Source organism: Chroicocephalus ridibundus, chromosome 6 (assembly GCF_963924245.1).
Source record: "Chroicocephalus ridibundus chromosome 6, bChrRid1.1, whole genome shotgun sequence".
NCBI classification, from domain to species: domain Eukaryota; kingdom Metazoa; phylum Chordata; class Aves; order Charadriiformes; family Laridae; genus Chroicocephalus; species Chroicocephalus ridibundus.
This window is the reverse complement of record NC_086289.1, coordinates 55036686-55156847: the sequence shown is the minus strand read 5'-3', so window position 1 is coordinate 55156847 and position 120162 is coordinate 55036686. Positions and strand designations below refer to the sequence as shown.

The 120162-nt window shown below is 40.3% G+C and overlaps 1 protein-coding gene across 4 annotated transcripts; it reads right to left on the bottom strand.

Moving 5' to 3' along the window:
• Positions 1-8318: 8318 nt before the first annotated feature.
• Positions 8319-111758, bottom strand: PIK3CB (phosphatidylinositol-4,5-bisphosphate 3-kinase catalytic subunit beta). Of its 4 annotated transcripts, none has more exons than XM_063339056.1 (25): positions 111661-111758; positions 90970-91142; positions 68807-68926; positions 54129-54314; positions 51108-51333; positions 47517-47740; positions 44647-44829; positions 44224-44394; positions 43035-43112; positions 38629-38880; positions 37993-38089; positions 36947-37077; positions 33432-33485; positions 31266-31454; positions 27761-27882; positions 25566-25709; positions 24411-24510; positions 21784-21962; positions 21018-21127; positions 20621-20699; positions 13043-13210; positions 12410-12533; positions 11186-11331; positions 9533-9665; positions 8319-9036 (listed from the first exon to the last, which is right to left on the bottom strand). In XM_063339056.1, the coding sequence occupies exons 4-25, from the start codon at positions 54279-54281 to the stop codon at positions 8899-8901; spliced, it is 3201 nt and encodes a 1066-aa protein (XP_063195126.1). In that variant the 5' UTR covers positions 54282-54314; positions 68807-68926; positions 90970-91142; positions 111661-111758; the 3' UTR covers positions 8319-8898. The 4 variants fall into 4 exon arrangements, with proteins under 4 accessions (XP_063195126.1, XP_063195127.1, XP_063195128.1 ...); XM_063339057.1 differs by having other exon boundaries at positions 90973-91142; XM_063339058.1 differs by lacking the exon at positions 90970-91142 and having other exon boundaries at positions 111661-111718.
• Between the last annotated feature and the right edge of the window lie 8404 nt (positions 111759-120162).

Here is a 120162-nt window from a genome sequence, read left to right as displayed (position 1 = left end):
TTAAATGCAGAACCACTGGGTGCATTACACTTACTTGTAACGCCTAGGTATGTTTCAGTGTTGTTTGTGGTCTGGAATATTAAACTTTTTATTTTTAAATCAACTAGCATGGATATGCAATTTGATGGGAGAAAGGGGCTTCTAGAGGCTATCCTGGCCACAAAAATTGCAGATCACATTCCAATTCCCTTCTAGAATTTCTGAACTTTTATGGACTTTCAACTCCTAACTTATGATCCAGCACCTCTCCTTAAAAGGAGCAATAATCATTGCAACTTACAAAGTATTTAAGCCTTCTTTGGGTTTAAGATCTGTGTAGTACAGCGCCAAATAACACAGTATTCAAAGCTTAAGTATACCAGTGGAACCTGCACCTTGAGATGCCCATCTCCATTTCCTTCACAATGCATGGAAAGACTTGCCCAGCGACCACGGTGACTAGCCAAGACACAATGGTAGGAGGTGGGTGGCATTAAGATCCAGGCATAGGCAAGACTACTTACCTTTACGGAATTCATAAATGCAAGTTAATGGTGGAAGTAGCCTCTGGAGCAGATTACCGCCAGCTGAGCAGCATGTATCATCTCCCCCCATGCCAACTGGCACAACTGTATACGCAGGATGAATTCCTTGCTATTTGTTAGGGAACAGGCTAAACAGACTGTGTCTCCCATAGCCATGAATATTAAGGGATCTTTTATTTAGCCAAGCACACAGAACACGGGCTGGGAAGCCTGGACCTTTGTTTCATCATTCCTCTTCCTAAATTCCCAAGCTGCTAGTCCACAGGGGAAAGGACTCGCTCTCTGTTCTTCCCGCTCCCCTTTTGGAGATGTTCCATTTTTCTTCCAATGAATGTTTGGCAAGGGGACTGGAATCCAGTTTTTTTTTCCTATCCCTGGGGAATACTTTGAGCTATGTCAGACATTCTTCTGCTGGTCATCCCCCCATGGAAAACAGTTTCAACAGGAAGAATTCAGAGCCATGTATACAACATTCCCACACTCCACATTATCCCGAGGAATACTGCTCAGCTCCCTTTGTGAACACTCAATGCTCCTTAAGCGAAGGAGGTATAGAGACAATTTCAGAAACCAGAATGAGCTGTTTTGCCTGCGTCATACAGGTGGTCAGGTCACAAACGCGCATCCTGAGAATGCTCACGGGGCAAAGCCCGTTAGGTAAGATACATTGCGGAAAACCTTAGGCAGGATTCATAAATAGGAATGAACCTCTATCAGCTTCCTCACTTCTGCCCAGACTTTTGTTCTGGGCACTCCCAGCAAGTGCCCAGACTTCCTGCCCAAACGCAGACTTCTAAAGCCAAAAATTAGATCTTACAAACATCCTTGCGCTACACAGTTGTAATCCCTCAGAAAGCATGTTTCCATGGTGCTTGATTGTCGCTTCTGCTCATTTGCTTCATAAAAGCCAAACCATGTCTGGCAAATCAGAATTAACCTTTTACATTCCTCTATGACTGCTATTCTTAAACTGTGATCCTTCACAGGTTTCCCAAGAATAAGCCATGCCATTACTTAAGAAATACATATTCATCCCCATGCCTCTTCATCAAGCAATGCCAGGGGGAGCTTCTCCAGACAATCACCTGCGGAAAAACAAGGTGATAGACTGAAAGGATGAAGGACTAACTCATCGCAGCAGCGTTATTTTAAATCTGACAGTCCAATCCACTAAAACCTGTTAAAATAGGTTACATAGCTGAGCTGGCATTTAGCCAAGCGTTCTAGAGGTGACATAACAAGTAAAGTTCCATCAGCATCTGACTAGTAGAATTTTCCCCTGTGGTTTGCTAGAGGACAGACAGCAAGCTCCTCATGTGGGCTATTCGGTTGGAAAGTCATCCAAGTAATAGTAGTATGCAAATCCAGCTCATTAAAGGAAAAAGCTTTTTCTTCTCCTCACTTCACCAACAGTTAATGCTATTTTGCTACGCTGTTTGAAGAACAGCTAGTAATGTAAGCGGGGTAAATAAATTCCCTGGTCAGCACTGGCGGAAGCACGCGCCCTGTTCTTGATCAGTCATGAAGTCATGCTTGGAAAGAATAACAAGATTTTTATTATGCATTGAGGTAGGACAAACGGCACACTAAAGTTTTCTCAGTAGCATTAGCCGTTAAAATTACTGCACCTTTCTTGGACTGGCTACTGAAATCTGCTTCAGAGATCTGCTTGGTACTGCACATTCCTGAGATCACGTTTGCTCCTTCCGCATGCTCAGATTTATATGAAAAAGTCCCTAATGTCCCCATGGAAACATTAGAAAATCCAGCTCTGCTGACCCCCCAGCCCCTGAACTAAGGGATATTTAGCTGCGCTCCCTCAGTAAGTGACCCACGTGGGCATGAGGTTATGCACGCTGTTCCCACAGAAGATGTCAGAGGAAGCTTTCACATCCACGCCATCTACACAAATTTGCTAAGGAACGGCAAAGCTAGTTCTCTGAACTGACATGCCAAAACACGAAAGATCAGCAGTTCCTATGTCCGTTTAATCCCTTGAGATTTTATGATTATGATCTTACTGTGACTGATTCCAGCTACAGAAATAATTTCACTACTAACCTTATGCCCAGACTATATCCACCAAGTCAGTGGCAGACAGATGTGCCTCGAACAAAACAGTTTTGCACTGGAAATAGCAGTCAGCGTGGTATTGTGGTCAGGCCACAAAACCACTACCTTGAGCCTAGTCTGACTTTTCTCTCACAAGCCAAGCCAGAATGGGGCACATTTGTCTATAGAAAACCCACAGCCATATGTAAATGTTGATGTCAAACAGTGATGCAGCATCGCCATTTCGTATGGCAGCATCTACTAAAACTTGTTCTCCATCAAGGGAGCTCTGCTCCCTCATCTCTCGGCAGTATTATGCCAGACAAGTTATTTTAAAAATTATTTTAAGAAAACTTGCCAGAAACTGGAATGCATTATGTGAGCACGGGATTTCGGTTTTAGATTTTAAAGCCAGCTCAGACACATAATTAAATTAATACAATATATTGTGAAAGAATAATAAAAGAAATACTGATTACATACTTAAAAGATTTAGGCTTGAAATCATTTCTAAAGAATAAAGCTATTATCATAGCCTGACATATTAATTACTAAGAGCCCGTACTATTTAATTATCCGATTCCAATAGCTTTAGAAAATTAAAGAGGAATATCGGACTCTATTATATTAAATATATGAATAGGCTCTGTCAAAGGCATTCGCTAGCACATGAACTGGTGAAAGCAACTTCACTGGTGAGGGGCAAATCCATGGGAGCTCTTTCCCTGGAAATCAAACGCAGGACGAGCAGGAGTGTAAAACCAGCAGTTCATAGAATCATAGAATCATTCAGGTTGGAAAAGACCCTTGGGATCATCGAGTCCAACCATCATCTCCACTCTACAAAGTTCGCCCTTACACCATATCCCTTAACACCACATCTAAACGACTCTTAAACACATTCAGAGATGGTGACTCCACCACCTCCCTGGGCAGCCTATTCCAGTGTCTGAGCACTCCTTCTGTGAAGAATTCCTTCCTAATGTCCAGCCTAAACCTACCCTGCTGCAGCTTGAAGCCATTCCCTCTTGTTCTGTCACTAATTACCTGTGAGAAGAGACCAGCACCAGACTCTCTACAGTGTCCTTTCAAGTAGTTGTAGAGAGTAATGAGGTCTCCCCTCAGCCTCCTCTTCCTCAAACTAAACAGTCCCAGCTCCTTCAATCGCTCCTCATGAGATTTATTCTCCAGGCCCTTCACCAGCTTCATTGCCCTCCTCTGCCCTCGCTCCAGCACCTCGATATCTCTCTCGTATTGAGGTGCCCAAAACTGGACACAATACTCAAGGTGTGGCCTCACCAGTGCTGAGTACAGGGGGGCAATCACCTCCCTCCTTCTGCTGGCCACACTATTTCTAATACAAGCCAGGATGCCGTTGGCCCTCTCGGCCACCTGGGCACACTGCTGGCTCACGTTCAGCCTCTTGTCAATTAGAACCCCCAGGTCCTTTTCTGCCAGGCAGCTCTCCAGCCACACTGCCCCAAGCCTGTAGCGATGTATGGAGTTGCTGTGGCCCAAGTGCAGGACCCGGCACTTGGGCTTCTTGAAGTTCATACCGTAAGCATTGGCCCATCGGTCCAATCTATCCAAGTCTCTCTGTAGAGCCTCCCTATCCTCATGGAGATCAACACTCCCACCTAGCTTCGTGTCATCTGCAAACTTGCTGATGATACGCTCTATGTCCTTATCAAGGTCATCAATAAAGATGTTAAACAGAAATGGTCCCAACACTGAGCCCTGAGGGACACCACTTGTGACCGGCCACCAGCTGGATTTAACTCCATTGACCACAACTCTTTGGGACCGCCCATCCAGCCAGTGCTTGATCCAGCAGATCACATGCTCATCCAGGCCATGAGCTGCCAGCTTTTCCATGAGAATTCTATGGGGGACAGTGTCAAATACTTTTCGAAAGTCTAGGTAGACAATGTCCACAGCCTTTCCCTCATCCAATAATCGGGTCATCTTGTCATAGAAGGAGATTAGGTTCGTCAGGCAGGACCTGCCTTTCATAAACCCATGCTGACTAGGCCTGATCCCCTGCTTGTCCATTAGATGACTTGTAATGGCACTCAAGATGATCTGCTCCATGACCTTCCCTGCTACCGAGGTCAGACTGACAGGCCTATAGTTTCCCGGATCCTCCTTTCTGCCTTATTTGTAGATGGGCGCTACATTTGCTACCCTCCAGTCCATTGGGACCTCCCCAGTTAGCCACGACTTCAGGTAGATAATGCAAAGTGGCTTGGCGAGCACATCTGCCAACTCTTTCAGCACTCTTGGATGTAACCCATCCAGTCCCATAGACTTGTGCGCATCCAAGCGGCGTAGCAGGTCACTGATCCCTTCCTCTTTAATTGTGATGACCTCGTTCAGCTTCCCCTCCCTGTCTCCCAGCTCAAGAGGCTGGGTGCCCAGGGAACAGCTAGTTCCACTGCTAAAGACTGAGGCAAAGGAGGCATTGAGCACCTCAGCCTTTTCCTCATCCTTTGTGACTATGTTTCCCTCTGCATCCAATAAGGGAGGAAGATTTTCCCTAATCCTCCTTTTGTTGTTAATGAATTTATAGAATTTATAGCTGTTATCCTTAACAGCTGTTAAGAGGTTGAGCTCTAGCTGCGCTTTGGCTCTCCTAATTTTCTCCCTGCATAACTTCGCTGTATCCTTATAGTCTTCATGAGAGACCTGCCCCCTCTTCCAAAGGTCATAGACTTTCCTTTTGTTCTTGAGGTCCAGCCGAAGGTCCCTGTTCAGCCACGCTGGTCTCCTTCCACGCCTACTTGTTTTTCAGCACACGGGGACAGCCTCCTCCTGTGCCTTTAAGACTTCTCTCTTGAAGTATGTCCAGCCTTCCTGGGCTCCTATATCCTTCAGGGCAGCCTCCCAAGGGATTTTGTCAAGCAGTCTTCTGAACAGTTCTCACCATTTGTCACAAATCAAATGATACAAGGTAAAGAAAGCAAACACATTAAGTAATCATGCAATCAAAAGAAAAACAGAACAAATTTATACAATATATATGCTACATATACCCAATTTCAGTTGTTGTTTATAAAGCAGTGTCTAGGTATCTTTTCCCATCAGATACAATGAGGGCCTCGAGAAGCAGAATTGGTTCAAGAAAAGTCATTTTTCCAGTGGAAATGTGCAGACCCAATTAGAAGTAGGCTTGGAGCAAAGTAATTAAGATGAGACCATCTGAACCGAAGGTGTTTCATACCACAGTCGTAGCTTACGTTTCTTTTCTACAGCTGCATAGAGCTACATTTTTTCCAAAGCTTCCACATTTAAAAAGGTTACGTTTCTACTCACTGTTATGATCAAAATCTTTAAACTCTCATATTGTAATCTGACCAGTTGATGCCTTCTGAATACTGCAAATGGTCTAAAATAATGGCTCAGAAAAAGAAAAAAATATGATCCCACTCAGCCCAAATTAACCTACCACTTTGATACTATAGCTGGATATTGGGAGGTTAAGTACAGAAATAATTAATGGACTGACGTGACAAAATTCCAGTATTCTCCACTTCGATGACAAAATGTGGAGGACAGGCTGTCTCTCCTCCTACTTTTCACAAAGCAGTTCATTTATTCATTTATTTACTGAATGAAAATATGTATGCCACAAGCTGTAGCATGGATGACGGGAACCCAGGGAAAGTGGTGATCTATTTACTAAAACAATTCAGCAAAGCAGTACTCTACTCAAAACTGAACATGAAAGTAGCACAAAATTAACCTTGGTGACCTTATAAACACTGCTTCATCTAAGGTTCATCCCTGAAAGGTCGACCTGGAAAAGCATTCTTGTGAGACGTGCTATGCTCTCAGCTATCTGAAGACCAAGTTAAGTTCAACGTACACAAGGAAAATGCATCATTTTCTTTTGCTGGCAAACATGAAAATACATCATTTAACAAGCCTCTTAACTTTTTTTCCCATACTTGCTAACAAATTGCCAAGAGTAAACGCAGTGAAGGTAAAGACAACCAAATATAACATAGCCCATTCCAGAGCTATTAACCAATACAAACACTGAGCAGAAGTAGTGTTTCCTAATCATCTCTAAATACTGGCTATTTCAAAGAAGATGGTGAGGAAATCACTCTGCCCATCTCAAGTACTTTTATAACCTGCATCAAAGTCACATCCCAAAAAATCTCATAACACAAAAACGTCTTTACTCTGTGCAATATGCTGGTGGTAATTGAGGGAAGGTGTTTCTGCATCTGGAGGTCAGTGCTACTTCCTCCATTTTTGCAGAAGGGAATCCAAGGCACAGCTTTGAATGATTTGTTCAAAGTCTCACGAGAAGTCTGGGGCGGAACGTGGAACTGACTTGTCTTTGTAGCTACAGATACAACGATGCCATCGCGCTCCCTCCTACCACATACCTTGCACATCAGCCCCAAGCAGCCAAGGTGAACTTGACAACTTTATCTTGAGTTCTGGAAAAGGTTATGTCTCCCTCAGCAAGACAACATACCAGAGATGTCCAAGTACTCTGCCTCACAGAAATTTATAACATGTCCAGGAATGATTACTTATTCAAATTTATATGCTGTGAATTAGCTGAGGATGCAATTACTTTTTTTCAGAGTTGTCACCTGCGAAGTAGTTTCTTTTTACTCTTCCTCCCATCTGCTTTAAAAATTAAAAACATTTTAAAAAGGTCATGGCACACTTAAAATGCTACTATATTATAAAACAAACCAAAACCCCACCAAAACAAACCACAAACCATTTGTTACTTTTACAATACTGTAGAAGCAGAGGTCTTTTCAGACAGCTTAGGCCCAAGGGTGAGGACAAGGGAATCGAACCACTACATAAAACGCCATCCTGGCTCCAGATAAGTTCTTGACCTTTAAAAGAAACAACAAAATCCCAGAACAACAACAAGAAATAATAAATCACTCTCAACAAAGTAAAACCACCTTTAATTAAACTCCTACATAAAACAACATTTCTATGCAAAACAACTGTTTAGTCAAAAAGTAAATATATATGTTTAATTCTCTTTCAAATGTCAACAAGAATTGAGAGCTACCAGTGTTCCTTGGAGAACGAGCAGTAGTTAAAGTCTATCTTGCTGATGTCCAGAAACAGTATGTTACATCTTTTAACCAGCAGTTCCCTATTGCACGTAACAAATTTGCTCTCCATTTAAGCACCTAAAAGCCTGGTACCTCACTAAATAAATTAAAACAAATCCAGTTTCTTCAGCAACCATCTTCAACATATATATCTTGGTAAAGCAACATTACTGCAAGCTTTTAATAAATACAGAAAGAAAAGATTAATGACTTCTCATTGGTGTTTTATGGAATGATCTTTTCCCATAAACACTTGCTTTTCCAAACATTTGGGGTTTTTTGGTATGTATGCTCTAAAAACCGCTATGTGAAGTACATTTAATGAAAATTTTCCATACATAAGTCAGTACGTTTGCATGGCACAACTAGTCCAAGATAGGAATTTCAATGTAAAGCTGTAAGGAGCGTCTTGCTGAACCTGAAATAAATGTGCCTCTTCAGGAGTTGAAAACGAAGCCCCAGAGGCCGAATGGGAGACCGTTACCAATGAGGGATTCTCAGACATGGTTGGAATTGACCTAACTTTCCTCTTACTGAAGGGCTTCTTTTCTGTCTGTTATGTCAGAGGAACAAAATCATGCAACCCTGAACATCTGGACACTGCATTGCTTTCAAATGCCTCTCCCCCCCGCCCCTCCATCTCTCACCCCTCCCCATCTTACAAATACCGACTTTCGGCAGCGGTATCTGACGTGAAGAAGCACCTCCCTGTAGTACAATGATATCGTGGTTGCTATTTACAGTAGAATTAATGCATCTGTGCCAGTAGGGCAGAGTTCATATGAAAAATATACACAATATGATCATTTTTAGCCAGATTAGGATATAAAAAAAATTTACTCTTCAAGTCCCCACTTTAAACAAAGAACAGTTCTGTCAGAGGTCTTTGAACCTCCTGAGTATGTTAGAGTACATTACCCTAACGTATAAAAACAAATATTTACACCTCCATAAAGTACCAAAGTATTTTTAAAAATGCCTAGTAGCTCTCAGCGTGCAAAGTCAGCAGGAACTGATTATCCAGGATGTTCACTATTTGTAGAGACAGTCGTGGAATCAAGCATTCAGAAGCAGAGTGCAAAAGACTCAGGAATTATTTCAGCCCGTTTCTTTTTGTCATTGTTTTCTTTCTTATTTGAAGCGAGTTCCGTTGGTCCATACTACAGATCGCCTTTAAAAAACACTTATCAAGGTAACATTCAGCTTAGTGCAAATGCAAAAATCTAGGATCTGTAATCTTTTCGAACAGTGTGAGCCATCCAGTTCACTTTAGTAGTCCAACTCTCCCGGAGTGCTTCATCAAACTTCTGCTTAAATTGTTTTAGTGCTTCTTCCTCACTCTTCCCTAAGGCGAGAGAGTCCTAAGGTGGCAGGAAAACAAGTACTGTTAGGAATTTTAAAAACCACAGTTAAGGCCTCCTCCACAACTCGACACAAACCACATTCTGATTTCTTCCGTTTTGACACTTTTTCACCTATTATTCATTAAGCACTACATCAGTGGTATCTTCTGGGTTTAAAGTTAAAACTAAAAAAGAATTAAGCAAATAATTTTCACCTTTACAGGTCTATGCTTGTGCATGAGCCAAGACATAAAACACCCCTGAAATGACTACATTTAAGATGCAGGGATGCTGAACTCATTATAGAATGGTTGAGAAGAGCGTATAGTCCTAGTTTTCTTCGACTGCTAGGACTGACTACAGACCTTGTTCCATAGAGCTGAGAAAGAAAGCTTTGAGAACTATGTGGAAATCTTGAGAGAAATGGAAAACAATTAAAATGTATTAATCTTAGAATCAAAATTCACATACTGGAAAAACGCTGAATCCTGCCGAGCTGTAAATCTTACTTTACCTTGAGATACTGGATGTCCTTGACAGAGGTTAGCTCTGGAAGCCCTGCAGTTAACATCAGTGCAAAGAGTGTAATAAATAGGTTTCCATGTTTTCTCAGAATCAAGTACGCTTCTTCACAATACTGGCGGAAACTTCACGTTCAACCACAAAGCACATGCAATGAAGACAACACATGAGAACTTACACAGTTGATAAACATATGTCATGATTTCCAAAAATTATCTGGTGTAACACACGTACCGTAGGAACACAGTAACAGAAAGGAAAGGACAGAGATGTCTACAGAACCTCCAATGTATTCCCACAAAAATACCCCACGACTTTCCAACAAGCCCTTAAAACATCAGTACAAAAGACCAAAAGCTTTTAAAAAAACCCCACCGTTCTTCATAAAGAGCAAAAAATGCCAAAAGTAATGCCAGAGCCCACTCTCCCTCAGAATTTGTTAGCTGAAACACCCTGAAGATCCTGTATAGAGGATCTACCAATCCAGCCTTTCTCTAGAAGGGAAATCCTTCCTGCAAACATGGACAAAATTGAACCGACTGCCAGATCTGGCAGAGAGACCCATCACACAGACACTCGAGAACTTGCTCAACGTCCCCAAAGGTGCCACTGTCCAGCATCTAATCTGTAAATTTCCACAGGAAATGGGAAGAACCCTTCAGACTAAGATGACAGGTTACACTTCAAAGAATAAATTCTCTTCTGAGGCATTTTTCAATTGAAAGTGGAATCCTACTGCCATTTCAAGTACTCTGCATTCCACAGCTCTTGCAATAGCACAGTCACCTAACAGCCTTTACTTCATGATTTTAAAAATGGAGCTACAGGTTGGTTTCCTTACTCTCCAGGAGAGAAATGGGTCGCTGGCAGCTGATTTCAATTCTTCCTAGACACACCATTAAAATCATATGTACAGCTTCCTCTACCAGAAGCAGCCGTAAGATTTATCAAGCCATACCCCCAAGTACTTAATTTCGTTTCTCTGTCAATAAATTCTTCCTGTGAAAACTGATAGCAAAGTGAGCACAAAACATTCAGAATGCCCCTCCCGTCAATTGGCGAGAATGATACAGAAGGGAAAATGAAAAATCTGCCTCAACAGGCAGGACTGACAGAGGGCAGTCTTCCCTTGTCGTGTGCTTTCTTGTTCCGCTGCAGCGCTCTAACCACAGATGGGAAGGGGCATGCAAAAGTGTTGGATGATGAGCGCATGGCTCTATATGCCTAAGCATCTACAGAACGCCAGGATTGATGAGCACGCTGAGTGTGCACTGATGGGCAGAAGGGAGCCTGTTTCTAAGCCCCGTGCTTCATCTTGCTCCAACAGCAGTCTGTGGAATCCCTCCCTACTGCCCAGTGATGCTGTAGGTAAAAAAAGGTGAGCCCAGAAGAAGCCATCTCCTGCTGTAGGAGATAAAAAGGAACTGTGTCTTTCCACTGCAGAGCTGCAGTTTCTGACGTATGAAGTAATTTGTATGAATATTCTAGCTCGGGTAGAGAAGTAGATAGTATTGTAAATGCACATTAGCCCACTTCCCCACAAGTACAAATGAGCAAACCAAACCCAGACAGGTTCCTGCTGTGCCGGAAATTATCATCAGAGATCATCTCAGTTACAAAAGGAAGAGATCAAAATAATACTCACCGACCAAATTTTTCTGTGTTCCCTGTTTTTCCTTGTTGAATAACATGAATGAAATCATAGGTGAGTATGAAAGGTACCCGTTCCCTTTTAATTCCAAACTTGGACTTGAAGTTCCCAAGAATATGCCCAAAATCTATATGAAAGAGCTAAAAAAACAGAAGTGATAATTTATTTTTCCAGTGAGATATTTCACTTTTTTAATACCTCTACAGGATGCTGACATCAAGAACAGTTATACTCCTAATGCTACCCTCCACAGCCCATGATTTCGACCCCTTGTGAGTATTTAGTTTTAAAATTTTTCAAGATTTATTTAAAGTCAGTGATAACATCCACGCTCTTACGAGTGACCACTGCTACAAATTAGCATGCAAAAGACTATCTCAGGTTTTAGCTTCTGATGTCTGCCAATAGACGTCTTGTTGGTAATGTCAGAGAGAAAAATGATCCCAATGATGAGCCCATGAGCCTCAACAACTCTGTATCCAAGGGCTTCCTACATAAAGTCAGGAGCAAGGCCAGTAGAACTTAAGTTAATCTCAGAGACCCTGAGACAGTTCTCCATTTTATAATCAAAGATAAGGACATTTCAGTTTTCTTCTAGTAAGTAAAAACTTAAAAGAATACTGCAAATGTCTACAGAACTCCCACTTCTATAACCCTTGCTAGTTCTATGGGCAGAATAATTTAAATAAAATCAGACAAGTTACAGTAGAAAGTAAAAATTAAAGAGGAAAATACACGTCTAAGAGTTAACGTAGGTTCTAGGTTTTGAGACTCACAGACACAGCATTATGCTGGTACTGAGTTCCACACTGAACACTTCTGCAGGGATACGCTGTAGAGACCAACTTCAGGAAAACTACGCTGTTCAAAACTGTAATTCATGTATTCTTAAGGATGGTCTTTTGCAAGATTCTCCAAGACTATTTTTATTCAATGAATCTGAAGCATTAACAGGCCTTTTGGATGTTCTGAAAAAAGTTCTGTAGAACAGCCTCACTTGATATAGAATTGCTTACTAAACAGGCATCGGTTGGTCCTTCCACTAGTCTTACATGGCCTTTCTTTGAAGCTCTCTTCAATTCTCAGTGAACAAAGACATCAGTTCTAACAATGTGTCGATTTAATTTTACTGAGACACTAAAGAAATTAAAAGTTCTCCAGATAATTCTTGCACAACAGAGATGCCGCAGTTATTCTGCCTATGGGAGAGATGTTTACCTGACCGTTTTTTCTGACCATGATATTGTCACTGTGTCTGTCGCCAATTCCCAATACATAAGTAGCTACACAGTAGCCAGCACAAGACAGGGTAAATTCTTCAATGGCTCGATCCAAGTCATCTCTAAGAGAAAAAAAAAAAAAAAAAACAGACAGACAATATTAGTGTATTAGTGCATACTACTGGTAATTCATGTTGTGCCTTGACCTTAATAAGGATTTTTACTTGTTTAAACTAGAAGCCCATTAGGATGCTGTAAAACTAGACTTCTTTAAGAGAAAATAACTGTAAAAAGTAGCTACGGAAAATAGGAGAAATGCAAATATCATGAAAGGCAACAACATCAAGACTTGAGACCCACGTAGTTTTCTTGGGTTTGTTTGTTTGTTTTGCCAAATCTAGTATGACTTATTCAACAACATGCAGTCAAAATGCTGCAAATGCCAGAATTTCAGCTGGAACGTTGTTTGAATTCCAAAAGGCACCATAAATCTGACTCAGGATTTGACATAGTAGAAAAATAAGTAGTAAGAAAAGTGCCAGAAGAGCCACACATTCCTCAATATGGAAATAGAAACTTACAGGAATTTTGTAGCTCACACTATAGATGAGAAAATAACTGTAGAAGTTACCCTAAATTGTATTCCTTCAGCCAGTTTAAGAGAGCATCTTTGTTGAAGGCAGCAGCAGCAGCAACATTGCTACTATTTAACTGGATGTCAGCAATGGTTTCTGAACTAGAAACAGCCTCAATAAGGCCAGAGTGATCTCCCGTCGCTAAACACCCATATGGCAATATCCTGAAACAAAACACAGATTCCTGTTAAAAATGGAAATCGTAAGAATGTTTTTCTTCAGTGTATCAACATTTTGAGAGGGCTGAATACTCATGCTAACTTGAACATTAAACTCTAAAAGGTTAATATACAGATATTGCTTGCAAAGCTAAAATACCAGCAATACATGTAAAACATTAATTTTTCCTGTTACATATGTACGTAAAAAAGAAATTATAAGCAACTCTAATTTTCCCCTTTTACTAGGGAACACAGTTCTCTTGTAATTTTACAGGAGAAACCATAGAGGGAGCCCTTTGTTTTCGTTTGTTAATTTACTGGCTAAACCGACAGTAAATTACACTCATGTTCATTCTAGATTATTTGCGTAAATGGAAAAGAGGCTCTTATCCTTTTTCCCCATTCGTCCCATTTCAACTTAAAATGCTGGAAAACCTTTTAAATATAAACATAAAATAATATTTTCCAACTCTAATTTTAACCCTAGAAACCTAATGAAAAACAAGAATACACCTTTTAACCCACGTGATATATAAGAATATTCCTGTGCATTCATATACTATGCCTAGTAAAAATATTTATAACAATATCATTGCACGCAAATAAGACACAGATAAAGATACGAATCAAGGAGAGATGTGTCTAAATAGATATGTGAATTTTTCTGAAACGTTTCCTCACTCCAGATGCCCAAATTGCTAAACAGAATGGCATCTTAGACGGGAGTTCAATGTACACAATGGAAACTTGAAGCAAACTCTTCAAAGGCACTGCATCACAAATCGTGCGACGCACCAGGTCAAGAATATTATCTCAATCCTGGTCTTAGATCCATGCATAAAAGGACAGATGCCCACGCAAATCTAACTGCAGTAGTGTGTGTGTGTGTGTGTGTAGTGGAGTTGTCATAGGTATTTGTATATAAAACAGATACTTAGTTTCATCACTGCAAAGCACAACCACATCTCTTAACTGACACAGCCTATTATCCCAAGCCATAGAAGAAAAATAAATAAAATTCCAGATGAAATTAATTGCAACTTTCTGGCATAATAGCTATTAGGTAACTGAACAGTTTCTCTACCTCAGCAATAACACACAACCAAAGCGTTGCAAGTATTAATAACTATGTAGTTGGGGATTCTTCTCTACTGGCAACAGTGCGAACTGAAAACCAGATTCAACAGGGCAATTAGAGAATACACAACTTCAAAACAAAAAAAATGTAAGTGCAGATTTGGAACCTTCTTCCCGTTTCTACTCTATTTCCCAATTAAAAACCCCAACTCTCTAGACCAGAGGGTTCTCACAGGGGCAGAAGGCTATCTGTGATTACTGAACACCAGCGTTCATGATACAAGGAAGCACTGCCCATCCTTATCACGACACGACAAACGCAAGCCAAATATTGCCAGGTTAAAGTGCACGCTGGCCTTCTTCCATGGCATTTCAACCCACCCTACTTGCAGCTTAACTGGGCACATGTCCAACAACTTCCCCTTCAAAAGCAAGCAATGATGAAAGCCTTCAGCCCCTCGAGGACCGTGTGCTTACAACTGGAGGAAAAAACATCCTTGTCAGAGAGACAGTTTGACAGGAGTCAAGTTAGGGACAAATCCTCTGGGCCCTTTCCATCTCATCCTGGTCTTTCTGACTGCAACATCTGTCAGCAGGATATGCTCCCTGCTTTTTAATGCCAGTAAAGACCATGAAGAGATCAATACAGCAGGACAGAAAATCATCTTCTTCACCCCATTTAATACCGTTCTTTATTTCAAGAGTTTAATTCTCCGAAGCAGTATCTTTCCAAATCCAACACCAAGTTCTGGTAATTTATCAGCACATTCTCTGTAACATCAGGTCCAATGGTTAAAAATAATTATATTCTTTAAACTTGTAATAAATATATTTTTCAGTATGTTTGTGAACTCTGATTTCATACACAGCCGCTTAACATCAGCCTTCACACACATTAAGGGAGGGCGGTGAAAATGAAAACTCACTCTAAACAGGCAGTGAAATGAAGAAGTTTGGAGAACTCCCCTCTATCTGTCCAAAAAGTAACTGAGTACTAAATACTTTTATGACAATTTACCACAGCAAAGGTCACTCAGCGTAGATCAAACGCCTCAAACTTAGGATTTTCTGTTGCTCTGCTACTTTACTAATTTCCCCCTTAACACAATTTCGATGCTGTAATATAGGTAAAGCAGCAGAAATACTTGTTGCTGCAAGGATTACTCTCTTAAGAGGTGCAACACTGCAGGCCCCACAGCATGCTTGGGAGGACAGATGTTGTGCCCCTCTGCTGTGACATATATTTGTAATATTTAAACACTTCTCATAGAAATAATAGAAAGTCATCTACTATGACTATGCCCATACAGGTGACTTCAGACATAGATTTTTTTTTTTAAGCAAAATAACTTGTGTAGTTGTAACTTTTCACGGGGTTTGAATCTCTGAAATTCTCGTTTCGTCACTCTGCAGGTGCAATTTCAATATAAATACTGTTTAACTGAGTAACTTTGTTCCATAATTGCCCATACTTATGGTACTAGAAACAACTAGAGATAAACTACAGAAAGAGCTGAGGAAGTTTACCTGCACGTACTTACTAATGTCTTAGGCCAACTATTTCCTGCTCAATTTTCAGGTCATAGTTTGTCTTAGAAATGAACAGGTAGGGTGTTTTGGTTTTTCTTTAAGTATGGGGATTAATTAAAAAATATGCTTTTTTGGTTTTCTAATTTCTCTTTGGTACTTGACTGACTGATGTCTAGGGTAAACTGACTGTGAGCCAGACTTCTCTAAACGACAGAGCAGCGCTCATCCCGCGGGATGGTCTTGGCTGTCTAACGGTTGAGTCTGTGCTGAGAAGCAGAGGCAATTTACATCTGCAGCTGTATTCAGCTGCGCGCTCCACAGTCCATCCAGCGACAGCCCAGGATGAAGGACCTACTGGAGTACACTGGTGCGTCCTCCCGCGTGCATACGTTTCCTGTTCTGATACAAACACTGGTCCTGTTCTGGTATTTAGTCAGAACGCACACACGGGAACCTAGACAACAGAACACGCCATGTGCGACAGGGGCCAGTTTACCCGTGAGACAAATCAACTGACAGTTAAAAAACAAACAAACCAACCAACCAACCAGCCTTTCTCCTTCTTTAGCTTTGGAGATCTCAGAAACAATATATATTTGGTGTTCCTCTCCAGAGCTGAGAGATCCCACTGGGAATATCATGCTTGCTTTCAACACAGACAGGGCTAAGATTTCATTTTAAATTACTACTAAATGACTGGCTGCAGACTGCAGTGCCATTATAAGGAAACAGATCCTATCCCAAACTCCTCGATGGCAGCATGATGGTTGCCATTTGATCCATGCTTCACAGAAGCTGTACAATTTGCTTGTAGTGAGACATTATTGATTGGAAGAGAGAGGCAAACAGCAAGTGCTTCTGCTCCTACACTGCTGAAATAAGGGAGAAGCCCTGCTTTTACCTGAACGGCATTATCGGACGCTCTATAGTGGAAAAAAGTTGAAAAGCACATAACCATTATGCATCCACAAAAGGAAAAAGGGAAGTGACAGCTTCAGGGAAACTAAAGCCTCAAAGGATGAGGATACAGGGCAAGAAGAAAAGACTCTGCTCATTAGTATAGATGCATGAAGTTGTATTTTTCAGGACAGCAGATCTGTTTGACGCTACTTTTTCGTCTGATGCCGTACCTCTTACTGAAGCAAAAAGCAGCAAGCCAACAAGTTCAGGTTCATGAACAGGGTAACAGAACTCACTACCACTGCTGTTAATAGATTCTGGAGTTACCTCTTCTTGAGAGGCATGTAGACTGCAAACACGGGGATCACAAAGTCTTACTCTCTTAGCTGCACCCTCACCCTCTGGGCGTTTGGAGTGTTGTTTTGTCCAATTCTGTTTCCAATTAAGGCCGTTTCAGAGCCTTCCCTTGGCAACTGCCTGGTTAATCTCTCTTTGATAGACACAGAATTGTAACCCTGCCTCAATCCCAGCATTTTATTTTATAATCATAACTAAGAGAGGATGAATGGAAGGAAGATGCTCCCGCTTAAGTAAATAAATGGAAGAGGCCAATTATAGAACTTCAATTCTCACTAGGAACTTCCCCTTTCTATTTTTTTTCTTCTGAGAGTTTGAAGAAAAATCCTGGACATCAGAGCCACTTTTTGGTTTTCCTTTGTTGAGTTTAAAAAAATGCCTTAGTCAGGAAAAGCATATTTGATGACTCCTAATCACTATTCCTGTTTGCTAGGCACGGTGTGTGGCCCAGGCTGGAACCACAAGCGAAGCTTCTGGGAAGGCAGCAACCAAAGAATGCCTCATCTGGGATTCCACAGCTGCTAGAGGTTGTCCTTGCCCCCAAATGCTCGATTAGTCCCCTCACGGTCTATTTATAATGACATAAATTATCTAGAGTTTCCTCAAATCAGTGTTCAACCTAACGCACACTCAGCCACCTCATCGCAAACATACACTGCCAGAAACAATTTATTATACACGTTCCTACTTTATGCCATACTTCACTCAAAGGAACCTTTCTGTAAGTAGCATAAATAACAAGTTTATAATTTTACTTATCTGTGTGGGCTGCTGTTATGTGCCTTATGAAGCTCACACTATTATGCTTGAACAACAAAAAACCTAAAATGAGCTCAAAGAATATAAATGAAGTATTTCAAGTAAGGTTTAAATAAGTACTTCTAGCCTTATAAACAGCACTTAAAAATTAACAACAAAGGATTACAGCTCTTTCACAGGCATATAAAATTGAATTTATGACTTCCAAATGGCTTATAATAATGGGACACTCAGTATCTTTACAACTATTTTTCTAGAAAGAAATTAGAATTTGAAAACTATATTAGCTAAAGCTGGTGAATAGATTTGTCTGGAAAAGCTCCCCACGTACTAGAGGGCTGTATCATAACATCGAAAAATGCCTGATGCTGTTTCTCTTTGGAATATTCTAGTATTCCTACAAAGAAGTCATGGTTATCTTAGCAAGCATGTGAAGGCAAGAAAGCTACTTAGCAAGAGACTTTGGAAGACACAAAGATATTTCTGGTCTGAAAAATATTTTCTGACATCCAAATAGTGCTTTACCACAAAAAAAATGCAAAGTGGAACTTCAGAATGTACATTGAAGTTGTTCACAATGACTGCAAGTCTTTGTGAATAAACAGCAATAAGAGGACTGCTCACAGCAGGGAAAAAAAGCGGCTGCTACAAAAAAAAAATAGTTGAGTTCATTGCTAATTACACAACCAATTAAAAAGCGAGTAGCTTACATGGGAGGAGAAACTGTCCTCAAGACTTAACTAATGAACTAATAAATAAATTAAAATCCCACATCCCTCCTCATCATTCTGAACAAGTTTTTCAAATGCCAGAAACTCCTGTACTTGTGGTGTCCTGGAAAGGTTTGTTACTTCATTTTGAGACACGTGATTTTGCAGAAGCAGCAAATGAGAAGATTCTTCTCAAACGGCGTATTTCTGCCCTAACAGAATACTTAAATTATGAGTTTTCACTTCTACTGTAACTTTACAACCTCACAAAAGCTGCCCAAAGGAAGCAGAAATGGAAGCTTTAGCACGAAATATGGGCAAGTTCAATACTATAAAAACCTCTTTAGCACTTTAGTACAAATGCACTAGGACATTATGCTTTTTCTCAACTGACTGTATAATTGGCTGGGTTAGAACTACTTCATTGAAACAGCATTGAAAAGTGAAATTTTATGGAAGCTACAACATATTTCTTTTCCCCAAAAAGTAGTGTTTCTAAATATAATCACCTTTTTTGCCAGCCTCATCTTACTATAGAATCGCGTCTTACTCTCGAATGACTACCCACTATTTATCACGATTCAGAAATACAATTGAAAACATGCAGTAACTGAGATTAGCAGGTGGTAAGCATAAAACAGATAGAAGGACCTTTTCTTACATACATACAAGTCTTTCATTGCAGGATACTGACAAGGCTAAGAATATAAAAATTCCTGGGTGATAATCCAGTGATAATCCACTTGACATCAACCTCCAGGCAGAGAATGTAGTTGTTCATCCATCCAGACTGTAACACCCTAACTCAAGAGGCAAGAATGTTACATGTGTCAGACTGAAATGCCTTGCTGAAGTCAAGGTAAGGACATCCACTACTCTTTTGCCTCCCTCAAAGGCAGCAATCAGACAGTCAGGCATGGTTTACCCCTGGTACATCCAGGGTGACTGTTCCCAATCATCATCATCATTGTCTTTGTGCAGCAGTACTCCTAGAAGTGAAGCACAAGCAACTAACTTCTCCTCTCCCAGATTCTCGTGTTCATGAAGCCCATGATGTTGTTAATACAGGATGACACCCCTCTGTCAAATTTTGTAGGAAATAGATCACAGGTATAAAATTTATTTGGACAGTAATACATTCATTTGTGGCCAAGGCTGCATAATCCATAGATGTCCTTAAGAAATAAGGCCAAGACAAATAAGAATGTTAAAAAGAAGAATCTGTATTTGTGCATTTCACCATTCCAGTAACTCTCAACCAGAAAGTGAAATCCTATTATAAAGAATCTCAGACCTCCTACTCCCTTGCCCCCAAATTACCAGCACTTAAAGCCGACTAATTTCTAAAGTGTTTTGCCTATTAGTTCTACCTATTAGAGAATCCAAATGCAATCCTCATCAGCTAACATTTGGCCAGCAGATCTGTGTTCTATGTTTGTACCTCACTGGCATACATGTATTAGAACTTAAGAGGTGCAATTCCCACAATCAATAAGTCCTCATTTTTGCATGTGCCTGGAAAATCAGTGACCATTAATAGGTAAGTTTGTTACATGAGGGGTTTATGAAACATCTCTGTTTGGAAAGGTCACAAACAAACACAAAAAGGCAGAAAACGTGCTTGCTGGACCCTTAATTCAAGAATTGTTTCCTTACCTCATACAAATCTAGATGATTTTCAAAGGATGAAAACAGTAAACTATATAAGAGAATAGTAGAATTTATAATCATCTCAACAACTTAAATGACAAGAGATATGGTGCACTAGAAAAAATATTCTGCTTGATACTAAACAAAATATGCCAAAGTTCCACTTTACTTCTTCCATTATTTTTTCCACGGCTAAATTCTTTTCCGATGTCAGCCATTTAGAGAATGAACTGCAAGAGAAGCCATCTAAATTAGCCAAGGTAACTGCTTTCTTATAGCCTGTTCACCTTGGCTATAACAACTGAAACCTTTGGGCAGCAATACAGATGTTTAGAAAGGGGACAGTAGGGAAGGTATTTAAAAAACAGGAAAGTTTTACTGCTAAAAGTGGACTCTCCACCAAATAAACCAGCCCTCAAGAGATCCTTACCGGAGATCCAGACCAGCTTCTTTCCAAAGTATGTCCATCAAACGCAAAATCTGGAGCGTCAACATGTCCTGTCGGAGATCTATAACGAAAGGTTGAAACTGCTACTTCAGTCTCTTGCTGTGCTGTTGACAAACTTTATAATGCTTATAAGGCCTTCAGAAAAAGGTATTTAAACGATTCATCAAGTCTAAAGGTTAAAGGGCGATTAACCGTAATTATATCATCATGACTGATAATGTCTATACTTTGAAACCCAGTCAGAAGAAGATGCTAGATTTGTTTGCCGATGTTAGAATAAATCACATTACACTATGGCAATAAAGAGCAACACAGCTTAAGTGCCAGTGTGGGAATGAAGAAGGAAAAGGAAAAATTTAAAATTTTTAGCACTGCTTACCATCACCATTTTTAAAGATGATCCCTACAAGATCTCCTCCAAACATTTTGTTGTTGTATACTATCCATAGAGGCTTCATTTTAGAATCCATATATCTACACTTCTCAACACTAAAAGATAACGCAACAAATCTTTTAGTCAAGTAAGAATAATTCAACCGAAAAAGTCTAAACATTCTTCAAAACACAACAGAACGCATAGATTTCCAGTTTGGAAGTAGTTAAACATTATCTCTGCTTTCATTGTGCTACTATGCTATAAGCACTTACTAAGTTATGAACATAATCTGTTATAGATGGAAGGTATTGGATACCGTGATTGGCATACACATTCCTAATGCTTAAATTAAACACCTGCATTTTCAGAGAAAATAGGTTTCTTTATATCCTTTCCCATCAATTTTTAGGCTTTATATTTAAATGCTGTTAAAAATTTTAACAGCTTTTGTGCTTATTCTTTTTAACAAAAGCCAGGAATGCAGTCCAATTCACTTTTAGGCTTATATTTAAATATATTTAGCTATGGTAAAACATTGACTAAGAGAGCATTAAGTTTCATAGCGGATCACAAAAATCCTCTCATTTAACTGATATCTGAACCTCAGGCAGATTCCCAACAGACCTTCCCTCACTATAGAAAAAGCTCCCTATGACAGCGTATCTGCCGAACAATACAGCCAAAGGAAGTTAAAGCACATATGCCTTTCTGCTTTACTGTTTCCGTGCAAAAGCTACAGTGACTTTTTTTTCACTCATTCTTCACTTACTGCAGTTCTGAAAGTATAACAGAAGGATTCAGAGGAGACTGGAGGTCAGAAAGTGCTTCTCTGTAAGCATTTTGTTTCAAACAAGTATGCATTGCATCTTTTCCTTTTGCTTTGCTCTGCTTCATGGCATTCAGCTTAATTAGGCTATTTAAAGTCTTCATTTTATTAAGGGCTTCCACCTAAAAGAGATGTTTTATTTTTAAAAGTTATTGCTCTGGTTTTACACATAACACGATGCAAAATTCCTGTTCAAAAAAACCCAAAGAACTTAACTAAAGTATTAAATTATTCTACAACTTTTTAAAAGTGGAAATAATGGATGCAATTAAGGTGGCATTCCTGAAAGAATATGAGAACAGCCTTTTCTAAGTCATTCATATCCCAGAAATACCATTTTCATAAGTAACAAAGACATTGATGGGGTGAAAGCTCCTATGCCTCAAGCCACTTTTTAAAGCATGACTTAACATTTCCAAAAAAATTAATGAGGTATTTTAACGTATGATACATTTACACAAATTCCTTCTTCAAAATACAGTTTTCATCCACTGATTGAACAAAGCCCGTAACATCGGTGCCTCTATCCATACTGAAGTCAACAGAAATATGGAGTGCTTCACACTTTAACAAAATCAAACATTGCTTGAGATGAGCTATGGATGTAGATACCTCACTGTACATGGCAGTCGCGTACAATATGATATGGCCATATGACTACTTGCAGACAATTTTCATGTACATAACTACACATACTTCTACAGAGCAGTCTTAAATGTTTGTTCATTAAAACCCAGCTGAAGTTAGGCATGCGGTAAATGCTCTAATCAATTAAGGTGTTCCAAATCATTGTATCACATCTAAGCAACACTGTTACCTTAAAAACGTGTAAAAAAGTTATTTGCAATCAATACAGGTGGGTTTAACCCTTTTTTCCCCTCTTTCTGTTTTGGAAAGTTTTGTACCAGTACATAACTTGTAAGAAAACATGCAAACTAGTGATGTAAATGTACATAACACTAACAGAGAAAAGCCCTTCAGTAACAAACCTAGACAGCACGTAAAACAAACATAATTTCTACATTGCATCTACATCTAAGCCATTTGTTAGCCAAATATGAAATAGTTGTTATAACAATCAGCTGTATTTGCGCTAGCCACCGTTAACATGCTGAGTAATACACACATTCTCTAGCAAACAGCATCAATTTAATCATTACAAAAGTCCATTTCTATACAAGGAAGCTTCAGTCTAACTTACAAGGTGCTGAGTCAAAACTTACCACTTCTACAGAGAGACTGAGCCCTGTCAGGCAGGATGCTGTGGAAATTGTACGCAGTTTGATTATAAAACTGAGGCAATGGAGACCTGCCAGGTCAGCCATCTGTCAAAACCAAAAGCGCTCTGCTTTTCCACTATTCTAGGAGCTGTACAAACATCAGTGACAAGGGAACAAAATGGAACCTGCGTTGTACAAACAGGAACTTTTTGAAGTATTTCTACTTTGAATTTCTTCCGTGTTTGCACAGTTGGGAATTTTTTTGCCCCTTCTTTGATTGTACTGACATTTGTTTCCTGTGAAGTGCACAAAAACTTTACTGACCTTAGGTCTATTGCTTAAGGCATTTCATCACCTAATCTTTTTATGATTTTGACAATACTAACAAGCACACTTGTGTAAGAGATGGTCTTTTCAATGTCCTGTGAGCTGCAGTAATAAAAAGCACAACAGTACATTCCTGCTCCTTATGCCGCTCAAAGCAGTTTCAACAGAGACAGCATCAAAACTGTTAGAAATGGCACTCATCAGACAAGTATCTGCGCAGTTTTTGTGGCCTGATACAGTAAATAGATTAATTCCAGAGAGAGATCTTTTTTCAAAGATTTTTATGATTGCAATCTAAACTAACTTGCTAAAACTGCATTAGAGCCTTCAAACATGTTATATGAATGGGTCTATTAATGATCTGCTGATACACTTAGTGTATTTAAAAGCAAACCTCTCACACACTTATTAGAGTATTCAAAACCAAACATATCTCTCCTTTTTTTTTTTTTTTTTGGTAAGCAGCATATCTATATTAACACTTTTATACTTCAGCACCTGTTACCAGGGAGTACGACATTATACTACAACTTCAGGGGGTTTTGCATAACCTTTAACAAATGCCAAAGCTGCGGAAAGTAGTCCTTGGGTCACCTAGGTAAAGTTTAGATAGAAAGGTGATAGTTGCTATGGAAGAAGCTACACTTAACTGGGGAAAAAAGGTCACACGTTTCAAGTGCATAGAAACCCTTTCTCAGTTAATAATCCAGCCAGTGTACTGTTCTATCCAGAATATATGCGTATTGCTGAAAGTACCTCGCACATCTCCGGACACTATAAACCCAGCTCCCTACCTCTGAGACCCCATGGCGCTAGCCGCTTTCTCTGCCAGGGAGGACTGCTCCATCATCCACCTATTTAGCCCTTTTATTTCTCTCTCACCCCCACGCTTTCTTCTCTCCCCTGCTCCCCAACAGATGGACTTTGTCAAGGTAACCAATATGCCCCACAGGAGCAATGGAATAAGTATTTGAGTTACAGGCTGGGACAAGTCAAGATTTAAAGGAGAAGGGAAGTCTATACCTGTTTAGCAAGCACTTTCATATGAGCAACACTTCCTCGGCAGTAAGCTTCAAGTATCAAACCGAACTGTACTGAAACAGCAGGTATGTGAACCTCTGACCTATAAGAAGAAAAGCTTCTCATCAGACCACAGCATTTACAGATTAGCATTCTTCAAGCCATTAAAATGAAAAAAAAAAAAACCAAAAAACCACAAAACCCAAAACAAAAAAACAAAACCAATCAAACAAAAAAAACCCCAACTAAACAAAAAACCTAACAAAACCAAAAAAACCCACCCCACCCCCCAGAAAACAACCCTAACCATGGTCATGTAGATAAAATGAAAAGCTAAATTTCTTAAGAAACAAAACACTTCAAATGCATGCCACTTGTTTCAAGGTCTAGGACTGTTCTGGAGGCAGTAACGTCAAGAGGTAGTGACTGGATATTTGTGTTCAGGAGCCCCTTTTATTCAAGAAAGCAGTACTGGTAAATCTTAGAAGATGATATTGAGAATCAGGGCTGATGTTAAACCATGAGTTCTCAAATCTTTGTAAGGGAAAAGCCAAAATTTGCCTCAAGGGGAACACTTTGAAAGAAACCACTGAACCTTATACCGGAGCTAATTATCCTCCAAAACATTTTCACGTCGTACTTGCTCTTTTTATTTAGAAATATTAAACTAAGTTGTGCTTTAAAGACAGAATCAACCAATAGTCCATTCTACAAAGTTTCTGCCATTCATGGAACTGGTCATTAAAAGTAGCAACGACACACAGAACTGCTTTTATTTTCTGTTAACTCTCAACAATAATATAAATTTTTCTCAACTGTGAGGTATCAATATTGTAGTTTTACTGCATGCACAGCCAAAACAAACACTAAGGTTATATACAAGATTAACTTATGAGATAGTCAGAGCTGAATGCAGTTTGGAATACTTTTGTCTAACAGTAGATTACAAACCTTTATATACCTTTATATACTTTTATATACTGTAATATAGTTTGAATTATAGGCTTGCTCTGATGCATAAATGACAAATGAAAGAAACATAAGGAGGACTTGTAGGGGACTACGATAATGGCCATTTAGAAAAATCCTCAAGAAATAATATTAGAAAGTCCAATCAGACTCAATAGTTTCAGAAGGACTTAAGGGAAAAACTCCTACCTTAGATGCCAAAACAACATCTGTCCTATTCTCCTGTTAGCGAGTGCTCTCTCTAATAGAAATCTGGAGAGCGCGCAATCAAGGAAAGGTTCGTATTTCAGGACTTGCACAAGTTGAAGAAGATACTGAGAGAGCTCTTCATCACTAGAATGAGGTACATAAAAGCAGTTAGTAACAGCATAACTAGATTATTGATATTCCATAAATCCAGATGCATATGACAAATCCAACGATGACAGATTTGTTTCCATAGGAAGAGTGTCCCCCAACTTTTCAGTCGCGTGGAGAAGGACAATAACATACAACTTCGTGCAACTGCCAGGTTGATCCATTCATCAGTAAGTTATACCCCTAACAGAACCTTAGGGCCCTCAAACCTCTAAGTAAAAACCTGGTGTTCTGTCATGGGCTTTTACAAGATCAAGATCTCGGCCTGAGTGCTACGTTGAGCATCTGGGAGATTAATTATTTCACATTATTTCAGACTGGACATTGGCTCCCTTTGACCACTCAACCTCCGACTGAGGAGCTGGACCTTTGGAAGCAGATAAAGAACCACCGTAACTGAGCAGTCAGCTGCAGCGGGCATGGACAGGAACTGAGAGTAGTTGGGTGTGCCTATCAAAGTCACTCAGCTCACGAAGAAGGGAGAGAAGAGTATTCATTCCCCTGAAAGCAATTCAATTAACCTGTCTTTAAAAGTAACTACCTGACAGTTAACAGGTGTTAGTAGGTATATTAAGTAGATCCAAAGCAATCCATTTAGCCAAAAAGTTTTGTTTTGGGGTTTTTTTATTTGTTTGTTAAAATCATACCAACAACATGAAGGTTTTTAGAAGATAAGGAGAAGTACATCACCTTTGATGTACTTTTGATGATGATGATGCCACAGTTCATAAACATACTTTTGAAAATCCTCTATGTTAATTAACTACTTCAAGTAATATTCTGACATAATAAAAATAATTCTAGTATTTTCTATAAAATTCTGTATTCCTCTTCCCCCAGAAAACCTCCCACACTTGACAATTATGTTACTCTAGAACAAATGTGAACGTTCCTTGGCTTTTTAGTATCTTTCCTCTTATAATAGGCCTGCAGAATTTAAATTGTCTGCCTAAGCTGGAAAGAAAAGAGTAGAAATTCTTCTGTCCATCACTTGAAGTCTTCAGAGATGCAAATACTGAATTTTTTCATTCTCTCCATCTTACTTGGAAAAACTTCAGAAACTTGGTAAAAACTTTCAATTATGCTATGCTGTATTTATTTTTGCCTATTTTATTTTATTTCAGCTAATAGGATCACCTTTAGGGTACAGTTTTTACCAGGTGCCTTCATCAGACTTTTTTAAGAAGTTGAAAATTGATTTGTGACACCCGACTGAACACAATTTTGCTTCAGAGCCAGAACTAAGAATTCTGGAAACAATTCCAGATGTAACAGTTCAGTATTACTGAGATAACCCAGCAGCTAAATTGCTTGTTTGCATTTAAAAGAAGTCAAAATAGTCTTTTTTTTACCCCAAAAATCTAGCCTTGACCATTTAAAAAATTAATCATAAAACTATTCACCACAGAGAATTTAGAATTCAAGGACAGGAAATACGCAGTAATGCTGCAAATGATAATATTATACAAATCTTGCCCTAGGTTACAGCGAAGAACAAAATCCTATGTGATAAAGGAAGAACTGCAGATAGCAAAGGCTACTGTGAAGAACAAACAAATCAGTACTTCTCTGTTGGGCTGCCTTTTTTTTAATATATGCTACAGTTTACATTTCTGTTAAATGATACAGCCAATACCTGGCCCAGAGTGTGAGGCTGGATGGCAGTTTTTATAGGATTTGACTATTGTAATACTTTGTCCCTTTGTTATTAAAAAGTTCTCACACTACCTTGGCTCTCCCTTTGCCCAAGAAAGGGGTGAACACACAACCCTCCCTGCGACAAAGGCACACTGCTGTTCTCCAAGCAACATGGAAAATAATAACCATTGAATACAAGATGTCAGAATAAGGAGGTTTTATTTGTCTGCCAATGTGCTTATCTAGAAATTAGACTGCTTTATTTGGTCACCTATTCCATGTTTAAATCCTTCCACTTTGTTGTGTTTTTTTTTTTTTCCTATAGGCAAACAGAATGCAGTTTTTCACCCTAGAAATCTTTGCATGCTGAAGTAATACAATATACTCACCTCATTTGTTTTAAACAACCCACTGCATATTCTCTCACATACTGGTCTGGATAATTGAAATCCAACAATTCTAATGCTTCTCTAGGCAGCAGCTTGGGCCATATCTGAAGGAGAGCCTGAAGCTGTTTTAGAAAGATGATTATAAGGTTACAGGTAAAGTAACTATTTAAGAAGAGAGATGGGTACAACTGCCCATAAAAACATTCATAATAACAGAAGGAGGTTACAGACTGATCTGGCAAAGATAAAAAAAAAAAAGAAAAGAGAAATAATTCTGAGAAAATGGGCCCACTTCCGATTCAGTTTCTTACCCTCTAAAATAGTCCAGAGCGTTGTTTTGGCACCAGTGGCACCAGGTCTCATTTACACAGCCTGAAAAGTTTGTTTCTTCACACACAGACACAACACACAGTAAATAAAAATCAGGTAACCCCAGATGTGTATGTTTCAGAATCAGAGTTTCAATAAAATTTAGACAGTGTTTTGTAAATGCTCTCATAAATATGTAAATATTTAGGTAATGGTAAAAGTTCTCCATTAAAAAAAAATTTAAAGGTTTTTGTTGAGAGAAATCTTTACCAAAAATATTTATCCACCTCAAGTGATGGAGCCTTTTCCCATGCACTGTACATAGCAAAGAGCTTAAATTGCAGAAAGGATGATTCAGTTTGATATTTAAGAAAAAACAAAAAACAAAAAAAACCCAAAAACCCAAAAAAACAATACTGAAGACAATGATGTGTGGGAAAAAATTACAGAAAACACTAGTGTATTATTTTGGACTACTAAGAAGAAAAACGTCTAGAAATCTCAAAATAAACTGGGTTTATTGCATTTTAATGGAGCTACCCACTGAGAGTATATTTGTAATAATATGTATATAGTTGTACGACTGAAACAATAGACTATTACTCAAAGTAAACAAGCTTGAATGTGTAAATGTTGTGTATCAACAGCACAAGATGTTTTCTCTCCAAAGGAAACAAGTCATAACTCATGATGAAAATACCCTTTCCTACAAATTAGATAATACAGACATCTAATATTTAAATACCAACTTATAAAATATGAGTTATTAGGAAGATCTTATTTTCCTCCTGATTTAGTAATCTTTTTACACCAATAGTGAAAAATCTCTATTTTCTACTATATGTTATAGTTCAGCTAATGCTGCGTATGACAAACACGTCTGAGTTCTTAGTCTCAACCTGCATGTAACAGGCATATAAAACGCTCGTAACACTATTTAAGCACCAGGGGGGGCAGACTCTGAACTGGTTCATCCGTGCAGTTTTGTGAAATTCAGAAAGCAAGAAATGGGCACAGATCAATCACAATGCAACGCCAGTGGCCGAGCTACAATTCCAGAAGTGGAGGAAAGACTCAATTAAACTATTTTCATGGGCAAATACTGGTATGAACACGTGCAAGACTCATAATGATATAAAGTAAAATTAAAGATGTTTTTAAATATAGATATATTCCCATAGAAACATACACACACAATTTATTCAACCCATAGCCCAGTAAGGGTCAATGACACCATCACCACACACACATAATGAATACTTGTTCTGCAGTTCTAAAAGAAATACTAACACTGAGCAGATAATACTGTCAAACAGGTGTCGAAAAAGCAAGCAGCAGCCGTGCTTGTCAGACACCCAGTGAAAAACTTCAAATGTATCAGAACATCTAGACAACCTTCTTCAAATCAGGTGCAAAACCAACAAAAATATAGAAACATTTTGTTTACCATGATCAAAATGAATGGAGAACTTGAAATACTGTCTGAAAAGACAAGTCAAAGTGGCCTTACATGCCTCATGTATCAGGCAATGGATTTTGAAAGTCACAGTCCACAGCATGTACATTAACCGTGAAGTTTGTTTGAAGATATAGACCTCCCCACTTTGCCTGCTGAAATTATTTCAGAGGTTACCACAAAGAGAAAATATTAAGTGATATGAGCTTAAAGGAAGCAAGATCTAAATGACCTATAAAACAGCCAAGAAAATTCCCCAAATACCTACTGCTCTGTTCACATTCTGCCTTGGAACTTTTACTAAGAGAGCAGCACAGTCCTAGCAGCTCCACATCCCTTCTATAAAGAAATAACCACAATTTCTTTCCTAATAAAACAAGTTTACTATAAGAGACAGTACGATTAAGTACAGGCCAGTATTTTTATTACAGTTATTTCAAGTATTTCAAAAATTAGTGGTCCTTTCTCTAGTTCTCATTAACGATGGTGTCACTTCACTGAAAGCAGGTTTTATTGATTTTATTTTTTTTAAATAATGGCTGAGTTATGCTTTGAGAATAAATACTGCCTATGAATTCTGCTAACAAGTTCTGCCACCCTACTATGCTGAGCAAGGAGGTTATGGCTTGTTGACACTGGCCAGACTTCTATGGTTTTGCTCAACCTCTATGCAATCAGACTAAAAAGTTTCAATACAAATCCAGGGATCTGTTATTTTATTACTTTTAAGTCAGTCTACCAAGTAGGATTACTCATGTAATTTTTCTTATATCAAGGTTCCTCCACCTATTCCCAGCATCACAAGAGTTGGATTCTATTTGGGCAAATACAGAAAATAGCAGCTACACCAACTTCTTTACAGTATAGTGAAATAACCTTGCACATCTACAGAGCAAATGACACAATTCTGCTGAAAACGTGAGCTTGTATCACGGCACCAGTCTTCACGTCCTTAATTACTTACAGTCACTTTGAAGAGACCCTCAAACAGTCAATGTGATGAGAATTAAATCTTTTGTACCACTAGTGGGTATCACATCTCTTTGAAAAATAATCTGTCTGCCTCAGTGAGGCTTAATTACCCAGTCTAAGATGTGGATTTTTATAGCCTTTGGGCAGTTTAACAATTTTTATAAGAAGATTTATTTCAGGTCTTGATTTATAAACTCAAACTTCTCTTTTTTTTTTTAATAACCTTGTAAAGGAAGTTCTTACCGTGAAGGTGGTCAAATGCCAGAACATGTTGCCCAGAGAGACTGACTGCAGAGTCTCCATCGGTGGAGATACTCAAAACTCAGCAGGACACAGCCCTGCTGTAGCTGACTGTGCTTGAGCACGGGGGTTGGACTAGACGATCTCAAGAGGCCCCTTCCAGCCTAAATGATTGTGTGATACTGTGGCATTCCTTGCATTTAAGATCAAAGTTGAGCACAAGATTTTAAAATTAGCCTGTATAAATCATTGCTGTGCTCTTCTCGTCATTCAGAGGACATTTGAAACGCATTTTGGGTTTTGTGGTTTTTTTGTTTTTTTTTTTTATTTTTTTTTATTTTTTTTTTTTTTTTTTATTTTAAAGATAAATTCTTGCTTATGTGTCCAGGCCACGGACACCTATGTTTAGAATGAACTTGGGTTTATACAATAGTACCATTTCAAAATGTCTCTACTTGGGAAAGAAACCCTATTTACTTACTATTTGACACCAGCATTCTTCCCCACCGCCATCGTCTTTTCCCTTACCTGAGCAACATCTTCAAGTTTGTTCCATTTTAAAGAGAGCAGCAGTTTTGGCAATGATTGTGGAAAATTTTCACGACAGTCATATCGCAAAGTCCAAATAAGATCCATTTCATTTTCACAGAGTTGAGATAAAGGATCTCTTTCCATTATTTCTTTTAGCACAACATAAAACTTCTTACCACCTCGACCCTAGAAAATGAGACATGGATAAATTTTTGATATATTCAGTAAGATTCTTATATTTTAGCTTAAAAACTAGAAATCATACACCAGGAAGAACGTCAGATAAAACTCACGAAACACCGTGGAATGACTCCTATGCCTTTCTTTCAGATTTCTTAAGCTATCAGAACTGTAACTAATAGATTCAAAATTCAGCGTACAGAATTTTCTGAAAAAGTAACTAAACTTTAGAGTTCATGACACTAGATGGCAATATTTCTGTTTTCCAACTCTAACACAGGGAACTTTTGTTTAGGATGCATATACTTTCTCCTTTTGTTTTCCAAGTGAGAAAATTGAATAGATATACATCTAAATTAAAAAAAATTAAAAGCCAAAAAAATACTTTTCCAACAACAACCAAAGAGAAGTACATTTGCTAAGTATACAAACACATACTTTTTTGTCTTCTAATCCAGACCTGTCTTTTCCAGACATTTTGCTCCATTTTCTCTCTCTGAAACACTAACATTAGCACTGTCTCTGTAAATCAGTTTGTATGAATGGGTCTTCACTCTGGCTCAGTTAATACCTTCTGTCCCCAGCCATGCCCTTACGCAAACTGCAAGGGCAGAAGTTAAAGTAATGATATCAGCAACAACAGCATTCCATAGATTAATGGGAGACAAAGCTTCTGGGTGAGGAAGTATTAATTGAAGGGAATAAATTAGTTTCAATACACATTTTGAAAAACAATATGGCAAGCTTTAAATTCTGAAGCAAACTTTATTTTCACATAGCTGAAGAAGTTTCTCCATAATTTTAAGAGGTAGGTGAAAGGTCTTTAATTAATGGAATTAATTAATGGGAAATAAAAAAAATCAAAGGAAAGTTCAGAAGAAGCAGTAAGCAAAATCAATTAGGGTTCATAGCAGAAACAAACGGCTCTCATCAAATAACATCCTGCACAGGTTTCCCACCTGACAAAAAAATAACGTCTGTCACACACAGAACTTAAGTTTAGCTCTTCCTAGAAACGATAAGTGCCTGAGCCTTGCATTGTGCTGAGATGTTTTAAGTAAATATTTTAATGTAAAAATACTACCTAAGTATAAATTCTTTAGGAGTGAATAGACTTTAAAAAGCTAGACGAATTGCAATGCTTGTTTAGTAAAATCAAGTACATACTCTCTTTTCTGCATCAAAATAAGTAAGCGGTCTTGACAATAAGGTGATTCTTGTATCTGAAAACGTTAATCTTTCAAATTAAATGTCACAACACTCTCAGGTTGGCATGCTGCTATTTAAAATTTCCAATTATTTGTACATTTTGTTTGCATTCTAAGTAGTTTTCACTTTTCCTGAGCACTTTAGGCACTTGGTATTGTAACTGACACATTTTTCATTTAGCCCCTTTATTCTATGCAGTAATTATTATTGTGCTTTCACCATCTAAAATTGCGTTCTTCTCTAATTTTGTGTATAATACAAAGAAAACGTCTTAAGATTTTGGTCATCTTTTCAAAATTTGTCCTCAAGTTAGAGCTATCCAATTGCTCAAGAAAAGCATAGAATCATCATATTTAAGAAACATCATCTTATAGATCAGTGACCATTTTTGAGAGAGCTTATTTGGAAATATCTGATAATCAAGCAAATCATCATACTTGATAAAACTGAGCAATTTCCCAGCAATATCTTATACAGCCTAGGAACGTTTTCCAGATCCAGATTTAACGTAAATCTTAGGTGTGTTCCAAATCCATGGAGTATGTAATGTAATTGTGCTTTTTGACAAAAAACAGACAAGAAGTCCAAAATATATTGGAAAAAGTGGACATATACCTGAATTTTAAGGCAGTTCACCAAAGCGAATTACAGGAGAAAACAGAACCAGTAGAACTGCCATTATTTGAGCAGTTGACTTATTTATCTCTAGATTGATGTAGAAGACAAAAACAACACAGAAAAATAATTTTAAAATACTCCTTAGCAGATGCTTACCGCCATTGCAGCATTGTCACTGCTTCTTGCAATCTCAGCTGCCTTTTCAAGTATCTGCAAAGAGATGTCTTTAAATACAGTAGATTTAAAAACAAATCTGAATGCACTGAAAGAATAAATATAGAAATGAAGCAGATAAGGAAATTTTGCTATCTTCTAGATAATTACAACACTATTATTTTGCATATAGAGTGGTATAACATGGACTTCTACGCTGTGTCCCTTTTCTAATCTGCAGGACCATGGAGATCAGGAAAAGGAGCGCTCATCATTACCTCCATTTTCTTCTTCACCACTCCTGGGCTAAACAGTCTTCCCTATAGCGTCTTTTTTTCTGTTTCTGTTTGCATTTCCTTCTTATTTTTCAGTACAGCAAAACAGTTCCTCAACCTTAAGTTTCCCTTTGCTTTCTCATCTCTACTTCTGCTGTTTTCAAGGGCACTGTGACCCCGAGCCATACCTGTCACCCACAGACCCAGCCCTCTCTTCCAGTATGAATCCACAAACTCAGTTGTTTCACCATCCTCTCCGATCGCCCATGTGATCTCAATTAGCCTTTCCAGTTACTTCTCTAAATCCAGGGTCCTCCCTTGTGTAACGTCATGAACAGCCAGCTTCCAACAAGAACTCAGTTAATGATAAAGCGAATATTCCACCAACACGCTCTAATATAATATATACAGCTAACATACAGCAACCCTCAGGAACAAAGACTGCTACTTAACAGTAAAGCAACATTTCCCAAGAAGCTCAGCTCTGAGTTACTACTGCTCCCTTTTTTTTCTGGCTTTTTGAACATTCTACTTAGTTTTTGAAGGCCGCGTAATAAATCATGATGGGCAGTTAAGTATAGATGTAAACACAGTTACCCAAACTACATTCTGCGCACTACTGCAACCAACAGAGATGTGTTGGAATGGTGAGTGCCAGCTGCACTGGTCAGGCAAATATGTCTACAGTTGTCAGATGCTACTGCTTTGAGAACAATTCATCAAATAAAATATCAATTAAGAAGTCTAAGGAACTACACCATCTCCTTTCCCGCAGAGGTCTGCCTCTCCCATCAGCCAGGAATATAACACCACCCCCAGACACAGGTTCAGCAAAGCTTGTATTGTCTTTACTCAGGCAACATGACAAACAACAAAAGACTACAAAAGTCAGAGCATAAATACCCAGCAGCTAAAGTCCTTAAAAAGGTATACTAACTTGTTTTATTTCTTTCTCAGTATGAAATGCTTATTAATGTGACGTATTACATCTGCTAGGTGGCTACAAAGCTTGTTTACATACTGTGTGAGAAAACATGCATAAATAAAACCACAATGTCCCAATTCTGTGTTTGATGCTTGGCTCCCTGTGCTTTTTAGAGTTACTCTGTTTGCAAATAAACTTCGAAAGTTTCTGCAAGTCCAGCTTCATTCAACTGAACCAGAAGCCCTCGGTGTGTCAGCAGCACCGACCATCAACCAGCCCAACAGACGGCTCCTGCGTCAGACAACAGGTTTCTTATCAAGGCAGTTGCTCACTCAGCTGCAAACAGCTGTTCACTGCAAGTGGACTGATGCTACGATCGAAGAAGATTCATCTATTTTTGCACGTTACGTTTCTTAAAATAAAGATTTGGCATCTGATTCTCCATTTTCTTGGCAGAAACAAGCAACAACACTGGGAAAATTAGAAGCAGCCATACACCAAGCAACTCTCGTCTAGACAATGTTGAAAAACAGATTCTCAGCTGATATAATTCAAGCAGCTACAATGGTACTCCTGATTCAATGGGACCTTCACCAAGACAATCTTTCAGAGACGGGGTATCTTGCTCTCTTTTCCTAGTGAGGCATTTCAGGATACCCACAGAAATTGAATGAATTATCAAGGAGTTTAGAGTTCCAATTTTCTCAGTGCTACTGCAAACCAGTTTCTTAACTCTAGGGAATTGCAAGTAGCAGAATTACTGAAAAAAAATATAAGAACTGCTAAAAAAACCCACATTTTGTATCATTTCCTTGAAGTTGAATGCTTTCAATGTTTCACCACCAGCTTCACAATCACTTTATAAAGATGCTCTGGGATTTTCTATGCAGGATTTCCCAGGCAAAGTTCAAGAAACGGGTAAAGTCACAAAAGAAAAAAACCCAGCAGCCAAACAGAAGTTACAAGGGATGGTGAAGACCATCAGACACCACCTTAATGTCAATACATCAGGTAGCTTACGCAGTAGAATCTTTTGTCTGTATTCACCTAAGCATTTTAACATACTGAAAACTTGGTATCGCAGGTACAAAAGGAACAATAGAGCTAGAACAAGTACGCTATTACTTCAGAAACATTAACGTAACATGTCTGTAACATGCACATAAAAGCAGCAGCTTTTTTTGCTTTAAAATTTAAATACATATAGTGTAATGAGCAAACAATTTAAAGCATTACAAATAAACCAATAACAAAACTGATAAAAAGATGTCCAGTATGAAGAGTAAATTGGTCCACCATAATTAAGAAGACAATTAGTCAGTACTGTTTCAGCTCTTAAGACATTTCCAATGCTGTTTTAAACACAAGAACAAATACTGCACCAACAAGGTAAAAAAAAAAACCAAAACCCAATCCAAAAATCAAAACAACAACAAAAATCTAGCTTGTTGTTTGATTTCATTTTGATGAACCATAAACCCCAAATTCCTCTTCAATAAAGCTGATAAAGCATGGTGGTTTCTGTCTTTTTGTTCATGCCCCCAAAGGTGCAAAACCCTCAAAAAAAATTAAAGGCCATTTTCTCAGTGTTTATTAACTTTCCCAAAACAAAAATTCAGACTAATGTACAGATGAGTTAAACCTTGTTTTTTAAACGCATCATTAGCTGTTTGAACACTTATTTTATTACTTGTTTCCTGGTCTTAGCTTTAGTTACTGGTTTGTGAACAACTTGCTATCTAGCATCCACGCTACAGACACTAACACGTGTATTCCAAGAACATGCTTCCTTTCTAGACAGACATTCTTATCAGATCTGCAGAAAACTACCGGGCGGCGTAAATGGATTCAATTCAAAAGCGGACCTCGAGGAATCCCTTTTGATACAGTATTAAGACTCTATTTATCCTTAAAAGGGTATTATCCTCATAGAGGCAAGAAATGTCCCAAAGAATGGGTAACGTACATTTGTACAAAGTACCAGGTCTGTACAGATCTCAGGCAAGCACAGGCTGAAGGTTTCCAAAATGGCAGGTAAGTTTAGCTTTTTGTGAGATCACTGATATTGGAAACTGATTATGCTTCTGACCCTCAAGAGACCACGTACAAAGTATTTTTAAAAGTGTAAGTCTTCAAAATACCCGAAAACCCCGAAGTCAGAGCACCGGCACTCTCACGCAGTGCAAGTTTATAAAGCTGCAGTATGTTAACTAAAAGGCAGAAGTAGGGAATTCAGTGGAAAAGTCAGTTTTGGAAGGAAATAAGAAATAGTTATTTACACATAAGCATTCATGACTGCTCCTGATGTCATACCTTACCTTATCAAAGGGAGGGTAATTAATAGGCTGTTTTGAATACTCTTGAAATCTAATGTGCAAAGCTGTTGCATTTTCAGCATAAGGGTTAGTCTGGACGGTTCCCATTGGATTCAACATCTCTTCAAGTTCATCTGAAACATCAGACAGAACAATTAATATTACCAGCCAGGCATGCATTAAGATTAAAAAATCTGAAAGGCAGAATAAGGGAATAAGAAATTGCTTACTGTATACGACAGACAGAAGCATGTTCTGCTGCACAGCACGTTTATTACAATGCACTGCATTTCCAGCATAAACTACCCATACACAAATCCATAATCCATTCACAAATGTTGGATTATCACCCCATGAGAAACTGATTTTCTCTTCCCAAAATAAACATAACAGTCAAGGGAAACTGAGATATCCCTATACTGAATCAAATCCCAGTAAGATCTGCAGCTTCTGTAAAGCAGTATACACATTGCCTCTATATCCCATAGTATGAAACAAAGAGGAGAGTTTAAAGCCAGATTTCTTTCAGCACTACAGCCAAGTCGATACGGGTTTCTCAGGATGGAATGAAGAGTGACATGGAGATTTCAGATATTCTTACTAATCAATTTTAACGTCAGGGAAGGAAGACAAAAAAAATTCTAATTCACATTTCCTGATGATGCAAATATTGTCACATACAATATAGCTTTATCTATTTAGCTTAGGATGATAGCACAGGGAACCAAATGAAACGTAAACTGCATCTTAAAATCAGGTAACACTAGATATAAACATGCATCTATTTTTATGTGATTTTCCTTCCATAAGAGATAAAACTTTTAGAATACTATCTCCAAACAGACTCTTGTCCTTCCTCCTTCCTGATACACACTACTTTCAGGAAAGAGATTAACACGTTATATATGGATCCACATAAAAAATACAAGTAGTAAAGAGATTATGACAGGAGAATTGGACATGCATCCAGTAAATATTCTACTATTTCATACTACTCTTCTTTAGTCTTATAAGCGTTTAAAGTCCAAATCTTAAAAGTTAAACTTTACCAGGAAATGACGACCAGCTGTGCAGTACCAGTTCTCCATTCTTCAACTGTCCTTTATAATCAAATACCATGGTATTTACCCAGGCTACAGGATAATGCTGTGAAAGAAAACAATTTTTACATGGGAACTAAGATGCAAGTGAACATTACTACGCAGCATGCACTACAATGTAAGAAAAACTGAGAGGGCTGTTTTGGTTTTAAATGGTGGTATCTTGCAGAAAAGCAGTTAAACACATTCATATTTTTTCGTACGTACTCCAGTACCACGGAGGACAATAGGGCTTAATTTTAAGGGTACCACTCTGCCAGTGTAAAAATACACATTTCCCTGAGCGTGAGCCTAGATGCTAATTTTTTCACCTTTTCCCAATCACAGCGCATCTAGAGTTGAGAACAAAACTGACCTTTTAAAATACAATTCTTTAAACAACCATTTGCCAACTAGCTTACAACCAAAATTTTCACGTCTGGCAAGTATGAAAAGTTTTTTCATACCAAGACGTGCAATTCTTAATAACGCATGCTCCTTTTAATTATTTTTTCATTTTGCATTCTTGAACACTAAAGCAAGGACAATGAAAATACTCATTTGAACAAAATTCAGAGGTACGCTCAAGAAAAATGAAAGAATTACCACTTTTCCTGCTTTCCTAATGGTTTGGTATTTGGAAGGATTCATTGCCTTGGTTGACTTTTTAGTTTTCATCTTATCCATCACAGCATAAACTGCAAAGCAGAGCCTTGCCATTCTTGGCAGATCGCAGACATTTATTTCAAACTCTAGTACTTCGTTCCAAACGTGGTCACTTCTCCCAGATATTTCTGTGCTTACAATAGTTTTACAAAGGAGCTCTGTACCATGGAAAAGACCAGCCCTAACATGAACCTGCAATAAAGAAATGAGAAATTTTAAGCTTGCCACAGAACATACAGAATTCTGCACAGAATATTACACAGAACATACACATAGGCATTTCATCAATATTTCTATCTTAAAAGCAGTGCTAATTTTGAGGTTTTAAAATGAACCAAACGATTCCTGAGAACAAGGTTCTTTTTACTTTGTTATTCATGTTCCTGGCCAAATCAAAATCTATTTGTTTAAATAATGGTGGCTAACAATTTATTCAGTACTGAATTACCTATATTACCACATATTACTAATAATATTAACAACTCATTTGTAGTAACAAATACAATATACGGATATACAAATGCTTCTAACTTAACATACCTAACATGGAAGGAAATTGTAGGAAACAAACAACTATGCAGAATGAAAAAGGTAACACTATCTTTCTGAATTCAAATTCAAATCACCAGGTAGAACCAATTTGTGCTTTTAACGGAGAAAAATTTGGGTTTTTTTCAGCTTAAGAATTCATTTTTTACTTAATTTTTTTGTAAAAATGTAGAGAGGGAACACTGATGACTCACATCAGAAATCACCTGTAGTAATAATAACAATGTTATTCCCAGGAATTCTGTTTTGCCTTTAGCACCCAGAAACCAACAGAACCAGATAGCTTGAATGATAGAAATAAGAAACAGGAAAGGAGAATGGCAAGAAGAGAAAGAAGTCTGAGTTATTGGCACTGAAATTAAACACATTACAGGTCAATGCCAAGGTGTCGCTCGTTTCTGCATTTCTGTTTAATAACACGGGTATGCAGAAAACTGCATGTTTCCTAGTATCCATACTCTTGGGCAGCTTCAACAAGAATGACACAGAGGTCTTTGTTTTTGTTGCTCGAGCAAACAACAAAGAGAGAAATACGTCAACTTCTTTCAGGTGACCTTCCAAAATATCAGTGATTTTAAAAAGAGAGAGAGGAAAAAGAAAAAAACAAACCACAGATTTAATCCTTTGGTCAACACTGAAAAAAATGTTCTCAATGTTACAGTTACATGAGTAAAAGGTGAACTGATGTTTCAGGTTCCCTCCGCTCCTCAAACAACCTTCCCAACATTCCCTTTAAGCTATCATATTTCTGAGCACTGCAAGGGAAAGACAGAGATGTTTCAAACTTGGTACAGGTTTTGGATAAAAAATAATTAACCTTTGAATTCCCAACTGACCTAGACAAGCTCTGTTCTGGCAGAGAGTCTATCTTACCCTCCTTCAAAGAAACAATAGTGTGATCAACATCAAGGCAGTTCCAATCTCAAGATATCTTTTTGGCTACACCAGCTACTGCTCAGTACTAAGTTCTCCATTCATAAACCAGCCCAGATAAACTAGTCATTGGCAAAGTGGAATACAGTTTAAATTAATTCATGCTGGAGAGCAAATCTGTCTTCAGCCCAGAATAATCCCCGGGGAAGGCATTAGTAGCACCAATGATGGTCTCCAAATAACACCTGTTCTGATCGTTCTGGACTTCTCTGAAGCAATTGCTACCACTGATCGAGAGACTGCTGTCACAGCACAGGCAGCGGCAGGGGTATTAGGTCTTGGAGAACACACTGCTATGGGTTACACTCCTCCTCGATACAGGTGCCAAAGGAACATCCATTATTAAACTGACTCCTTGATTTACACATATACAATCCCAATTTCATTCCCAAGTTTACAATCAATCACTGAAAGAAAAGATCCATTTAGAAAACTGTATTTACTTGAGTCCCAGCAATACTCATAAAAAGCACTATTACCTATTTTTGGCAAGCACAGCTTCACCACTGTGAACCACTGTCAGTTAAGAACAGCAACGTGAACATCCATGGAACAGATCACATGAAAGTTATCTTACTTCATGAAATCTAAGTGACTATACGTGTGTGTACATACCTATATGTATATATACGTACCTTATATTCTTATGTTCTCTGGTATCAGAGAACTGATTAAAATCGGTTGGTTCATAACCTTCTTGAAACAATTCACCAGATGGTCCTACATTAATCCATTTGGAGATCCACTGTGTATGTGCAACTGAATTTATAATGAAGTTCTTTTGCTGATTTACAGATGTCTTATGGGAATGTGATCATATCTACTGTATTAACTGTTTGTGCTTTAACACCAGCAACAGTAAATATTCTAAAATCTGGCAGTTTGGTTTTTTTTAAACCAGAGATTTAAATTCACATTTGCATAATTTTGAACATTGTTCTTTGACTTGCTATCGTCTGATATTGTAACTTTACATGCCATCACACTTCCCTGACTTATATAAAATGCATAAATGATCAAGTAAAATTTGATAGTAACAAAGTACTGTACTGTTGGAACAGATTGTTATTTTGCTTGCTTTTGGTTAGTTTTAATTCCATGATTTCCAATCCTGTTAATGTAAGGGATTTGATCCAAATTTTGTTCTTTTCATTATGACACTCCCCTTTCACTAATGAAACTGTATGTACTGGTGGCACAGCCAAAGAGCAAGACAAAAAGAAAAGCAATTACAAATGTCATGTATTTGGAAAATTAGGTGTTCAACAGCTGAATGAAGTCACTCGTGCTCTAGGAAAAACACTGAGTCCAGCTCACAGCAGTGGAGTGCTACCCATCTGACAAATGTTTTGTTTCCCACTACAAACACTGCATTTGGGAACACTGTTGGTGGTTTCAGCAAAAATGGATGAATATTGGCTTGATCCAAAGCACAACAAAAGTAAAAGAACAATGGCAGTGAATTAAACAGCCTTACAATGAGGACTAGCAAACAAATACGTTCTCAATAGTGACAATTCCATCCATACTAGTGCAGACAGACAACGCAGGGAAACATGCACAAGCTTGCAAGGTTACTACATGCATTCTTGGTCTTGGGTAACTACAGGACTTTAAAGTTTTCAAAACTAAAAAGCATTCAAAACACTAAATAATATTTAGATAGTGTCCACCGGCTCCAAAACCAAAGAACTGTCAATTTTTTCTGTTTCTCCTTAAGTTTACAATCAACGTATTTTCTTTTTCCTCTAAAAGCATACTGAAAGTAACCAAAACTCAATTTTTCTAAGTAGGAAAAAACACCCCCAAGCTATATATATGTGTATATATATATATATATATATGTGTCGCTTCTGGAATCCACCTTCTCTTTTCCCTTCCCTTTTCTTTTAAAAACTTTCAGAGTCTATAGAATGTAGAGCTAAGAAGATATTACAACTAGCTAAATAACAGTTTCGACCAAGAAAGAGAAACATCTGTTTTTGCAGACATCTATTTCCACAGTCACAGTGTCTCAGGTAGTAAATTGTAACTATGGCTCATTTAGCCATATGGAGTAAAATGTAGTATTGCTAATATATGACCAGGTTGTAACAACAGTTTTGAAAGAAAACACAGATGCACTGAGTATCGTGAACAAACCATCAGAACAGCAAACAGCAAATTAGCCATTGAGGCTAACTGAATTTCTTTCTCATCTGCATGACTGGCTATTTCATTTATTGATTGCCAAACAAAACAAAGGAAATGAATATTGTTCTACCTCACAGGCAAGTGTCTTGTAAGGTCTTAAAGCAGTTGTGCAATAAAATCCCATGTGTTAACAACTTGTGGTCTGTAAAACAGCCAGTAGCCCAGTCATGTACATTTTTACAGGAAGTGATACTACAGCTTTTTTTTGTGTTCAGCATGTTTAGAAAATAAAAGACAGATTGGATAGAAGCATGCAGTTCATGTTTAGACACACAGAGAATATATTCTGGACTACCCAAAATACCTTATGTTCCACTGAAAAATTTTTAATATTTAATCTACTTCTGTTTGTCAGATGTTTACAACAGTTTAATATCTGTACTTTAAAGATACTATCTTAAAAAAATCAAGTACCATATGAACATCTGTGTCATACTGCCCATGATTATTGATAACGTTCAACTTCCCAACTTCATACAATATACCCACATACCCACTTCAAACAACAAAGTAATGTTGTAGCCAATACTACTAATATAACCGGGAATAACTAAAAATGCTTAGACTTTTGCTGAATTGACATCTGTATGATTCTGAATTCCCTAAACATTAAATTCACTAAATCATTAAATTGAAAAGAACGTCTTCTGATACCAGGCATAGTTACTTACTTTGGCATTTTCTTCTGTATTTAGTTTATTACCCTTTAACAGAATAATCTTGAAAGGGTTGGAAATATCCCATACACTCTGAGAAGGGAAACAAAGATACACGTTCGTTCTTAACCACTGTAATATATTAAGACCTATTTTACAGGCAAAGCATTTTAAGCAAAAGGCATAAATACAAACTAAAAAAGATGCACGTTTAAAAATATAAATTTGAAATCTTAAAAAATAAATTGGTTATCATAACTACAAGAGCATACAAGATGCTCTAAAGGGAAAAAAATTAGAAAAAATACTCAGCTGAAAGGGGGGTGGGAACATACATTCAGGACTACTTGCTGACAATTCAGAACAACCCTTCAAATTTAGTGTTCATTTATATACAGTGTGTAATACAGCAAAGTCTGTCGACATTTCTTAGAGTGACAGTATGTAAATTGTAACTGTGCTGTAAGGTCGTAACTTTAGCAATAAATGAAGCACCACAACAAAAGAAAAGTTAAGACATATTACGGCAAAAGTTGCCATCATTGAATTGGCAACACCATGCAAGACATCGGGCTAATAGAAGAGATCCCAGACTACCACTGCCCAAGCTAGTGGAGTCTACATGTTACATTGAAGCTGGAATCATAGAATCCTAGAATGTGTTGGGTTGGAAGAGACCTTTAAAGGTTCCCTTCCCTCTTTTAAAGAATCCAGGTTCTCTTCAGTAACTTCTCCAGTTGTTATTACCCGCTCTTCTGGGGTGTGATTAAAAGTATAATCAATAGCAATGGAAAGGAGACAGTGGGGGAGAAGGAGGATGGATGAGGTGAAGAAAGGTAAGAAGTTTCCAAAAAGCCTTAAGGTCTGCTATTTCTGATCCAGCTGACCTACACGGGAAAACAGTAGTAGCAGCACAAATCCCAGGCACCATGATTATGATCCTCAGGGTGGTGAGACAGTAGAACAGGTTGCCCAGAGAAGCTGCATATGCCCCATCTTGGGGCACCTGGAGGTGTTCCAGGCCAGGCTGGATGGGGCTTTGAGCAGCCTGGTCTACTGGGAGGTGTCCCTGCCCAGGGCAGGGGGATTGGAACTAGATGATCTTTAAGGTCCCCTCTAACCCAAACCATTCTATGATTCTATGATTTATATTCCGTAAGTCACTGTTCCTTTCGGGTATTAGATATTCTCCATATCAACTTACAGTTGTCGCTCTTGTTTTTTTTGGTGGAAGAGGAAGAGGAAGGTTGGATGATTTTCTGTTTATGGCAGCTTCTATGGCAATCATCTCCTGCTCGCACATTTTCTTTATGGTGCAACACTCAACTAGTGTCAGCTGAGGAAGAGTTCTGTTCATCACACAGTTGCGTATATACTAAAAGCCCATAGAAAACAGTTGTTATCAGCTAGCAGAATGTCTCTACAGTGACTTTCAAATCAAAGAAACAAATAATATATTACAAAGATACAAAGGAAATGGTGCACATGTATTTTACAATTGCGGAAGGCTGCAGACTTGAGGAGGAAATGTAGCATAGCTGACCATCCAATGGCACAGGAAGCAAGGTCAAATTTTGGCCAAGGCACCACAGAACTCTTACGGTAAGTTCCAAAGAGCTTTATGTACCTGAAACTGAATTAACGGGTGATCACCAAAAACATATTCTAGCCTTCCGCTAACTTGCAGCACATAATCAGCCGGATCAACTTCCTCATCTTCTTTCCCATGGATAGTCAAACGTTTTCGGATTGCCAGCTCATTCAGCTTGATGGGATTCATGTTAGGAGACACCTGAAAACTAAATACATCCTAACAAAACACAAACAGGAATACTGAATGTCAAACTTCTCATGGGCAGTCATAAAAGGTTTAAATTGTAGCATACACAATTAAATAGGTAGAAATATGCAACTGTTAAAACCAGTCTATTTTAACACTTACAGTTAATGTCTATGTCTTCAGTGCAATCAGAGCAATAGTGACCCTAGAAGCTGCAAAATTGTCAATTCCAAAACTTTTATAGTATCAGGAGTACTTATAAGAACGCAGAACTTTATCTAATTGATTCAGCAGTGATTTAAAGACTTCTAAATCAGTATATGGATCCAGAAGCTTGTATTTTAGAATGTGAATGAGAGGGACAATAAATCCTGCCTACATTTCAAGGTATTTAGCAGTACTACATGTGTTAATTTTTCTTTCTGGCAAGTTAGCCTCTTTCTAGGTACCACTGTACTCAGAATGAAAAGAAAGCTTCAAGTAATAAAGCAGAAGAAACTGTTAATATGATTTATATACAATAACACCCTCTCACTTCAAGGAATGCAGAAAAGAGGGGTAGCAGCCAATACCTGTGGCATTCTGAATACAACATGGAAAGACTCTGCATTTTCAAACAAAATTTTTAATCTAAGCTTTAGAGGCTATCTACATATTTACAAAGTATCTCTAACTCTGATGCATTCTAAAAAGGTAAAGGTAAGAGGCTACTTTCTTTTTTAAAGTTAAAAAAAAAGAAGGTTTAAATTAATTTAAAGTTCCTCATTTAAAATGTCTTCTGTGAAATCTTTCATATCCCTTAATCTACCACATCACACTCTGCACACGCTTATTTGCAAAGGTTGATTCAGCAAGTTCTGGAGTTTTGTTTAGCTTTTTTTTTATTTACACAAACACACACATTCCTGAAGATGTACGCATTCTAAAAATAGTTATTTACAAATGTGAAGTGTTGTCTGGCTTACGTTCTTTTGACTTGTGCTTTATTTATATAGAAGTTTACTCGTAAGAAGCCAAGCTGCCCTAACAGAAAAATCTAACTCTGTAAAGTCAGGCAAAATTAATTCTGTATTTTCTCATTTTCTGCATGGTTCACAACAGGTTCTCCCTTTCAGAAAGCTGCCAGACTATGAAGGGTTTCTCCTGCTACCATAACTGGCACTGGGTAGATAGGGAATGACATTTTCGCTTCCCACGAAGCTGGTGCTCTGTGACAGCTGCCTGACTTCCAAACTGTGGGTCTCTACATGGATGTCACAGAAACGGGGATCAGCCTCTTTCTCTTGTGCCAGAGACAATCAGGTAGCTTTTACAGCTCACCCATGCGTTCTAGACAAAAAGTATTTTAATATTCCTTTCTCTCAATCTTGCAGCGTTCCTACTGAAGGAACACAGCAGTCCCCATACCTTCCAATTTAATTTCCCTGAGATGATTCTAGTGCTCAGTGCAAGTAGTAAGGTCTGGAGCAGAGCTGACTCTCTAAAAAGTGGCTCAGATTTGAACTGTTAATAGCTTTGAAGGTCAGAACTGGCAGCAGAAGCATGTGAAACATTTGAAATGTCAGCAGCCTAAGCTAGTAGAACAGCAGGCAAATACATTCTGCACCAGCATGAACTTTTGCACTGCTTTTGTACTGTTTTCATATGCATATATACAATATTTTAATCAAAAGCTGACAAACACACAGATATTCTCGCTCCTGGACAACTACAAGTCCTCTACTAAGCCAAAAAGGACCGGAAAAAGATTTTGTCATAAAACCACCCATGCATCCAACATCAGCTAGTGTTACTGGTGACCCAGTTAGTATTCACCTCTGCATTTAGTGTTTCCAGAGCCATATGATTTTACTATTTGGGATTTTTTATTTTTTAAGTTAAAAAAGATAGTATCAGAAATAATATAGTTTTGTAAGTAAAATCAGCTGAATCATTAGACCATCAGTATCTAGCACCCGGGTCAAAACAGACACCAAATGTAGCCTGATATATTTAAACACTTGGAAGATTTTAAGGTTTCCAATGCTGATCCCTTGCTGTTATCCAAAAGAACACTGCAAAAATGAATAACGGGAATGCTGGACTCAGGAGAATCAGCAATTTCAGCATCAAAAAACTGAAGCTAAATCATTTTAGGTGGAAACTAAAGGGATTTTTATTTTAAAAATAAGCTATAGATTTGTTCACCGGAACAGAAAGGTAACAGAAAGTCTCAGCTAGCGTTTTATTTGTCTATATGCGTGTCTAGCATAGGGAATACTAATTCCTCTTTGTTTTAAAAATGTATTGCTCAACCTAATTAGCAGATTAACCCCAAAGATGTTCAACAATGAATCACACACATCGAGAAGTGTTAAATATGGTGCCTCCAAATTCACCAGCATCCCCTAAGCCTAAAATTGAACGCTTATGAAGCAACACAGTAACAATTGGCCAAAAAATGTCCTTGAATTATGTTTTACATTTAAACGAACTTGAAATAATATAGAATATAAAAGTTGTACATTTTCACTTTAGAAGTAGAACTGTAATTTGACTTTAGAAGTGCAGTTCACAACTGTAAGTTCACATCCTCACTTTGTGGTGAAAGAATATGCATTTTAGAGCAAACACCATAATGTTAGCATTCTATTTCATTTACATCCTTGATCAATCACATGCTAATTCAGATCAGGATCAAGAACAGTGCATAAAATGTGACGAACAACCATTCCTACCTGGCAGTTATCAAAATGAACAGCCACGACAAGATTTCCACTATAGAGCTTATCTTGGAAGCTCTCTGCTATAACAGGTTCCTGTTCTGGTGGGTAAGTGTGCTTTAGCCAGTCCATCCAGGAGAGACCCACAAGCGACTGAATCTTTTCCTCACTGAGTCTCCGCATTTTAGCTCGGAAGTCATTCACTTCAGGATCTTGTAAGGCATCGAACTCATGGAGACCTGAAAGAATTCAAGCAAGCAAAAGGATACATACCCATACAAATACTGCCCATCTATTTACCATCCCGCTCAAACCTTTATTATCATTCAATCACAGAATACCAGGTTGGAAGGGACCTCAAGGATCATCTGGTCCAACCTTTCCTGGCAAAAGCACAGTCTAGACAAGATGGCCCAGCGTCCTGTCCAGCCGAATCTTAAGAAGTGTCCAATATTGGGGAATCCACCACTTCCCTGGGGAGATGAGTCCAATGGCTGATTGTTCTCACTGTGAAAAATTTTCCTCTTGTGTCCAACCAGAATCTCCCCAGGAGTAACTTGTACCCATTACCCCTCATCTTTTCCACGTGACTCCTTGTAAAAAGGGAGTTTCTACCTTCTTTGTAGCCACCTTTTAAATACTTGGACATGGTGATAAGGTCTCCCCCCAGCCTTCTTTTCTCAGGGCTGAACAAAGCCAATTCTCTCAGCCTTTCCTCATATGGCAGGCTTTCCAGTCCTTTGGTCATCTTGGTGGCCCTTCTCTGGACCCTCTCCAGCCTGTCCACATCTATTTTGCACAGCAGCAACCAAAACCAAACACAGGATTCCAGGTGTGGTCTGACAAGTGCTGAGTAGAGTGGGATAATGACTTCTTTATCTCTGCTGGTGATGCCCTTCTTGATGCAACTCAGCATCCTGTTGGTTTCCTTTGCTGCTGCAGCACACTCTTCACTCATATTGAGCTTGTGATCCATCAGGATCCCCAGGTCCCTTTTCACAGACCTGCTCCCCAGCTGGGTAGATCCAAGCCTGTGCTGCATTCCTGGATTATGTTTTCCCAGCTGCAAGACCTTACACGTCCTTGTTGGACTTCAGAAGCCCACTCTTCCAGGTTATCCAGGTCTTCCTGCAGGGTGGCTTTCCCTTCCCAAGTGTCCACTTCCCTGCTCAGTTTGGTGTCATCAGCAAACTTCATCAGGGTACACTTGACACCATCATCCAGATCACTTATGCAGATTTTAAACAGCGTTGGGCTCAATATTGAACCCTGGGGGACCCCACTTGTGACAGGTTGCCAGTTTGAAAAAGAGCTATTTACCACCACCCTCTGGGGGCAGCGTGTCAGCCAGTTCCCCACCCACCACACAGACCACTTGGGCTAGACCATAACACGACAGTTTCTCTAGGAGGAGGCTGTGGGGAACCGTGTCAAAAGCCTTGGAGAAATCCAGGTAGGCAATGTCCAGTGCTCGCCCCTCATCAACCAAGCAGGTTACTTTGCTGTAGAAGGCGATCAGGTTTGCCCTTGGTGAATTGCCGCTTGGGAGCGGGCTGGGCTTTGGGTTCCAGTCGGTGAGCGGCTGTACATTAATCGTGCTTTCTGTGTTCCTCTATCAGTATTATTGTTATTGTTTTCCTCTTTCCTTCGCTGTTCTGTTAAACTGCCTTTATCTCAGCCCATGAGTTTTGCCCGTCCAATTCCTCCCCATCCCACTGCTGGGGGCACAGTGAGTGAAAGACCACCTGGTCCTTTGTTGCTGGCTGGGGCTAAACCACAACACCAGGCCTGGGGCCCAACAGTGCTGGTAAAGACAGAGGTGAAGAAAATGTTGAGAACCTCTGCCTTTTCAGCATTGCTGGTGACTAATTCACCCCTCCGTTTAAGAGTGGGACAATATTTTCCTTCTGTTTCTGCTTGTTGTTTATGTACCTGTAGAACGCTTTCTTGCATTTTTTGACATCTCTGGCCAATTTCAATTCGAGCTGAGCTTTTGCTCTTCTCACTGCCTCTCTGTATGCCCTGGCAATGCCCTTGTAGTTCTCTACAGGTATTTGTCTGCTTTTCCATCCCTGGCACCTTTCTCTTGGTTTTGAACAGTCTCAGAAGCCCACAGTTAAGCCAAGGGGTCTCCTGCTTCACCTACTTCCCCTATCTTTAAAGGGAATGAAATGGTTTTGTGCTTCCAGGAGAGCGTTCTTGAAAAACTCCCAGCACTCACTAACTCCTTTATCCTCCATGGAAGCTTCCCACAGAATCCCTCCCAACTAAGCTCTGGGTTCAAGATAGTTTGGAAAGTTTTAAGTCTCTCCTCACAAGAGCAAATGCAAAGCAAGCACAGCAAGTGCATCCTAAAGACTGTAGAGCAGACAAAGTGTTTGCAATTTGTTTGTATTTTTTTTAAATCCCACAGAAAGACCATCTTTTTTATTTCATTTAAAAGTCAAAAAAGAAGGATAGATAAACTTATTCTTGAATTTTCCTTGTGATTAAAATCTTCTACTCAAGTCAAAATGACAGGGCTGAAATTTCAACCAATCCAAGACCCATAAAGTTCCTTTTTCAAAATATGTAAAGAGAGAATACACAGTGGAGAGTCCCCACAGCTGTGATTCTTCGGTACTTCAGGAAGCATAGGGCCTGAAGTGTTTCTTTCTTTCTTTTCTCCTGAACTTTGAAGGACATTGTCCAAATTACACAAAGCACTGAAACACCTTTTGAGAACAAAACACTAAGTTTAGAAGCTTAGACAGGAACACATTTTTTGCACTGCTAAGATGCAGAATAGGGGCTGCATAAGGAAGGATCTTGCATAGCTATAATAACCAAAATATTCAATCTAAGAATGGGAATCTCTCAGAATCTGTCAGAATATGTCTGAATGGTTAAACTGGCTAACTGTTTCCATTGTCAGTTTTAACAAATAGGCAGACAGTGTACTGCTGAAATCTAAACAAAACCTGCAGTCTTTATAAAAGAGCTAACAATGGTTCATTGTTTTAAAACAAGAGGTATGACCTCACACGACCCTGTCAATCTTGATTGTATAACCAAGCAGAGTAGATTTAAAGGCTGAAAATTCTGAAATAACATCAAGAACAAGTTAGTGTGAAACCTTTAAAAATAGCTTTTCATTGTTTGCTGAAAATCAGTGCCACAATTGAGAGCAAAAACAAGAATCATATTGTTAACCAACTCAGAAACCATGTAGAACAAAACCATAATAATTTCTAGTTCCTTCTGGGTATCCAGTTTGCTGTTAGGCTCTTTATGATAAGACTTTTCAGGGATTATGCCTTCCTTCACTTGGTAGTAACGTTATAGATTTTTCCCTCATCTAGTAAGATAAAATTTGCTCTTGATTTATGCAGTAATACAATACATTGCCAAAATACCAGACAGAAAGTAGCTTTCAACAACTTCCAAATGTTTTGTCCTAAGTATTTAAATTCTTTTAAACTAGATCAGTACTGGTTTGAGAAAGGCAAATTCCTTCAGGGAAACAATTTTTAATTTATTTTTTAAAATTTTTTCCACGGTCACCTGCCCAGTTATACACAAAACAAAGTTTACCCTCATTTTTCAAAAAAAATTAAGTGTAATTACCTTTGCCTATAAGGACACCTATTTTGGAATCCAACTTTTCTCCTGGATCACAATTCCTTGTCACTAGTTTAAGGACAGGAAGAAAGGGTCTAACATCACAAAGTCTCCGTGTCTCATCCTCTAATTCTTCATGTACAGCAGTCTGATTCACGCATGAGAACATGTACGAGTCAATCTCCATGAGGAGATGAAAGAGTGGATAGGCATGTGCCTGCTTCCATAACAGCTGCAAAGAAAATAAATACATAAATGAAACAACCCAAGAAAGCATGGACATGTCTCATGGCACTGAAGGTAATGCTGACTTCCATTTGTGTTCCCAAAGGAACATTAGAGTAATATATTTGCTAACTTGGTTAATTTTTATCCCTATATATCATTATGTATTTACTTTGTCTTGTTTGTAGTCACTATCTTGAGGTTATTTTTAAGCAGCAACTTGTGTCCATAAATATCCCAAGGACAAAAAACATATAGGGACAAGTACTCTGAGGTGATGAGAGAAGGGCAGCACTAACCCTCCTCCTGATGCTTATCCTGGGATTGACCCAATACAGCCCTATTTGCAGTGAAGTTGCAGGAGGGATGGCTATCACTACAGTAACAAAGCACTTAATGATTTTGGAGGCAGATGTTGCACTGACCACCAAAATGTCACTCTCCTCCATCCACTCCTATAGCTTCCTATCAAAATCCTTCTCCATCAAGACACATCTATACTTTCCTTTTCCAGTAATTATTGTAATACATAGACAACAAATTCCCTGTTGCCTGGAGAAGCTTATAGTAAATTTATTTGTAAATTACTGTCAGGCCACTAAGACATGCAAGCCACTCACAGAACACTAAATAACACTTCACTGAACAGAATACTTAAGTAGCAGATTACACCTTAAGTAACACCAATGTACCAAATACATAAAATATATCAAATCCTTAGCAGAAATCAAAATTGGAAGTAAAAAGAGCTCTTCCAACCTCAATCCTATTCAAATCTTTATCTGTCAGAATATTTTTATCCTAATTTTAAAAGTTTACATTTTCTGGATTTGTTTCTGAAACCTATTTTGAAATGAGAACTGCAGGATCAATAATGCAGTGGCAAAAACCTCTTCTCAAACAACTGAAGCTGAACTCCTTTTGCTAAACTGAAGACACCTGCATATATTCCCTAGATTTGTACAATGAACTCTGCTTTACAGTGATGTATTCCAGCATATTTTGCCTAGCTGAGTGAGACCTGAGCCTAGCAACTACCTTTGGTGTAGAGCAAAAATTCCAACTTCAAAGGTATCAAAGGACTAAATCTATTATTGCCTCCACATTCTTCTCCAATAGCTAATTATATTGATTAAAAATTTGTACCTCGCCCCCCCCCCGCCCCCCCGCCCGCGTCGTCTAACTTCAAATTCCAGCTACTGGTACTTATTATATCTCTTAATGATTGTAAAATTAAAAAAGCCATGAAGTCCCTGGAAACGACTTCCACAGAAAGCAGCCATTTGCCATCACCCAAAGTACTGGCCTGGTAGAATTATAAAGTCTACAGAAATGAAAACTTCTTCTGCCCTCAAATAATTGGCTATTTTTCTTCTTTTATTTTAATCTTAACAGTTTGACTTTGAAGATAAACTCCTTATATTTGCACTCAAGTCCTCTATTTATACATCCAAGCATCCACGAATTAGGGCTTGTCACAGCAATGTGGTAGGAGCAAAGCTACTCGTCCAGGATGCCATCAAAGTCTTTGTTATTGCTTTGTTTTCCAACACAGTGACTCCCAGGAAGGACTTCTGTAGTTATGATAAACATTCCTTTTCTTTGAAAAACAGCTAAATATCAACAGTACTTGTTTACAGCAGACAGCTTAGTTCAAGTCCCTTACTGTTGTCACTTGCACACTTGTTTTTTAAATTCTTTATCAGTTGAAATCACTATCAGCTCTGCCATTACCTTACCCACCAGCCAACCTGTAGTTGCCCAGGTTATCCTTTTACTAAAACTACAATGACATTTTTCCAGTCAGAATAATTTCCAGTATTCGAGTATAGCACAAAATTTATTTCTCAGATCACTTCAATTTCTAGTGGCACTCTCGTTTCTTCTAAAATACTAAGTGATCCACTGCATAAAAAAAATACTTCAGCGTCTAGAAAGTTTCAACTGAGGAGTACAATAAATTCTATGAAGCTACTACTGATAGAAAGAAAACAATTTCTATAAAAAAAGTGAATACTGTCAGACGGAATAGGAATGAAAAACAAGGTACTTATTTACCAGGCAATGCAATTGAATGAGAAATCACACTTTATTTTCTTTTAGAAGTTTATTACGTTTAAGGAGCCGATTACTTGGTGTTGTCATGCATCCACTACCTAATTCCACAGTAACTTGTCTAAATGCCCTCACGTGGCCATTATCTGATGAAAGATCACTAGACTATTCTTTAATATCTGTGGTTATTTCCTTACATGCTCCCCCCTCCTTTGATTTGAGTATTCCTTCACTTTTTAAGTGATGCCCTAGCAAGGCACTTGTACACATCCTTCAAGAAATGGCATACGTGGTTTTTAAAGCACCTACCTTTGATGTCAATCAAAGGAAGCAGAAGCACAATCTGTGACTATTATATCAAAAATCAAATTAGACACAGCATCTCCTGTTTGCTCACTAATCAGAGAAATGTTAAGTCAATGTATAATGTATTAACAGTGTGTTAAAAAAAGGCTTAGGTGTAACAATACGGTATTAATATAGAGCTATTAGAATAATCTCTGCTGAAGTGTAACCATCAGCAAGAAGTAATTTCTCCAAACCTTGCCATCTGCCCAAAAACATTCCAAACCCCCAGACATATATACATCTTTATTAATCAATCTGCTATGCATGTACCTTCAATACATTATTTTTTATGCCTACCCAAATTCATTACTTGATTTGCCAAAAGGCATATAAAAATCAGAAACAGCACTCATTCCAAATGTAAGTTAACTTTTAAGTTAATTGACCCTTTGGTATTACCTGTTTAATATGAGATATGGTGGCATCTCGAGGGACATCCAGGTTGATGTAGATTCCAGTGGGCAACAGGAAGTCCACAGATATTGAGCCATCAGCACCAATCTGTGAATCCACTGCCCAGATGTCAAGGCTGTCTGTCACGGCAGGAGGCATTATGGAATCTCAATAATATCATAACCACATGGCCTTGGGGAAAAAAAAATAAATTAAAATTCAGTATACTTAACCTTCTATAATTAGACACACATTTTAAAGCCTTTGGAAAGTTTACATAAGCCTGCTTGTACAGCTCAGCTTGCAAGTCTGGGGTCTCAAATGCCAGTACTGCAAACACATAAGCATAGTTTTACTCATTAATTCCACTTAGTATAATAAAAGCATTTGCCTGGTAAAGCACTATTGTTGAGATGTTTATGTCATTATGACAAAGTAATAAGAGAAAAAAATAATTAGTTAGAGGTTAGATAAAACAAAGTTAGAAATTCAATTTAGATTTTCTCTAAAACTATTTACCTACATAAAATACAATCAAAGCAAACTTCTTGGATGAAGCATGACAATATTTAATATGAAAACACATGACCAATTTCCTAATTTCATTTTTGCAAATTTCCCGTTAGTTGTCCACAAACATGGCCAGAGTGACATATTCAACTTGCAAGTCTATATTAATAGCAAGAAAATAATCTTCAACTTTACTAGAAAGTGACATTTTCCTCTAAAGACATTTATCTCAATTTGCTTTCAGCCTTAAAGAAAGATAGTCTTCTATGAATTTAACCCACTGTGTAAACTACATCCACTGCGGGGTAGAGGGGAGCCCTTTGTATGATCTACTTCAATTCACTATGCTGCCTCCCTCATTACTCATCCTTTGTATTTCAAAACATTTTATTTACACTTAATGCTGCCACTAGTTTTTCTAACCTTCCAAGTTTTCTCTTTTGATTACCACTCTCTAAAGATGAGTCTTCCCTTCAATTAGTATTCACTTCAGTATTAACCACCCTCTTCATCCAGACAATGCCCTTCAGCTGACAAAGGGATGGGAAGTGTCGTAATAAAACACTACTGTAAATCACTTCTCCAATAAAGACAGGTCACCTCTACATCTTTCTAATTCTTGTTGGACACCATTAGACGTGGGAAATCACCATTTGTAAAAAAAATAAGCCAGAATATGCAACCCCACTACTGTTACAGATTTCCACTACTTATATCACTCCTTCCCTTCTAGATCCCTTCCCTGCTCTGCTTAACTGGAGGTATTTCTCCTATTATAGCACCAGCAGAAAAAGCAGGATGTAACCAGTACGCTGGGCTGCTGTTCTTCATACATCACAGAGCAGGTTCAAACAAGCTCACCTGCACATCATAGAATATAATCATAGAATGGTTTCGGTTGGAAGGGACCTTTAAAGGTGACCTAGTCCACCCCCGCTACAATGAGCGGGGACATCTCCACCTAGATCAGGTTGCTCAGGGCCCCATCCAACTAAATCCAAACTTTACGATATGCAGGAGTTATCGCTTCATTTAGAGCAAGTCAAATTTGTTTGATGCTCCTATTTCACAGAAATTCAACTCCTTCACGATTGGTAGGCTTCCAAATCATATGCATCATTGTCCTTAACTGACAACAGAAACACAAAAGTGGTACTTCAGAAAGTCTCTCCGCAATCCCTTGCTTGATACAGACAGCTTGCAATGAAATAAATAAATAAGCAAGCAAGCATAGGGGAAAGCTGACTGTGCCCACACTGGATAATGGAATACACCAGCAGCACAAAAATCAACTACTGGAGAAGCATAACTTTTTATTGACAAACAAGTTATTAATATTTTATATATATTATAAAGGGCTGTTCTGTGCTGACTTTTACTGATCATTGTTATCCAAATAGTACTATTTAAACCACCACTTTAAAGTATTCACAGGCCATCTCTGCCTTATTCAGTACTGGTTTCTATCCCTCCAGTTACCATTAATACATAAAATTACTCATCTGACAGTGGGAAAAATTCAGGAGAAGAAAACTTCCAGCAGAGAAAGAGGGTTGGCTAGAAAGAACTGAAATGTCCTAAAGCTTACCAGTCCCCAGTGGAACAGCAAGTCCAAAACCCACGTGGAACCCAGCTAAATATTCAAAGCAGCTATTTGGTACGGCAGCTGTGCTACCATCAGCTTGCCAGTTCAAAGCTGCCTTAGATATGAGACAACACACTTGAGTCTCACCTCTAACTGCCACGTAAATACACTGAATAATGAGACTCAACTCATTTCAAAACCTTTCCATTCAGCCGTAGCAAAGTTGTGAGGATCCACACAAGCACGACAGCTGCCAACACATCTTGTTACCATATGAAATATGTGGATCACTTAGTATTTCACTTGTACTACATTAAAAAAAAAAGTAGAATTTTCACTAAACGCAAACAAAAAAAACCTCTAACTTTCAGAAAGCATAAATACATAAAGAAAAATATTTTTCCTCAACAGAAACAACAATTAGGGCACTCTTATCATCATCATCGTTATCAAATAATAGTTTATCACCATCAGGTCCTCATTCCTCCCAAAAATCCACTACACTGCACCAGACTGAATCAAAACAAAAAGAATTGGAGGTGGGGGCGTAGAGCTGGTGAAAATAACAAACCAGGTATTAAAATATCTTATTTTAATTACCAGATCTTTACAAATCCATCCCTTCACTCATCAATGGATGCAGAAAGTTTAGCACAGCGTGTGAGCTCTTAAATTGTCTAAAGGAAAGAAATAAACTTTAACCCCACCATGCAACACAGATTACGCTGTTAGAATAACACAACATCTACCAAAAAAAAACCAGAGAAAATGTGTGGTTCCTCATTACCAATCAGTATATCTTTAACAAGCTACTATTTAAATGGGATATTATTGCTTCTCCTCCATCAAGCTACTTCTACCCATAAAATACTGGCTGCAATTTTATTGTAACTGACGACAGTAGCCACAGAAAAATCATTTGAATTATCTAAAATTAAATATTTTTCATACTTGAATGCACACACAGTATATTTTCAGTTTATTTTCTGTGGTCATAGTATCACCATTATAAAGCATTCCTTTAACAGGTAAAGCAGCAAGAAAACATTAATCTGTTCTATGTAGTTATTTTGTTCATAATTTCTATTTCAATTCAGCATCTTTTCTATTTTCATCCTTTCAGATGTTTTTCCACAACATTTGCAATTGTTGAAACCACTGTAGTATACCAAGAGTTTAAAATGTTTAAAGAAGCAAGACTTAAAAATGCCGTTACATACCCTATAACCTAGACAGCACAACGCATAGAGTTATAAAGTTCTTGTAAGATACTTGTTTATAATGACGGACTTCCAACACAGACCTCAGAATATTTTCAGTTCCATTTTCAATTAAAAAGGGAAGAGCAATTATCGCACCAATCTGAGCATGCTGGGAAGCTATTCTTGCTTTCAGGCACTTAAGATTTCCTTCCTCAAGGAAAGAGGCCAGTGTCTTCTACAGTCAGCACCCAGTTTCCACCCGTAGCTGACATCACAGGGGTCAAGAGAGAACAAGTATTTATACTGAGAATAACACTGCCTGCCAACGTAAGACGGCCGTGAGAATGAGTCATGGGCCAAACTGTAACATGTGTGGTGGCACTAGTGACTAACAGTATCACATCGAGTAACTGAAACAAAGGCGGAAAGCCATCTGGATGGAGAGCAATAGCACCAGAGACATTTTAAACAACTTCCAGCTAAAGGAAAAAGCCCAACAAGCAAAATAATAATAAAAAGTTATTTCAGGCTGTTAACCTCATAGCTATTCTTACCTACTGTCACGGTAAAAACAATTTCTCATACAAAAGAAGGAAGTAATTCAAACAGTACTTAATCTTGGCTACTGAAGTATTTAATCAATGATTATTTGAATTTAATAGCAACAAAGCCCAATAGTAAATGCTTTTGTAAGTCACAGGTATGTAGCATTGGTAGACAGCATTCAAACCTTCCCCTTTGAAGTGTAAATTTTCTCTAAACTTTGACTTATGCATTTTAGATTTATATATATTTATGTGTGTGTATATATATACAAACTCTTAATCTCAAAACCAAAAATTTGTATTTTGATATACCAGCACTTCTAAAAGACACACAGATTAGGAAAACGCCTGCAAAATGAGAAAAAGAGAAAGAAAATTCAACATTCATCTTTGTATTTATTTATTTAACATACACGAACAAGAAGCCCTACAAGACTTCTCAAACCAAACCAACTGCCTGCAACTTTTTCTGTCTATAAATCTGTACATCTGGCACGTGCACCCAGCATTAAGACTGAAGTGGAACAGCTATCGCTACAAACTGCCAACACCTAGGCTGTAAGCTTCCACACCGTGTCGTAATATGGTTTTCATAACCCACTCCACATGAAGCTGTGGGAGAGGATGCCAGGCTCTGCGATGGCTCAAGGGCAATGCCTGCCTCCTGCCTCCCCTGCTCAGGGTGGACCAGCTCTGCTGCCCAGCCTTCCACCTGCTTCAGCGCACCTCAGCTCTCCTTGTGAGCCAGCTCAGCATCCAGGGGGAATCAATGACTAATTTTCTTTCACATTATCTAGCTGAATCAAATCACAGAAGGATCTAAATAGTGCCAGAGCCTCTGAACGGAGAAGAATGGAAGCAGGATTTCCTCCTTTCATCAGCAGCAAGCCTCCAGATTGTGTCATAGCGCTTCAGGTAACTATGGCCTCAAGATGCGGCTTTACAACTGGCTAAAACTGGCAGAAGATCATACTGCCCATTCTGTCAGCAAAACCAGAGTATTGATCCAACTCAGATTTTAGGTATTTATCTTCTTTAAAGCTAGTTTTCATTCAAAACAGCTTTCTATGCAGGCACTCAACAGGAACACAGAAAGAAGGTGGTGGTAACAGTTAGCTGGGAACAGGGGAGGACCATCCCTTCTGACAGCAGCCCAGATTTTGATCAACCTCAGCAACACACGAAACAACACTTCCATTTGCTTTCAACAGGGAGAAAGGATTCCCAAATAAAAAACAATTAAAATTCTAAATGCCTCAAGCGAAATGAATACTTCATGCTAAGACAGTTCCAGCTAGGTAAAAGAGGAGGGAGGAATCTAGTGAACCACACAGTAAGTTACATAGTCATCACTGATGTCTTCTATAAACGTTCACTTGTGTTGACACTGCTTCACCAACAAACCAGACCCCCCATAGAAGCGACGCAAGCTATTTTTGTCTTTACTATGGATTCCTGCAGAGGGTGAGAATTTCCTCTGTGAAATCAACGTGAAAGTTACAGAATTGAATTTTCTGTTGTTCCTCTGTATTGTGATCTTGATCACAAGTTAATCAGACATTTTAAGCAGGAGAGATCAGTCAACAGACCACAGTCCCTGACCAGCTATTGAGAACAGCTGTGTGTTCCCAGGCACAGGGCTCTTGGTTGTTGTTCTTGTTTTGTTGGCAGTTGTGTGTAGGGGGGGTGTTTTGGGTTTTTTTTTAAAGGGCTTACCATCTCTAGGCATGCAGAAGAATTTGCTCTAGTGCTAACGGCCTTATTCCAGAAGCCAAGAGACCACATAAGCTTCCCCTACACCTCCCAACAAAAGTATATCTCATCATCTAACCAAAGAGACCACTAGGAAAGGAAAAAACAAACAATCAAAAAAAGGACTACCAGAAGAAGGCTGCTTCTTCATTGATTTTTATCAGGGTTTTGGGAAAGATGACAGTCAAAAGTAAGCTACATAAGTTTTTCTGTGAATTGCAGCCTGCTCTTTTTTTTTTCCCCCTATCTGAAACATGGAACTAGAACCACACGTGCCTGGGCTATACAGTGCAGGTACAAAAACGGCCTGTAAAAACAATGCAGACAACACTTCCAGCAAGCGTCAGTCACCAGCAGAACCACTGGAACATCACACGCTATCAAGTAACAAAACCCAGGCATTCAGAACATCCCCAAGAGTTACAAGACATCTTTCAGACTAAAGGATCAGGGTTTCAGAAGCTGTGGATACAAGTTGGGCTTACTAAACCATCCACTTAGAAGCTAATCCCATTTTGCTGAGGAGGCAAGCAAGACCAGTTGGTAGCAAACCCAATTCCATTGTGACTACTTCAGGACAAGACAGCACCGAGAGCCCAGGACTACCCAGTGGCAAAGGCTTCACACCACTCCTGTAAGAGCTGGCAAACTCAGTTTTACCTGCATTGAATATTTAACTTGCTCATGTAAAGGAGTTACATCCAGGAGGTGCGAATATCTGACATAAAACAGTGCTGACCAAGAAGGTACGAAGCACAAAGCGAAGCGCGGGAGAGATTGCATGAGGTTATCCTGAAATTAAGAGCTGAACAAGAGCATACTCAGAGAGAGCCAGCCTGTCTGGAGGCACTGCCAAAAACGAGACATGGAGTAACAACGCAATGAACTTCCCTTTGAAAAAAATTTATCAGATCAGCAAAAGACTTAGACTTTAAAAAGTACTCACAAATCCATATGGATTGTTATCAACACCCAATATTAATCTGTGTCAGGTAAATTCTTCTAAAACCAACATTTTGTAGAATACACCAATTACAAAATTTCATACTATGTCATCAGCTTAGAATTCTCCTTTACTTGTGAACTCACCACAAATCTCCTAACACTCATCCTGTGAGATGTATTTTTCTATTATTAAAAGAACACCAATTTAAAATCCAATGCAACATTCAATCTATTATCCTGAAGAGTAATCAAAAATAATACTGATAAAAGACAAGTAAAAGAAGCTGCAAGGAAGCTGGTAAACACAAACACCCACATAACACAGTGTTAGAGCAAAATTTTAGTGTCCTGTTATCTCTCACAGCATTTATTCTCCTGGGCTGCCTCATAGCACCAAGAAAATCTGGTCTTCAGACAATTCTTTAGAAGAGATATTGTACATCTGAAATGATGTCACCCATCCCTGAAACGTGGTCACAGTTCTCTCAGGATGAAATAAGTATGCTATCCCAAATAGATGGCAAAACGTTTGGGGGGAGGAGAAGAAATCACTTGTCTATGAAAAAGTCAGTTTCCTTAAGAAATAAGTTTCTTTTACACCACCTCTTTCAAACAAGGGTGCATTTTAAGGGCACATAAGTATCTATAGCACTTCGGGTTAAATACAAATCTGAAATTTTTTATTATTTTTTTCCACTAAAAACATGAACATTTACATAAAGGACAAATATCAGAAACTAGTTTGTTTTGATTATGCAAAAACTAAGAGCACTCTGCTTGTCCAGATTTTTGCTTTCTATAATAAGTTATTACAACTGTTTAGTATCACATTCCAGATGACCATCACTGTGATCAATACAGCTTTTTATCTACTGCTTCCTCTGTCATATGGCAGTGAAGGGACTTAAAAAAAAAAAAAAAAGTCTTGCAGCAGTGAAAGCAGTTGGAAAGGGCCATCCTATCCAGACACACAAGAACAGTGTTTAAACAGTATCTTACTGTCCAGAAGAGACTAGATGACAATCTGACCACAGTAATCTTCTAGGAAACAAACGCAGCCTATCACGTAGTCTAAGTAGGAGAAACACTAAGAACTTACACAATATAATCATTGTAATCATTTTTCTAACTACGTAAACATCTAATACTATAAAAAGATGAGCAAACTATAAAGGAAATATTTGAGAACAAATAAGGGAAAAGAATGTAGCAGCAAAGATGGAAAGTCAGAGTATGCAGCAAGGTTTGTGTCCTGTGAAACTTCGGAGGTGTTTAAAAAAAAAAAAAAATCAAAGGAAAAATTCCTCCTCCTTTCTATTTAAAAGAATTCTGATTTCTTCTGAAGAGCCTGAAGTCAAATATATACATTAGATCAGCTTGCCAGTTCATGGCTCTGTAGAACTACATCCTCTTCTATTCCTGAAACTGTAACAAACTCGGAGCTGCTGCCACAGCCTGTGAGCTCACGGGGCTGCGACAACTGTTCTGCAGCCGACACACTGGCAGCAGTTTCAGAGCGTTGCATGGGACTCCCATTTTGCCGACTTCCACTGTATTTATAGTGACTAGAACGGGATCACTTCAGACACCAGCTTGACCCCCACGTAAGTCACTGCTTCCTGCAGTTTCACCGTATCCGTAGCTGACTGAGGGCAGCCTACAGTCAGCAGCAGCGCTGTTACGTTTTTCCCCTTGCTTGGCCATCCCCCACCTCCCCAGCCACACAATGGAATAACAACATGAACAAACATTACTAGTTTTCCACCAGCTCATGGCCCTGCCTCACCCTGTGACAAGCAGGCACCGTATCAAAACCAAGGGTGGGGTGAGAACACCCTTGTTACCCTCCAGCAGCCCTCACAGGGATGAAATTAGGTGTAATGCGGAATTGCAAGCTAGGTTTGGTTTAAAGGTTTAACGTGACAAGAAGCAGCACCTACGCTAAGCAACGCATTTACTATTACTACAAAGCGTATTTTCTGCTCACTAGGCCTCACAGTTCATGCAGGATCAAGAGTGACCCTCTTTTAAAGATGGGACCTAAGGCACTAACGAAGTTTATTCTGTATGTTATTTCATACCATGCCACTGAAATTCCTATTTTGCCCTAAAGAGTGAACCCACTCAGGGTTCTGGCCTTCTGCAGCTGCACAGGTGAATTTCAATCTAAAGCGGTTACAAATTTGAAAAGTAAATAAAACCAACTTTTATAAATACAAATGCCTAAATCGGAAAGCCAGGATTTTTTCACTCCAGGAACGTCATGGTTATCTATCTATAACAGCAAAGACTTTAAGAATTCAAGACATCTACAGCATAGTCTGGGAAGTTATTTTTAAAGATCATGTGCACTATAAATATTTCCCAGCAGTTTTAGTTCAACTGCCACATGAGCTGGCCCTATGGAATGGAAAATTAAGTGTCCATTTAGTCAAGATTCCTCCAGAAATCAGAATAAAAATATCACCATTTAGTTTTCTAAAAATATCTATGTATAGAAAACATGAAAGGTCTTATTTAAATGTCATTCCCTCACAGTGCTCAGACTGGTACCAAAAGTGGTCTCTCAGCTATTCGAGTCTAGATTCTCTCATTCTCCTCATGAAATATAGCTCATTTTCCACAAACAAAGATAACTCGATTAGGTTTTTTTTCCATGGTCCCTGATTATCTTCTCTTTCCATGGCCTGTTCATCTTCTGTAGCTTTTTATCTCTGCTGTACCCATAGCATTACAATGCAGTAAGTTTTAAAAACCAAAGCCAGGATTTTAAAAACGCAATGAAAGGTGTTTCTACTTTGATATTAATGCCTCTAAATAAAAGTGGCCCCGTTTTCAAGAAATGCTGAGCATCTGAATTTGGAATTGACTTCAATGGGACTTAGAGATAGGAAAAAAAGGCAAACACGTTAACTGGTTTCAAATTAAAATTTAATTTAATTTTAGGCAACTTGATTTGAACAGATGGTTAGATTAGATTACCTCTGGTCCTCCTTTCTTATGGAAATTATTTTATGATTTAACGAAAGCATAATTTTAAAGCTAGCTGTAAGTGAGATTATTGCCTTCAGAATTTTTTTTTCTGTAAAAGAAGTCTACAGGTAGAGAACAACATTATTAAAATGGTATTCCAGACTCAGAAGACTTACCAGAACGGGTTTGAACAATGAGGATAAAAGGAAATTCTTACTCCTCATTGCTTTATACACAAGAAAGTAAACACGGTTCCCGCTCCCTCCAAAGATTATTCACGATGAACCAAATGAACGAACAAAACTTAGTCCCGGGTTTCTGATAGACTTCAGACAATTCTCAGGCAGCACATTACTCACAATGAACACAAAATACAAAAGTAACATAACAGCTTCTCACGACTAATTCATGACTATCCTTTGCTGTATCTTGAAATCACTATATAGATAACGTTAAAATCTATATATAAAAACAAGGAGTTTCAAGCCATCTTTTTGTATTGTACAGTTAAAGCGAGTTGCAGGAAGAAGAAAATCGTTCACATTTAAATACTACTGTCTGAAATTGTCTTTAGAAGCATTTGATCACTGGATCACACTGAAGCTGGGGCCATTATAAGAAAACATCCCCTTTCAGCTCACTGGAATCCAGTTCTGCATGGTCAGGATGGGAGGGAAAATAAAGAAATGGAAGAAAACAGCAGATTAGAAAGGCACTGTCACCTAAATAGCAGTTAATCTGACACCTTGACAAACAGAGTTAGGGAGAAAAGAAGGAGAAAAGATTCCAATGAAGTAAAAAGCTCGGTCAAATAATTCAGTATTCTACGTCAATTGGGCTGTGAGAACATATCTGGTACATTCACCTTTAGGAAAATTTGTAAACAGCGCTCTCAGATATTTTGGTAAGTTTTAAATAGCAGAAGGCAAAGTGGGACCTTACATGAAGACCAATGCATTCTGTATAGCATGCTCCAGGACAGGAAAATGAGATGAAAGATTTGGGAGAAGAGTAGACCTGGTTAGTTCACAACCTAGATAATTCACTTCAGATAACCCAGATCACTGGATATTCTATGTACTAGGGGAAGGCCAGCATGAAATGTTTGGATATGTTGAGTTCTAATATTGGAAAAAGATCCTACTAAACACTTAAATGATGGGATGCTCACATGGATATTTTAAAACAAAAAATAAAAATAAAAATCAAGCCTAACAAGACAGGTGAATGGAGCTGGCACAAGGGAAGAAGGAGGACTGGCCAGTCAGACTGAAGGGGAAAGGAGGAGAAAGAGCTGAACCTTAACCCAGAACCTTAAGCCAGAATAAAGATGTCATTTTAACACAGGTGTGTCAGACCGTTTCCTACAGAGCTGCGTAACTGCTTGTGCCAGCAAAGTGAAGATGTCAACAGAAGCAAGACGAGTGGTGGAAGAAGGGCAACAGCTTCTTCCAGCCCCAGGGCTGGCTTGCCACTTCACATTTCTTAAGCTTATTTTTAAAAACGTAGGTAAAACTCAGCCTAGAGGTCAAGCTATTATTCGAAAGACTATGTAATGTGCCTGTCATGAACCCGAGAAGATGCATTAATAATGTGGAGTTGTGTTTTTATTGATTTATTGTACTAAGTAAACTGCAGGGTCCCTGTTCCCCCACTGCTATAGAAGAATCATACAAGAATTCTTAACAGTCTAAAAAAAAAAAAACAGCCTAACAGTCAAAAAACAAAAGGAAATATTAAGTCAGTATTAGTTCTGCTCGCTCATATTTTCTTGCCTGTTCTACCAGTCAGTCATTACTTGTTCCACTGTAAACACAGAGGAAAGGAGGAGTAAACATTCCACTTACAAGACATTTAAATATATAAATGGTTAATATTTCCTCTCCTTTTGAATTGTACAGATGAACCTAGACCATCAAATTTCACCAGCAGCTGTTTCCTTAAGCTATTAAAAATGTTACTCCTCTAAATTATGAGCTAGATGACTTTCTACTATAAAAAAAAAAAAAAGTTAAGACCAGAAATGGAGATTTTCCTATATAGAGATACCTCTTCACACAGGGACTAACAGATTCACTTTTCAATTATTTCTGATGTTTCAATCAAAACCTCTAGGAAAGAGGGTTATTCTCCAGCAGACAGATTGTGTGCATCTAGAAAGAGAGGTAAAAAAGTGAAATAATTAAAAACAGTGGAAAATTAATTAGGAGTGAAAGTTTCTCCTAAAAGGAGGGCACACAGACCAAACCCCAGAGCTATCACATAAGCAGACTGTGCTTAAGTCTCATACACAGAGATGCCATGGATACTCAAAGTTAGAAAGATGCCCGTTAAGGGAAAGAAGAAAAAATTACATGCTTCATCAGACTAGACATTCTTCCTGATTGGGTCAGTTTCTTACACAAAGCAATCTGGTCTGGATTTTTGCAGTTAGTTTTCTTCCAACACCAGCTTTGATGTCACCCACTACACAAATTCAGAGGCCGTTTTTTATATGAACAAGACTGTTCAATGCTGAACAAGCATTGACAGAAATCCAACAATTCATGTCTAGATGTATTTTGTGACAACTTTTTCATGACACTTATTCATAAAAGATAACCTGAAGTACAATGCCGTTTGGTAGAAAAGAATAATCCTAAAAATCACACACAATCAATACTTTTGTCATGAAGTTAATGGTAGTAAAGCCAAAAGTAGTCCTGGCCATTCATCATAAGGACGAAAAATAATTAAGATTATCTAAGAATCACAGACTAATTTAGGTTGGAAGGGACCTCTGGGAGTCATCTGGTCCCAAGATTATTTTCAATACTGAAGTTAAAGCATGTTGCTTAGGAGCTGCATGGTTAATTTTGAAAGTTCCCACAGCCTTCATGAGCAACCCACTCCAGTGCTTAACGACCCTCACAGTGAAATTTCTTTCCTTATGTTCCATTAAAATTTCTTTTCTTGTAACTTGTGCATTCTGCAACTTGCATTCTGCCTTTCCCCCCACCTCTCAGACATCTGGCCACATCTTCTCTGTAATCCTCCTTCAGGCAGTGGAAAACTCTAGTTAAGATCTTTCCTTGTCTTTCTCCAAAGGTGCTGCACAGCCAAACCCCCCACCTCGAATGCCACATGCTGCAGCCCCCTAATCACCTCTGCATCCCCCGTTTGCCAGCATCCCTCTTGTTCTGGAGGGGCCAGAACTGGAAACAGTGTTCTGGATGCAGTTTTGGAGGTCCTGAGTGGAGGGGAATATAGACACTACTCGGACTTTATTTTCATGTTTTTAGTACTTTAAGGAAGGATTCGAATTGTAAAATGCTTTGTGATGATTGAAATCTGTACAAGCATACACAAACATCCAAATCAAAACAAACGAACAAAAAACGATTCAAAAATATTTCCCCCAAAGGAACAAAACAGAATCAACTTTAGGTTTAAACATCTAAATTCTCTAAGTCCCTCTAAAAAAAGGAGGGGGAGGAAGACAAGTCTACTGGCTACTAAACGCATGAGCAAGTTCTGTGCCTCGCATCAGCCTGTACACAATGATTTAAAAGTTAATAAAAGCTGTCTCTAGTGGGCATTTTTCATTTCATTTCTTTGGAGAGCTTGGTTTCAACTTTATTGCTCATCTGTTTCAGTAACTGGATTACCAGAGTCAAGAATTAACTTGTCAAAGTAAGTGTCTAAGCAGCAATTAAGTATCATTTTATCTGGATATTGTGACAGGTGCCTGTACTTCTACTGTGTTGTTTCGTGAGTCAGTAAAAGACAAATAACTTCATACAGCCCAGTTTCTGAAAGCTTCAGAGGTCAGAGTTCAATTATCAGGTGCTACAAGAACCTTTTACAAGAATGTTTAGGGGCCACCTGACAGAGGGCCTAGATCAGGGACTGATACAAATTTACACATGCTGAATTAAAATTGTAGCATTTGCTTCAAGTAGTTAGAGAAAGGAAACTAACACACACATCACGTTTAATTGAAATGTCACAATAATTTATTTCCTGCCTTTAAAAAAAAAAAAGTTATCAACCCAAACGTGTTATTCTGCCAGTTAAAAACACTTTGGAAAAAATACCAAGTAGGAGAAGTTCATCTTGTCTGACTAGGTTTCGCAGACATTTTCTACCCAAATTATGACACCATGTACACATCCCTTTTTAAAGAAGAAGCTAAGAAGAGTCATTTCCTCTTGGCAATAAAGCAATAAGCCAAAATCTACTTGTTGTAAAGTAAAACCATTTCCCACCCCCTTTCAGTTCTAATGGGCAGATATTTTTCATTCCTAAGTACGCATTTAAGTGTATTTCCAATGACTCCTGCAGAATTCCATTCACATATCACAAAGCATGAGCAAAATCTGCATCAGACAGAAAATTATGCAGATTTTCCCTGGTTTCTAACCTCTACAAGAATATGTTTAAACATATTACAAACAAGGTGACAGAAAAATGGTTACATTTCCCATCACAAGCAAGCGAAGCACACAGAAATTAAGAATTATACTGTATTAGTATATAAATGTTTAGGTATCTAGTACCAAAAGGTGCAATCCACAGACCCTGAGTTAGGTAGCTAAGCTTCTTGTGTCATAAATGAGACCCACATCTCAGCCTAGAATTCACAAAAGCTATAAGTTAACTAGAAACAGTGAAGAAAAGACATATCTGAGATCCATAAATTGAAGGCTTATGCTAGTTTGATGGATGATGGACCTGCAATACAAGACAAATACTAAAAATACTGACAACAAAAACATCAAAGTCACACAGAAAGTGCCAGGAGTGGGAAGTTACAGCCAAAAAACAATTACACTTCCAAATCCCCTGAAAAATACAGGCAGAGCTTCAACTTCTGCCAGTAAATCGTGGGTGATACACAATTACACCTATACCAGGCCACTTCCTGCTCCAAACCATACCCAGAATACACAGGAGCCAAGGGAAACATCCGAAGCCCATCTACATTTCATAAGGTGCAATTGCTTCCAAGATGGGAGAGGCTTCAATAAGAGTCCAAAAGAGTGCCCATCACCAGCTGATCAACTGAAATGACTAAGGAGTCACTCATTTTTTTTAATGCAACTATAACAAAGTTAAATAGAATAACAGCCTAATAACCATGCTACTGACTTTATAAGCACAAAAACCCAACCTAATAACCGTAATACTTACTCCAGAGAACCCGTTCCTGTTTCAGTCTGACTGTGTAGTGAAGATACTTTTATTAAACATCGTTTTCTTGCTATCACCCTTGTTTTCTCGGAAGGTTCCACAAGATGAACTAAATGTAACCTAAAAAAGCAAAACACAACATATTGTAATTAACCAAATGAGAAAACAAGCAATTTACAGTTAGTTGGTTTAATAGCTCTATAAACTTTTTGTGCAAAAATATCTAATTAACCACACATTTTCATTCTCTTCTAATATGGTACCATGTTCACATTACACAATCTAACAATTAAAATAATGTCAAGTCCTCAAACTCTTGGTTACCAGAAAGAAAAAAGGAAAGTAAAAAATATGTAGAAGATGCTAATTATTCTAACAATATAGGTATCATAGTCATGAATTACACAGCCAAAAACATTTTCTAGCCGATACAAATATTTTTAAATTTTTGTACACAATTTAGATCAGATCAACAGATGCCCATTGCAACTAAAGGCAAAAGAAAGGGAAACAGAGTTGCTGTCACTCTCCTGACCACGCATTCTCTTTTACACTTGGCTGTAAGCTGGTTTTTGTTTTGTTTTTAAGAAGAGCGTAATGCCATCTTTGGTTTTATAGTGGAGAATTTGATTTGATGACACAAATGATCCCATCTTCCTATTCACACTTCAACTTGTGAAACAGCAGGGGAAAGGTTCCATAGGTCTGCTCTTACCAACACCCTGCAGATGTACAGTACAGGACAAAATATCTCCACATAGCCAAGACACCACCTCCATTTAGCTCTGCCTTGCAAACCAGGCTCTCAGCAAAGTGAAATAAAGGAAAAATATTTAAAATACCCTTGAGAACAAAGCGGTGCTATCAGTTTGCGCTGATATTATCTACAGGTTTGTAGGCCAAGCCACAAAACACAAAGCATGTAACTCTGCTCCTCCTCCTGTAAACAATTGTTTTTCTAAACCACACTAAGTAGTCCACACTGTGCTTGGAGGACTCAGCCCAGTACAGGGACCAGGAACAAGGGCTGTTGTTCCCTCTGTCCCATACAGAGCAGAACCTCTCTGGGGATCAACACATAGAGCACTGTGAAGTAACTTAGATTTCTTCAGTGGCTTTGAGGGAAAAACAGTTGCTGCCCCGTTTGCTTAAGTCTGAAAAAATTAAGTTACCGCTCCATGGACAACCTTTTGAAAACAACTGTGTGGTGCATAAAGGTATGAACTAGTCCAGAAACTTCTCATGATTAAAGCCTAGGAGCCTACAGCAGGCAACACCCAAAGAGGAAGACTACAGGAAAATGAAGGCAGACGTACACAATGTAGAAATTGCAACGACAAAGGCACAGTGTGAATCTCTCATAACCAATGCTGAAGTACCAGTCTGGCATTAATGTTTTACAGCCTGTCAATATTTGTGTTTATGGAGTCACAAAAATCAGAATCGAAAGTGAGCGGCCAGAAGGCAGGAGCTTGGGAGGGGGTGTGAAATGCATCATACTACAGATACAAGATAAATAGTCATTACTTCCAGAACTTCCACCTGAGGGCACAATCTTGCATGATCTGTTGCCCCTCAAAGGGGGGACACAGCGTATGCCTGAAAGACCATACCCTGGGGCGGAAGCAGGATGTTATTTTAACTAAAAATTGGATATCCAAACCTTCTAGAGGTCTCTGGCTAACTAGCCACCTGATGACAAATCAGATGGTGGGAGCCTAACACACCATTCCAAATTCATAGGAAACCTTTCATGGGAAACCTACCAGCACCGACGTAGCAAAGAATGGTGTTTTGAAATTGCATATATGCCTCTCCTGGTATATACAATATAAGTTTACCCTAAGAACAACAACCACTTCCATAGAGGTTGGCAAACCACAGAAAGGCCTCCTAAAAGCAATGTGGGAATCACAGGCAAACTGCACAATACTAGTTTTCTAATATCAGCACTAATACACTGGAAAAAATTGTGACCTTTTTCCTTCCCTATACCATACTACCTACCCATTTTATTAAGTTCATAAATGGGAACAATGTGTAACACAGATGTGTTTCTCACATTTTTGACTAACTGCATTTGAAAAAAAAAAAAAAAAAAAAAAAGAAAATCAAACAAGGCTGGTACTAAAAAAAAAGAAAACAAACCAAACCTGCAAATTGTGAAATAACTCAAGTACCAGAAGAGAAAGCAGGTAGTCATTTTGGTGCTGCAATTTCTGCTTAGAGCCTTCTTCTGTCTCATTCTTTCCTTTCTCTTCGCATCATATAGTGCAAACTGTGACCTGGAACAGGAGACAGCTGCTTGGCTCCTGTCATGCTTGAAATCATTCCTGTCTCGGACAGCCAACCTCCTGCACTGTATCCCTCTCTAAGCCATTGGCGAGCCAAGGGGAGCTAACGCTCCTCATACCTTATTCAGAATTTGGTGAGAAATGAAAGAAATGCGTATTAGCACAGTGGGAAATGCACTGGCTTCCAAACTGGGAGTCAAGCACATGCATGAAGCCCAGAAAACATTTAGGGTCCATAAACTGTACACATTGAACAAACCAGTAAGTTGTGAATAGCTCCTATCACAGTTTATCAGTTCCCGTGTTCTCCACAGCCTCTTGCTTGCTAGATTTCTGCTGGATTCCCTATGGCTCCCCATCCTTTTCCCCCTCTACTCTGCCAGTAGTTTGCATCTCCACTGCAATTCGGACATGACACTGACAACAGGCTTCCTGCTGGTCCTCTGCAATCAGCTGTACACCGAGGACAGCTAGGGGAACGGCTAGTCCTCCAGACCTTACAACATTTCTGGTGCGTACAGACAAACTACCCACTACTATATTCAAGCATTAGAAACAAACCCTTCAGTACAGGATGACAGTGTGCAGCTTTCTTTTTCTAGCTAACCAAGCTTTCTTGTTTTTCAGACCAGCAGAACAGAGGTTATGAGAGATGGTTATCAGCGTAACTGCAGACCACATCATGGTCAACCTTTCATATGCCAGTCAGTACACTTTCTACCTTCAAAGCATGAGTGGAAAATTTTTCAAAGGCTGGTGACTATGTCACCTAACAAAGCAAGGTACAAACCCAGCTGGCCTTTTAACTACCGTGAACAGGTAGTGAGAACTCCAACTACAGAAGAAACGTGCAAGCATAATCCCTGGGAACAGAGTAAAGATCAGAAAAGATTTGAAGCAACTCTCTCAAGCGATGAAAACAAAACCAAACTGATGAGCACCCACCTTTTCCCCACTGCATCGCTCTGGGGAACATGGGAAACCTAGAACTGTCACCTGGACATTACCAGTGGGGCCTCCTTGATGGGTCGCTCTTGACCATGAGCTCAGCCAAAAACACAACACAAAAACACCTTGGGCACTTGCCCTTGGGTCCACCCCCATACCACCTCTATAGAAACTGCCACCACGGACCTAACAGCAATCCTATTCCACTTCAGCTTGCAACTTCTGCATGAGAAATTGTGTTTTACAAAATAATCATTTTCGTGAATCCTTTCATTACACCTTTATTACACAGATACCGGTTTTATGCAAATCATAACTGTTTTAGAGAAAACATTAACAATCTTAAATAATTCAGGAATCATAGAACTGTGTGGTGGCAATCAAAATGCCTGTGACAATATAGTAAAACTTTCCACAGTTCCATAGGTACCCTCTATACTTCTTCATGTCCACAGAAACACTGATGAACGTATGACCAAAAAAATTGTACCAGAAGGGAAGAAAGGGGGAAAATGTATAAGACACTTTTGCCTAAAACTCCTGTGTGGCATCTAATGTAAACCAGAAACCATTATAAGCCAGAGAAGTAACCCACTCACAAAGAAAGAAAAAAAAAAAGAAAAAAGAAAAATTAATTCATAAGCAATATAAGATGCCGCATAGAAACTACTGGGCTAATTGTGGCCCTATGGTCTTCTCCTCTATAACAATTTCTGGACCCATCAGACAAGCTCCTGTTTGTTAGAAAGAATACTCCGTGTTTGCTTTAGGATGAGGAACTCTGAGTAGGCTGAATGACATGATGCAGAAGTTTCTGGAGTATCTTCCTCTCTGCAAATAAACCTCCTACTCTGGAAGACGCACTGAGGAAGGCATCAGGACCAGCGCTGAGAGCACGAGGAGATGTTTTAGACATTGATACATAGAGAAACGTACTGCTAGGGCATTTTATAGCTTCTGGTTCACTTCTTCAGCTACCTCAAAGCCGTCTCGTGCATTTCATGCTCTCAATAGCACTGAAGACTGGACAAGTGAATGTCAAGCTGAATTAGCTGCTGTCACAGCCACTCAGCAACCAAGAAACTCGCCATTTCACAGAGTCTCAGACAAGAGAGGATTAACCATCAGCAAATACACCAAATACCTTCAAATCAAAAAAACACTGAGAAATATAAAGCAACATTCTTTTCCCTCATTCCCCAATCCTAAATTTCAACAATACCAGGTGCAGAATTCTTCAGGAACTTTCACTATCAGTAATTAAGCCATTACAACCCAAATTCAGGAATTAAAACTGTAAGAAAAGGAATTTGCAGCAGTGCACATTTGGCTAAATCACAGCAACTTCCAACTTCCATATATTGGGCATCATAGTGCAAATGTTGAAAATGCAAGTTAAAGCTTGAATCTGAAAAAATTATTTCTTATATGTTGTGTAGCGCTCCGTGCAGATTGATCCACACAGCAGAACCGTATGTAAGCATCATTACGGAGCGTCCACAGTCTCTTCAACAGCAGAGACCAGTTTTGACCTTTTAAAGGTGGCACTTATTTCTGCACTAATATCAAGAGTAAAAATATTTTATTGATATGGACAGCGTACTGCTACACACACAGCAGTGTTCTTTCTTCCTTGTGTTCTACTTACACAGGTGGTGGTGGTTAGTCAAAAACCAATAATATCCTTTTCTAAAAAAAAAGCCTCAAGCTTTTCTGAAATGTGCCTCTTTACAATGCAGAACACAACTGCTCTATGAAACCCACCTATCTCGTACAAAACCTTTTAACCAAAACAGGCACATAGCTACAAGCTGTCATCCCGTAAAAATACCCACAGAAAAAAAAGCACAAAACAAAACCAAGCAGAGACAGAAACTGCAGAATACCAAGCTCTAAGCCAAATGAGTTGCAAAGAGAGATCTATGTCAGAACTACAAGCCAGTTTACAGCCTTTCTTTTTCCTTAAGACAGACAAAAAGACCACAAAGCGTTTTCATGACTAACTAAAAATGCAGGTCAATGTTATTCTTTAAGTTAAATGGATAACAGTTAGAAACATAATTTGAAGCTAAATTCAGTCACATGTCTTCATTAAAGAGAACTGGATATCATAATTACATTAATCCAGTGGGTGATTCAGAGCAGGAGCTCTGCACTCAACTGCTAAGAATCACCCTCTAACAAAGCCACGTTCTCCCTGCCCTGAGAGCCAGCCTCACTAAACTGTGCTTCAGCTCTCCAAAATCCCCTTCAGTGTCCAACAGCCTTGTTTAACAGAAGTTTATACTCGCACAAGCACATACTAATATGCTTTACAATAAATAATTTTTTTTTACTTGGTTACACACACTCCTTTGAGTTTAGAACTGTAAGACAATACTAAAAAGATCTTGCAAGTTTTCATCAACTCTTTATTTTGAAAACACTGATTTATAACACTGTCATTTACTGACATTTGGATTTAATTCTGAGGGGGAGGCAGAGGGGAATCCCTCTTTCACAGTGATATATCCTGATGGTGCCCAGGGTTAAGTAATCCAGCAATCCTCCTACTCTGCGGTTTAGCACTCGGTTCCATTGAAGTTGTGAGGCAAATGACAATCTCTTGTCCTTACAATGAAGGCAACAAAAGAGCAAAAGACTTTGGGTTCTTACTGGACTGAAAAATGAAGGACCTACAACTAAAGGAGCAAAGAACAATTAATTCCAGATGGCAAGGCATCACCTGCATGATTTAGGATCAACAAACAAAAACCTAAACAAAAATAATTTATTATTACTTTCTCAGAATGATTCAACTGTTTTTCTTCTGCTCTGCCACCTTCAAAAGAAACGCCTCTGGGCAAAGCAGAAGAGGAAGACATCACTGTTAATGAAGCTTAACAAAAAAAGACTCTAGTAGATGGCAATTTTTTCCTCTCTCATTCTGTTAGACAAGCAATCATCCTCTGGTTTGCAAGCAGTTTGCTGAAATCAAGATTAGCAAAGTCTCTGTAAGCGGGAGACCCTGCAAAGGCACTCAGTATTAGGGAGGGCTGGCTGCCACTACTGATAACTTCTGACGGCAACCGCAGAACACCAGAACACCCTAGGAGAGAGTCTGGGCTGGAGATGTACTAGATCTGAGGGTACTCTAGAGTTCAAAAAAACACAAAGTTCTAGGCTGCATGTGACCCTCTTACAAAAACAGCAGTGTTTTTATGATTTCAGATGACTCACAAACAAGTGCTTAGACTTCCTTTATGTTGATTGATAAACATGGAGTCAAATGAGTAACACTTTCCAGCTCATTTCCAGTTTCAATCCAGTTTAGGACACAAGTGATTACCCAACTGGTTCAGTAGCTCCAAAGCTTGTGACAAAGAAATGAATAGTTTAGGTTGAACAGACTCATTCATCCGTGTGAAGACGTAAACTCTCCCACCACCTCCCAGAGCCCACAGATCACTTACACCTCCAGGCCGCTGCTGCCACTTTTCTAGATCTGGTTCACTAAATCTGGCTTTCAGAAGTGGAGAGTTAGAAGCAACGGTCACAGAGCAGTGCTCCTCTTCCAAGAAATCCGTACCTATATGCACACTCGCACACACATACTGAAGCGCAAAGGCTTGAGGCTGAGCCGACTCGAGCACTGAGCAGTTGCAAACAAATCCACCACCCTGCACAAGCCCTTGTGACATCTACAGAGACGTTTGCAGGAGTTAACAAACTGCCTATCAACTGGTCTGCAATCAGTGCGCACCCTCAGCCATCATACTACTAAAATTCATCTTTCTGAACACTAAAATAGATTGCCAGCAATAACAAAAACAATTGATTCTGCATGGATTCTCATTACATCTAAAGCAGTATTTGAAAACAGAAGTCTCAGGGAGGGGGGCATTAATTGCCAGCAGCACAGCAATTCCTGTACCTTAAAGAGCCAGTGAAGCACTGGTTCTTCTGGTCCTGTATCACACCACAATTATGCCCCACACTTTTGTTTCAAAACCTACTTTTGCAGCTAAGTTAATTACAGGGCATAACAGGGAACACGAGGACTTGTTAAGGAAAAAAATTACCTCCACAACATCGGTTTTTGATAAAGGAATCTTACATTCATTTAATGAGCTCAAGGCCATTTTCAGACATCCTAAAGTTTATGAGGTCCATCTCCATGATTTCCCTCTGAAAGACTGAAGGTGCACAGCTCTCACTGATGAGGCATTTCCTCACAATTCAGCACACCTGAATATGGCCCTAATTGTTGACGCATTTTTTACTTACTACCGTATCACAGATGTCAAAGCACTGCAAAAAAACCCTACTGGTTCCGCCCGAAAATTACTAAATGAATAAATATTTACTTGCAGAGAAATAAAACTGTGAGTCTTCATCTTAGCTCTGCAAAGATCTTATCACAATTATTTAGTTATTTGAAACATTATTAATAGGACTACTCGCGATTTCTGTTTCTTGTGATCTGTGTAGTCTATTTTCTTCACTACGTTCACATGCTGATGTTTCACTTCCCATTTACATTATGTTAAACGCCTAATATGGTGAAACTATGCAAATTTACTTCTATTTAGTTTCCAAATTCTGCTTTTTTGTTATGTGCATATTTAGATTTAAATAACAAGAGTAAACAATGAATTTTCCAGCAATTAATTGTTATGAGCCATTTTGTGAAGCTACTTCCCACTCTGCTCTAGATACCAATTTGTTCTTAATGATTAAAACAAACTCCAAAGTGTGGACTGCAAGGATTATGAACAAGCACAGCAACGTCTAGCTAAGTGTACTTCAAAGACATGCTGCTGGGGTCCAACTTGCTGTTTGATTCCAAATATTACCATATGATAAATATTAACAGTATTTCATCGCTAATATCACGTATATAGTAAATACTATCTGAAACTAAAAATAATCACTAATATTTATTGTGATGAAGAAGGAAAACTTCAAGCATCTAACAAATGGAGTTTACCTTCAGCTACATCCAACATTCACAAGCAAATCTATTAAGCTCTCTTAGGTAATGAAACACTCTGCATTTTAATTTGCTCTTGCTCCCCACTCCCTCCTCTTTCAGGTAGCAAGACTTCTGTTGCCTCATACTTCAGTGCTGGAAACTCAGGGTGTTACCAAAGGAGTTGCATGTTATATGCCAGAATGTACAAATTTGTGTTGTCGGTGTGCCTATGGAAGGCCTCCAAGAACCTCGGCTGTGTTACCAAACAGAAAGGGAGAGTGTCACTAGGGAACGTGGAAGCAAGATGACCAGAGTGTGAAGAAAGCAAGGACAGCCTCCTCCTGCTTGTATTAGCCGCTCAACAGCAAACCTGATGTGCATTTAAACAGGTGGGGAAAAACAGGCAGAACTAACAGAAAACTAGTTGCAAGCCTGAATACAAGTTTGGGCTTATAATTCTTACACTTCCTCTGAAACATTGAAAAGACAGAAGCTTTACAATATCCCTATTCCTTATAGCCCTTATGTATGAATTTAAGATTGGCGGGACAATGGCAATAGTAAGTGCACAGTTTACAATACAGAACATATCTAGGAGTGATTTTGAGACCAAGTTTTCTAATATAAAATTAAACAATCACGTTCCCAGGTTCTAATACAATCCTTTGCATTAATATCTACATTTATAGCAAGATTATTTTATCCCTTTCATTAACTATTTTATCTTCAATATAACAAGAGCTGCAATGCAATATATATTGATAGACTGTCTTCCTTAACGCCTCTTTACATAGAGGTTCTATAACTTTCTCTACCATCTGGTACATCCACAAGAAAAAGGGATCAAAGATTCTGTCATCTTAGAGCTGACAAATAACTCCTAGCACCACCAGCAATTTTTATTTTAAAAAAAAAAAAAAAAAGATTCCCCTCCATATTAATAAATTTGATCAGGTTTCTTTATGAAAGTTACTACATATCAAAACCAGGAAGAATAACTCAAAAAGTATGCAGCTACCAGGCTCTGCTCATGGAAGTTTGGTTGAGTTTTGGGTGGGTATTTTGAAGCCGGGTTTTTTTTTCAGAAAAAAAATGTAAAAATATCAAGCATAATTTCAGCATAGCAACACATAATGTCACACAATTTAAGAACCCCAAATTTGCACTACTCCCAGGCTAGACACAGGGGAGTGCTTGGTTTAAAACAAACAAACAAACAAAAAACCACACAAACCACAATCCTCCTCATTAAATCAACAGTTCAAATCTGGATTTGGATCCAAAAGTCAGATTTGAATAGTATTCATACATTTTACACTGCTTTTAGACATAGCACCTAGAATTACAGAACACGATGTAAAAAACACAAACCCCAAACCCTCTATTTCCCTCAGCTGCAATGCTCAGCATAGTAATTTAGACTATATGGCAGTTTTCAGCTTCATTCATTAATGAAAGCGTTTCAGTAGATTAAAGAACTACCTTATTTCTGGCAGAAGTAAAAGCTTTTCATGGCACCAGGGAACACTGCAGTGAGAGATTTTCTTCTATATTCTGAGAAGGAATCGAGCTATAGTAGTGCTAGAGCTGTGACTTGCTCTAGGTACCCTTTTCAGCACATGGGCATGAATTCTGCAGGAAGAGTAGCAATAGCAGCACTGGCAGAGCACAGAAATCCTTGGGGAATAAGGTTCCTCCATAAAGAAAGCAATCTGCTTGGCAGATCCCTAACACAGATGAGCGACTTCTTACCCGTAGTATCATAGATGCTATGGTGAATAGAACTGCTCTAACCAGCTTAAGAATAATTCTATGTTCGATACGATCAAGCTGCAAAGCAATTCCTGATGCTGAGCTGAATCATGACCATCAAGATGGAAAGAATACAGCCCTGTTAATGTTCTGTGTAACATCTCTAAAGCCACAAGACTAAAGAGGAACCTGACAAAAGCTGGACTAAAAGTGATGCGTTCTCTGACTTCTTCACAGGCAAGGTGTGGAAGGACTGAAGCAAGGAGGCAGCAGACGCATGCTGGAGAATGTATTTATCCTCCCGCTACCACTGAATTACAAGATCAATATTTACAGCAGTTTCTAGCAATAGGCACGTAAAATCTCTTTCTCTGCTAAGTAAAAATGAGCTCCTCTTCCTTCCAGAGCAAACCACCAGAGAGACTTTACCACTTCACTACATCACAACAACTTGCTTCACCTCCAAATAACAGTAGTAGTAATATACAAGGTATATAAACCTGGGCACACACAAGAGCACTGGAGCAGCAGCGTTTGCAGTTAAGAAAGCAATTCTTAAAATATGCCATAAAAATCAGAAGTCAAAAAAGCAACTCTTGCAAATGAAAGCAAAGGCTTTTCAGTATTCACGCAAACAAAAATGGTTTGACAGTGATAAAAATTTCTCACCACCACACTTAACAGCAAAAAAGGGATTTACCAGGGGGTCCAAGTCTTGAGGAAAGACCTGAAAAATATTTGCCTTAACTCCTTTCAAATTCTCTCCCATGATAAGTTAGAAAGAAAACAAAGCCCCTCTATAATCCTATTTTACTTCTCCTAAGTAAATCACAAGGAAAAAAAAATACATCACAGAAGAACAGAAAATTAAACACCACTGACACCATTTCGTTTGCCACCGCATCCCAAGAAATCTTTTTTCAGGTTAGCTGGGTCTGTTAATCACCAAGATGTAGAAGCACGAGCTGAAAGTTCCAGGAATGCTGCTGTTTCCAAAGACTCCTTATATCAAGGGTCAAATTAACCACACTGCCCGTTTTTCAAGAAAACCACCATTACATAAGTAGAAACCCTTTATTACTCCACAAATAGAGTTAAAAAACAAATTAAAAGTAGCACGCTACTTTCCTGGCCAACAAGCCCCAATTAAATTAACAATGAAGAAGCCACTTTTGGCATCAAGAGGGTGGAAAATTGTCATAATAAGTGGTATATATTAGGTCTGGCTCTTTTGAGCTTTATCAGCATAGCGCACACAGCCTGCATCTCTCGTTTTCATGAGCCCATAACCCCAGAAGATCAGTCTTAAGCACTGATATACCAGTATTTTAAAAAACAGCAAGTAGTGATGGGAGGACAAAAGAAGCCAACAAAATGCTGAAGGCCTCTTTAAATCCTGTAGTTGCATGCAATAAAAGTTGACAAGCTATCAAAGTACAAATAAATCTGAAAATACAGCAGCACGATTTGTGAAATTCATATTAAAAATAAAGTAACTTGAGGACACTAAAATGATTAGCTGCAGCTATAGACTAAGGCAAGAATTGCTCTCCCTTCTCATAAAATTTACCTAGAAATTAACTGGAACAGGAATATTAACTCAGAGAAAACTGCTATAAATAGAAGGGGGTTAATCATTCAAATTTCTATTCCCATGACAACCATACTCTAAAGAGTCTTAACTTTTTAATCTTTTAATATGATGCATTAAAAATACTTTAGCTGCTATAATATGGTCTGCTTCTACCTACTTTTTATTAATAATTTCTTTTTTTTTTTAAAATACAATAAAGGAGATTTTCTGTCAACAAAAGCATTTTCACAGATACTAGGCAAAGTGAGGCTGTGCATCAGCTGAGATGATTGTATGTACCCATTTAAATGGATTGTTTTAAATGGGGCCACTTAAAAATATATTTACCTTTTCTCTATCCTAATATAAAGCACATAAAACCTATTTGCTATTTATTTTAACTACCATAGCTGCTACGAAGTATTTTTCAATTAAGCGTCTGCATTTATCCTAAAGTAGAATCTCACATACTTTAAGGTCCATGACAGCTGACATTATGTACGTTCAAGGACGTAAACACAAGAAAAGTTTACCAAGCAAATAGCCACCTCATCCCCAATGCACCGATGAAAACATACCGTGATAACCAAACTTCTCTAAACTCACACAGCAGCCGGGTGACACACTTGCAAACAGAATCTAATTATTACAAATCCCTAGCCAGCGCTTCACCCACAGTATTTCTCACCCAAGTAAATTAATGCTGAAGCTTTCAAGTTAAACAAAATGGAGTAAAGGAAAAAAGAGAAGTTCTTTATTTAAAAAGTGGAAACAGATAAGGAGTTTCGTCATTTTGTGGTAAATAGCAAATCAAAGTGAGTTTTAATCCAGGGTATTTGCAGTGACAGAAATTATGGAAGCACCCAATATGCACACTCAATTTCAAAAGATACAGAGCTACTGCAAATCTTGATGAAACTATTATAAATTCAGATGAGAAATGAGGAAGACTTGATTGTGGTCTCAACATTACTTCTAACTTTTTAATTACATCTTCACATTCTTGCAAATCTTGTTCTTACTGAAGAATTCAATTCCTACTAAATAATGTTTCCTTTTTATGTGTACTTTCCTGCTATTCTTAATCACTGTAGCTCTTCATATACCAGATTTATGTACAGCACCCAAAGGAAGTAGAAATTACTGTCATTATCAAAAGACTGCCATATAAAAATAAACAACTTCTATGTACTTGCATTAGCTGAACTGTAAGAACTTATGCAGAATCACACTGAGCATTAAAAAATGGTACCCTAACACTTAAAGCAACAAATTACTAAAGAAAAATGCTTTCATTATTATTCGGGTAAAAAATAAAGTTAGATCATTATGCTGAGCTTACTAAAATTTTCAACATAGCTTGAGATCACCTAATTCAAGTGTAAATAAACATTTTAAATAAAAAATATTACTTCCTTATATTACTACCACTAGCGTAGACATGAAACAGTACGTCTGAAGCACTGGGGAAGTAAAACTGGCCTAGGATGAGACTCAACATATTCCATACAGTTCAATACACATCTTAATACTGGTATCTCTTTATCTTTAAATAATGTTTGACATTTTTAGATAGTTTATACACAGTTTGTAATAGTTCGTAATCATAATGAAGTTATTTAAAGAAGAGTTATTTATGTAGATGCATGTAGACTTTCTGTATATTAGAAAGTATTTTTTTATTTTTAACGAAATATAAAAGGACTTTTGCCAAAAGCATTGCATCTGTCTTATGTGGATATTAAAAAGAAGCTGAACACCACCAGCCTGGAGAACAGATAATCAGTCCCTCATCATTTTTATTATTAACAACAGAAAGGAAAGTCTCTTTTTTTGCTAGCAAGAGTTTTGTGCCAAAAATTAATGTACCATTTGCTGCTGACAATCTGCCAGGCTAATGATGCTTTTCTTCACTCAAGAGGGTTCAGAAACTACTACTCACTTTCCAGTCAGCATTTATCACAGTTTCCCAACTACAGTCCTCCCATGAAAAGAAAAACAAGACAGCTCTTCTCCACACACATACACACACCTCTTCACACTTAAATTATTACTACAAGTAAATAATTTAAAATACCTCAGCAGACACAGACACGCGTTCTTCACGTACTGATATTATGGCTTAATCCTGATGTCATGGTGCACGTAAGACTCCCATAAAACTTCCATTCAAATCTGACATGAGAAAACCGAAAGAATAAAAACATAGAATCATAGAATTGTTTAGGTTGGAAAAAGCCTTTAAGATCATTGAGTCCAACCGTTAACCTAGCACTGCCAACTCCACCACTAAACCATGTGCCTCAGCATCACACCTATATGTCTTTTAAATACCTCCAGGGATGGTGCCTCAACCACTTCCCTGAGCAGCCTGTTCCAATGCTTGATAGCCCTTTTGGTGAAAAAATTTTTCCTAATATCCAGTCTAAACATCCTCGGTGCAACTTGAGGTCGTTTCCTCTTGTCCTGTTGCCCGTTACTTGGGAGAAGAGACCGACTCCCACCTTGCTCCAACCTCCTTTCAGGTTAAGCTACATTTAAAATTTTATTTCCTACTAGGTTTGGACTCATTATTGGGTTTTTTGTTAAATTAGTAACAGGACTTATATTCTGCTGTGTCTCATTGACATTTGGCCATTTCATATGCTTACACAGACTGCATACACAGACGCGCGACCTGTTTACTGCTGTCTGTACACCAAGTACTAACTCTTCCTTGCCTAGAGGATCCCTGGTTATGGCTCAGACAATCCTCCTTAAACATCTTCACTGACATCTTGAATTGCATCCTTAGCAGGGCATATAGATAACCAGATAGCAAATTCAGAGGTCCTCCCGTGTATCAGCTGAAACAAAAGGAAGACACTCGGCACAAAAGGCTAGAAACACAAGTACTCCAAGCCCATGTGAGTTTCAGACCACCACACAAAATGGTGGACCCCAAAGGCCTTGCCTCCCCTAGCAACACCCATTTAAGTCCAAAAGGGATCAGGGAAAAAGAAACATCCCAACAATTCAACATCAGCAGAGAACAAACAGTATTTCCAGCCACCTTCAAGCAGTGAAACAAACGTGATCCAACAGCAGGCCTCCCAGTACCACGATCCAGTAACACCACCCCGAGCCCACATCTCCCCGCCATCCCACCCAGCCCCGGGCTGCTGAGGCCTCACCAGCGCCGTCCCCTCCTTCCCAGCCTGGAAGGAACTACTGGTTCCTTCCCGCCCACAGCTGGCACCAGAGTGCTGTCTTCTGCAGATTCCACCCTACAGAATGTTATACTTTGTAAAGCATAAATTATTTCCAAGCGGCACCCTCAGGCCAGGACCCCCAGGGCACTGTAAGGAACACCAGCCTATGCCTCCAAGAACCAGCTGCCTAAAAAGACACGACACTTAACAGAGAGAAGACTCACATAGGACTAACACACAGGTCCTTCATTTCTTTGGGGGTTGGGAGGGAAATAATGGGGGATTCTGGGGAGAAGGCATAAGCCAAGAGGAGTGTATTTAATGACAGACTACAGAAAAAAAAAAAAAAAAAACCTTAAAAATTTAAAAAAAAAAAAACCAGGAGTACTGAAAGGTGGATGAAGTGGAAAAAAGTACAGGCTTAAGGACCGAAGTGCTTTTCAAAAACAGAGGAAGGAATGTGAAGCATGAAGCCAATCAGTAACGGGATACAGCGCCCAAGATCATTTTTAAATGACATTTTATGTGCTTCTTTCTACTGCATCAACTTTGTACTTAGCTTCGAGTTTTTACTGACAACATTTACCTTTGTTTACCTGGTTCTCCTCTGTGTGTACATGTGTCTGTCCCCGTGTGCGTGTGCACAAACCACAGGCCAACTCACAGCCTTCCAGAGGACACAACGCTAAATAGCAATACTCACAACAGCGACAGAAAACCACCACACTGCACCACTCGAAAGCAGTCTTTTGGGGAGTTATTTGTAGTGAAACAAATGTAATCTGTCTTTAAAATCAGGTATGCTTCATATTTTTCTGTTATTAGCATTCTATACCCATGAACATAAAATTGTTCACTGAAAATAACATTTCAAAATATCACATTTCATTCTTAGAAAATAAAACGATGCAGCAATATCAAAATCTCTCTCTCAAGCGCCTTATAAAAGATAAAAAAGGCATTGCTCAACAGGTAGCTACCACAAGAATCTCAAGCACTACAAATGTTACCAGTTATTCTATTTTCTAGAGGTTTTTTTACAATATTCTCCAAACCATCTACCATCTACTCTGGTTTTTAAACTGCTTCTAGCACTCTGTAGCTGCATACAAGCACAAGTCTTCTGCATTAAATCTGTCACAACCCCACTTGACGGCAGGACTGTGAGCCTCTTTCAATGTCAGGTTGATCCTACAGAACACCAGCTATTGCACATTCCACACAAAAGCTTTCATAAACAACTCATTATTCTTATGCTTAGTTTTTTTAAATATTTCATTGCTTTGTTAAAGATACACTCTGTGCATTCAGTCAACAAAGGACTTTCAGAAACACTGAAAATTAGCAAATGCTCCACAACAATACTGTATCGTAAAACCAAAGACACACTAATATTCTTATTAATTCTTATTAACTGACAACACAAACCACAAACACGCCCGTGACTTCCACAGAACTATTTATCTACCTCTGCTATCCAAACAAGCTATTGCGCACATACTGCCAGTTGATGCAGACTCAAAACTTACATTGTCTAACTCATCTTTGAATCCTTTCATAGCTGTTTTTTAATCCAGTGGATATACGGTGTCTGGGGGCAAGAGGATGACAAGAATGACCCAAACAGTGCAAGCTCCTAATGGACTCCACATCACTTAAAAATGTTCATCAGTTCCAAATTAATGCATGAACAAAAGCCTCTGCTTTCTGCTCTGGATACAAGAAATCTGGGAACAAAAGCCTCATAAGAACATTGTGAAAAGAAGTTTAGACTCTTCAGTCTAAATCTTTGGTAGTTCCCAAAACTGATCTTCAAAAGATAGTAATGAGAACACACCGATTACTTGGGTCTCATAAAAAGAAATTAGAAATCACAGGGCTGTCGCCTCCTCCCTTCTTACAAGTAAACTCATGCAAAGAAGAAAGATACCATCACATACAGGCACAAAAATTAAACCCACAACATAGATGTTTTGGGGTTTTTTTCCATTACAGGGCATACCTTTCCCAGTGAATCGTCATAGTTTCTGTGGGGAAAAAAAAATTATTGTATTTACACAGCTATTTTATATGCAAGATTCAAAATTCTTCTTGAATCTAATATCTCAGAAGTACTTTATTATTAGAGGCAGATCTATCCCATCAGGTCAACTCACTCCATACCCCTGCCCCAAGGAACTGTACCCTACTTGTTCAAAGATTCTGTTACAAAAAAAACCCCAAAGACCAGTAGTAGTAAAAAATCTGGGGATGATTTATCAACTTAAAGTGGGAAGTAAAACTGTTCAGCACTACAGCAACACATAGAGTTAAGTTACACAATCATAAAACTACACACTGATATCGTTGATGGAGTTCCCTTAAGATATTTTGTGATGTAGAACTCACAAAGCTACTCTAAAAATCAGAATAACTATTGGAAACCATAGCAAGATATTCTGGAAAGAGACGAGCATCCTTTACAATTCAGTTTCACCATGAAAATTTAACACAACACTACTTATCAAAAATATGCAAGTTTGACAATTTTGGAAGAAACAAAAGTAAGCTACGAGTAGCAAATTTATATTTTGCATCAAGAGAAAAATTATACTACTCGTAACTCTTACACTTTTGTTAAAGTAAATACAAAAAATATTTATATATATGTAGATTTAGCTCCAAAGACACAAAATTACTCCCAAGTTCAGTTAATTCACAATTTTAAGTCAAGAGTATCTCAGATAAGAAACTGAATAATGGAAGTTCTCACAGCTGCCCCCCCTTCTTTTTTTCTTCCCCTTTTTAATACAACTGGAAAAGATTTGGGGCATTTTTCCTCCCATGGCCGAGGGCCAAAGCTGTGAAGTGGAAGCAGCAAAGAAGGTACCCGAGGACAGCCTGGGTCCGCTATTTGCATACGGCCATATTTACAAAAGGCCGTATTCTGTAGCATGCTAGCAATTAAACTTTGGCTAAAGCCTAAACTTTCAGTTTACCTAAAACTGCCAAAACCAAAACAAATAAGCAACTTGCTTGCTCCCCCCTCCAAAAAAAAAAAAATTAGCAGTGGGAGACAGTATAATTGCTCCAATCCTGCTTCTCAAAGGAAGCTTTTTTTGACACATCAGTGTCAGTATTTGTTTCTTTAATCTTCTGAAGCTAGTATGTAAATTCAATTATTTTGGTAGCTACATATGCACAAGCATTTGCACATGAGGGCCTTACTCTGCCACTCTTAAAATATGTAAATGCAACCACATTCCTGAATTTATTTCCACCTAAGGTTGAGATATAAAGATTTACCCATGTAAATTTGACTGATTGTAAAACAGATTGGTCAATGTTGCACACAAACTAACTGGTACTTCAGGCATTATACAAAAACATGTAGCCTTAACCTTGCAGAATCTCCCATTTGTGATTTTTTGACACAACTGCCACTTTGTTACCTGCTGTTACCCCTTGACAGTAAGTATACACATTACTAACCCAAAGCAAAATTGCCTGATTACAAGTTACTACTCTGATTTATAAAAATTTATTTTAAAAAAAATGTTTAATTTCTAGTGCAAGATGATTTTTGCCACCTGATCTGATGAAGTTATCGAAACAAAACACACCGAAACTTTCACCTGCTGAGTGACGGTGAGGACTAACAGCACTGCCACAAAATAAATTGTTTAATGCACTCAGACACTAATACTGAATATTCTTTCTAGCCCTCTGCAATTCGAAGTCCTCATATTCTGAGCCAAATGAATCGAGATTTGAGATGTAGTACTTAACAGCATGTGTGTCACTGCTCCAAGCGTATCAGTTTGAGTAAAAACACACATTTACTGAAAAACAAAACCAAACAAGCAAGCTTTTCTGTGTAACTGTGTAAATGATCCTTATTGCAGATTTTTCTCTCCTGGCCTGCTGTCACAGAAACCGCCAGTTGTGAAAAGGGTTAAGTCCAGGACTGAAGGGGCTGCTGCTGCTGCTACCAAGCATGTGGAGTCAGAAGGTCCACCTCAAACTCAAGCAGCCCCACGGACTTTGCATAAAACACAATGCCACATTCCACAGCCCAACCACCCACCTATTTATTTTCAGATAAGTTAACTGGTGGCAACTTTTAGAGAACCCAGGGCAAAACTTCCATGTGTATCTCTAGATCTATGAAAAAGCACTTCAGCTATTGACCTCTGTGCCTCTCTTCACTGAGACACAACACCAGCTTTCCAGCTGAACAGCCTGAACACCAGCCCGCATTTCCACCCAACTTCTCAATAATAACAGCTAGCATTTTTCCTGCACCCTCCTTGTATATACGCCATTCTGATAGTTTGTCCTGACAGAGCATAGTGCAGACACACAAACTTTAAAAAAAAAAAAGTGTGCAACGTTTCACAAGCCTATTGCCTCTATGTTCAACCTCCAAAAAAGGGAAAGGAGTGGTGAAACAAGGGAGAAGACGCAAGATACGGTCTCGCTTTACTATATCACAAGAACCAAAGAAAGAATTTTTTTTATTATTTTGTATTTTACCAAGGGTTTCCTACACTAGAATTTGGAGTTCTGACACAAGTCTATAGACAATTGGAGAACTAGCAAATTTATGACATCAGATATTCCAAGGAAGTGAAACCTGACTTAACGGAAGTGATTTTTATTCAGGAAAAACAGATATTTAAATAGGTATCAAGAAAAATATTTTAAGATGATGTATGGAGGAAGTTCCTTTTTAAATTTTTAAAATCCATTTAATTACAGGCTGAAACCCCACCCAAGCACATTTCCAAGTCATAGAATCATAGAATTGCCTAGGTTGGAAGGGACCTTACAGATCAGCTAGTTCAACCATCAGTCCACAACAAAACATTCTTGATATTACTGATATCTCTGATACTCTTTTTCAAAAGGCCAAAAAAAGAGTTAACAACAATTTTTTTTTCCAATAATCCTTTTCTTTCTCTCACTCTTCTGAAAAGCACTGCTTGGTGGCACAAAACTTCCGAAACCTGAAAAACCATCACCAGTCTGAACTGAAGCTTCTAGACTGAAGTTTCCAAATGACCTGGCGATTGATTCACCACCCACCTTAACGCGTTCCACTAGACTTCGCAACCTTTTGATAAGTGTATGGACATTCAATATTTATTTATGTGCAATTTTCTTAAAAGCAAAAGTATTACAAAGTTTTATTTCACCTTTTAATTAATCTTTGAAGACCCACAGTTGTGGGAGTCTAGCTAATACTACAGACCACAGGCCGACCAAATTTCTATGACATCCTTCATGTATTCACGTAACTTTGAACCCTAAACTACAGTCCTGAAAACATAAATAACATGTTACTGGGGTTTCTAGTAATGCCCAGCTTCAAGAACTTCCTAAGCCTGAATAAAATGCAGCATCAACAGCGTTAGCAGCAGCACTGACCTAGAGAGTACATTTACTTTGGCTACAGTTGTCAATTCCAAATGAACAAAACTCATCAACCTATCTGGTGACAAGGAAAGTCTGTAAATGCAGAAAGTTCTGGGAAAGAGAAATCCTAAGCTTTCTTGATTTTGGAAGGTATCCAGCATCAGTCTGTAAGCACACATGTGCTGGAGCTCGACAAACCAGGGATTCTGGCATGAAAGGTTTCCGTTTCTCTTTCAGGAACTCTTTGGGACTAATGAAGATTTATTCCCCCCTTACACAGCAACAGGTCCTCAAGCTGTGGAAGCGCTCAGCTGCCTGTGGAGAAAGCGTAGGATGAGAGCGCGCTGCCAAAGGGACGTCTCTGTGCATCGCCCGCCCTGGGCTGCGCAGAGAGCGAGCATCTCGCTGGCAATACGTTTCCCAAAGGCTGCTTTTCCACACGAATTCCTGCGGCTCAGAAGGAAAACAAGCGCCCAGAAACTTAGCTGGAAACAGCCGGGCGTATCGAGTAATCTGAACGTCCCTTACAAATCACAAGGCAATCACTAAGAGCGCCCAGCTTGGGGAAAAAAAAGAAATATTTAAAAAATTCTCCAGGCATGAAGCAAAGTCCGACCTTGTCCGGCGAACCCTCCCCGGGGCGCCGGCGCTGAGCACCTGGGGACCCCCCCAGTCTCCCCCAGGCGCCGGGGCCGCTCTCGGCGGGGGCCAGGCCCGGCCGAGAGGGGCACAAGGACCCGCCGTCCCGGGCTGCGTGCGCCAGCCCGGCCACTTGTCGCGGCGGCCGTTACCGCCGGGCCCTCCGGCGCAGCGGGGCCCCCGCTCACAGCCGCCGGGCCCCCCCGCCCCGCTGCCCACACCTTCCCCCGCGCCGGGGAGCGGGCACAGCCCCTCCCGCCCGGTTGAGCAACCGCCGTGTCGCAACGAGCGGCAGCCGAGAAGTGCCCTCTTCCTGCGGAGCTCGGCGCCGCGGGGCGGGGAGGGACCGAAACGAGCCGGCGGTGGCGGCCGAGGGGAAGCCCCGCCGCCACGCAGCCCTGCCCGCCCGCCGGTGCCCCGCCGCTGCCGTCCCGTCCCCTCCCCTCGGAGCGCGGCACACCCGGCTCCGGCCGCCCGACCGCACAACACCCACCTGCCGCCGCCGTCCCCCGCGCCGTCCCCAGCCAGCGCGGCGGCGCCGGCGCTCGCGGGGAGCCCGCTCCCTCAGGCCGCCACCGGCGAGGGCCGCGCCGCGCTGCCGCCTCCGCGGGCACGGAGGGGGAGCCGCGGGTTACCTAGGCGATCGCTTCGCCCTCGGGCCCCGCCCCGCCCCCTCGGCGCGGCCTGCCAATCCGCGCGCAGCTTTCAGTATCAAACGGCGGGCGGCGGCCAATGGCGCCGCGCGGCCCCGCCCCGCCCGGGCGCTCCCGGGTCCCCGCTCCCGCCGCGGCCGGGGGTGGCGGCGAGCGGCCGCAGGGCCCTGCCCCGGGCGGCGGCGTGGGACGGACCAGCCGCTTGCTAAAGCTTAAAAGAAGCTATCAAAGAGAAGGAAGGTAGAACGTAACCGGTAATCAAACAACTTTTGCACGCAGCTAGTCCCGTCCCCACCCGCCGGGATCAGCAGTAACATTCCTCCTGCCTTTAACGAACAGAGGGCAAAGCACAGCGTGTCCTTGTACGCATTCAAAAAGAGTATGATCATATTATGCATATTTTATCATCCCTATGCCAATAATCATGCTGTATTATTAGCCTTGTCTATTTTTCTCTATTCATTTTTCCAGTTATTCCAGTTTTGAAAATAGAAAGATGGATGGATTCACTTCCTCATCAACTCCACTTACTCAAGGCACTAATGATTCATTAAATTTGGATTAGAAAACATCTAGGGGATGTTTAGGTGTTTGTTCCAAAGCAACCAACCACAACACGGATTGACTGGAAGTGTATGGGAAGGACAACAATCTCCCCACTTATTTCAGCAAATGGGATTTTTGCACGAAGGCTGAGCACGCAACGCAACATCTAGACAAATCTCAGTGGAAGGGCAGAAGTCAAGGAGAAACGTTGCCTACCACCTGTCAGCTGTCTTCACAGCCCATCTGTTGGGTGTACCAATTAACAGTTCCCCTTCCTGCTTTTAACCAGTTCTTTTAAGGCCACTCAGTACTACGGGCATTGTCTCTGAAGGTCCTGCTGCTGCTTCACACCGCAGGAGTGTGGTAACTTGACTTGACTTCCCTTCTTCCTGGAAAAGGAAAAAAAAAGCAAATAGATTTCAAATGAAAGTAACTGGTTTATCAGGCAAGTGTACAGATCATGCAAAGACAGTATCATCTTTATGGATCGTGTCCTATTAATAAAGTTTAGTTCAGCACATTGAGCCACTTGTCTGTTTTGTTTAAAGTTTACATTGCTACTGAAACATATTTCTGAAAAATAAGGCATTAATGAAATCCAGTAGTGCACAAAGTCCCAGCTACGAAATTTTCAAACCATTCTACTACTTGTGGTTTTGACATTAAATATTCCAGATAGTCTTGACCTAGATATTCAAACCTTGGCTCGCTAGCTGGCCTCACTGATGATAAATGGGTTTGTGCCTGGAAAGGCTAGATAATGTTTGTTGGTTGGTTTTTTTTTGTTGTTTTTTTTTTTTTTTTTTAGAAAAAGAGCTATTTACTCTGGATCTTGCAACATGAGACGGTTGTTCTACAAGACCCAGTGCAGTCTTTGTAAAGTGTAAGTCAACTATGATGTGAGTCGTTTACTAGACTGAGCAGAGGGCTACAATTCAGAATCTTCAAAGTCTGTTTACTGCACTGACATCTTTTCAATTGAATACTGACACCTTCAAGCATCTGTGATGCATAAAGCCCCAAGCATTTAAAAAATTGTCTTGTATAGACAATTTCTGCTGTATCTATGAACACACTTCAATGAAATCTGCCCACAGAGTTTTCTGTAGGGTTGTAATCCCTGACTTCAAATTTCCTTTCCATTTTGGGTTTGAATGCCTCCAAATACAACATTAGTACTTAGCAGTGGGAGTAAAGAGATCTCAATCAGTAATTATCAACATATTTCAGATTATAGTTGCTAAACTTGCATGATATTCATGTTCTTGTCACGCATGGTGTTGTTATGGACAGCGTGTGCGATATGGAACTTCTCTTGAAACATCTTAAAGAAATGTTTTTATACCCTACGTGGCAGTGAAAAAAACCCAGACTTTAAATATAATTTTAATTTTCAATTTCCTTATCTTTAGATTCTCTTCCTACCCCCCTTCACAAAGCAACAAATGTTCTATTATTCTCCCCCCCCCGGGCTATTGTTACATGTGTTCTCAGTATAACAAAAGGGTTTTGTCTAAAAAGGCTGTATCTGAGTCATGTCTTCTCATGTGAAGCAGCTGTACACCTAGGGCACATTCTTGGTCACTTGAAAATGTGTCGTTTTCAGCATTCTGGGTTTACATTATTTTAGCCCTGTGTCACTGCAGTGATCAGAAGAAAGAAACTAATGCTCAAGTTGTCTACGTATCTGCAGACATCTCAGAACCGTGTCTGCAGACCCGGGCAGAGGGAGAAAGAACATGCAAGCGGAAAAGCCATGTGAAGGATGTTTGGCCTAAAGTACAAAAAGCTGGTCTGAAAAAAATTCAAGTTAGTAAATCTAAGGGACAATGATCCAGAACACAGACAAGTACTGGGCAGAGGATGCTCAGAAATCATTTATTACAAAACTTAAATGCTTATAGCAACTTGCTAGTGTCTGATACTGTGACACAATGGCAACATCTACAAACCAAAGCAGCTTTGGGTAGTTAATGCACAAGAAGGTTTTGTGGTGAATACAGAATAACACGAGGATCTCTCATGAGTATTTCTTTTCTTAAAAAAAAAAAAAGTTATATTCAAAACTGCACGAGCAATGGTAGAGAGAATAAAGGTTACTCTACACTGCATGGTCAGCGTGCTGCCTACTGTCACCCAAATAAAAGGCTTTAGAACATCTTGCATATGAAAAATAACATGACAGTCTCCTAAGTAGCCACTAGAGGAAAGCCAGTTTGGACTGTAATATTCAAAAAATAGCTTATCTGGAATTAACAAAACTTTCATTTCCAATTCTAAGTCCTTCCTTCATCTATCAAAAAAAACCCCATGTCCCCAGTAGCCTAAGGCAGTAAGTTGTTAGCATTTGGGGGACACAATCTCTTGTTAGTCACTGAAATTTAAGAGGTGTTAATAACCAAGCGAGTAATTTTGGTGTGACTATTTCAAGCCATATGTTTACACAAAATAAATCACAAGAATAACAGGTTTAACTGTCAAAGTCTATGCTGAATTTCCTAAAAGGGAAATACTAAGAGATTTCCAAAGAATTCTGTATGCTAAAAGTATGTTCACTAAGTCTACACATGATTTCATGCACTAGGTTAAAGCACTACAACACATAAAAATGACGTGATAGAGAAGATACGGCATGTGGCTAGCATGATCCTGTACCAGCCCCAGCTGATAAATAAAAGCTGCCCTACAGGACTGGACCTTCCCCATCTCCGCAGATGTGAGACCACTCCGTGCAATCAAAGCTGGCCATTGCCATTGGGGCCTCTCAGGGTGCACTGATAAAGTGCTAATTGCATGGTGCAAAACTCAGCGTAACACACTAGCTCGATTTTGTAAGCTTACCATTCCCTCAAAGGTGTTCTGCACAGTACGTTGGTGCCTTTTCCTGCGCTTGCACCAGCGTGTGTGTCTATAATAAGCTTCTCTTTGTTCCCCACACTGACTTTGGTGAAGGGGGAGGCAGTGGCAAATAATGGACTGAGTGACATTCAGTACCAGACTGCAAATGCAGATGTCAGACAAAACGGATGCTGAATTTGGCTAATGAAGCTACAGCCTGCAGCAAGAACAAGCAGCTTTTAACAGTGCTTTGCTAAACCAAGTTATTTAATATGTGTAAAACTCAGTGGAAACTCTATAGCATATGTACAGGAGCCAGAGAGGCAAACCGCTCTGTTATCTACAGCAGCGCCTCAAAGAGCCAGCAGCACTGATACCCAAATATTCACCACCCTGGCACATCACTGTTCTGTTCCCCCAACTGAGTTCAGTGTCTCTCATTTTAAAATTTTAAGCCTAACTTAAGTGACGTAAAGCCAGTTGAAATAGAGGGCCTCTTCCTCATACTCCCTGGCCTCCCCCGGCCGCTGTACCACACCAGAAGTACCAGCACGACAGCTGATTCAGCCGGCAGGGCAGACCCAGCCCTGCTGGGAGGGAGCGGGCTCAGCTCCTTCCCCTTTTCCCCGCTCAGGCAAGCTGTGGGAGCTGGCGTGCAGCAGCAGGTCCAAGCTGGAGAGAGGCCTTCACCCACCAAAGCGCCGGAGCACCGGCTTTGCTGGTGATCCCACAGAACATGACTGCTTCTCTCGGGTTCCCTAAATCTGGAGGAACTGGAAAGGAGAGCCCCTCCGTACTGAGGCTGCAAGTGTGCCGTCAGAACTGGGAGCCGAACCCTCCTCCCTGCTCTGTAAATCCACACCTAGACACCACAGCGTCACATTGCTCCCAAATCACAGAAACTCCACTATCGGGAGCTCCTAGGCGGACACTTTTAACTGATGGCATTCTCAATCAATTTATGACGATTCTATTGTAATAAAGCAGCATTTTTTTTTTTATATCACTTATCTGTAGAGGAACTGGTTGAAAGTAGTTGTGACTATACTATAGCAAATGGAAATGTAGTTGCTTATTTTCTGCACCTGCTCATGGCAAACAGAGGCTTCTGCGTATGGGCGCTCTTTACAAGACAGCTTGTTCATAAGGTATGTGGACATCCATCTTATATCAGCCATGGAGATCAAAAAAATTGCTCAGAGTTAGAAAGACTTTACAAAGCTCAACAGCATCCTGAAGTGCCCGTCTGACTTTGCTGCTACGTCCTCCCGTTATATATAAATATCACTACACAGTTTCTCATTTGTCCAGTTTCCTAACAGAGCTTTTGCAAGAATAGTTCCATTCATCAATCCAAAAGCACATCTTTCATCAAAAGCATCTTGAATAGCTAGTGCCTAATAGAACCAGGACTTTTGTCCATGCGTATCCTCACACACCACCAGGCGAGTCTCCCCTCAGCTATTATCTCCTCTGCCCACTTTATGGGTCTGACCTCATACCCAATATTAATGTATTTTTGTAATAAGAAGCAGCACTGCATTGTTAGAATTGCCAGTTTTCAGATGAGGCACTGAGTTCCCTTGTGTTATTTCTGCTGAGTTTTCTAATCAAATATAAAGATCCCATGACACATTTTGGCTAAAAGTAGGGCACAGCCGGCTTATTTATTCTTTTACTAAAAATAGGCTTCAATGTCCAGCAGGTTGTAATGTGTTAGACAGCACTTCAAGTGTAATAGCTGCTGTACCTGCCTCGATACAGCTATACTACCAGTTCATCTTTGCAACATGCTAATGATGGAAAGCAAGCATCAGGCTTCACAATTACTTTAGTAGCTCCATTTTGCTAAAATGCCTACCAGGATTAGGCTGTCCAACAACGGAAGAGGCAATAAAGTACCTTCTCATCCTTACAGGAGGAGTTTCTGACACCCTTCCAAGCTCAGCACAGCATGTTTCACATCTCTTGGGTTAATGTGTATTACTATTCTCAGCCAGAGGCAAAGACTAGGAAGAGATTCATTACGGGAACTGGAACACAAATGGTTTAAAGAAACCTGTATCTCTCTCACCTTCTTTACAGATTTATTTTCTAGCTGGCCTTTTTGTTATGGCTATTCTGATAACAGAACAGATGTTAACAACTGTGCAAACGAATAATGATCGTGAATACTATTGAGTCTATCACTCTCTTTAATGACTATGGATATGAAATACACCATATTATTTCTGCATTTGGCCTTGCAGAAGGCATCCAATGGATGTTTTGTCAAGTTTGCTTAGAGGAGCTCATTGTCCAGTCACAACGGTTTAAGTTGGGGTTTGCAAAACTTCATTTTGTGTAGAACTGCCGTAAGACAGAAAACACAGTCTTCAGCCCCTAAATTACACTGATGTAGTTACCCTTTGAGTCAATACATTTACTGACCTGCAGCACACAGTGAGCATCACTTCTGAATTTGGTCATGTGCCATTTGCGAACCATGAAAGACTTGCTCAAATACAAATCTTTCTTTGTCTCGCACAAGTTATGTCATGTGCAAACCAAAGAAAGAGATAAAAGCAAATGTGAAATATTACCGCTACCATAAAACACAGGTACTGCATTAACACTTCACTAGCCCATGGAAAAACATGATCACTGTAATCTCATTGATTATTATACACTGCTAGAGAGCTTGTACATCTGTATCTATCTATACCTACATATCAGGGCAAACGGAAAACGTTCATGTGAAATTTTAAAAATCAGTAAGCACAAGAAAAATAACAGATGCTACATGCAACAGCATTCCTCTAAAAACATCAAGTCTTAGCTACAAAGGGACTATTATTTTGAATCACTATTTCAAATCTCAGATTTGAATTTCTTCCCTCTGGAAAAACTGTTACAATTTTAATACTACTTATGAGTTTCTATTTTTAAAAGGACTATCAAAAATACACATATCTAGCAGTTAGGCATTCAAAAGGTATTTATAGATTTCATATTAAGGATGTCTCAAGTGTCTAATACTAATTTATGAGCATGTAATCATATCAACGTTTCTTTTGCTATAAAACTATTCTTCTACACTAAGATGAGCGCAAACAGTCGCTAGGACACACCAAAAGCAGTGAGAACCAAAAATATTCAGTGCTCTGCTGGAACAAACAGAAACACCTTCATGTCATGGTTTTATTAATTTAAATTCCCATGATCAGGAGCCCCGAGTCCCACCCTCGGAAAAACCAGCACTCTGACACATTTCAGAACAGCACCCACAAATTGTTCCCAACGGGCACGGCAGGAGAGGTTCTGGGGATACTCCTAAAACGCCAGTACATAGTTTGAAGCAATGCGTCGCACAACCTTTTGTTGCTGAACAATCCAGTCATCCTGAATCGAGAAGACTCATGTTATTTCTAGGAATTACATTTTAGACAGTTTCTTCGAGCTCCATATGCATCATCTTCATTTTTAGTCCTCAGTAGCAAATATTACTAAATCTGGCCAGATGCCATTAAAAAAAAAAAAAGAAACAAAACAAAACAATGTTGCAGCATAAGGGGAAAAGTATATTATTATTACTTTCAAAAGTAACAAATTAAGCCTGCCTTGCCATTTTGGAAACTCCAGGTTTTGTGCTAAATCGCTTTTTACAACAACGTTTCCAGGTATTGATCAACCAAATCAAAATATGTGTCTCTTTCACCCACTCTGTCTGGCAATCTATCACAACAAGTCTGAAAGCTTCATTTATATGACTCACTCGCCTTTAGATTAAACTACTATGCAAATGATGCCAAGTCTCTATTTATCATAGCTTTGTCAGCGAAACAAATCATTCAGCAGGTGAATCATGAAATTACTGTCTGTGCGGACGCTAAGTAAACACAGAGGGAAGCGGAGAGATGCCAGCTTAACTTCACGCTTCCCAATCTATTTCTCCTTCCCAGCTCCTTCGCTGTATCACTGTGACAGTGCTAATACGAGCAGACAAACTCTTCTGGCCTTTTTCTCACCATTTGGCTGCAGTTCAGAAAGTCCTCCAGACACACAAGGGAAACTGAAGCACACGTGTCCATGGTTTGCTCAGGAGAGAGCACTAGCTGTGTACACCTCTGAGAGGGAAAGCGGGGTTTCACTTCCAACTTGGGAAGTGCATCCATTTAAACGGCTCCACCACCTAGCGTGTGGCTCTCCTGCTTGGAGGGGGCTCATAGAGGGGTTTTGTTGCAATTCTGCTCTGCAGTGGAGAAAAACTGACAGGATATCACTGCTCAGAGAAGGGCTAGCCATCTGGACAAGGTTAGGTCACCTTTGCAAGAGAACACATTCCAGCAGTTCACAAAAATGTGGCTGAAGAGCTTTTTTTTTTTTTTATTATTATTCCTGGAACATACCTCACTGCCAAAGGTGGTAGCTAAGCTCAGAAAAATATTCCATGGGGAGCAAACAAATTCTTCTGCAAAGCCATTCCTCCCTGCTCCACCCCAGCTGACATTACACAAGTGGAATAATGCATGTCAAGGTATTAAGTAACACGTAAACATTTCCAGTAAATGTTTCTGCTGCAGGCCTTGGCTTAACTGGTATTGCTTCCCTCTGTGATAGTGGAAAAACGACTTCCTGGGTTCTTCTGCACCTAAAGCTTAATATTAATGAAGCATTTCCTACCAATTACTGACTGGAATCTTCCTCCTCCCCTATCTCCCAATATAGATTTTAAAACCCTTGACAACTTACCCAATGAAGCCTTACTCAGAGATGTCCTTCTCTGAAAGCCTCTGATTAGCCCTATAGCCTACGCAAAGGGGTAACCTGACGTCCCAAAAATATTACAGTTCTGGTAATACATTTATGGACAAACGACAAATTCTAATGGGAAACAAGTTGGGTTCTTCTCATACCACCAAAGATGTTTCCTAGGAACCCCTGGCTTCCCATCGTGAATTGTCCAACAATATTCCCCACACGCACACTCCCTCACGATTTTCAGATTATGTATTTTCACATAGTTTTTCCCAAGGGTGTGAGAGCAGAGTGCTGGGAAGTCACAGTCCTTTTCAATCTGGTAGAGGAAATCCCCTCAGAATTTAATATAGCTTTAGGCGCGTGTTCTGTTTGCACAGCATGCGCCAGTAATTCCTTCTCCTTTACTGTCTATGACACTCCACAACAGGGGCAAATGCAGCTCCGAGCCAACTAACCAAAAGGGGACCTGCTTAGGGCTAAGACATCGCTGGGATGAAGATGGCCTTTTGAATCACCTCCACGAGACTGAGAACCATTAATCCCAAAGGAGAACTGCCCAAGGAAATTTCTGGGATTTTCCATTGGAATTTGTACTTTCCCAAAAAGTTTTCTGTAGGAGAGACTGACCTAGGGCCAAGTATCTGAGGAACTCCCAGGAAACACCACCAAATTCTGCTCTGAAAAGTGCTTGGGCAAGAACTTTGAAGAGAGCTCTCAAGTAGGAAGGTAAAGTCATGCATTTTCTATCACTTTTTCCAAGTCTACATTATTTCTTTTAATGTCTGTTAGCTGCACAGGGCTCACAGTTGTGGCGTTCTCCTTTGCATAAGTGAATCGTTTTCCTGGCAATCAAACTTGCAGCCCAGCTGAGGACACGACACCAGCAGCGCTAAACATTACTCAGAACCAAGGGTCTCGCTCATGCTGAAAAACGTTGTTCAGTACACAAAGATGCTTGAAAAGCAAAAAGCTCAACTGAGCTTCCAAGCTGAAAGCATGGCAAACTAACGCTGGGTTTTAATGTGGTTTTGATAGGAGTTCATAAGCAACGGCGCGCAAGGAAACCTCTGGCACAAGACATAAGAACATCCAAAGAACAGGAGATTAATAACCTGTTTTGATGTTTACTGATCATGTGGCTCTAATACAACTTTTTGGAAGACTGTCTTAAAGTGAAATTAGTTTACCTGGGCTTCCTTATTGAGTTACAAGAAGACTACTCCCAGAGACAATCTGCCATTAGTAAGAAACGTGCTCCTGTTTGGGCAATATACGGAAAGCACAAATACCAGAGAACAACCTCCTCCAAGCCCTCTCTTTCCCCCTGCTTACAGCAGTGGCCTTTTTTGCCTCATCTCCTACATCTGGATGAGAAGTATCAGGTTAGCGGTACTGAGTATCGCAGCTCCCACCCCAAGTCCACCAGCTCTTGGGAGGCTTCCCACCTCTATGATAAGCAAGCACCGGTACCAGTGACTGCTCAAAGAAAATAAAACGGAGGGAAACAGAAATTATGGCCACCATGGCAAAATCAGACCACAGTAATGTGAAAAGTTGCTGCTGTGGGCCTATTTTTATGTCTGGGCTGATCCGGACAGGCACAAAGCAAAAACCGTGCCAGAAAGAGCCTGTCCTGCTCAGAAAATTGTTTCCAGCAACGCAGCAATGAGTTAATGATTGCATTACAGCTATCACAGGAATGCCAGGGCTCAGTGAGGAATGTTTTGAAGAAAGGTTTTTGAATGCTACTTCCCTGCTGCTTTTAGTTCCTTCACAGAAGAGGAACTATTGGAAAGACCAAACCATCCGCAGACACCTTTGGAGAAAGCTTTGGCTAGCCACTGCTGCTTTCCTAAGAAAGAGTAACTCACTGCATTCTTTATTATTCTTTATACTGTGAAATAACCTTCTTTTTGGTGAAAGACTAATGAAACCACTGATTTCCAGACTTCTAAGAACAGTACTGCTAGGGCTGAGCGGACTCTCAGAAAGACCAGTGGCTTCTAGAACTTCTCAAGAAATTATATTCAACTGAAAAGCTGTGTATTTTTCAGCCAGGGCACTGAGGGTACCGAACTTCACATATAAGCTCCCTCCCTATACAGGGAGGAATGTGATGACAGCAAAGGAAATGCATTTGCACTCTCCTTTTTCCCCTCCACCCACCCACCACCAGCATACCTGTCTACCCACACATCTGTATCCCACCATACCTGTCTACCCACACATCTGTATCCTTACTACCACACGCTAACTCACAGAGCTTCGAACAGAGGACTCTGGCAAGCCAATTTCAGCTGCAGTGATCCATATCTTAAACTGCAGCGAACTGTTAAAGCAAAGCAGCGATGTAACACCATTAAAGGAGAGCACACTGCCTTTAGCCATCCCATGGAAATCCAACAGCGTTTCTAACGCCACCACACAACTGCTACAAACACACAATAATTTAGACTGAAACTTCAAATGCATCCTTACCTTGTCATTAAACTCTATTTAAATGGTTTTTGCCAACTACGACTTCCAGTTAGGGTCAATCAATTATCGTGTGGACTAGAGGGGTGTTTCATAATGGCAAAAAGGTGCCAAGTATCAGCCTTCGCGCACTTTAAAAATGCCATCTTTGTTCTCGAGCACCATTAACAACAAACAGATCCAGTACCTAGAACAGCCACAATACAGCAAAAGAAATCTTCTCTACAGTAGTGAAAAAGAAGCCTCTATTTGTGAAATATTGCCTGTTAAACTAACAAAAAACATCCTGTGCCAACTTCTTCATGCAACATATCCAAAATAACCTCTTAAAACACTATAATTTAACATTAGTGCTTTCCTCTAATAATTTAAGTTAAAGATGTACGCTTAACCTTTAAACCTTGACTCTAATGCTAAATATTCCTTTGAGAAAAAGTCTTGAGTGAAGCATTAGAGACATGTGCACCTCATCTCTTCTAACCTTCGTCGCATTTCAAAGTACCATTTTTCACAGAAATACGTTAAAAAGAAATATAAGTAGATGTGGAAAACGAGGTGCCGTTACAGGATGTCAGGTTTTCTATCAAAGAATATGCCATTACACTTTGTGGCTTAATCACTTTACACAAACCTAAGTATTGATGATGCTCAGCTAAATTACCATTTACCATAAACATCCCTTGAAAAACTGAGCATGATTTTCTTTTGTTGTTTCCCCCCAAGGACAGCTGAGGGAACAGACATGCAGTTCTATAGCAGCTTGGCCACATGAACTCTGTTAAAAACCTGATTATTTCAAGTTGAGAGGGATCAGGTGATAACCTCCCTCAAAAGATGAAAAAATATGCATAGCCCCTAATTAGTGTCTGATAAAGAAGCGGGGCTGTGGCACTGTGCAAACCCTGAATTAGAATAATAGCGTGGGGAGACTCAACAAAAGATGCTTTGTGTTTCTCATTACAGCCAGTAATAACTCCTCCGGGGGGCTGCCCCTTCCAGCACTGTAAGCACGCACAATATTGTACTAGCGTCATTCTGCTTTTCCGCACCCTGTTAAAATACACCTGAAAGGCGCTTTTGTAGCGCAGCCGAGAAGGACAAACCAGTGTCCCATTCTACGCATCCTGCCTGAAACAGAGCATTTTGAAATAAATCCTTCTGGGCAGACTCCGCATAAATCAGACTCGCAGTAAGATAACTCTGGAGATAATATTCAAGCACAGGCGTTCAGAGAGCGCACGCAAGCTTTACCTGTGGCACTACCTGCAGACTGTCGGAAACCGCAGCTGTCCCAACGCTGCTCCCCCCCATCTTTATGCTGAAAATGAGTTCTCTCTTCTACCTGCATTTCCTACTGCTGGCAACAACACGCTGCTGCAGCCCGTACACATCATCAGTTCACTCAGCAGCAAACAACTAATCTGCACATTAGCAAAGTGCCTTGCGTTTAGCAAATGATGGCAAGCAAAAGCATTAGGATTAGATTTAAGTTTACCAAAGTCAGAAGACTACAAATGACTGCCTGTATAACGAGTTTACTGCCAGTTCTGCATTACTGCGGTTGCTTCATTCGGGTTCTTTGACAGGTAGTGAGATACCAAGTATCTTAATTAGCGATCAGCCTCTTTAACGCGCAGAAAAACACAATTTGTTTCACTCTCTGGGTCTGTAATGATCGATTCCACATACCCACACACGTAACCTCACACACACGAGCAATCCTGCCAAGTTCAATTGTCTTTCCAAACCAGTCTGTGCTCGGCACAAGTCAGGTTCTGTACATTTTGCCCTTTTCCAATTCATCCCATTTGTTTATAACCTTTCCATCTATTGACTATGATTTTCCAAGGTTTCAAATTCACCTTTTTCCTTCCAGTTTTTCCTATCTGATGTACATTGTAATGATATTAAGGGGAAATTTATTAAAGAACTAGCTTAACTCGATTTCTTTCCACAGTGTTTCTCCAAACTGGCTGGCTGAGTGTGACCTTTTCAAAGATACTTGGCAGAAGCCTGTCATTTGTCAAGTTATTTTTCCAGTTTTTGTCAGGGTGAGTTTTCAAACCAGTATCAAATTATTTTTGCTACATCAGATCAAAAAATACCCTCTAGCTGAGCAGACATCTTTTAGTCTAACTCCTTAAAACTGCATGAGACAAAGTACGCAGTGGAAAAAACACACGTAAGTCTGGTTTGTGGCCAAAATTCCACCTAGACATAGAGCAGGAGGGGGAGAAAAATGACATCTCTTGAACAGTATTTCCCAAGCGTTTGTTAAGAATTATTTTCTTTCTTAATCTCAAATCAACAGCAGTCTCAAATCCACAGTGCCAGATCTGGGCTTGATGAGATCTGTTGAAAACATAATGGGACAACATCTCATTCTGCTGCCCTGACATCTCCAATAAGCTGTGTGTCGATGGCATACGCAGAAAAAGTTGCTTATTTCTCACAACTGTCATTAATCTCCGATTGGTGTGTTGGTTCCGGATGCTAGGGTGGAATCAGGAGACCAGTTCAAATATCTTCTTACAGTTGCCGCTAAATCGTAACTATTTTAAAAGATTGAGCATAACAGGTCAGAGAGAGGAACAAAGAGTTTTATTCATGGAAAATCCTACTAGCCTTCAAAGCAAGTCATATGAGAGATATATGAATACATATATTTTTATAGCTCGTGCCTAAATTAGAAATAAAATCTCAATGTCCCTCATGAACTCCTTCCCTTCTCACTCTCCTATTCATTTTGGATGATACACTGTCCCTTTTCTTTTTTTTACTCCTCTTATCCCTTCTTGTCCCTTGTCTCCGCTCTTCCCATCCTACTGCATCTTGACTTCACCTTCACTTCTAACCACATGTTGGGTTCAGAGATGTGACGCACTGAGTTCTGGCATTCTGGAAATCTGGCAATTCCCAGCTACCTTCCCATCTTGCCTCCCCCAAACAAGCCATTAATAAAAAGCACAGGAGGATAAACCAAAAAACAAGCAGCAAGACTTCAGACTGCTTAAAATTATGGTGTTCTCCGTCCTGAGGGTTCCCAGTTAAAAGCAAAGGGATCAAACTACACTGGCAGAAGGCAGTAACAGATGCAGCTTAAACTGTCTAGGATCATTTTTAACATTTTAGTTCTAGAAAGTACGCAGAAACCTTAACTACGCGACTGTGGCAGAAATCCCAAGGGACGGGGCTGCCTTCTCAGGGCGCACCTGAACTCCTCAGCCTCGCTGCAGGTTCTGGCTCAGTTATTTTCTCTCAACCAGCCTGTCTGTGCCTCCCCGTAACTGTCTGAAAAGAACTGTAGTAACAGAATACTCAATAATAGGACTTACGCTTGCTTGTATTTCAGACGTGAAGAGAATAAGAACATCCTGCGTGTGCCATGTGCTTCTGTTGCTGCAGTGCATTTTCACAAATCTGTAGAACCTCAGAGAAGAAAGTATTTTTGGCCGGCAGCCTCAGCGCTGGTTGCCCACAGCACCTCTGCCACCCTCCACTGCCCGGGAACCCGAGCGTCCCTGGGAAGCTCCGGCTAGCCAAGGCAGACAACCAAGCTTTGGGCAGAACCATGTGGAAAGAGTCTTCTTTCTGGTTCACTTATCACCATGACGTGTTTCAGAAAACAAGCCCAACGTACATCCCCGCTGCTTCACTTCACAGGTATCTCATCTGCCTCCTAGGTCCTGCTTTGGTTCAGAAGGCTTTGGTGCTGCCTTCTTTATATATTATGTCCTCAACCCACTACGAAAGGCAGACAGTCTTGCAGCCACTACCAGCCCCTTCAGCTTCCTCAGACACTGGTACAGCAACGCTAACGGCACTGCGGTTCTGACAGTGCATCTCTAGGGGACGAGGACAAGCGGTGCACATGCACCCAAATGTCAATATTCATACAACGCTTTAGGTTGGAAGGGACCTAAAGATCACCTAGCTGCAACCCCCCCTGCCCTGGGCAGGGACACCTCCCACCAGACCAGGCTGCTCAAAGCCCCATCCAGCCTGGCCTGGAACACTTCCAGGGATGGGGCAGCCACAGCTTCTGTGGGCAACCTGGGCCAGGGGCTCATCACCCTCAGAGTGAAAAATTTCTTCCTGATATCTAATCTAAATGTACCCTCTTCCAGCTTGAAGCCATTACCCCTTGTCCTATCACTGCACATCCTTGTGAAAGGTCCCTCCCCATCTCTCCTGTAGGGCCCCTTCAGGTACTGGAAGGGGCTCTAAGGTTTCCCCAGAGCCTTCTCTTCTCCAGGCTGAAAAACCCCAACTCTCTCAGCCTGTCCTCATAGCAGAGGTGCACCAGCCCTCTGAGCATCTTCATGGCCCTCCTCTGGACCTGCTCCATCAAACTGAATGGTAGCCCCACACATAAGGGATGATATCCCAACAAAATAAATAATCCAATGATATCCCAACAAAATGAATACAAAGCCAGAATCTAGCTCTCCTAAGCAAGCTATGTTCAAATATACTGCATAATAAAGCAAGAAATATGTCAATTTAACATGGTAGACACGAATGAGAAAAACTGTCAGAGGCCAAATTAACTAGGAAAAAGGCCATTTCCTCTCCCTCTGACTTTTGGAACTGGACCAGGACAAGCTAACTGGGTGAGGCAGAAGTGCTGGCCGTTCAACCAGCTGAAGGGGAGAGAGGGCAGAGAAAAAAAAAAAAAAAAAAAAAAAAAAAAAGAAAATGATTGAAAACTGTTTCCACACGAATCCTTAGGGCCATCCAAACTGGGCAGTCTGTTAGAAACCACTTCTGTGCAGTTGCAGAATTAAAGTTTTGAAGTCAACCAGGGCACTCATTTTCTGAGATGTAGTAAAATACAGATAGCAACTTTTGACTTTGAAAGAGGAGATAATGAGAGAGAAAGGCAAACTTCCAGCTGGATGAAAAACTCCGGCTACACAGACAACAACCTCTAAAAGAGGCAGCTACTCAGATTTACATCCATGTAACAGAACAGAATTTAAAGCAGGCAGTTAGGTATCCCTAAATGCTACCAACTGCTTTATTGGTAGATATAAACAAGTTTACAGCCTCAGAAGATTGCAATCTCCGTTGCCATACAGGAAAGGAAAATCGTTTCTTTTAGAGGAACTCAGAGTTGCTCAACAAAATTAATCTTCTAAAACAGGAAATCCCTGCCAACACAGGTGGAACTATAATACACTGGCTGTGCAGCTGGGGAACATGAAAAATGGGATTTCCGTGTTTCCATCTCACCCACCAAAACCAAAGCACAAATACTGTAGGTAAAATATGCAGCTGAACAATATGGGGGAAAAAAAACCAAACCCACAATCAAGTAGAAAAGTTGAAAGGAGGACTGTAAAAGTCACTTAAGTCATCCATAAGAAAGTTCACTACAGTATTAACTGAGGTTTGAAGCTACCATCACTTTGAGAGCTTAGGTATGGGGCAAAGGAAATTCATCTGAACCTGTACTTTAGGAAACAGTTAAAAGGACACTTTGCGGACTTCTGAGGGCATCTGCAGTCCTGAAGGAGCCCTGTAATGCGTACTGACAACACCAGCTCCTCTCGGCCATCTCTTTGTTCTCTATAATTGCTATTTTGAAATACAGTTTACATTGTTACTTGCTGGACCACATCACAAAAGATGACTAGCAGGATAGACATTTCTTTGCCATTGAAATGTTACTTGGGTTAAAAGTCAAGACAAGAAATAGACATTCCTTTTTAATATTCACTTGTCTGCAGCATTTTAATTGGGAAGGCAGGTAGGAAAAAGGGAAACAAGCAGTTATTTACATTGCTTCACATTTCTGTGTTTCTAATTGGAAGCAAAAAGAGTGAGGGACACGTGGAGATGATGCGTGGCATCACTGTAGGTATGCCCTGCACTTTGTTTTGAGCACTGAGGCTCCATTTACAAGTTCAGCTAAGGATAAACAAGGTTTCTTCATGACAGCTTATTTCAAGTTCCACAAAGCCATTTGTGCCAAAAGACCAACAGAGCATAGATTTCAGTGGAACTAAAAAAAAAAAAAAAAAAAGTGGTGTCTACAATGCAAACAACTAACACAAATAGCAGCACCAAAGCTTTGTTTGGGCTAGGGAAAGTTCAGTAAGTCCCTGATAAGGAGCTGTGAGGGTGGGATACCGAAGGGTACATTTCATCAGAAGAGTAGTGCCTCATTATAAAACACCCTGAGTACTTCTAACCATACGAAGTGACCCTCACTCATCTGATGCCTCAAAACGAGTAACTAAACCAAGAGCAGATTAACTTCCTTTAACTACAGGCATATCATCACCACACCTGCTCACCGAGGGAAGAGATAAAGGTATTTACTATTAATAAAAATAACGTGGGAGGGGCACAACCTTCCCCCCCCCCTTTTCCTACAGATACACACAAGTAGCTCTCTATTTAGGCTATTAGAGGGCTAACTTTTTGCACACACACATTTCAGTCAATATAATAAATGGGTATTCACACTGTTGTGTTACTTTCTCATGAATTTATGTTTTATTCCTCCATTTTCAAAGGCCATTGAATGCACGGGATACTTGACTAGTCAATATAGTATGGTACCGCACAGCAAATGCATGCTTGGAAATGACGTGAACACCTGCAATGGAGGCAGGAAAATGAGTAAGATTACATAGCTGGTCTTTTGTTTCAACCTGCTTACTAGTTTCAGCAAGAAACTAATACATATTCACCAAAACAAATGTCCATCAAAGCCACAAAAGCAATTTAATGCTTACAAGCGTGCTGACAATATTACGTCAGAGCTGTGAGTAACCCGCCAAGGGGGGCTGTAGGTAGATCAGAAGCGCAAGCTGGTCCAAAATATACGTATCTTCTTCACCAACATCAAGTCCATTCTCAGTCCAGCCTCTGCGATTCAGGCTGCTAGACTCAATATTGAAAGGAAATAGATAGGAACAATTGGAAAGCATTTTTCCTCCTGGCCATATTGGTGAGGGAAGGTGTTTAATTGAAGAAAACAAAAATTATCCCATGATTTAACAGACCCGTTCTTCCTCTTAAAATGAACTGCTAAGTCACAGAATAGCACGTAAACTAACTTCACAGTGTTGAGATAATGTCATCATGTTTTGCTTTCTACAAGATGCAATTAAAGGCCTGGTTTTGGTCACTATATTAAGTAAGGTGGAAAACTGTATTTTAAATAAAGAGCTCTCCTAAATTCCTGGCAAATTACAAGGTTTAGGTCAGCTCTAGAAGGAATTTGTGTCAGCCAGAAAAGGGCACCTCCGTGAAAGATTAATAATGAAAACCAACCTCTTTAAAAAGTAGAAGTAATGCTTGTTGAATTTATCATCACCTGCAAGACTGGTTATGTTAATAATCCTTCACATTATGCCAAGTAGACGGAAAATAATTAATAGTTCACAAACAATCTTCCCACAGAAGTTTCAGTGCCAGTGTTGTTTTGACTGATTACAATAAATAAAAACAATATAATCACAAATATTAAGGCCTTGAATGCAAATTCCTTATATCTGAGGAACTTTAATGAAAAATAATAATAAAGCTATCTCTCTCAGCATTACCCTATCAAGGGTAATTGGGTTCCTGGATCACCCTGACACTGGGGAATTTCAGTCTCACTGTTCACAACTCTTTGCTAAAGTCCATTCTGTTCACAAAATGGAGATGCTGATTCGATGTATACACCCAGGGGGGATCCCAGCACGGGGCTCTGGTGAGTTGCTGCAAACACTTAGGAGTCAGAGGGTGAGAACCAGAGTACCGTGATGCCTTCAAAAAACCCCAGAGCTTAGCTGATGTGATATTTAGGGGGTGCTCATTAAATCCTGAAGGCTACCCGTCTCACTGCGCAAGCTTTTTCCTCCTCTTGTCTGAAGTAGCTGCAAAACAATGGTCAATTGGTAACGTGTCTCAAGCCAGCAATGGGGAATGTCTGCAAGGACACGGGGCTGTGAGGGAGGATGAAGAGGAAGGGAAGGAAATGGAGAATAATGCAAAAGATGGAAGTGAGGAAGGTCAGAAGGTTGTTTATACATTTACAATATCTCTAAAATAAAGTCACACCCCAGAGAGATGCAGGTGGCAAACTGATCTCATCAGAAAAACCACAATGCTTCAGAGAGCAAGGTTCATTTTTGCCAAGGATCCTGTTCGTAACCAGATGTGGCAGAGGAAGGTTCCCAGCCACACTGTCTGACAGACTTAAACGTGATTCCTGGGGAACAGGCCAGAAAAGTTTTGCTAAAATTCACCACGAAGTTAGAGGAATGTTACGCAAGGCAGAAAATAAGATCCGCTATTCAGAACACAGCATCAACGGTGATAAAATTTGGAACCTGCTCATGACATTTTTCCCTGAAAACAGCACTTGGTACAGCACACAGCATCCCAGCAGAACTCCCAGGTCCTAAAAACTTCCATAGATGCCTCAAAAGTGTGGAAAATAAACCTGACTACTCGTGGCTCTGTTAGCCTAGGAACTAGGCAACTAGTGGACAAACAGAACACAATCCACCAAGGCATGAAAGGCACGAGTATTACCACATACACCACATGGGCTTCTGGAGGAAAGCGTAGAGATTTATACATTCCACCTACTCTTTGGGAAGAAAGTGCCACACCGGGGTGACGTGGCAGTCAGCGTTTCACTCATGGATGCTGTCAAGGCGAGAAGCGGACAAGATCGACTGCATTCATTTCTCATCCCTCCATTAATATTGGATCCTAATAACTGATGCCAGGGGCTGCTCAAAAAAATACCTTCATGATGTTTTTCTACTGAAAATTGTGACTTTCTTCAGGGAAAGAACAAAAGCTTTCCACTAAAAGCACTCACTCTCTCCAGTATTTTATTTCTAAAAACACAAGATCTACTACTATCTTCTGCTTTTCAACAAAAACTTGGGTATGAAGCGGTGCCTCCCTGGAGCTGTGGTTCCGTCGCCCTGGCCGCAGCCGCCAGAGCACACCTCCCACGAGGCGGTGTGAGAGCACACAAAGTGGGGACGGATGATGACACAACTGGGCAGAGACAGCCCAGCCAGGGAGGCCAGTCTGCAGTTGAGGCAAAGCTATCAACCAAAAGTATTCAAAACTTAAAAAAAAAAAAAAAAAAAACCCAACACATATATACTGCAAGTTTTGGCAAAAGTAATACGCTTTGCTTTAAAATTTTCAGCAAAATACTGTATTTGGGGATCAGGTCTGTTCATCACCATTTTCTGGGACCCTTGAAGCTGCCACTGCTGAAGATGGAGCTAATTACACCAGGACACAGGAGGCCCCAGTAGTAGAAGCCATAGCCAGCATTGCCAGACTCTTCCCATTTTTGGGAATTGCAAGTATTTTGCTGTTCCTCCTCCATTTCTTCCCCTCCTCAAGCATCTTGGCTCCAGTACCTGTCCACCCTGAGTGCCAAAAGGAGCTAAGCTCACCAGGGAATGTTGTGCATCGCCCTGACAACGTCAAAGATTAACTCACTGATCTTTGTCTTTAATGTACAAAAAACTATTACGGGAACATCGCAATCAAACATTTAACATAGATCCTGATCCCAGGGCAATGGATAGCCCGGATGCCTCAGTAGCTGTCTGAGTCTCTTACCAGACGTAATGTCTGCACACATATGTGTGGGCAATCAAGGCTCTGCTCTTATCAGACCCCTCCCAGTCTGCTCATGCTTTAACAGGTCATCGACTCAAACAACCTCCCGCATGTTGCAATTGCCAGTAAAATACAATAGCCTGAAACTGAAAATACCTCCGGTCTACCAAGAATCCAATCTGAGGGACAAACTCGCTGATAATTCTGAGCCCAGCTTCTACGATGAGACACGGATTGTCTCAGCGCTCCAAGTGAGCAGCTTAATTGGCATAGAAAAACAGGGTGATTAATCACAGCTAAGGAAAACACCTTGCTACAGAAGACAGGCAACATTAATACTTTACATCATTAAAAAGATTTGAGGTTACCATTCAGGACAGCACACGTGGAAAACATTTAAGGAAAAAAGATGAAATGTTGTTTAATTGGTGAATTCTTCCCATTAACGCCCTAAACGGTTTGACACACGCTGGCAGGCAGGAGACGTTAGCCTCAGACACGCTGCCAGCCACACTTCCCCACTCCCGGCAGCTGCCAGACCTTCCTGGGGTTTGCAAGTTTCCCTATTAGAGGCCTGTTCCCATTGCTTTTCGGTAAATTAGCCTCTGTACTCATGTCTCCTTGGCTTTTGATTCTTTTAAGTCTTCTCCCCCCCCCCCCCCGGTTTCTTTTTGATACAGCAGCATCATCTGATCTTTTTCAATCTCAACCCCACTTCTCATCCCCTCCCCCGCGAAAATGGGAAGAGACCCCAGAAGCACCTCCGGGGAGGGGGGATCCCCCTCCTGGGGATGCACCACCGTGAAGGGCTGGGAAGCCGCTCAACCAGCATCCACCAAGTGGGACACAGGAGCTCCTCACAAAATGCGAAAGCCCCCGGCGCCAGCGAGAGGGAGGGGACCGCACCAGAGCCCAGGCAGGCAGGAGCCAGGAAGGAGCCGGCTGTCAGTACGCCGGAGCAGGGAGGAGCTGGGCTCTCCCGCCGCAGAAGCCGGTGCCCGGCTGGGCGCAGCCAGGGCAGGGGACCAGGCTGTCCCGCTCCCTCAGCCCGGGCTCTTCCTCAGCGCCGTCCCTGCGATCCTCCGCCGAGGAGGGCTCCGTAACTTGGCTGGGGAGGGAACGCAGGCGGGGAGGAGAGCCGCCCGCCGCGCCCGGCTCTCGCAGCCCGCCCCACGGCTCCCAGTCCTGGGAAGGGGTCGGGGGGAAGGTAAAAAAACCACTGAAACAAAGAAGAAAGAAGACCCGCTGTCCTACCCGGCTGCGCTGGCGGCCCCGCGGCTCCCGCAGGCTCGCATCGACAGGGCGTCCCCGGCAGCGCTGCCCCGCAGCCCGCCCCGCCCCGCGGCCGCCGCCTCTTCCTCCTCCTCCCCGGCCCGGCCCCGAGCCAAGCCACGTTTAGACACTGGGTATTTCGGGCTGCAGCGGGGCTGCCGGCACCCTGCTCCCCACAGGGGCCTCGGGCCAGGTCCTTGGGGTTGGTTTTTTTCCCAGGTATTAGCACTTTTTTGAAGCGGCGCTGCCGGCCCAGAGCATCCCAGGGCCAAAGGAGCCCCGGCGGGCCACCGCCGTGCACAGGTGCCCCAGGGCAAGTTAGTTACCTTTGCCCTGGGCAGAAGAGCAGGTCAGCCCCCAAAGTTTACAAGCGTGATTTTTTTTTTCAGGCGTGACTCTACACTTGGCAATGAAACACTGAGTCATGCTAAATGCTACCCAGCTATCCCTCACTCACTGCCCCTTTAACGCCTTCCCACAGGAAAGGTGATTATTGCAATAAAATCTGCTGGTTCATTGCACACCAGTTGCCAGTTGCCCCCTGAGGAACTGGCTGTAAAGTACCAGGTGATACCAATGGGGGATGCAGGGCCCAGGTCTGCCACAGCCAACCGAGGCCATCCTTGCCATCTCGCCACCCATCCACGGTGCCTGCCTTCCCCACAAACGTCACATGTGCCACAGAAACTCACACAGAAGCCCCCCAGCTGACATACTGGCCATCCCACAGGCACCCCCCTGCAAGACCAGAGGATGCTCTGGCCTGCCCAAGCCAGCACAGTGCTGCCACACATTTTTCAGGCACCAGCAGAAACCAGCTACCCACAGCCGACACGGACATCTTGCTAACCTCCAGCCATCAAAACACCTTCACTCAAAGCACTCTCCTCCACACTTCAGTAGCATCTTGTGCCAACCTTCACCAGCAACACAGCCAACGGGTTTTGGGTCACTGCTTGTGAGATGATGTTTTAATAAGTCAAAACCTGTAACTTCAGGTGTGATGTTCACAGATGTGCAAACCCAGTCATCACATTTGGCAACATGTCAGGTGGTAGAGCACAAAGCTCTGCTGGTGGGGGCTGCAGGCTGTATTTGGTGGGAAGGCTAGGGGTGTTTGCTCGGAGACATGAGGGTGTTAGAGCTAAAAGGAGGACAGTAAGCAGCCCCCACAGAAGGGGTAGCCTCCATCGCTGAGACCAAAGGCAAACATAGCATCTCAGAAAAGCCCAAATACAAAAAACGCCCTAGCAGGAGGCCTGGAACATCCCACAAGGCAAGTTCAACCTCGTATTCCTCTTTTATTGGCTGTCATAAGCAATGAGAATGTGTTTGTCAGCAGAGGAACTTGATTTAATGGTCTCTTGTAAATTTTAGTACTTGAAGAAAGGTTTAATACAAATTTTCAAACCTACAAAGTTGGAATATATGCAAAAATGTGGCAACATTATATTTTTGAAGCCTGACATTCTTTTAGTGGGCAATAAGTTGCAATGAACAGCAGCAACTCCAAACCCTCTCCTACAGCTGTGCTGGTCACAAATAGGGGTCTGAGCAGGCAAGAATGACAACGTCACAGAACAAAGGAACCCAAAGCAGCCTTCAGCTGGAGCTTCCTTTCCCAGGCTCCTCTGGAGCCTATGCTCATGGTTTGCTTTGCAAATCCTCAGTGCCAGAGCTCTTCCCCCCTGCCCCAGCCCCTGAAATTTCATCTGGCATAAACCCACACCACAAGAAGACACCACCTTCCTTTGCCCGCTCGTGTTGCTCTCTGCATCACCCCCTCCGTTCCACTGTTGCAAGTTTCTTTCCCACAGGACAAATGGGACAACAGAACTAATCCAGGTAAAACAGAACTTTTTGCTTCTTGTGACTTCTTAACAACTGCCTTCTTAAAGGAAAAATAATATATCCTCTCGACTTCTCTCATCATCGAAGAGGCAGTACTCACTTCTGTATCTGGAAGTAGTCATTTAATAATCTAAATTCAGCCACCTAACCTAACACCTATGTAAATCAACAGCAGATGTGACAAAGACCCTATAAACAGCTAAGAAGGAACAACCAGGAGAAACAATTTCAGTCAGGACCTAACAAAGTGCTTTCCACCAGTACGTCTCAGAGACCGCGGGTGCTTTTGAGTTTATATCTGCATCAGAATTGACACATTTTGAGTGAGGCATATATATAATTCTCCATAACTGACTTCTGACAGCACTTCACCAGCAGCTTTTGTGGCATCTGCAGGTTAAACCAAACTTTGGACTCTGCTTCCTTCCGACACCCTGGTATGGCCACCTATGCCAAGGGAGATAGTGCGTCAACTTAAAAATCCCAGAGAACAATCAGCAGCAAAGGCACTGCTGGCTCCAGTTCTTCACTGAACGTCCCTAAGATAGCTCCTTAATCCAAACTTCCAATTTCCTCCCACAGAGCATGGCTAATACTTCCTTCTTCCACCCTCCATCAGCTGTCCCTGCGCAGCTGATGCTCCCCAAGTCAGGCTGTTCCCCACGCACTGAACACAGCTACGGCACCTAAGCATCGCCTGAAAGGGTAACAGTAATTACTAAGGTACTGCAGAGACAAGTCTGACTTGCTCCATTTCTTGCCCTTGCTGTGAAGAAATCTTATTTTGAATGTCCACTAGCATAGTTGGATTTTTCAGGCCGCAGACAGCTTGTCTGCCCAGCCTAATTTACATACTCCTGACCACAGTTTCATCTCACCTAGTTGTCACTTATCAGCGTATTTAGCATTCTTCAGATCCTGACAATCCATGCTTCTCCCTCACCACTTCCCAGGATCTTTGTGTTCTTGTCATTAGCTAGTGTTGCCTTTTACTCGTCATGCTTTTTCCTTTTACTGTTGTCTCTCATTACACACCTTGAGGCGGGTTTCCTGGAAGAAAAAGGCTTACCGAAAAAGGTCTTGCCTCACTATCTGAGCAAGTAAAGGAGCCAGGAGCTATTTACATATTTTCTGATAAGCAGTGAGAATGTCCTGATGGTCCTGTAAAGTCCACAAGGAATTGGCTCTGTGTTCTTCCTTATTTCTTGCTTGTCTACGCTTGCCCAATTCTAATCAACTAACAGTATTAAACATGCTTTTACATATTGCTATAACAGTATTTGGAGGAAAAAGCAGTATCGTAGTCTTGAATTTAGCCATTAAAGAGATGATATTGCCAATACTTAGCATTTAAAAATCATGCAAATTACTTTAAGAGTATGACTTTTTCATATTAATTACCAGTTAATTTCTGCCTGAACTATTAGGTTACAGCTGCATCTCATTTCTAGTTTTTTTCATGCAACATTAGGGCAAAAATTATATTTTATCATATATTATTAATTTAAATTCTTTACTTTTTTATAAGGACTACGGTTGGGGGGTTGGGGTTTTTGTTTATTTGTTTTTGTTGTTTGTTTGGTTTTTTTTTTTTTAAGGTTGATGTTTTCTTTTATTAACATAACTTTAAAGATCTGGAATCTTACAAGAAACCCCAAAACCAGAAATCACCCCGCTCACACACTCAGAGCAGAAGATGTGCTAAGACTCGTGTCTGGCAATACCACCCACAGCTCTTGCTGCCCTGGCATGGGGTAACTGCGTGAATGGGGGTGCTCAGCATTTTGCTTTCACTGTAGGAAGGGGCAAAGGCAGACAAAAATTACCATTCTCATAAAGCGGCAGCACAGCAGCAATCCCCAGGTAGCGAGCAGCCCTGTAGGAAGCATTAAGAGTAAACCAGGAGCCGAGCCAGGGCAGGAGGCGGCAGGCTGAGAGCCAGAGCTGCCCGCTGCTCCCCAGGGCCCGCTGCATTTGCAGTCCCTTCTGGCAGTCCCAAGTCCTGGGCAGAGAAATACAGGGAAAAACCGGCACGTTACTCCCAAATATTGCCCTTTCAGTGATCTTTGCGTATTATGAACGCAGCCGATTTCTTAGTGTTTCTGCTCTAGAGCTAAGAAATACGAAAGTACGACTAGGCTATGAGATGACTGACTAATAGTGGAGAACCTTTGGCCGTAAGCAGCATGTGTGACCACTCCTGAAAGCACAACTGAAACTCTCTCGGAGGCAGATCCTGAGATCTTAACTGTTTTTACTCAGACCACATTCAAATCAGCCTGTGCTGACAGCAAACAAAAGGAAAACTAAGCCAAGCCACAGTCTCGGGAGAAGATGCAAGCAGCTGTGAGAAGAGAGCAGGCTCACTGCCTCGGCGGAGGCGGCCGGCTGCTTTCAGGGATCGGGTTATTGCTCTGGTGGGAACTGTCTTGCTCCCGCTAATTTCATTCTTTAATTTTTCATTAGATACTTGACCTGGTATGACTTTCGAAGTGCATAATTCAAAGTTTCACCTTACTAACAGCACTTATCGAGCCCTAGCACTTAGTGAATACCTCTAACACACCTGCTTTGAACCTCAGTTTAGATTACAATAAAAAAACCTACCAATTTGGTCAACTAAAGTTGGTTGGTCACCTGTCAGCCCTTTACAATCCCATTCATCCTGTATCTGACATTCACCAGGTGCAGCACCTGCTGAAAGCAGAGTAAAGGAATCTCTCTCTTTTTTTTTTTTTGTTCTTTTAATCATTAAAATCAAACCCTGCTATGGACACATTTCCTGAATTTTGAAAAGGCTTATCCAGGTGCAGTTTGGGCACAACACTGACTTTAAGGCACTACAGATACACCATTTGCACAAAAAGCACCCCCAGAGGGAGCAATCGGATGGCAAGCTTCCTGCCAAGGAACAAATTCCATCACCTCAACCCAGATGAGCCTGACGCTAATTCAGTATCTTGAAGAGGGTAAAGTAGAGGCCTAAAACACGACTCCACGCATCCATCTGCTGCCATACCAAATCTCAGTCCATGTGAAAATCCTTCTAAACTTGGTTTTTGAACAATCGTACTCACTCATATTCTGGTAAGGTGCAAGTTCTGTGCGGTTCTATGTGTGACACTTTATTCAGCTAAACATCACCGAGCTGTCCCTTCATCTTGCTGTGCCTGACTCGAGGGGTGCTGGAAAGGGAATGCAGAACTCCACAGAACAGGGCAAGGGGGCTGAAGAAGTGGTGGGGTGTCCTCTGCTACGGGGGCAGGAAATGAAGGAATAAATGAGGGAGAAAGGGACAAGGACAGAGAGGCCTCGGGGATGGGTAAGGTTGCCATATTGTTGCTGGGTGCCGGCACTGCTGGAAGGTGGGTGCCCACTTGCTGCCTATGCAAAAGAGAAGGGAAGCGCCAGAATCCAGCTTTAATCCCCAGCATCAATCACTCCAGCTGCTCCTTGTGAGCGGTCTCTGGGGTGGGAGCCCCAAAGGCTAGGGTAGCCCAGCTGCCCACGCGGGGACCCTGGGGGACAGACAGCAGGGCTGACATGCACAAAAGGCACATGTGCAGGTCGCAGGTGCTGAGGAAAGTAAGATTTCAGTGCACTAGGTACAGCACCAGCGTATCGTAAATGATCACCCCGTACCACGGGCCTCGCAGTCCGAGAGGAAGCATTGCACTCACAGCCCCGTTAACAGCCCTGACCTTGAAATGGTCCTGAAAGCAGGGCTGCGGAGGAGAGAAGCAGCACAACATTTGCAAGGAGCTGCATTCAAGCGGAAAGACAACCCTCCGGCACGTCCGACACAGGATCGCCTACCGCTGCACAATTCTGCCGCGCCGCTCAGCCAAGCATGGTACCTCTGGGAGGGCAGCTCGCACCGGGCTGTCTGGCACAGCAGCTCACCTCTCCTCGACCCGAGGCTCAGCCAAGCAGCACCGCGAAGCTGAAAACACTCTGTGCTTGCACTGCGGAAAGACCCAGGTGGCTTACTCACCTGCGAGCTTCCTGTGCGCAGCACCCAGGCTGTTCCACCATCAGCATTTTCTTGATGCAAAATGACATTCGGGCTGACGGATGCTAACAAGAGGTTTCCCTGTGAAAAAAAAGCAAGGATGCTCACGGGGTTTACTTTAAGACAGTCATTGCCTGCAACATCGCTGTAATGCCTTCTAGAGTCCCTGGGATATTTTTATATTTGCTCATTATAAGGTCTACCAACTGCTACAATATAGCAAGGGCTGTAATAACAGCATTACACATTAAGGATGGCTTTAATTATGAATACAATATCTATGCAAATACCAGATAGCATCTTCTGCATGAAAGGCAGGGTTGGTTGGTTTGCTTCTTACCCTCACAGTATGGAATCTTATTGCTTCTTATGATGCAATATTCCTTTGGTTAGACTTAATTTAATTACTTTGGTTGGTGATTAAATGAACATTTGTTAAATTAAAAAAAAAAAACAAAACAGTATCATCATTAAGTATTTCTATCATAGTGGCCCCTAAAATATCTCTGTCAGGACCAGATCCCCATTGTTCAAGGGGCTGTGGAAAAAAAAAGAAAAAAAACCCACACAAGAAAAAGAGGGCCAGACCACCCCATCTGCCTTATAATTCAAGGAAGCCACTGCTGAATGGCTGGAAATGGAGTACAGGTGCCTGTTTAGCACCAAAAGCAAAATTTTTCCCAATCGCATATTAATTTGAATACCTTGACCTGAGTGTCATGCCCAACATTACACCGTAGTTCACTGAAGCAGCTTTTGTTTCACAGCTTTTCTTTAGCTATTTCAGTCCGTTTGGTTAAACCCTCCAGCACCAGAGAGTAAGTTCACAGTGACGATGCTCCCATATAACCCAAGCCACCGAGTGGTAAAGTAGCTTGACCGAGGTAGTGGCTAACTCAGTGGTTTACCCTCAACTGTGCTGCTGTCATAACTGTGCCGAGTAGTCGGGCTCCCGCTTGAGCGGGAGTAAACAGGTCAGCCCCTTGCTGAGTCACTGGCACAGCTGGAACTCCAACATCCTGCCAGTGACAGTGATGCTCAAGGCACAGCACACGAGGGAATGGGGGTCTTCAACACTGCTACAGGAGCAGGTTCCCCTAAAGTGGTCTGGCCAAGCACGCCCAACTGCAGTTTGAGGCAAAAAGCAAGCATTAACTCCAGATTAACACAACAGTCATGGAATAAAACTGCTTGTTTGATGATGGCTATTCCAGAATATCACGTGTGAGGTACAATGTCGCATACATCCTGAAGAAACTGAACCAACCCCACAGATTGCCAGGACAAAGGACACGAACACAACTTCATCTTAATCCTCTACTCTACACACCATGTGGCACAGTCTTGATTCCTTATTTCTCCTGCATGAATTTACCAGCGAAGCTGGAGCCCAGCCTCTCCTTTGCAGCTCTCTGGAAGATATTGCTCCCAGATTCTCTCTTCCAGCTGAACGACAAGGGAAACATTCAGCGTGGGCCAGGAGAACGCATACCCGACAGCAAATTACACAAGCATTTGTAAGACAGCACTGGAATGTCAGCAAACAGGATCTCTGGGTCTAGCCCCAGCTCTGGGGGCAGAAAGCAGCCTCAGTCATCGTAAACAAGAGCCCCAATCACATCAGCAGGTAGATTTGTTTTGAAAGGTGATATGGCAAAGCAGATGAACTGCGCTGCTTTATAAGCCAGGGCTCTATTGCCAGCTCGGTACGCAGCCCACTTACGGGCAGTTTATCTGCGAAACAGGTGACTGGCCATTGCTTCCCTACAGGAAGGATAACTGGCTTTTAGGGGTGTCTGGGCTAAGAGCAGCAGTAGGGCACGTGGGATTAGACATCAGGGACTTCTGGGCAGTGGTAAACAGTGTTATGAGTGTATCTTCTCCCCCTCGCTCTTCCCTTGTCATTCTGTGGGCTGGCAGGAGACCTGCCAAATGTGTCAGAGCCACATGAAGTGCATGACACTTGCGAGCCCTGACCTTGTGGCCCCTAGGCTGACGGTCACGTCCAAGACACTGACCAATCCAAAAGGAAATGAAAAAGGTCCTACCCAGACCGTGAAGGACTGCAGGACTGGTCTCAGTGTGTTTGTTTATTCTGTGATTTTTAAGGTGGAAAAAACCCCGTTATAACAACAGAGCTTTTGAGTTCTCTGCTGTATAGCAATTCTCTCATATCTGTGCGCTGCATGTGCTTGTTGATGTCAATGCCCTGTAACCGGGAGCCACTGCCGTCTATCACACACAAGTCCTCATTATGTTGCATAACAAATTACCTTTGTTGCCTAACAGAATGGCACAGTAGATTTTGTTGTTGCCTCGTGTAAACTTTAGTCTTGCAAATTCCATTTTGCACTGACGCATTGCTTCTGCCTGACAAGTGCTTTATTTCTGTTGTTAAGCGGCGAGCTTCACGATACGCCGGCAGCCCCAGATCCTGAAAAACAAGTTTAGAGATACATAAATACGCCACCATTATGTCTGCAAAACAATTGGCCACGTGGATCCCGACTGCTGGCGTAACACTGGGCTTAGAGGCTGCAGCTACACATCCTGGGAGGCAGCACCGCTGCATATTCATTGCTAGTGGTCATCTGATGTTTTCAGTTACAAGAAAAAAAACA

Coding starts and splice junctions, on each gene's coding strand:
- PIK3CB (XM_063339056.1), bottom strand. CDS start 54,281: ATGCCTCCTGCCGTGACAGACAGCCTTGACATCTGGGCAGTGGATTCA. Junction 43,113..44,223: donor AAAAAACAAGAGCGACAACT/GTAAGTTGATAT, acceptor TTCCCTTCTCAG/AGTGTATGGGATATTTCCAA. Junction 38,090..38,628: donor TTAGGAAAGCAGGAAAAGTG/GTAATTCTTTCA, acceptor TTTCTTTCACAG/CATTATCCTGTAGCCTGGGT.